Source organism: Phasianus colchicus, chromosome 1, assembly GCF_987193195.1.
Source record: "Phasianus colchicus chromosome 1, bPhaCol1.hap1.1, whole genome shotgun sequence".
In the NCBI taxonomy this organism is placed as follows: Eukaryota; Metazoa; Chordata; class Aves; order Galliformes; family Phasianidae; genus Phasianus; species Phasianus colchicus.
This window is the reverse complement of record NC_143436.1, coordinates 111111908-111223382: the sequence shown is the minus strand read 5'-3', so window position 1 is coordinate 111223382 and position 111475 is coordinate 111111908. Positions and strand designations below refer to the sequence as shown.

The window sequence follows — 111475 nt, the reverse complement described above, 5'->3', positions numbered from 1 at the left end:
TACTGTGTCCATGCTCACTGGCAGCTGGAAGATCAGCAGTGATAATGCTGGGTTGCAGAGGGAAAAGGACTTGGAGACAGCCACTCCTCTGCCCTTGCATGGCACAGGCTGTGAGCACAGCATGGCTGAGTTGCTTTTTCTGGGGCCATCACCATTTTTTTCTGAAGTTTTCAAGAAACAGCCCTGTAGGACTGTCGAGAATCCCACTGGCTATCCCAATGGCTATCCTATTAGTCATTCTATCAGATATCCCATTAACTATCCTACAAACTATGTCATTGATTATCCCATTGGCTATTTCATTTGATGTTTTATTAGTCGCTCTCTCCTTTCCTGTTTTTTCTGTTTTGCTTCTCTTGGGATATTTTTTTGCCACCATGAGTCAGGACTGCTAATGACTGAACTGCTGGTTACAGCAGTATGAGCTCCTCCATCATGTCTATGGCAGAAGCCAACTTCTTCAGTTCAGCTTCAACTCTTTTCCGTATGCCTATGGAAAGTGTAGGACTTTCTGGGTATGGAAATTTTTACTCACTTCTTTGCACATTTCTTTTATATGCTGTCAGGTTTCCACAGGTCCAGGTCTGGAAATGATCATATTTGATGCTAATTACAGATTACTAACACTGAGACTTTTATATAATCTGTCTATCTGGACCTCGAAATCCTGTATTTGAGCCCTCACCATCTAGCAATTCAGTTCCTCACCTTGCTCTCAGCTCCAGCTCCATTTCTTGGTCATCTCAGCAGCCGTGATCATGCACATGGCCCACTTTCCACAGCAAAGCCCCAGAGACATGGGCTGACAGGCAACTGCAGTATTTTTTGACATGGCTGGTCTGGAATCCAGGGTGTGAAATACACAGTCTCATGGGCTGGACGTGCAGCTTTTTTCACTATGGGTGCAACCTTGCTCTTTAATACAACAATGCTGGCCACCACAGCGATAATGTGCTCTTTACTATGTTTACAATCACTGTTAAAATTCTGGTACCAATGGTTCTTGCTTTTACAATTACAGAATAAAATAACAGAATCACCTGGATTGGAAGGGACCCTTAATGGTCATCTGGTCCAACTACCCTGCTATGACACGGGCACCTACAGCTACATCAGGTTGCTCAGAGCCCCATCCAGCCTGACCTTGAGTGTCTCCAGGGATGGGGCATCCACCACCTCTCTGGGCAACCTGTGCCAGCACCTCATTGGCTTGAAACTTTCAGATGCCACCTCAAATCATGGGAAGGATACACACTTGTCCACGTGTGAAGCAAGAAAGACAAGAGGCCATGGGCACAAACTAGAACATAGGAGGCTCCATCTAAACATTTGGAAACAATTTCTCATTGTGCAGGTGATGGAGCCCTGGCACAGGCTGCGCAAAGGCTGTGGGGTCTCCTCCTCAGAGAGCTTCAAAATCCAACTGGATGTGGATCTGGGCACCCTGCTCTGGGTGTCCCTGCTGGAGCTGGGGTTGGCTTAGATGGACCCAGAGGGCTCTTCCAACCCCAAGTTATCTGTGGTTGTATTAAGAGCAGTCCCAGGCCATGGGTGATTCTTTCACTTCATGAAAGCTCTCTGCTTTCCACTTCCCCCTCTTCATTTCCCAGTCTCCTCTCTGTAATCCAGCTCTCTGTTCCAAGACCTTCATTTGAAGTATTTTTGTGGGTTCAAGAGTCCCCAAGTGCCTTGCAATCTCGCCTTTGGCCCAGCTGTATACTGTGTGAAGAATGAGATGCATGCACGCACACACAAACCGTAGCCAACCACTAATGGCAGATTCAGCCAGCATGCTGGAGCCCTATTGCTGAGCTTCTGGGAAAGCCCAGCTATAAAATCTGTGTTTTCATAAGGTTGTGGAAGAAATCAGCAGATCCGACTGGAACCTTCAATAGCTGATGGAGAAAATGTAAATGAAATTAGCTGTGTCTGGAGTCACTTGTTACATCATTTAGAGGGCTGAGAGCCAAGAAGTGGAAAGGTAAATTCCCTCTACTGGACAAGGTTGGCTCATGTTCTTGGCAAGAAAGTATGAATGAAGGACCACAGCTCGTGCTCCCAAACAGGAGGTAAGCAACCCAGGGCTTTACTGGATGGAAACTGCCTGGGGTTTTACACAGCATGGGGAAGTAAAGTATCCTCAGATGCATATTCTGGGTTGCTGCCATCTGAACAGCTCAGTGCTGCTCAGCACTCAGCACATATCAACGCTTTCTATTTCTCTGACAAGCAGACCTCTGATATCCTGAAGTTTTGTGACAACCCCAGAATAAACAAAAGGCTACTGACATTGGCACCAGTCTCGTGCATGCCTGGGATGAGGGCCTGGGGAAAGAAGGTTTGCATACTTCCAGGTGAAAGAGGTGACATGGGCAGAGAGAGAAGGATGAGCATCCACCTGTACAGGAGGGGATATGGTGGCTGGGAAATGTTGCACTGCATCGGGGGTGGGGGGGGGAGGGTTGCTGCTCAGCAGATTGGATATGTTGACAAACTGAGGGCACTGGGTGGAAGATGGTTCCTCAGCTGTGGCATACCAGCATTCCATGAAAAATGCCTGGATGCCTACCTGTGCTATCTATTTTAGGCTACCTGCTCTAGCAGAGGGTTTGGACTCAATGGTCTCTTGAGGCCTCTTCCAACCCCTGTGATTCTGTGATTCCCTGAGAGGCACAGCCATGTAAATCCTTTGGTGGGTTGGTTTTAAGGAACTTTGAACAACACTTTGCAGTAAACACTCTATTTTAATGCAATTTTTAAAATATACATCTTCACTTCAGGTAGCAAGATAATATCTCACATACACACATAAAAATTGTTTGCGTAGAGCTTTCAGTGCAGTTTCCTCTAATGGGCAGAAGTCCATTGTATTTTCTCCACACAAGAGGTTAAATATCTTATCTTTTAGTGTGGGAGGCCAGAACAGAGCCACAGATACAGTGTGAGAAAGATGACTTCATGGGCCCAGGCAGTACTGAAAATTTTCTGACCTGCTATAGCAGAAAACTGTATGAAATAAGGACATTTTAAACACTTCTGCAGTTTCTGAAACTAGATTGAGTTCAGTGACGCCGTTCCCTGGGAGCGTTACCTAGACAATCACCCATTATACATCCCTCCATTAGCATCATCAACATTTCTGAAAGCCACAGGTCATGACCAAAGCAAGTCAGAAGATTAGATGCGAAATCATTAGTATCTATTTTCAAATAACACATTTCTGATCTTTCTTTTTACTCATCTCTGTTTTTTTGAATTTGCTTGGTCATCCAGGTCATGTACGTGAGCTTTCCTCTACAAGTTTGAAAGCCAGACATGTTCACTAAGGAACAAAATTGAACTGGGATTTTCATGCCATAATAAGGCCCCGGTTCCTGAGGAAAACAGTAAATAGCATACAATTGATGGTATGGTCAGGAGAAAGGGCAGCGCGGACATATTATAGAAAATGAAATGGAAGCATCTTATGGAGTGGATGGCGGGCCTCACACAAAAACAATTGTATTTTGGTCAGTGTATTTCACCATCCTTTCATCCTATTCCGTTTGGTTCTGTCCCATGCAGCTTCCTCCTCGGTTTGCACCACTGTGCTGTTTCTCATTCCACACTCCCTCCTCTTCCTGAGCCCCTGCTCGTAAAGATGGTCCCAAGAAAGCCACAAGACCAGCAATATTTGTGTTGAGATGTGAATGCTGAAGTTCAAGATATTGCAAGAGGTAAGGGAAAACAGCTCACAGCAGTGTTTCCCTTCTTACATCCTGCACAGACAAGGTCTTAGTATGCATGGTATCCAAGGAGCCCATCCAGCCTCCAGACACAAGGGCAGGGTGTCCAAGGCCATCTGTCCAGAAGCCAGGAACCATGGAGACTATATCCAGGTTTTAGGTTCAGGAACAGTTGCAGTGACACAGGGGACAAGGGACTCCACCTTCCTGTCTCCTGGGTTAATCCTAGGTTGGTGACCACATGCAGGGTTTGGGTGTGCCTTCTGCACACCCCTGGGGCAGGCAGTGGTCAGCCTCTCCATCCCTTGTTCCACCTCTGGGAGTCATCAGAGCTCATTGCTGCTTTTCATCTCCAGGCCTGTGTGCTACCCACAGTCTTGTTTAACAGTAAGTAGATGTCCTGAGGTTCTGTGTGTGCCATGTCGGAGTGATGAGGCTCCCTTAGCAGCACCCTTCTTGTTGGAGGGGCAGCCCTGCTCAGGCTGGGGCTCAGAGGCCAAGGCAACAGTTACTCTGTCTTTTCACAACTGCGTGGCCGGTGTCCCTAGAAACAGACCACGGGCACTACAAATTGCACAACCCTGGACTGATCAGCAGCCACGTGAGAGAAATCAGGTTTTGCCAAGGGTTACCACTGAACAAGAGCAACTTTCCCTTTTCTGCACAGGGGCACTGGTTATTGGTACGCTGCCAGGAGAACAGCTCAGGGATCATCAGCAGTCTACTGCCATCCCTAACAGCTCACAGCTGCTGGCTTTTATTGGGAAACTTCTCCCAGAGAGGCTTCATTAGTGGCTGGATCTTCTGCAACACAGATACGGTTCTGTCCTACTTTTTCACTCTCTCCCCTTTCCCTCCTCTCTTTATCCTTCTCCTTTGAGTGTTTTTCACTGGATTCACTTTGGATTTTTTTAATCTTTGTTTTTTAATTCTTATCCTCTCATCTTCAGCCACTTCCACACAATCTGGACATTGAATGGGAAGGTTTCTTCCTCTCTGATTCTTTCCCTTTGCCCAAGTGTTTGATGAAAATGCACTGTTGACTGTCAGTCACTGTCTCAAAAGAGAGACATGAACCTCTCACAGGCAGCAAATAAGTTTTCTGACAAGAAACTGAGAAGAAACTTTCTGGGCATACAGAAAAATAACAAAAATCCAGCAGCCCTCCATTAAAAAGTGAACAAAGTTGTGACCGGCTCTGCTTTTCAGCTCCACTTCTTTTACCTGCACTTCTGTTTTTTGCACTTTTGCTACTCATTCCCTCACTGTATCCCCTGATCAGTGCTCCCTGCTACCTGCCCTGTACCTTCACCATGGCCAGGAGTGCTCCATGCTCTTTCCTCTGTCCCATTTCATCTCAGGGGCTCAGTTTCCACACTATTTCCCATTTGCCTCTCCTGCCAGCAGTAAAACCCTGCTCTCCTTCATTCCACTGTCCAAGGAATGGTGTTAGTGAGCAGAAGAAAAGCTACAGAGACAGAATTACTTATATGATTTCTGTAGAGAAACCAAGTCTTGCTTGCTTTGGAGCCTATAGGAACTTATCCTTTGCATTTGCTAGGGAGAAAGCCAAAGGCAACACATCACTTAATAAAGTGGTGCATTTGGTCTACTTTTATTTATCTTCTACAGATCCCCCTCCCATCCTCCAACCCAACACCATCATGTTCATGGAGCAACCAAGATTGGAGCTGTATTTGGCAAAGCGTGCCTGTGTCTAAAGAGCTGCTTCTCAGAAGCTAGCTTGGTTTGCTTGAACATTGCTGTGTACAGGTGCGTCTGGGTGTCTCACATGTCTGGGTGAGATGTGTGCCAGTTACCATAAATTAACTATTGCTACAATCAACCGGCACAAGTTGTCCCATTTTTCAAGAAGCGTAAGAAAGAAAACTCTGGCTATTATAGGCCTGTCAGTCCCCCTTCAGTGCTTGGTAAAATTATGGAGAAGATTATTCCGGGAGTTATTGAAAAACACTTGAAAGACAATGCAGCCATTAGTCATAGCCAACACAGGTTCACAAGGGGAAAGTCCTGTTTAATGAACTTAATTTCCTTTTACGACAGGGTTACTCACCTACCTGAACAATGGAAGTCAGTTGATGTAATCTTTTGGTATTTAAGCAGAGCTCTTAATATTGTTTCTCGAAGTATTCTTCTGGACAGAAACATAATATGATGGGTGAGCTGATGGGTCAGGCTCAAAGGGTTACATTCAATGGGGTTACAACAAGCTGGCAGTCAGACACTAGTGGGGTTCCACAGGACTCCATTTTAGGGCCAGTTCTCCTCAACGCATTCATCAATGATCTGGATAAAGAACTTGAAGGTATGCTAAGTAAATCTGCAGACAGCACTACATTGGGAGGTACTGTTGACTCCACTGAGGGTGGAGAGGCCTTGCAAAGAGACCTGAACAAACTGGAGGGTTGGGTAATTATCAGTCACACACAGCTCAACAAGAGTAAATGCTGCACCTAGGACCAGGGGCAACCCTGCACACATGTACTGACTGGGGGCCAGTCAGTAGAGCAGCCCCATGGAAACAAACCTGGGAGTTCTGGCTGATGGCAAGCTGTACCTGAGCCAGCAGTGTGCACTGGAGACAAAAGGGCCAACCGCACCTAGGGGGTACCAAGCCCAGCACTGCTGCCCTCTGGTGCTAGTGACAGGGCCTGAGGGAACGGCATGGAGCTGTGTCAGGGGAGGGCAGATGGGGGTGAGGGAAAGGGTCTGCACCACAGGGTGGTGGGCATGGAATGGGCTGCACAGGGCTGTGGGCACAGCCCCCAGTGCTGGAGTTCAAGAAGCATCTGGACAGTGCTTTCAGAGATGGGGCTTGATTTGGGGTGTTCCCGTGTGGAGCCAGGAGTTGGACTCAAAGATCCTTATGGATCCCTTCCAACATAGAATATTCTGTGATTCGATAGCCTGCTGTAGTATCATATTGCAACATGCAAAACATAGCCATCTATTTCTAGCTGTTCCCGCATTTTTGAGCATTATTCAGAGCAGTTTTCATTGAGATGTCCATGAGGACATCTGAACCTCTTACAAGGTTGGGAAATCCCACTACCACCTCAACAGAACTGTCCACTCACAGCTGCTCTCTGTGTGCATCTGCGCTGTGCTTCATTTGGCATAGTTACTCAAGAGTTGGCCAGCTTCAGCAACTGGCTCACTTCACTTCATGCTGTAAATGTTGTTGAATGTAAGCTCAGCCGAGCCCTCCAGAGACACAAAACCCATCACCACGGATCACTGTGTGAAAACTTTCTGCCTCTGGCATTCATGCCCAGCCACTGCTATCCAGCGCCTCTCCATGGAAGGCATCACCTGCTGGAGGAAGCTGAGATACCTGAAGGGCAGAGGCAGAAAAGGTTGCACACTCCAAACAGACCTAGAATTTGATTCTCAGAAAACTGAACGTTCATGAGAGAATTTTGGGGGCAAACTTGCTTGAAAACAGCCTCATGTCACATAGTAAGAAAATTGCTAGAAAATCATGCAGAGCTGGAGTGCTTACTGAATCCTTTTTTTGGCATAAAAAATAAGAGTAGTGATACAGTTGATCATAGGGTTGTTTATTGTTGTTGTTCTCAACAGAACACATTTACATGGGCAATTTCAACTGTGCCTGGAAAACAGAGACAGCAGAAACAACACAGAAGGGATGCGTAGGTGAACGTACTGGGGCTGCTAGTCATTCATTTTATCTGCTTTCATGGGTCTGGCTATTGAAAAAACAGCGTATAGGAATCAGTCTGTGCTGAGGAATAACATTTCCTTTCTGGTGACACACAGGAATGAGATTTAGATATCGATTCGACAGATGCATTATTCTATTAGCGGATTTCAAGCAGGCAAATGCAGGAGATCTCTTTTCCCTGCTACTGAAAAGCTTACATCAACCTTCCTACTGAGAGGTCTTACTACAAATGACAGTGCTGGGAAAATCATCCTGAGAATGAGACGTGTTAGCTTTGCTCCAAGTGGTCAAGGAGTTTAACGGATTCACCACTGTTAGGTGCTTCATTAAAGAGGGATTTCATCCCCCTCAGGTAATTATTTACTGAAATTTGGAGCCTGGGTCAGAGTCCCCATAATTTGCCTGACAATGGAGTATATGAGAAGTTAGATTGTCAAACACTTTAGCACAGACATCAGTCAGTAAAGCACACATTCTTAGGCATCACATTCATCACTCAGCCCCATCTCACATTTCTGTGCTGGTGACCCCACTTTTGAGACCTGCCAATGTAAATACCAGAGCAAGGAAAACAGAAGGCTTCTCGCTTTATTTCGCTGCTTTATCCAACTACATCTTGCATGCAGACATGCTGACCAGCTGTGCTAATATGCTCTCCTCAGTGCAAAGCAAACAGGCAAATTTCCTTAACCCCCGAGAGAGAAAAGAGGATGCTGGCACCAAGCTGTATGCGCCCACGCTTTGATGGAGCAATCGCCGCCCAGCACAGAGGACCTTGCATATCACTTTCTTCTATTAGGGACAGAGAACATGCACACGATAAGATTTTGAGAGCTCTTCTATTCTCCTGCTAGATGCTTTGTTCCTTTCATATAACTTGAAAGCTGCAGCCAGAAGAGAAGGGGAAGAAGCTTTACCAAGATTCCCAACAGTGACAGCTAAGCTGCACCCCTCCATTACACAGTTATTAGCCCCATGTACCAGTGAAAAACCAAATACGCAGATTCTGTCACGGAATGACACGATGTTCAGATGTTTCCTACCAGATGATAGGAGTGATTTAATAATAGCTTCAGAACCTGCTGTACTTATTAAGCTAAAGTCTCACGTGGCCTGCAGCAAATTGAATGACTCAGACTCAAATATAATATGCTGTCCTCTGCAGCAGAAATAACAGCATTGTGTTTGGCAGAGGAGGCAAAGAAACCCACTTCTTTAAGTTTAGCCTGGATGTTATTGGCTGCTCTGTGCAGTACGTGCCAACTACCCTTCGTATCTCAGAAACAAAATAGTGAAAATTCAGTAGTTATTGAACACTTCATCTTTTTTTTTTTTTTTTTTTTTAGCCAGAATCTCCATATCCCCTGGGAAGTGAAGTCCAGCTCTCTTTCAGCTTGATCCCTATTCATTCTGCAACTCATGTATATATATATACATATACACAAATGTAGCTGTGACCCTCTTGATTTAGCATATGAACTCAGGCTGCTGCTTTGAGTTCTGACCTCAATGAGCCTCTACTGCTTTCTGAATAACCTGAGAAATTCAGGCCACCTGTTAAGGATTTGGGTATCAGATAAACTTAAAAACTACAGTGCCTGAGATGGCAAGGACATAAATAAAATTACTGGATTCTTCAAATGTTTTCTACTGAGTTGCACAAGTAAAAGGAGAATAGCATCCTAGAAACAATGTCTGAAGGTACTAGATCTTCACTGCAGCCTGTGGGTACAATTGCTAAAGCACTAAATTAGAAAAGGTGGACAAACTTAACTGTACCTCAACTCTGCCATACATCATCTGTCCAATACAATCCTTCTGTGAATCTTTCTTAGAAACAAACAAACAAAAAAATAACGCGGTCACAGATCTCAAACCACAAAAAAACCCAACACAATTTCCTAACAAATATGAAATCTGTACCCCACAAGCTTGGGAGAAACCCTACGAACTCAGAGCCAGGCGTACGCAAGGAATTGATCTCCAGGGATAAAGAAAAATGAGATGTATGTTTTAGTTCATTTTCTTTTAAAGACACACTAGGTACATGATTAGAACTGGAGAAATCAGCTAGTGTGATGATAAGTAAACACAAATAACAAAGTAAGAAGGATTCTTTGACATTTGTTTTTGAAGCAAGGGTCACATAACCACAGCAAGATGATGGAAGAATTTCAGGCTGGGCTCCATGGGGACATGCCCACACCTTATCCAAAATGGACTTCCAAGATTCTGTGTTTGCATTTTCTTTTTTCAATCTGTAGGTAGCATTTCATAGGCAAAGGACATTGCTCTCTTTTAGATGATGTCTGGACAAGCTCTTGGCTGCAGTCTTCTGTGGAGGCAGTGGAACACAATCTCAATGTCTCACTTGTTCTCTTCTCTCCTTGGCTTCTTCCTATCTGTGCACAAAATCTGTGATTGCAGTGGGGACATGGTGATTCCTAGAGATGCAGAATGACCAACCACTATGCGATTCCCTGCTCCCACAGTGACATTTCACCTACAACACACTTTATCTGTGTGGTTTAGAGTTTTTTTACTATTAACGAAAGCACAGGAAACAATATTTTTAGGCAATAGGTATTCAGTGTTTGATGCCAGCCTTTTGCTTTTCTCACTGATGTGTAGCAACTATCATTTTTTCCTCATCCTTTGTCTCTATTTACACTAATGCATACTTGATTATCCCCTTTTTTTCCCCCTTAAATACTGTGACAGGCAGATATATCTATTTCTTTACTACGAGAGTGGTGAAGTTCTGGAACAGGCTGTCCAGAGAGGCTCCACCCCTGGAGCTGTTCAAGGTCAGGTTGGATGGGGCTCTGGGCAGCCTGGTCTAGTATTAAATATGGAGGCTGGTAGCCCTGCATGTGGCAGGGGTTTGGAGATTCATGATCCTTGAGGTCCCTTCCAACAGGCCATTCTGTGATACCACTCCAGGAAAATAAATAAATAAATTAGACTTATTTACATCTGGATAGTTAGTTATCTAACAGCCACAAGCAAAGATGTTCTACAGATGTACGTGTATGTACCCTTATACATGGCACAGAATAGGTCCACTTACACCCAGACAGTCCTTTACAATGTGAAGTTGCAGTGTGAGTTCCACTTATGGGAAGAAATCTTAAACATTTTCCATTTCTCACTGGATTGAAAAACTTGCAGTGAATGCTGCACTGAAGCACAGAAGCTTCTAGTTCAGTGCAGCATCGAAGGAGACCTTCAACACTTATCTGTCTGGTACACTCCTGGGTAAGGATGGCAGTCACATTTTTAAGATTGCATGAGAGAGAATGTAGTTCAAGGTTACCGGTGCCCCACAGCAGTGAGCTGCAAAGCTCCCAGGAAAAGAAACTGAGCCCTGTGCCTGCAGTCATCTTGCAGGCACAGAAGTCTGTGAGTGGAAGAACAGTCCATAAATACGGCACTGTTAGTTTAGCAGAGAATATAAATCAAAATGGATTTGCTGGGAGCAGAAAACTCAGCAATAAGAACAGCCTATCAGATAGACTTCAATCCTAGAAGAAATCATTGCATGATCTAATCTAACCCCCCATATAATATGCAGGCCATAAAATTTCAGTCCTACCAGAGACTACCACCATCACCGAATCAAGGTCTAATAATTTCATCAGACTGTGAACAATCTTTTTCAACTGAATTGTGTGTGAGGAACAGTCAGCCTCCAACTGCTCTAAATGTACTCTGATTTCTTTTATACCCCATTACGCCTACATAACTTAGAGCAGCACTTTTCATGCAAACAACTCCACACATCCATCACTGGAGAAACCCATCAGCAGCAAATGAATGGATTCCCAAGTGTAAATGCTGCCTAAGTCTGAGATAGTGTGACAGTGGCATGAACACAAATGAAGGATTCTCATTACTATTCCAAGGATATTATCAAGGAACACATGCAGTAACTTTCAGAACTGGATGGTAAAATCCCTTTTGGAATTTTGTAATTGGCAGAATATATGGGAAGAAATGTATCATCTTAGCACATGGAGTAGGTTAGCAGTTTAACTTGAAGGCAAAAGAAATCTCAAAATGCTCTGTGAATATACCACACCTTCCTTGCTAGCTATTTACAGAGTCTCAAATTGATCTGTGAATATCACTTCCTCACTAGCTATTTTATAATTTTCCCACCCTATAAGCTCCCATGCCACATCTCCACCAACAGCTGGCTCAGGAGGGTGCAGCTACACTGGTGGAGGCTCCTGCTCCAGATCAGGCAGAAGAGAAACTTCCCTGAGTCTTATACAAAAAGGCCCAAGCTACTATTTGCCTATTCCTAGAAGTACTTTGGGCACAATTCTGATGAGAAATTTTGTCCAACACCTCCCAGACACTTTTTTCCAACTAGAATTGTTTTCCTTTCCAAGCAGTTTTATTCCCAAATACCTGTGGGTATGGATATTATATCACTGCACTAAATGGATTAAAGACCATAAACATTCAAGATGATTAGAGATAAAAAACTGAAGCTTTTCCATTTAAATTCCATATAAATTGAGGACAACAGAAAAGGCACCTTCAAGCTACGCTGTAGGAGCTGGGTTCGGTATCTGACTCAGCTGAACATCCTCCTTCCCTATGAGACAAAAAGGAGGAGGCAGAACATTCCCATCTAACGCAGCTGATCACAAATACGATGTTGTACAACCCACAATCCCATTATGAAAAAAAGCAATTACCTGTTGGAGTTGAGCAGGGTATTGTTTTCCAAACAACCTTTAACGAACCCTTTCCATTACCCCACAAGAGACAGAAGTACTGTCTCAACAGAGATGCCTATCCTCCAAAACAATAAATGAAGTATTCCTTCATGGAGACGTAAAGGATGAAGTAATGACCATATCACATTTTAAAGCAGAACACATTTTTATTCAACACAGAAATTATATAGATAAAAATCGATAATAACCAGCATTAAAAAAAAAACAACACAAAACCCAAACCCTGTAGTCTTACTCAAATTCAGTTCTACTGATCAGTCACTCATGTTTCTATATACAACATTTTGTCAGTTTTGTTAATATTCATTAATCTGGAAATGAACTCCCAGTACTAACAAAACAGTTTGCTCATTTTTTGGGGACCCCTGGGGTTGTTACAAAAGAGCAGCCATCTTCATCTTATCGTCCAACACATTCACTGCTGGGGGGGAATTGAAACATTGCTCGTTAAGCAAGGAAAGAGTCACCAGTGCAGCGAGAGTCCCAATTACCTCCTGTGATCAATGGAAGGAAGGACTCAGCCAGCACCTCCAGTATTGTCATAATCCCATGTCCAAGTCACTTCAGTACAAAAGCTATTCAAATAAATAAATAAATAGCAGCAGCCCCATCAAGTAAAACATAAAATCCAACTTCCACATCTTTACAACGTATAACTGTTCAATACAACTGAAAGCATTTTAACTTAAGATTTCAGCCCATGGGGAACAACCCCTCAAAATCTGAGTGCAGCAGAGTTTAAGAGTATAAAACACTTTGATAAACTAGCAACACAGCTCTGCAGTTCTTCTGGGGGAAAGGATGGGCATCTTCAGCTAAAGAAGTCCTCCATCCCTCCCTTCTCACACAGGTCTTGAAAGTCGTGCCAGTACAGCTCTTTTGGGGTTGCAATGTTATTTTTCCTCACAAATGATTCCTCAGATCTGCAGCAGAATTCTGCTACATTTAACTACAGCCTAAGGCCCAACTGCATGTGTTTGTGAGGGCAGGCTCAGCATCCCCTCTGGCCTCTACAGCTTTACACAAAAGGCATGCAGTTAACCATTCAGCTAGGGAGCTACAGCTTCAGAGACTGTGCAGAGCATTCACCTGCAAGGATTCTGGCACCTGCTATGAGCCTCTGTGGGATCAAAATCTTCTCTGTGCCTCTGTTCAGCAAAACAGTTAAAAATGGACAGAACATTCAAGTTAAGCAGAAAACACACATCGAACCAAACCAGGGAAGTAACTCAGAGACTAAAAAAATTACAAATCTGCCCTGGAAATCAAGTACTGTGCCAACACATGGAACAGCATATATCAGCAGCTGATGAGACATTTCTTTACACTTTGCAGGACTATTTTAGAGTGCTGTTTTGTTAATCAAGTATAAAGATCACTGCATTGTTTCGCAAAACTCAGAGCACAGTTCAGAACAAGACACATCCCTACAGCTTTAATAAATACAGTTATGAACAATACACAGCTTAAATTACCTAACCTTCACAATCTAAGTATAAACACCTCATACAAAAAAAAATTCCTTTATATTTTGTACATCTTAAAAAAAAAAGGTTACAGAAACATCTGTTTTGCTAAGGAGATACCTGTATGAAGAAATGATATGTATAGAAGACGTTGAATTGTCTGTTTGCTGGGTAACACTTGTTATCAAAATGTTCTCTTCCAACCTACCACCTAGGAAATTTTTCTTTTCTTACAGACACATGTTTTGGCTCTGAATCTGAAATTCAAAGCCATTTTAAATTAGCCATGTGAAAGAGATTTCTGGTTATTAAGGCCTTGATCTGTCAAAGACTTCCAAATATAAATGACACCGCTGAAATAAGCAAGTACCCAACAGAGATCACTGTGGCACTGAGAACTACAGCAGCACATTTTTTCAATCCAGTAATTCAAAGGTATGGCAGCACACAGTTCTCTGCCACCTCAAAAGGAACAATCTCTCATTTCAACCCAGCCTAGAGGAGCAGCACAATAATGATGTGACATTTGCACAATCATTTTACTACAATGCCCTGAAAATGATTTGAGTCCCGCACTGGAAATTCTGATTCATAATCTACTTTTTGTTGCTTACGACTAAGTTTTACACAATCCTAACTGTAGAATAGCATCCACCCAAATAGTTTGTAAAAACTACGGTACACTGCAACTATAAATTCTATTTCATCAGTTACCAAAAGGTTGGGTGTTGTCCTTGGGATTAGAATTTGTGCTGTACTTAAAAACTAATAATATGATGAGGTTATCATTGTCTGAGCAGCTTCAAAACACTAACAGCAGTGTATATTAATAACCAGATGGTATTATTCTATACAAAGTGATGCCCTCAGTCACAGTGATGCACAAGTGACGTAAGGGATACTTTGCTCACCAACAAGGGGACATTTTACTGCTAGGCTGTCTGTTATGATTTCAACCTCCTTCTGCTCCACTTCTGACTTGTTTTTAGAAAATACACAGTATAGCATTTTCATTAAAAACATCCTATCAAAATAAAAAAGGCACTTGGTATTTCTCTTTGGCTCAGTTGAGGCGGTCTGCTCAAAGCTTCCCAAAGTTCCTATCCCTTCATCTGATGAATAGTTGCCATCCTGAGGTACTTATTCATGTGCAAAAATAAGAGCTTCAGGGATTTACCAGTTGCATTTCTCAAATTGCTTCCAGTAAACGTGCAAAATTCTTCACCGAACAGAACCTCTTACGTATAGAGTAACACATTCCATTAAGGTTTTCTTTTAGGGAAGAGCTCTGGTCACTTACACAGTCCTTGTTCCAAATCTGGTCTCTCAACTCAGTGTTCCTTAAACCTGGAAAAGAACAGCAATCAGGCTGGAAAAGTTTAGGTGTGAGATATAAACAGCCAAAATGCATGGTCTGCATTCCTTGCTATGTAATTTTTTTTCCTGCTCTATTTCACTGCTGCAAAACTGCCAATGGCCAAATTAAGATTTTGCTTAGACAAGGGTAACCCCATTAATTCACTAGATTTTCTTTCTCAATTCACAACACTCTAATTCCAGACACTTTTTCCTTCAAGGAGACCTTTTAGAAAAAGCTACATTTGAAACTACCGAACAACACAGAGCAAGAAGCTACCTGACTGCTCATTCCCCACCTGCATGCTCCATGATGAAAACTAGAGAGATTACATATTTGGGGGAAAAAACCCAAACCATAACTAAGAAACTTTGACCAAAAAAAAAATCGGTTTTCAAGCATTTTTCAAAACAAGATATTCTAAAGAAGAAAATTCATGATTAAAAACATTAAGACAAGATTATTCTTTTGAAGCAAAACTGAAAACAACAGAAATGGACATACAGAAAACCTTAATATGTTTTTTCTACACTTAGGTATTAGGGGGCAATATTTTTGTAACCTGTTTTTAAATTGTTATTTAAGAGCAACAGCTGTATGTAACACTTACAGGGTATGATCTGCATTACACCTTAGTTCCTTCTGAATAAGATGGAGTAAGAACTGTAAAAAGAGACACAATATCTGTGTTACTATCCATACAGATACATCAACAAAGTTTCAGAACAAGCTGCAAGCTGTTATTCAAAGAGTTCTCTATTTGAAACATTACTCTGTAATACTGAAAACATAAAAAAACTCAGATGCTTAAGCAGTGTTTGCAAAATGAGTTTTCACACTGAACATGAAACAAAAAATAATTTCTTTTTCACAATTGAGAGACCAATTTCTGTGTAAAAAACAGAACAGCTTTCCAGTTACTTTGTCAGCAGACACACAAGAAACCAGCAGAGGGAACCCAAGACTTCAAAAAGAAAATGCAAATGGAAATGTGGAAATGTTGGAGCTTAAAATTATTTTAGCTGCTATTCTGAAAACAAGCTTGTGTGAAAAGCTTTAATCACACAATGCTGAGCAACGTCAGCCACATTTACTTGCACACACAGCATCATGGCTTTTAAATGCATTTTAAAAGGTGTGCTAACTGAGGCAGACTCCAGGAAAGTGATTCTACAAACAAAATTTGAGGATTCCCACATACGTTAAAGATAGGATGAGAACTTCTAGGGTTCCTCACTCTTATAGATTTCTTCATCCTCAGTCTCACTGTTATAAAAGGAATTTTCTTCAATACTCTAAGTAGTGGCGTTTTAAGATGCTAGACCTAATATTTCAGAGAGATGTGTGGCCAATCATGATGGAACTGAATATCATGCAAGAGACCAAACCCTCTCCAGGTATCTTTGAAGAAACAGAAGTTGAATGCAGGTATCTATATGCTGTACAGCAAATAACAGTAGAAGCAAAAGAGGAGTAAATAAAAAAAAGTATTACAAGAGCAGAGGGAACATACTTAAACTATTAGTATGTCTAATTTAATTAATTTCCAGACATTCACGTCTTACATGTAGAAAAATAATAGTTCAACATTTTGGGCTTAACTTTAGTTTAGAAAGCAAGCTTCCATCCCAACTCAAAATAATGCTACCTGTTTTTCTTGCCTCAGGAAAGAGTGACACACTCAACTGGTCTTTCTGCAGAAGTACAGAGCTCAGTGAAATAACCGTGCAGACAAGGGGTTTTGTCTGGGCACAGCCAGTACAGAGGAAGGTGCAGTTCTGAAGTGTTTTACAGTCATTCAACCTTTTCATGAGCACTTCCATTCAGGACTTCAAAAGGACAGAATAAGCAAGCGATACTTCAGGATACCTCAGTGGCAGAGTCATGAAAACATGACTGGCCGCATTCTATGAGAACAGACCAAGTTGCTACAAATGCCTGCTAGGGAAGTCTGTGGCAAACACAGAAACATAACCTATAGATTAACCTGTAGGTGGCTACAGCAAGGCTGACTTCAAAGACTCTTCTCACCTCATCTTGTCTCTTCTTTGGTCTTTAAAGCAAAGTAGTGCAAGTTAAGGAAAAAAGACACCTTATCAGATCTTCCTATCCAGCACACAGAACTTCAAACAAGAGAGTAGGAGAAAAACGTAAAAAATAGAAAAGCATATACTTTGTTTCAAGTAACCATGCATGTCATGTCACACTCCTTTTGCCTAACATCTACTCCTGGTTACTGTCAAAACCAAGGAAGTCACTTTTTTGTTTAACCCAGCACAGCAATTTTATGGCCCACCTGGAGAATGTCATGTATTAACTTTCAACAGTTTCATGATCGTGGTGATTTTGGTGACACAGCAACATAGCCAAACAGTTGTTACTGCTCCAGTAAACCATTTTTAAAGAAAATAGAAGTAATTCTTCTGTGAGTGGAATCTAAGGCATCTTCTAGCTTTAAATGTGAAGGTTCACTTACAGTTTTGCCTGCTGTAATCTGCTCAGCCAGCAATTAACAGATGTGTAATTGCTGACAAACTGAAGTGCATCAGAACTAATTTGCACTTTTGATTACAATTAAATGAAAATTTCAAAACAAGCTACTTTGCTCTTTTATTGAAAATCTCCTATACAATTGGATGTTCCTTAGACAACAAAGCACTGCATTTGCAAAAGGAAAACATGCATTTTAAGATAAACAGTTTAGCATAAAGAAAATACAAAGCAGGCAAGAAGTACTTTTAGACTTACCAGCAAGGCACACCCATCTGCTACCATGAGCATGTAAAACACATTGTTCCAACCAGATGGTGAAATGAGACCAGCTAAGAGAGGCCCCAAAGCTGCACCTAAAATATAGTAGTGATAGTGTCAGAATGATGCAATGCAAGTTTTATTATGCTGAAAGATAGCTGTTCTAAGAAGATTATCAATTTCTCAACTTAGTTAACTCAGTATTACCTGATGTTCTAAAACATCCCAGAAAGCTCAAAATGTAACTGAACCTAACATAGGGGAAGCTGGAAGACTAGAAGTTAGAGAAATGTCATTCTTTGGCTAAAGACATGCCTATTCCACACCAAGACAAATCCCACTCAATTCTCCCTTCTACATACCAGTGCAGAGGTCACAAGCAATCACTGATCTCAGAAAGAGCCCCATGACACCTACTTTTTTTACTTCACCCTCCCTCAAACATGGGAACATTAGTGATGCTAAACACGAAGTTTGCTTTTCCTCTCAATTCCAAAACTGTAACTAGCCTTGAGAAAACCTGGACAGAGCATAGTTTCTCAAAAATCTTTTGTTTTAACCTACCACAGCCGAGCTCTTGCTTACCTACAGATCCTGTTCCATCAATGATTGCTGTTACTGTGGACAAGGCTCTTGCATTCCCTTTCAGGCTTTTATGGGTACCCTAAAGTGACAAATTCTGCTTAGAATCATCTTGAGTTGAACTCAGAAAAAGTTTCTACAATAGTATCTAGTCTACACCTCTCCATGTTAGATGTACATTGTGAAGCTGGACTCTCACTTGGTACCTTAAGAAACCAGTGCCTTTGAAAGCAACCTTCAAACTCTTAGCTAATGAAAGGTACTAGGGTACCTTTGGTCTCAGGTGCCATTCAACAGGCTTTTTCTAACTGAAAGTTCAAACGGTAGCATGGACAAATAAGTACCAGGCATAGCTTTCTACACTGATGAGAGTTAGGTCTCCAGCTTCTCTCTCACACAAATATAGCCCTTTCCTTCATTCAAAGATGCAAAGTATAAAAGAGGGTAGAGAGAAGTCTGTACAGAGACTTGGCCTTGCATGCAACTTCTACATCCACTTTGGACTGTCACCTACAAGACTTGGTTAATCTATGGAAGAATAAGACTTCTTACTCTGGAAGAATAATTTAGAAGAATAATTTAGAAGTATGAACTCTAAAACAATCTCAATGTCTGAGTTCAACACAGCTTAAGCATCTCCTTATCTTTAGGACAGTGCAGCCCCTTCTGATAATCCTGCAGCAGTCAAATGGCTCTCTCTGGAGGTCAAAGCTGCAAAGGTGGATACAAAGGGGAAGCCAAACTCACCAAGTCAGCAGAGACAGCAGTGGTAATCAGTGCATAAGGGCCATTCACCAGGGCACCACTGATAAGCAGCATCACTGTTGCAAATTGGACAAAAACAGAGAACATGAGTTGCCCGAAAGACTTAACTGTAACAACAAATAGAAAGACATGAACATAATCAGCCTGTATGAGTGAAATTGCTTTCAAAAGCACTACAAGTAGTCTTCAAACATTTCTGATATTTGTTACAGGCAAATAATGCACATAATACAGTGCACAGGCATTATTTGTATAATATACAAATATTGTGCTGATATAACACCTCTAACAAAGACTAATGATATTACCTAAGTCACTGTTAGCTCAACTAACAGTTAGTTACAATTAATTGACACGAACTAACGATTTGTTAACAAAATCCCCATTACATAACTCATACCACCAATTATTTAGTTTGTATTCCTTCTCTTTATTGCACAAAAAGCCTGCAAGGCATAGTCTAAGTAGTCTAAGGAGTTTCATTCCATACTTCCTCCTCTCAAGGAAAAAAATAAAAAGGAAAATAAAGAGCTAAGCAGAGCAAAGGATCATAAATGAAAAGTTCATATGAAGTGAGGCATACAACAATTTAGAAATACTCACCTACAGTAGCCTCAAGGCCCATTTTACTGACTGTACTGAACATGTACAACTGCAAAAATAAAAAAACACACATGCTATAATACCAACATCTGTAGTGATGCCCCCTTCCCCCATGTTAACTAAAAATATCTTAGGCATCAGGTGAAAGATAGTTCTGGCATCTGAGGTTTAAAATAACCCTTTTAGATCACAGCAGGATGGTTGCTTGATGGAACGGATGAGGGAGATGATAAGGGCTATGCTCCTATTTCCTCATGTGTCTTGTCAGAAGAAAGTGCTATTTGACGAGACCACTCAACTTTAAACTCTCAAACTGTCAGCTTCAGTGAAGCACAGAAGAATTCACAAAAGAATCAGAACATACATCAAAAAAATGCACTTCACATGTCCAGCTGCCAGTTTTCAGTTAGAGCACAGTAATTTCAGTCTTTGAGCAACTAAAATTCTGGCTAAGAACTGCACATCAATTTTAAAAGAGTGATAAACTATACAAGGTTTTCAATGTCCAACTTAGCTCTCTGCTTAGTACTTCTACTGCTGCTTTTCTTCACAAGATATAAGGCACAAAAAATAACAAGCAGTGGATTACACCAGTATGATTGCTTAGTAAAGGTGGTCCAAATCTATACTTCCTCGCATGCTCAACTTCTTGCACTTTTAGCCTGGTCTGAATTCTACGTCCAACTTAGAAGATGCTGTTGCAGAACTTTCTAAGGAGTGCTGTCAAAGTCCCAGCCACAGCTGTAAAAGAAGGGCAAATTCTTACTGTGGGTGCTGCAAGCAATAACATCATTCCACAGGTCGATGCCCTCTTCTCTAGCCTGTCTGAAATCAGGCCTGCCAAAATTCCACCTGAAAGAAGAGATAGGTGTGTAAGGAGAACACCGTACGTTTTACACAAAAGGCATCAGTTACACTTAATGAAACTCAACTAAGATTAAAACAATACATGACTTTTACTGCAGTTACACACAGCAACACAGATTATAGAACTGATGAGATAATTGGCACTTGATGATATCCTTATAACTCATCCAGATTTGACTCGGAAGGTAACTGACTCTTTGGTTATTCCAACTGAATTTCCACGATGGCAGAAATGAGGGTGGAACAGAGACTGAAGAAAAACTTAGAAATTATAGTTCTGCTGCTTTTGAACACAAAATGCCTTTGCAGGAGGTGTCACCTGCTCTCACTCTGCCTGCACCCCAGCTGGTCGCTGGTCTCTGAACTCCTCACATGCAACAGTACTCAGCTGTAGTGCGCCCTGTCCATGTCACATTAGTAGTGGAAATGAGCTGTTTTAGATCCCAGGGCAAATGAAATACTTGTTTTTCAACTCCAAGCCGTCACTCCATGCTCTTTAGGTTTTCCCTTCTTCTTGTATTTCCCAATGATCACACACAGAAGTACTAATTGGAGTATGTGGCAGATGCAAGTTTGAAGGCCTGAGGGAAGGAGCTGTCAAAATGATGTAAAGAGAACTTGGTGCGGGGAGAAAGAAAGGAAGTTTTTTGGATTCTCCACATTCCTGCCTCTCCCTTCCCAGCTGCCCATCTTCCAAGTGTCTACATCACACTCGAATTTAAATGTAAATGCCAGTTTGAAATAGCACAGGGCTCTCTGTTAACCTTGCATTCATGGTGGAATGAGACAAAGCTGAAAAAAGTCATTTGTATCCCCAGGGTATCACTCACTCTTTCTTCAGCTGTCTAGGATGTAATAAGCAGAGGTAACATTTAGCACAAGCATGAAACAGTAACTGCAACACACCTCAATACTTGTACAGTGAACTACCAAGGCCTAGGCAGTTCTTGACACAGTGAAACTTCCCCTACTACAAGTATCATTTTCCAATAGACTGATACAAAGCTAATTTTCATAAGGGCACTGCAGGGTGTGTGGGAGAGGGCACACATAAACCAGCTGGAAACTGAGATGGTGCTTATTTATTTGGGAACTATATGGTCTGATTGAAGTAAATATTTAATCATTCAACAGTGTTCTCACAAGTTACAAAGGAATGATCTCATCCCTATGATCAGTATAATTTCCCAACTTCATTTTATATGAGACATCATGAAAAAAAAACGTGGCCATTCACCAGTGCATCCACAAAAAATACACAGCTGTACAGCAGGGATAGTTCTGCTGTGTTAGAAAAAAGAAATGAACATATTTTGACAAGAAAAGTGACAAAGATCCACAGTCAAGAGCATTTGGTATTTTTTTTAAAGCTTCTGAAATACATTCAGAAGAACCGTGGTGTCAGTGGCACTACTATGATCTCACCAACAAGGAACACTATTTAGGAGAAGACACTAAGGAACCATGTGGGCACTCAAAATCTTAGAAGCTACCATGCAGTATCCTAAATACTTGTACTGAGTTGATAGACAGGATGCAGGATTTATGGGAGACCCTGCTCCTTCATGAAGCAGAACTGAAAAAATAGCACGGGAAATCCAGTTTGGCAGTGTAAAACTATGTTATGGCACATTAGTTATTCCAGCAGCAGCACCATTTATCTTCTGAATTACTGGAACAATTTCAGAACTTGAACTATTTTAACAGTAGCAATGCAAACTACCAGCTATTAATATTAAAAATACCAATAATTTAAAAAAAATCAATGGAAGATGTATCTTAAGTAGTGTTTTAAGGGATGTCTCTTGCACAAATCCCACAGCAAACCTAACCAGGGCTGTCTGAAGTAAAACACTGCTCATTTCTGACAGGTTGCTCTGAACTCTTTTTACAGTAAGAGTGGTGAAACACTGGCACAGGTTGCCCAGACAGGTGGTGGATACCTCATCCCTGGAAACATTCAGGATCATGCTCAAGGGGGCTCTGAGCCACCTGATGTAGCTGTAGGTGTCCCTGCCCATAGCACAATGTTGAAATAGACAACTTCTAAATGTTCCTTCCAACGATTCAATGATTCTATCATTCTACGAAGCTCATTTAAAACAGTGTTAAACGTGGCAGTGAAAGTGTGTGAAATCAGTAACTCGGCGATACTAACTAAGGATAAGCACTCAGACTTGGAACTTTTACCAACAAAATGGAATGTCTGCATTGCACGTAGCTGAATAATCAATGAAAATATCAATTTGTGCTTAGCAGAGATACCACGGTTCAGCCCTGTCAATTTGTCATGGAATGTGATTACACACTCTTGATCTCTGGGGAAGGACTGATGCATCATTCCTTCATTTTGCACTATATTTAAGAAATCAGTCTGACATAAGTAGTAACAAACACATGATATTCAGGTCACACGGCCTACACCACAATCACTGCATATCCTGAGAATTTGCTTTTTACAGTAGTTGAAGAGGTTATTAAAAAAAAAGAAAAAAGAAAAAAAAATCAGTCAAGGTTGCCAGTACTACAATGTGTTTGAAGCAGATCGACTCATAGGTGAGAACATCTATTATGCACAATGTAGCTGAAAAATTCCATAGTATTTGGCTCAGTCTGTGATGGACAGCACTACCGTCTCCCTGATTTGTTTAAGTGAAGATGCTTAACAAAGATTTTAATGTCTGATCTATCTCTCTATTTAGTACCTTAATGCAACTCTACTTCAGGGGATATAAGGCAGAAGACCACTAATATATGTTAGCTGTGTACACCACTGTTTCTGCTAAACTAGTCTGAGTGAAGATGAAAAACTGATGTTCAAACTTACCAAAGATTCCACCCACATCAAACAGTGTAGAAAGATCCCCAGCTCTTTTGGCATCAAGGTGCTCTGGTGACAATTACAAATAGAGAAAAACAACAACAACAAAAATAATCAAAACCATTTTCTTCATTTCCAGACTACGAAAAGCAGATATCTCAGTACAGTCATATGTTGGGTATCATAATCAGTCACTCAGCAATACAGTCCTTTGAATACAATTACACCCACGGCAGGACATTTTAATGCTTCAGTTATAAAGTCTACTCAATAGAGTTGTTGACTGTCAAAGTTTGGCTTAACAATATTCCAATTTGTGAACAGCCACAGTCTTATGATCTAATGAATGCTCCTAAGTGAGGCTCTTGGCTCTAAAATAATGATTAGCATACACTTGGATCGCTTACAGAGCCTCATCCTGGGGGCTTCCATCACGTCAAGTAATATTCATCATTAGATGGCTGGCCACATGGTTGGCGCAGCACTTGCTGCGCAGTTTCTGTAGACTATGAAAAGACAAATGATTTCCTCCAGTCCACTCTCTGTTATTGACAGTGAAGATCACTGTTGGCACATATTTACATATAGTCTAATGTAGTTACTCATGTAGTTACTACTTACTGGTAGTACTGACTACCAGGTCAGATTTCCAGAAGCTTATCAGGAAGTCTGGCAACTTAAGTTCCATTGTGTTAAACATGGCATTTCAAAAGCAGCTAAATTTCTTAACTCCTTTGGTATATATATTTTTAAAAGCTTCTGCAACACACTTGAAAGAGCAGCATGTGCTAAAGCAGTGGTGTCAATGGTGCTACCATAACCTTACCAACAATAAATTCACTACAGCACAGATTGGAGGACTGTTGATAAATATCTTCTATTACCAGCCAGCTGCTTTCAAGGTAGCACTGGTTACTTGGGAGTCCACACAACAGCCGTTAGCTATAGTACTTCCAGCTGAGTGTGTTTTCATGGGTTGTTAAACTTGTCTCGCTCCACTGTCTGCTACTGCTACACTCAGCCAACAATGCATTTTTGTTAGCTGGGGATTTAAAGGTCACATCATCACTCACAAGAACTCTCTGTCTAGGGAGAACTCCTTCCTCTGCACTCTGCAGTGAAAAACAGCAGTAGTGAACAGATGAAGAAGTTTGTTTGCATTTTAGTAGTTTTGCACTTTGGTAATTTAAAGCATATTTAAAGAACTGGTTTGCAAGAGCCAAAGCATTGCAGGTTGGAACTGTTGAAGACAATCCACTTCCTTTTTTTTTTAAATGCCTTTTCATAATACTGAATTCAATAAGAAATATGTCAGTTAGTGCCTTACAACTCTCCTGCTACTCTAGCAAAGACAGCCTACTTCAGAAGCAGTAATGTTTATTCTCTAATTTATTAAGCCCATATTTCTAGATGCTTCGTAGTCATAATTCTGTTTCCCCTTACTGTGATACTTACCTACATTTGTGATATAGAGGGGAAGCCAGAAGAGAAAAGTGTAGCTCACAAGCTTTGCAAACAAAAGGCAAAGAGAAAACTCTATGACTCCCTAAGAAAACAAAGGAAATAAGAAGTCAGTATCTGGATAGTGGTTATTATCTACTTTCAAAGACCATTACAGAAATATTTCTAAGAAGCATTTTACACATTTTCTCTCAAGAATTCCCAGAAGACATTTTTCCCTTGACAACAGAAAGCTTACAATCAGAGCAGACTATAGTGTTCTGCTTATATACATTCTCTTAATTACACTGAACTGAACAGAGAGAACACTAAAATAAACAGGAAGGATTGGATACACTTGGACAGCTGCATCACTTATTTTCCCAATTTAGAGGCTTTCTATGCAGCGTTATAGCAATCATATTTCAGAGAAATGAATATACTTCTGTGTTATTTACATCTGTCATTCAGATGGTTCTAAGATCTCTCCCTTATTGTCACACTCTTTAAAAAACGGCCAGTTAACTGGTATGACACAGCTCAAATTACTAAGTAGCAAGCACAAATCATAGACATGGCAGATGCCTATTTCAAGTACTAATTTATTCAATCTCTTTTTTTGCTGGATATATGGAAGGTATAGTTACTTGCTCTCTATAACTACCTGAAGGGAGGTTGTAGTGAGCGGGGGGTCGGCCTCTTCTCTCATGCAACTGGTGATAAGACTAGAGGGAATGGCTTCAAGCTATGCCAGGGAAGATTCAGGCTGGATGTCAGGAAATATTACTTTTCTGAAAGAGTGGTCAGGCACTGGAATGGGCTGCCCAGTGAGGTGGTGGAGTCACCGACTCTGAAAGTGTTCGAGGAACACTTGGATTTTGTGTTGAGGGACATGGTTTAGTGAGAACTATTGGTGATTGGTGGATGGTTGGACTGCATGATCTTGAAGGTCTTTTCCAACCCTGGTGATTCTGCACAGACCTGTAAGTAAAGTGTCAAACTGACCTACCTTCATTCTCCTCAACCCGGTATCTTCTTGCTGAAGACAGGCATTTTTAAATTCCTAGTATGATGTACTGCAAGGACAACATATATGCAGCTGGCTCTACTTCACATACAGTTGTATGCAGGAAAACTACTGAGGAGGTGCAGAGAACTCTAGAAGCAATTTTTCTACCTCTTTTTTCCACTTTGCCACGGGAAAAACAGTTGAGACAGAGGATCAGACTGGTAGAGTGAGAGGATGCAGGAATACAGTGGTTGAGTCCTGGGGACTTCTCCCTCTACTTTTACACCTGGTCTAAATCAGTTCGGGTATAACTCTTATTACTTCTGCACTGCATTGAAGTTGATAGACTTTAAGCTGATAGTACAAACAAGACCGACTGTTCCTGAACTACAAGAAGTTTATTTTCCTTTCTTTTACCGGCTGTCTGGATGCTTTGATTATCTCAAACTTGTCAATACAAGCTATACAAGAGATTTTAAAATGAAAACTTTAAAAAACAATGTTGGGAAGCGTAAAACATAATCCATGGAAGAAAGATCTGACACTGAAAAGTGCTTATGCTTTTCCATTCCTAATACACATTTCTCTAATTGACACCAGTGAATTTTCATGTTACAGGCTGAAAAAGAGCAACACTGGAGCCTAAATCTTTCTCTTGTGCATCAAAATCTGCTTCAGCCTATGTACGCCAGAGTCACCAATCAAAGCTTGTGATGCAGAGTTAGTGATGTCTACCACTTCATCTAGAACTTCATGGAAACATGGAGGCAAAACCTGATTCCTACAGGAACAGGCAACAACAGCACATATACTCACAGGTATTCGCAAAGCCCCAAGGAAGCTGATAGCTGATGTCCCATGTCTACCTTCCCCAGTGCCCACAGTGCTGGAGTTCTGTGATGTCATGGAATTTTCACTGTCAATAAGCAAATGCTGCATTTCTGAATCCTGCAATTCCCCCCAGCGGCACCATACACAAAAGAAGAGAACAATGTATCAAAATACATATAAAACTAGCAAATAATTCCAAAATAATTTCTTAAACAAATGTATCTATTTTATTACAGATAGTTGCAACTTCTTAAATATCTTGATTTGGATATAGAGGATATACAGAAGCCAAACAGTGTATATGAAAAACAGGGTGAAAGAAGTCTGATTGTTTACGCTTGCTTGTTTACTTATGGAATCAAGTTTTCATTCTATATTGGCTTATTTCAAGTTGCAAAAAACTTACATATCATAATACAGCCTAAAGGAAAAAAATGATTTCGAGCTTTTCATTGTCCTGCTACTTAAATGTAGTCTAATTACAACTGAAAATCTACATTTCTGTACAAAACCAATTATTATCTTGTCTATGTATTAATATCAAGCTTGTTTTCCAGATTCTCTAACATCTTGTTCACCGATTAAATTACAGGTCAGGCCATCTTTCCAAGTGAGATCTGGACAGTGGGTTCTTTACGTTAAGCAATTATTTTTCACCCCTGTCTCATTTGAGCACTGCAATCCACAAATTTTGAAAAGCCTAACGTTAAGCAATATTGCCTAGGAACTAAATTCTGAGTTCTTTTTTACCACTAGGAAGGATTTTATTCTAATAATAGTTCCAATGGCTGCTAAAAATACTAGTGAGCGAGTTATCATTCAAGACGAATAAGCTGTCCCAGTCTAGCCATGAGCACAGCTTATTTTTATCCATCAACCACAGTGATCTCACAATAGAATTAAAAATTTACGTCTTACAACTGAAAAAAATTCAGTTATTAATAGTATTTCTTTGCCAAGTAAGAAAAAGAACAGGTTTTAGCTACCCTCACTTTCACTGCTCTTGGAAAGCTTACCAAGCTGAATGCATCTACAAGTTATAAATGTATTCTACGTACTGTCTTCCTCCTTTCCATTCTCGTGCTTTTGAATAAAGCCCTACTGAAGAAGTAAGCCTCACATATATTTGGCTGTATTTTAGTAAAGATAAAATGAGATGTCATTCCACATGCAGTACTTTTGACCTTTAAATGCTCCTTCCAACTCAAACGATTCTATTATTCTATGAAACTTACACAAATACAGAGGGTTAAACGTGGCAGTGAAAGTGACTGAAATCCAAACAACTTATTTAGTAACTCAGACTTGAAACTTGTACCAACAAAATGGAATGTCTGCGTTGCATGTAACTGAATAATTAATAAAAACATCAATTTGTGCTTAGCAGAGATACTATGGTTCAGCCTTGTCAGTATGTCAAAGAGTGTGATTACATACTCTTCATCTCTGGAGAAAGGTTCATTATCCCTTCATTTTGTACTATTTTTAAGAGACCAATCTCACATCAGCAGTAGCAAACACATGGAGATATCCAGGTCACATGGCCAATACCATGACCATTTACTGAATATTTGCTTTTTACAGTAGTTGAAGATGTTATTTAAAAAAAAAAAAAAAAAAAAAAAATCAGTCAAGGTTGCCACTCCAGTGTGCTTGGAGCAGGTTCGGCTCATAGGAGCAGAACAACTGTTGCCTGCAAATGCAGAAAAGCTGACAGTGATCACCTTCTCAGCATCACCATAACACAGCTGCTGTGAAAAGGAGAGGTGTTCACTCCACTTAGGATTCCTCCCCTCCCCCCCCAACCTCCCCCCATTTTTCTTCTAAAAAACAAACTAAAAAAAGAACAAAACCAAATAAACAACAAAAAATCCAGTCGCCCTGCCAGTACTCTTTAATACAAACATATAACTCAGCTGGCAGGGGGAAAAAAAAAAAAGGGAATATTGAAAGGATTGCCATTAAATGCCTTCCTGCTTTGTTGCCAGTGCAAGAAAGAGTGTCTCTTCTCTGCCCACTTGCTACGCAGACTCTTTGCGCACGCTGACAGTGGTGCCAGTGAGAGGTACTACCAGAATTAGAGAAGAAATCTTTGTGTATTAGAGAAGAAATCTTTGTGTATTAAAGAAGAAATCTTTGTGTACTAATTTGCTGACTATATTTTAGTTCTGTCTTCATGACTTGCCAACAGACACCTACTCAGATTCTTAAATCTTCTCCCCTTATCTTCCAGATGGTTGTCAAGTTATACTGCCAAATGGTTTCTGGGCTGGAGGCTGCTCTTAGGTGACTCAAAATGAACATGAGTAAACTTGGTACACTAAGTAAGCTCAGCGGCACTCTGAACTGAGTTTACTCACATTTATTCTGAACCACTGAAGGAGGATTACACTGCACTTATTGCAGGAGCTACAGAGAGGCAACCAAGATACTGGTAGAGCTTCTCCTTAAAGAGTTCAAAATCTTTCCAACAATGCTGATTACAGCTCTGTGAATAATGATTGTTGAAGAGATCAGGAAGTTTTCCTGTAAAAGTCCTAAAGAAGTGTTAACAAAAAATAAACAAAAGACTATCCTCTCAGAATATCATGTGTGAAGTGTACTGAATACAAATACAGTATTTCAAATGGAATTTCTTCCATTAATTTTCATCACAAGATAAAATTCCTTTTTGCCTACAAATTGGCACATCCAGAGTTCAGTTTCCAGTGATAATGACCAGCAATTACAGTTACATGCTTTAAGCATTATTCCTGTGAATAACTGCTCATATTTAGAACTCTGTATCCATGCACGACCTGTAAGTACACACATTTATTACATTGCAAAAGGAGACAAGTGAGACAGCAGGGAAGGGACAGATGCATCCACTGAAATATTTAAAGGATTTCAAATGGGTTATCTTGAAAATATCTTGCAGTGCATTACATTTGCTGAACTGTACAAAGATCACGAATTAAGACCAAATAAGTAACCATGCTATCTTATTCATCACTCCTGCAGTACCTAGGCGAGATAATGCTTAGATCCCTTATCTGATGTCACATTTGTGTGTGAAAAGGAAAGTAGATTTCAGCATTACAAAGAAAGACCAACCTTTGCCAACAGTAAATCTACTGTAAATTTTCTGTGTGATGTTTAGAAAGCCTACTATACTACTTTACAATAACACATTACATTTTACCTGAGACTTGCAAGTTTCCTTTGCATTTAAGGTTGGCATCTGGACTCTGAACCGAGATGCACCATTCAGGAATGCTTTAGAACTCTGAAAGAAAAACAACAACCCCTCATACTTCTGTTACCTGTTTTGTAAAGGATTACATAGTGCTAATAATTTCTTCACAAATGAAGTCTATGTGCATCATAACATCAGCATATAGCATAATCCCAAATGAAGAATCCTTAATTAAATGCCTGTGTGTGTTTTCTTTCAAGCTTTTACAGAGACCTATGGCAATATATATAAAATGCAATTTAAAATGTCTTTGGAGGCTTAAACATATTGTGTTTTACAAAGCAGCCTTATACTGAATTTAGAGCACAGCCATGATTTTTCTACCTTCTTACCAGCTTTTTTCTGGTAACTGAGAAAAAAGTTACCTTTTTTCTGAGCTTTCCTTGGCACTGCTGACATTTTTTTCTCATATCCCAGTGACAACTACAATTTTTTTATTTTCCCAGGAAAAACTTTGTTTCTTTATTTCTCTACACATTTAAGCTAAAAGTGTCTTCCACTTGTTTAAGTTCACTCCATTGCAACTCAGAAGTGAACCAGAGACCGTGCTCCTGGGGCCTCTGGAGGATTACTGAAAAGTCAGAGAGCCTCTGGGGTACACAGAAATCAAGGCAATGAATTGTGTTTTAGGCCCAAGATGGACCTGAATTAATGCACTGCTTTTTACATCTATTTATTGCCCTGTGCATTACTGTATTAGTTCACACCAAAATTACATTCCTTATAAAACACTATCCTGAGATCCTAGGCCTAAAATGATTTGCCAAGGAGACTACAGTTTGCCCAGTGAAATAAATATACAGCTTCAAAGTAGGCTTGTGGTCAGGGAAGGAGAACCTATTGCTAACACCATAAGAGGCACTGCACATTCCTCAGGGATGAGATATCTGCTTCCCAAGTGTCGAATCACATTCTGAATGCCACATCAAAACAAACAAATGAGAAACCACCACAAATCAAAAAAAGAATGCCTGCCCTCACTGAACATTTTAATTCAAGATAATCATTTGGTAACTCCTGCCCAAGAAAAATACAAGGACATATAATGCAGTTTTCTTTATACAAACTGCCTTTCATCAATCAAATCCTCTTAAGAGGGCAAAAAACTTCTGAGAGGTGAGGATGAATACCAAAATTTGTGCTGCACAATGCAGAGCTGAGGCGCAAGCAATCTTGGCCACACATTCTGCAAAAAAAATTGAATAACACCCACGGGCAGAAGAACAGGTTTTTGTTTTACAGAAAATTAAACTCTTGTCAGAAAGTGATTTATAACAATCTGTGGGGGAAAAAAATCCATTATCCATAGAGAAAAAAAAAACAAACAAAAAAACCAAGTCTTTCATTTGACTTGAAGAAATAAGATTTACTGTGGCAAGAAGGAAACATCTCGGGATAAGGACTAGACATAGAGGCTGCACAGTTAATGCTTGGAACATCTTCCTTCTTTTTCATTAAGATAAAAACTGCATGTTTCTCCTAAAAGCACAAGCACATTGCCAAAGGAGTTTAAGAGAGCTAGGTTTCCTGGAAATGCAAAGTCAGGTTAAAGAAAGTTCTTAGAAAATAAAGGCAAGTCTGTATTAACATGCTGCAATGAATATGTGTAGTTATAAGAAGGAAAAAGAATAAAAAGAAAGCACAGGGAGAGAAGACCAGAAGCAATAAATGCAGTTTTAAATAATCGTATTTTACAAATGCCATTAAACCTTTCCTTCAATTTTGATGATAAATAGTACATCAATGTATAATAAAGCCCACAGACTTCTTGCTTGCATTTGTCATGGGTATGTCCTTCTGGAACACTGCAGATTAAGTTTCCAATTGTAGTACTCAAAAGTCCTTTATCATAATCAAATGTCTTGAAGCAAATTTCAGATTCATAAATCAGAGTCAACATGAATACGAGCAAACAAAGCACAACTGAAGGAACTGCTGAATAAGGAACGAGAACTGCACGTCCGAAGCTCTGTGCTTGGCTCTCCATCTGTTCTTCTGGACAACTCAGTGAAATCAGATTACTCACCACTACAAACTCTGTAGAAATACTGGGCTCATGATCACGCTGCAAATAAACAGTAGACCAAATTCATCTAAGATAGTGATATCACAGAGAGACTAACCTAATCTTTAACCTTAATATGAGCATATCTTAAATTCTTCCCTATTCATTTCAGTTGTCTTTGAACTTAACCAGCCTCATTCTTCCATTTAGAGGTTCAGCTTTTGCCAACTGTCACAGCTGTCTGCATCCAACCAAAATATTTGTCTTAAGTGACAAGCTACAGCCTTATGAGCAAAACAAATAGGCATGTTTCCTTGATTTCTTAAATAATAATTTCTACCTATCTGCAAAAGCACAAGTTGTTCTGGTTGTTACCTGAGATACTGAGCACAGAATGACAGTTACCATGTTATGTATGCCAGCAAATTTTAACCCTTGGTTAACAAATTTGGAAGTTAGTTCCCAGTGATAACATAGTCTGTCTTATTATATGTATCTTCCTTCCTTTTTTTTTTTTTTTTTTTTTCAATTCTGCAATCAGATATGATCACATCTGCATTTTTAGAAGACCACCTCAAACTTCTATTTTCGTCAGTTGCCTTGACTTTTAAAAGTGCCCTCCCCATAGTGAACAGAAACTGTGACCCAATGTATTTCGTAGACCACACAGGTCTGAAGTGAGCTATTAAAGTGGTATACAGCTTCCCAAGAGAGAATCTGAGAAACATTAGAGGCAGGCAGGGAAATACTCCACAGAACCCTAGAATATTTGCAGATGTGGATACACAGAATAGGGAAAGACGAAGTGATGCCTTTTGCTATGCAGAGTAAGGTTTCCAGGGAAACAGTATGCCAAATGCAATGCTATACAATGAGACTGCGCGTGGTGCATCTCACTGATGCCCTGGAGATTAGGTCAAAGGACAGTCCCAGAAGGGGGAAAGTGTGGTGAATAGAAAGGGAAAAAAAACCTCTAAGAATACTGGCTTCTAGTTAAAAACATCATGACGAATAGATATTGAATGCCTTTTTTTTTTTTTTAATACTAGCTCCTTGAGAAATATGAAAAGGCTATTGCATTCAATTTCTTAGTCATGCTTCCCAGTAAAAGTGCATTAGAGAAAATAGTAAACATTTACTTTCACAAAGCTTAACAGCGAATTCTGTCAATGTTATGCTCGAGGTATTATAGAAAGCAACTGACATTGTCATAGAAACACTTTTGAACTACATAAAGCCCAAGGAAAAAATGCTTCCCATTAGGAGTCTCTACAAGTCATATAAACAATTCTCGTATTTGACAGACTTTAATAAGTGAAAAAAAATTAAATGAAAAATACAGAGCTCATTGTAAGTACAAATTATCTCATAGCAACAAACTAAGAATAGGAGTTCCACAAACCATTAAAGGTAATCAGAAGCTTTATCAGGAAACTTCCATATGAGGAAAAAATCCATTAACTGGTAAAGAAAAAGAAATAATAGACAGCAGAAGAATCACCATCAGTTACTATTCAAGAAAAGAGAGAATTTACAACATAAAAAGCCATCTATCTAAATTTTTTTTGGGGGGGGGGGTGGGGGGAAGGGGAAGGAGGAGGGGGACACAGTAAAAAGCATAAATCATCCCTGAACTATCTGTCTGTGACACCTGAAACCAGTAGGTGTAGTTCACATATACATGCAGACAGTCTTCATATATAATAATCCTCTATTTTATGTAAAGACATATGGGATTCTTTAGGATCCTGCCTCTAACACACTCCTGAGCAACCTTGATTTGCTGTCACACACAGGAAACCCTAAGACCTCTATTTGCTCTCTTGTTCTTCCAAAGACCTAATTGAAAATGTAGCAGACTTGACTGCCCATGGGTCCCTGGGAGTCAAAGGAGAAACAGCCTGGAGCAAAATACTGCTCTGCGTTTTAGTTACAGTAGAAACAAATACATACCAAAGTCTTACTGAACATGAAACAGAGATGAACCTGCAAACATATTCTGGAACAATAACAGGAGGATAGTGATGACATTCAGTAACATAACTGGTCTTCCAAGTACTCTCCTTTTTGTTTTTTTTTTATTTGTCTGCTATTTTTCTTTCTGCATAAATTGCCTCCCTCCTCTTAGGTTACAGATACACAAATCAAGAAAGGAATCTACTTCTCATGAGACTGAATGTGTACAAGCCCACGGAGCAGGATGACATGCACCCAGGGACCAGGGTCCTAAAGGAGTTGGCTAATGTGGTTGCTGAGCCACTTTCCACCATATTTGAAAAGTTGTGGCTGTCAGGTAAAGTCCTTGAGGACTGGAAAAAAAGGAAACATCACTTCCATCTACAAGAAAGGAAGGAAAGAAGACCTCAGGAACTATAGGATAGTAAGCCTCACCTCTGTACCTGTACAAATCCTCCTGGAAGACGTGTTAAGGCATCTGAGGGACAAGCAGGTGATCTGAGACAGCCAACACAGCTTAACAAAGGGAAAGTCATGCCTGACTAATCTGGTCACCTTCTATGATGGAGCGATGGCATCAGTGGACATGAGCTGCCTTCCCTTTGTCATCTACCTGGACTTCTGTGAAGTCTTTTACATGCATCCTTATCTCTAAATTGGACAGACCTGGATTTGAAGGGTGGACTATTCAGTGGATAAGGAATTGGTTGGAAGGTTGTAGCCAGAAGGTTGTGGCCAATGGCTCTATGTCCAAGTGGAGGCTGGAAATGGGCAGTGTCCCACAGAGGTCCATCTTGGGACTGGTACTCTTTAACATATTTGTCAATGACACTGAAGATGGGATTAAGTGCCTCCTCAACAAGTTTGCTGATGACACCAAGCTGAGTGGCTTGATACAGCAGAAGGAAAAGATGCCATGCAAAGGGACCTTAAACTCAAAAAGTGGTCTCTTGTGAACCTAATGATGTTCAACAAAGTAAAGTGAAAGGTTTTGCACTTGGATCGAGCTAATCTCAGATATGTATACAAACGGGAAGAAAAACTCCTTGAGAGTAACCCTGTTGAGAAGGACTTAGGGGTCCTGCTACGAGAAACTGAACATGAGCCAGCAGTGTGCTTGCAGCCTGGAAGACCAATGTTATCCTGGGTTCCATCAGAAGAGGGATGACCAGCAGGGTGAGGGAGGCGATTGCCCCCCTCTGCTCTGCCGTCATGAGGCCTTAGCTGGAATACTGTATTCAAGTCTGGGGCCCCTAACACAGGAAAGATTTGGAGCTTTTGGAGAGGGTCCAGAGGAGGGTCATGAAGATGATCTAAGAGCTGCAGCAGCTCTCCTATGAAGACAGGCAGAACGAACTGGGCTTGAGAGAAGCCTGCAGGGAGGCGTTATTGTAGCCCTCCAATATTTACAGAGTTTATAAACATGAGGGAAACGAACTTTTTACACAGGTAGATAGTAATAGAATAAGGTGGAATGGTTTTAAACTAAAGGAAGGATGATTTAGATTAGATGTCGGGGAATTTTTTTACTGAGACAGTGGTGAGGTGCTGGCACAGGTTGCCCAAAGAGGTTGTGGATTCCCCTGGAGGCCAGGCTGGATGGGGCCCTGGGCAATCTAATCTAGTATATTTAATCTAGTGGATGGCAACCCTGTATGTGGAAGGGATGTTGGTACTTGATGATTCTTGAGGTCCTTTCCAACCCAAGCCATTCTATCACACAGAAGCTGAAGTTTTCAAAGGCACATCTCTTTATCACTGACATAGATTTCTACATTACTTAATTCTGAGCACACAAAAATTGAACTTCTGTGTTAAGTGTACTGGGCAAACATCTCAGCACCAGAGATCATCTACTTACCAACTTACTTTAAACAGTGTTTGAACAACCCTGTACTAAATATTTGAACAAAAGGATTTTCTTTAAGAAGCAACTGAAAGCTAGAGGTTTGCTGCCACAACAGCACAAGGAAGAACACATGCAACGTTCAGCAGGACAAAGAAAGCTTATGTATTCACATGTAGACTGTTTTGACAGCAGTAAATTGCATAATTGATACATTTTAAAACTCACCTAACATTTAAAAAGAAATAACCTATCTCTGTTGTTGGAGATTTCAAAATTTCATTAGACAGGCCTTAATCAATCTGATCCAATGTAAAAGTCAGTCCAACTACAAACAGAGGGTAGGATCAGATGACTTACTGAGGTTCTTTCCAAATTAAATCATTCTATAACTCCACAAAAAAAAAAAAAACCAACAACATAAACACAATATAACACTGTCATGTGACCAATATCACTAAGTACAAGTTATTTTTCTCTCCATTTCACAGTTCTTCATTAATGTCAATACAGTCTGTAATAATTCCAATTAGCTGGGGTTAAATAAAGGCTGTATTGTATCACAACAAAACTCTCTACCACAGACTGACTGCTTGCCCTAGTCTCTTAACCTTTCAGTTAAGAGGTGAGAGTCACCATCCCTGCAGGTGTTCAAGAACACTGTAGACATGGCACTGACTGACACAGCTTAGTGGGCACAGTGGTGATGGCTGACAGTTGGACTAGATTATCTTAGTGTTTTTTTCTAGCCTTAATGATTCTATGAATTGCAGCTTCACATACATTTTTTGCTCCTCTCTTCCCCACACATATGTTCCTGCTGCCCTTCCCTCTATCCAAGGAATATCCCACCTTTCATACAAGCTCGGCGATGCATGGTTCATAGACCACATACTAGGTAAAGGGCTGTTTACATTTTACTTTCTGCAGCACCCAGTACAGGGTTCTTAACACTGAGATCCTTGATAGGCCATGGCTGGCAGCTATCTCATATCCAAGCAAGTAGGGAAACTGAAGGACACAAGTCAAACACTCTGAATACACTCAGGAAGATTGGATGAAAATAACATGAAGAAAAATGAAGAGCTTCTACTGAGTTTGCTGTGCTAAGTTCATCCATTGCAAAATCTTAGTTCAAACCAAGTCATTCACCTCCTCATTTGTACTGCTTTGGTAGACAGTAAGCTTCTGGTTTTCCACTGAAGCACAGAAGACCAATCATTCTTTTAAATCTAGGTAAGTTATAACAACACGGCACAAAAGGACCATGAAGATTATTTGATTACCAGAGCTACCATAAACATGTATATTAAAAGGCAAAAAAATCACAGCAGAAAAAACATTCACTTACACTGGATGGTGTGCAGGAGCAACTTATATCTTTAGGATCTGAAATACAATAACACACGTAGTTAATAATGAAAGAAAGCATAAATAATCTCTCTTAAAACACTTATCAGTAGTGCAATTTACTACCAATAAGCCAACAGTACAGAGGACACAAAAGTAGTTCTCATATAAACATTTGATTTTACATTTAGAGAAACAGAGAAGGATGCTTCACAGTACCCTTCGCATTCTAAGACAACAGTTCTATCTGGCAGCCCTGTTCATTGCATCATTCTAGTTGTGTTAACAGAGCTTTTTATGTCTCAGACAGGACAGATGCAGAAAAATAAGCATTCATACTACTACCTCTAAGTCTACAAAGAGACAAATGAAAGGACTTCTTTTCCATTTCTAAGTTAAGATTACAGAACTTGCTCTTATCAGGCAATCTCTTCATTTTGTAGAACAGAATATGGATGTTGTACGTTGAATAGTAGCACAGAATACACATTACAGCCAGGTGGGATATTCTACTATTTAGATGTGTCTGACACCTGAACAGTTTTTAAAGACAGGGGAGTAAAGATAGGACACTGAATTCTGAAGTGTTACTCTCAGATATGATAATCTGGGTATGGTATGGTATAAACTTGTCAGAGATGCACAGATTTTTCTTAATCTAGTTCTAGAAGTTTTTTCAGTATTAGTGTATCTTGAAGAATAATTGTTAGCTATTACTATGCCCCAGGTAATTTAGCTTAAACAGTGGTGTTCTTTGCCCATAATGAGCCCTTTCACGGTTCTATCACACTAAAGCACTTACGTTCAATAAGAAAGAGGAAACAAACAATCCCCATCACAGCAATGATAACACCAGGCATCACAAAGGAGAGACCCCAGCATGTAGATACCCAATAAGCAGCAATTAAGGATCCCAAGATGTTTCCCACTGATGTGTGTGAATTCCAGATTCCCATGATCAAACCTCTCCTGCATTAAAAAGAAACAAACAAGTCCCACAGACTTTTCTTATTATTTCAACAACAAGCAATCTTGAAAAAAAGTATATTAAAAAGACTGCTTACCTGTAGTGACTGTGAAATATCTGAAAACTTATTGCTCTGTAACTGACCACTTCTTCATGCTAGCCTTTCATCTGTCAGTTTCAAAGCATCTAAATATTTAGAGAAGTGTTCCAAGAACTTCTCTGTGCATGACAGAACTCATCCAGCATTTAACAGCACCACGGGGGTTTGCATACTTCCAGATAAGAGTTTCTTTGGTAGAAACATGTATGTAGATATTGCATAGCATACACATACTAAGTCCAATGCTTCTGTGAATGGAAATCCTGCAAATACACTGCATAGACTTGACTCACAGATGCATCGAACTTGTCAGCCTGGAAATCCTAGATTAGAGCTGCTGCAGAATAGTTCCAGCAGAACCAGTGTAAATCGCAACAATTCTGCTGAAGTCTTGACAGTTAGCAGGCTTTTTTCCTTGTAAGTCTGGGAAAACTGCCTTGCCTTCAGCAGGAGGTTACCTGAAGCAACCTAATTTTAAATAAAATAAATCCTTTTCTTTGGTTGAAGACAAGACCCAAGGAGTCTGCTCATGTTTCAAGGAATTTGTAGCAAAATGAAACTTAGTGACATTGGACCAGAGCTCTATCCAACAGTCCATTACGTAGCCTTCTAAAACCAAAGACTGTTGCTTTTGCTTAAAAAAGAAAATCTGAATGATGCATCTGCTATGCACAGACCTGTTAATTCTTTTCAGTAGTTTGATACTGTATTTTTTCAACTGTCTCACAACTTTACACAGAAAACTTATGCTGAATTTTCATATGTAGTTCCAGTTTCCCCTGGAACTGATTGCCAGTAATGTTCCTTTGATGATATCTACAATGGACAGCACCAAATAGCATTACTATATGCTACAGCAATCAACCATCATCAGAGCCTATAAATTTAATATGCAGCTCTCACAAAATTCATGGAAGATTTCTGCATGGTATGATAAAACAAGCATTAAGAGTGATCTCTATGCAGGATTTAAAAAAATAAAGGAAGAAAAAGGATGATTTAAAGAAAATGACAAAAAAAAAAAAAAAGGTTAAGTCAGCTATGATATCTCTTTTCTTTTTTAAATTAAATTTCAGGTTTTTCTAAGCGTGTTAGAAAGAATATATCAGACAAAAAGATATCTTTAGAGCAATACTCTGACAACTGCTTTGAAACACAGATGAAAACACATTAAAAAGGCACGATAACAGCCTTTATCAAAAGTGGTTTTTTAGACTGGTAATATTTGCAAGAATGCCAAAACAATTCATCTGAAAAATTAAACATCAAACGAAGGAGTTACCAGATAACACTAATTTGACATGAAAGAGAATATTTCAAATTGAAATGTAAACTAACCAGAAGACTTCTGTCAAGGATCCACCTACCTTTTCTTTTATCCCAAAGCATCACTGAAGCAATAGGTAGATACTTACACTGACTACAACCTTACGGCCCTGAATGCACTGATTTGTACTTCCAAAACTTTGCATTATGTATTATTTACCTTCCTTTTCCAAACCAGTTGCCAATACATGTAACGACACTTGGCCAGCCAGTAGTCTGCACCAATCCATTAGCTATCTGAAAGCATATAGAAACAATAATAAGTAAGCACAGCCTATGACAAGTTAAGTTCCTACATAATTCCTGTTGAGTGCTGTGTCAGGAAAAGGAAGACTAAACAAGTGCTTTGATTTCAGAAGTTTACTGGGGATTTCAAAAGCATTATTTTTCAAGAATAAACAAGCTGAAACGTTTCACAGGGGTTCTTGCCTGTCCCTAAATATTTCCACAAAAAACTAAAATTCAATCACGTGCTTACCAAAATCTCATTTCACAGACAACACAGAACAGGCAAACCAATTCCCCAAACTCTAAGAGCTACATTTCACTCAGTTTGAACATATGGCAATTAAAGTGAAAAAATAAAAAAGCTTTCAGGAAGACTGGACAACTTTGAACACTAGATTTAAAATGATTAAAAGACATATACAAATAAGCTTAGAGGAGAAATGTAATATACTGTATTCAGACTGAGGTAAGAGATATTTTGGCCTGTAATTTGCACAGATGTAAGGGAATCATAACTCAATTCCTAAAAGATGTCAGACAATTGTTCATTAACCCAAAGACTACAGCATATGAGCAACTGAACAAGAAATGAAACAATCTCACATCTTTGTGTTACAGGACTCACTGTCCACATCACTGGTAGGCACACAGCCTATGCCTAAGGCAGCTGGCTCCAGTCTTGGAAACCACACAGGCTAACAGCCTCAGGGCACTGACACAGTTTACCAGGTGACTTGGTGAAATAAATGCTTTCAGTGCTCAAGTCTGTATTGCTGCAAGTCATGTTACACATGCCATGCAAACATGCCAGCTGTGAAAATGCAACCAAGATAATACAAAGAAAGCAACAGCACAAGGTGCAAACCTGTCCAAAATGACTCAGAAGTGTTAATCATACATTGGTCATGATCAAAATTCCATTTTAGGTCAATGGTAAATATTCTCATGACGTCTGATTATCTCTACAAGCACTCTGAAAAATCCCACACAACAAATTTTATTAAAAAGGCTGCCAGTTTCTCAGCCACGCCAACGTGGGAGACTCCAACATTAGGCATATAAAATGCAATTTTCCTGCACAGAAAACCAAGCTGAATCATTCAGGTCTCGGCAGAATGACAAAAGTAAATATATTTGTTTTAAAACTCATCCACATCTAAGCTTGCAAAGATTTGATCATCAATGAATTTGCCACAGACTAAAACACTAATTTGTTTTCAAAGATTTCTTTTTTTTTTTTTTTAAGCCTGGGGCTACCTATCTATCATTTCTGTACGTTATTGTTGATGACAGATGTCAGCCTTCATATCCTCCCATCTAACCACTAATCATAGCTAGCGACTTAAAAGAAACAATAACAACACAACATTAAAAAGCACCATGGAAACTCAGACTATCTAAAGAAAATCATGCCTACCTGGGCCATTATGTAAAACCACAGATTATGTATATTACAGAAATAACCCAATCCAAACATTGCAGTGAAGAGCCCGCTAGCAAGCATTCCGACTGTCAGATAGTACCGGATGGGCAGCCGTTCTCCTATTATTCCACTTGAAATGTGGAAGGAAAGAAAAAGAAAAGCTGTAATTAAAAATCAGATCATAAAGCTTTCAGGAATAAAGAATATTTTGTGTTGCTTAATTCTTATTAAAGGGAAACTTTACTAGTAAAGTACTTGACAGAAAAAAAAAAACAATAAATGTTTCATGATCAATAACTGCCAAGGGCTAACATCTGCACTACAATCTTTCAGGGACATGCTCACCTGAAGCCCATTGGAAGTGACTTACAGAATCATTTTCCAAATGACCCACAGTATGGGAACACTCCAATCATTTAAAATGAGATTTATCTCTCTCACTAATGACTCTAGCTATGAGGGTTCCAATTTTGTAAAGAAAAAGAGGCAACTCCAAAAATGGCAGTCAGTAACCAATGGATGGTTTTGATAGTGTCTGCTACTGCTCTTTCACTACAGGACACATCACCTCAGTCTACGGAAGCACAGTGGACACGGATAAAATTTGGGGATGTGCATCCCAACCCCAGTGCACCCTGAAGAAATACAGGTTAGACTGCAAGTTGAAAAGCACTCATGCACAAGGCAGTTGGGAGAGTAAAAAAGAAAAAAATCTTTCTGCACACCAAGAGGTATAATACCACTGGGAACTAAGGAAGATGCATTGTTTTCTATAGCAATTAGCACAGAGACAGGAGAAGGACATCCAAGTCCTCATTCTCTTCGTGAGAAACTTTACAGTAGGATAGGACAATATACTGGGAATAGTATGGCCTCCTATATTAAGTGATGAAGGTTTCCAAGAGAATCAGATTTACCTTAAATACATTCCAATTGCGTATGCACACAGAAATGAGTAATCCAGTGCTCCCAGTAACTGCTTGTAGTTATTCTTATCTAAGAATATATTTTCAAAATAAATCACCAGTTTATACGTGCCAACAATTTTTATACATGATAAGAAAAATGACATGCATAGGACACGGTGGATGTACACTGGATATTTAATTTTAAATGAGCACTTTTAAATGGGACTTAAGCACGCATTATGCAAAACACTTAACAACAACAACAAAAAAAACCCTCTACAATTTATGCTTTCTCTCGTAGCACATTAGAAAAACATTTCTAGGCCCACTTTTAATTCTGCTTTACTCAAAACATCACTTAGGAATTTATTTGCAAGGTATCCACTTCTTATAGCTACTCAAATAAACAAACAAACAAACAGAGCCCAACCAAGGAAAAAAAGCCACCAAACAACTAAACCATAAAGGGTATTCTTAAAAGCGCAGTAGAAAGATGAGTTTCCTATATATAGTGCTAAAAGTGAAAATAGTTTAAAGAAAATCCATCATTATACAGTCTTTTTAAGGAATCATCTTAATACAGTTTTTGGAACAGTTAAATTCTTTTGTGCTTCATTCTTTAACTTCTCATAAGGCACAGTGACAGAAGTCTGGTTTAAAATAAGAAAAATAAGATTCAGCTCTCTACAAGAAATGACCATAATCACAACAAAATGGAACTCGCGGGATGGAAGGGTGCAGCAGGAGGAACTCCATCCAGATGGAAAAAACAGCCTAGTCTCAAGAGACCTAAACTCATACCAAGAAAGACAACTATGTCTGCACGGAGCCACAATTCAAAGAATCATAGAATCATTTCAGTTGGAATGAACCTTTAACACTCATCTAGTCCAACTCCCCCCCAATGAACAGGGACATCTACAGCTAGATCAGGTTGTTCAGAGCCCTGTTCAGCCTGACCTTGCATGTCTTCAGGGATGAGGCATCCAGCAACTCTCTGGGCAACCTGTTCCAATGCTTCACTACCCTTAGCATAAAAACTTTTTTCTTGTAACAGCCTAGATCTCCCCTCTTTCAGCTTGATACCATCTCCCCTTGTCCTAACACAATAGATCCTGTTAACAAGTCTGTCCCCTTCCTTCTCACAGCCCTGCTTTAGATACTGACGGGCCACCTGGAGCCACCTCTTCTCCAGGCTGAAAAGCCCCAGCTTTCTCAGCCTGACCTTGTAGAGGAGGTGTTCCATCCCTTGGTCCATTTTTGAGGCCCACCTCCAGACATGCTCCAGCAGGTCCACATCTCTCCCACTGACTCTGAGAATAAATTTGCTGTTATTAAAACGTCCTTTCTTTCAGTGACATTCCATCTTGCCAGCTTTGACATCTCAAAAACAGAGCTGAAAGAACAACTTTAGAGTGCCATCTCAAAGAGACAGCTTTGCAACAACATGTATGTTCATGGAAAAAAGCAGGACACTACAGCTCAGAACTTTTCAATATTAATAAAGCTAACTAGTATTTCAGACAAGTAAGTTCACTCTCTCCTTAGTCAAGGGACAAGAAAGAACAATCAAGTTTTACTGTACCCCACAACATTTGAAAACATGAAACTACATTATTTCAGTTGACTGACTACCTTGCAGCAGGCAGTTAGTACACAGAATTCTGTCAGAAAGCCTAGAGGTAAAATCTCTTATTCTCTTTGATGAGTGGATTTTTTTTTAATTGCTAATTAAAGAGTAATTAGAATGGCTTACTGATGGCTAGAAAGACTGGAGTTGACTATTCTACTCCATTGATGTTCTTGGCAGTGATTAAAGTGACAAGGAATGATTTAAAGTCTCCATTAAATTCCAGTACAATTACATTTGAAGTGTCTTTCTAAGTAGGCAAATATTCTTTCTTTTTGAGGAAAAAAAGACAGGTTGATAAGCTAGCCAATAGGTTGTCAATTCCATTCTTCAACTAAGTCCCAAGATTTTCTCCATTAGAATGATGAAAAAATATTTTTTCTCCCAATAAAGACTCCGAAAAATTCCAGTTTGGATAAACATGAAGTAATTTAATTTCAGTGTTTGCTAGACCTTGAACTTGAGTAGCAGAAAATCATAACCATTTATTTTATTCTATCCCTTAGACATGTTAAAGACGTATCTAAATTTCAGGCCCATTTCTTGACTGAAAATGGTTCTACCAAAACCACCTTATAGCTCTAAAAGGTAAAATAACATCAGTTGTTTAAGTGATTTTAAGGAGGCAAGACATTACAAGCTAAGTCTTTACTTTCTTTGGAAAAAAACAATGAGAACTGAAAAAAACATCCCTCCCACATACAACCCCTGAATCTCCCCATGTATGAAGAATAGCAAGAGGCAGAAAAACTAATTACTAATATAAGCACTTTATTATGGGGGAAAAAAAAAGGGAGAAAAATATGCCTTACCAAATGGCTCCCATCCACACTGAGATGCATTAGACAGCTTTTTGACAGACTGAATCTGGGCGGCATATTCTCTGTAGGAGCTGAGTTCAACTTCACGTGAAGCAGCACAATGCTTATGTAGTTCTCCCTGATACAGAAAGGAAATTTGAAAATGGAAAATTCACTTCCAACAGAACCTTGTTAAGCTTCATACAGCAAGAAATTTAATAATTCTGTGTGAACCTGCGTCAAACACAAATGAAATCAGTAAAATTTTAAGCCATTATTAACTGCTGTTATTCAGTGAAGCCACCCTTACACCAAAGAGTAACCACGTGGCTAGTAACGATGTGCTATAGAGAAGTGGTGTTTGTAAGTGCAAAATTTCAAAATTCTTCACTAATATTGAACTACCATATCCACTGTTACTCACCAGTTATGTACAAGAGCCCTGGCAGATTTGAATTGTGCTTGGCAAGTTACAGGTACATGAGATGAGAATGAGAAAAACATAGGGATAGAGAATATCTTGTCACCGGTTTCACTGGGAACAGAAGTGAAAAGCATGGAGTCCCAAGCATACAGACAACTATGATTTTCAGCAGCACTTGGAACAGTCATGTAAATGTCAGTTGAATTTCAGCACATTTGAGTCATCAGTTGCAAGAAGATTTTCTCAAATATAAGAATGCAAACGTGTTCCCTGTTACATATCTACATATTGGATTAATTCACATGAACAGCCTTAAGTGCAGGTACAACTGTTCCGAGTCTTAAGCCCAAAGAATAGAAGTATACACAACGTTCTAGGAGTGGTCTCACTAAAACTTATTACTAAAACTTATAAACGTCCCTGTGTGCCAGTTTCATCAGGTTTCCATCTCTAAAACCATTCCAAGTTAAACATTGCCTTTTACAAAAGAAAACACTGAAAAAGATGACTACTTCCTTGTTTGATAACAATAGAAGGAAGTTTAAATAAGAACACAACCTTGCTTACCTTAACTATACTGATAGGTTTCCTTGATAAATGGAAGCTGGCATATAAGAAGAAGGTGAGAGTAAAAATGAAGGCTCTGTACCTGTAATACAAAAAAAACACATGGATATGACTTACTTTTAGTGCTGTTACAGAAAACATTACACACTGGTAATCTTGGAATAGGTAAAAACAACTTTTTTTTTTTCCCACATTCTCTAACAGCCAGAAGAACTGCCCTAGCAGTAGTACCTGCTGTCATCTAGCTTTGGAAGGGAGCATTGCGATACATAGGCGATATACAGGACAACACATAAGTCTGCAGAGCTGATTTGTATGTTTACAACCTACCTTCAGGGGCTATTAAAAGACAGTTAAACATTAAACATATAGATAGACAGATAGCCGTATCTCATACTTTATGGTTTCAGGCAGCTTTCTGTTACAATCAAGATGTAAAAGGTGGCTGAGCTGTCATTTTAACTATTGTGAATGATTACCTTTTTCTTTCCTTATACTGTTTTTAGGATTTTTTGCTTTATTTTTGCCTTCCACTGCAACAACACCAATTGGCCATTTCTAGGGACTGCAGCATGGGCAGACACTGCTTGCATGTGCTGTCAGTTGGAGCATCTGAACATAATTCTCCAGCTTTGGGCTTGGAAAGACTTTCCCCTCATACTTCACTGGCATCCTGGAGTCTTTCTCTGCAGTTCCTATGAACTATAAGGTTCATTCTGCCACTGCAAGCATAAGACAAACACAGCAATCTAATCTATTCTATTCCCTATGTATGTTTCAGCTGCTTAAGAAGCTGAGTGTTTTGTGGATTTCTACTTTTAACAACACAGAGAGATCGGAGTATACCTACTGGCTTTTTCTAGCCTTGATCTTAATGTAAAAATCTGCAAATAAAACTGCATATGCACATAAAAAGATCTGACAACAGACAACTTAATATAGTCCCTAATTTTTAATCAATCTTCAATCAACTCCTGTCTTATAAACTTCTGTATAGCAAGGGTATTGTTCTGACATACAAAGGCATTAACAAAAAAAAAGAAAAAAAAAGGGTGAGTTTTACTATGAGTTGAGTTATTCACCCCTATTACTGAAGGCATTGCCATGAGTTATAAAAGCCTAATGACACTGTCCTCACTTCTGTAGTGTGCTAAACTCTTCAAATAGGAAGTGCTTGGTCTTCCATTTGTTATTTTTGTTATTCATACACAATTAATTCAGTATTCTCTTTCAGAAAACACACAAACCAATGCCATCCACTTATCAGGATTGTTTGTTTTTTTAAATATTACAGTACTAAGAATTAAAACCGTAATTCTAAAGGTCTGTACCACACATCAGTTCATGGGGAAGAATACACACTTCTGGTTAAAACACAATCTTAGTTGAGAATGGTGCTCAAGAGTTTGAATATAAAAATGTGAAAGTTATCCTTTCAAGTGCATATCTTGCACAGGAAAGGTCAAAACAATTTACCCTCTAGCACACTTGACTAATGCTTTTAAAATGTGAGCAATATTTGTTATACAACTTACAACATTTTTTGCTGTATATACCAAGCAATAAAAAAGCAAAAATAGAGCAAGAGAGCAAAATAATCTATCCCAGACACAAACTCACATTGTCAGCACCATACTTCAAGACTTACCACTGATCTCGTGAAAATGAAGTGATGAAGCGAATCCCGGGAGGCAGCTGAGCCATCTACAGCTGGTATCAAATTTTAGGCGACAGTTACGTGCTTGGGAAAACCTTAGCTGCTGTTCAGAATTTGTATTAAAGATCTTCCACAAGCCACGCAATTGTAGGCTGCAAACTTGGAAGACTTCCCTTTAGATCTTGGTCTTGTACCTTCAGCCACTACGTGGCAAGTGCTTCTCTCTGTGTTTGTTAATTGCTGATCTATGAAAAAGAAAATCTGGTAAGTAAACATCATCATCAAGGTACTTAATATTTTCTAACCATAATATTTCAGCTGTGATGATCTATTCAAGACAGAAGTCATTACCATAACTAGCCTTCTAGACATCAAAAATGTAACAGACAACTTCAAGCCAATATAAACTGCAACTTTACCTATATTTTATCATTTATAATCTATTTCGAGAAGTCACCTTAGCATAGAGCAGTGGAAGCAGAAGGAAAAGATGCACTTTAAACATGATCCAAAGCCTGCTGGCATCAAAACACTGCTTTTGTCTCAGAAAGAGAACAAATAGGCAATTACCTACCTTAGAAAGATCTATTTTAACATATCATAAACATTCATGAGGTTGAAATTTGCTCAAAAACAACTGCAGTGTTTTCAGCCTGGAATAGAGAATTCTTCAACTTGCAATTGGGTGCAAGTTGAACAATGCTGCCAGCAACACTTGAGCAGAACTCCCTGTTCTAGCCTGATTCCCCTGTCCACGTATCAGTGACACACAAGGCACCAAACGGTCAGTGAAGCTGGAAAAACAAAGAAAGAAAATGTCCCCACCTGAGCTCCTTACAGCAGCTCACCCAGCAGTCAGGCTCACGCACATACGTGAATTACATCCCCTGGCATGCAGGGAAATAGTGAGATTACGGCAGCATTGATTCAGTTCGATCTAAAACATAGGAGAATTCTAGCTGAAGCACCTCAACAGAAACAACTGATCCTTTATTACAGGCACTGCAACAGGAACTAACTGTAATTATTTTGCAGCAAGCCTGAGCCAGCTGTTGAGTAAGATGACAAAAGGCTCTGTGGGCATAAGGTGTGCCTGCAAACCAAATAGGCAAGCTGAGCCTCCCTGTGTGCTAACAGCAGGGCCATCCCAGCAGGATGACAAATGATGTGCCAGGACTATGACCAGGATCTGCAACGTAACCCCAGCCCTGTTACCAGCCAAGCTCGTAAAGTCAGCACCAGACACGTTTTCCTGAGCCTGGAAGTCGGTAGGATACAGAAACAGCTCTCTTGGAAAATAATGGGAAGTGAGATAAAGCAAAATTTCTTCTGAAGAAAGCACACCTGGCAAAACCAAAGGACTGGCTTAACCTGGAAATGTTAGAAACTGCCACCCAGCAGACTGAGGTATGAGCCTCTCTCCTCTCATCTTTATCCTTCACCTTATTACAGAAATCAAAGTTGATGATCCTCAGCCAGCTGAATGAAAACAATGAACTCAGTTCCCTTGTGTCAAAGCTGACCAGATCAAGGGTCTGGTTCATTATTCTAATGCATATTTTTGCCATGCCTTTTGTTTTTCACAGTGTCATATAATCATACAATTGTCTGTGTTGAAAAGAATCTTTAAAGGTCATCTAGTCCAACTCCTCTGAAATGAACAGAGACACCTACAGCTACATCAGGTTGCAAAAAGCCCTGTCCAGTTTGACCTTGAGTGTTTCCAGGGATGGGCTTACACCATCTCTCTCAGCAATGTTTGGCTTTCTGGCTTGCAAGGCACATTGTGTCCTTGCTATCTCCCTACTCCAAAAGTGAATGGACTTGCTAATCTTGTTTGATGCGCTCCACCTCCTTCCCTGTGCTCTCCATCAGATTGTGCAATCAATCAGCAAACCCTATAATCATTCCCAGCTTTCCAACCAGGAGTCTCCTACCCTGCCTTCCTCCCTGCTCCCGCTCCCTGCTGTGGGTTCCTGTCTCCTTGTGTATTGGTCTTTGTAGCCACACATCGATGGTTCTGTTGGCTGATCTATCAGAAAATCTGCCCTGAAAACCAGATGATCCAACAGAAAATACTAACTCCCTCTGTGGCCATCAAACTGCTAAGAAGGATAAATCTGAAGCAGCAGGAGAATAACGACAGTGACTGAAGGTGGCACTGCCCCCTTATAGCAACAGCTACTTGTTATGGCAGCTGAATTCCAGACCAACACATGGCCATCAGTAATCTCACACTTGGTTGGAAATGAGCTACAGAGAAAGAGAGGCAAAAGGAAAAAGAGGTGGGCAAAGGAGCAGAATGAACTTTTCTTCCAGCAGTAGCTGATCTGTTTCAACATTCCGACTCCATCTCCCCTTTCTCTCAGTTAAATAACAGTTTTGGTATTTGAGTTAAGTGATATCACTGTAAGTGAAGTGGCATAAATATCTACTGAGGAAAAAAGTGGGAAGCTTGCAAAGAACTAAGATCTGAAGTCTTAAGCCTATTCACATGGTTCCTTTAAAATATTGTGGGATAAGGCAATGGCCACCACAGAAAAGTAATTGTTCAACAAGTTACTCTTAACAGTTTCAGCATAAGCAGTTGCAAAAAGACTTCATCTTACAAAAGGTTTCAGTGCTGTGTTCACAGAAGGCTGCACATCCCTGCACCTGCTGCATGGATCACACTCACGCTTCCTAAGTGCTTCTTGGGAAGACAGTAACTAACAAGCCAACAAAGACAAACAACCAAAGCTAAAACCACAAGCTCCTAAACTCCTATTGTAAATGCAGAGCCCTGCAGCCCCACAAGGAGGACTGGACATTGGAACCACACTCCGAGTCTATTTGGCAGGGGCTGATTTCATCTTATCTAATGCAGGAGGAGGCCCAGACCATGGCCTCGTAAAGTCTGCAGCATGTTTCATGCCTCAAGTTCTCACTGCCTTGTCAACACCTTATCTCTGTATATCCAGAAGTTCCTCTGGCTTCCAGGTCATGCCTCTATTAGCAAATAAAACTTCTCACACAAAAGCCAAGAAACTTGTGACAATAAAAGTTGTGAACAGGTTATAAAAATCACATCCTCCCGTAGGTGAGATTGGTTTTTTAAAACAAGTTATTATTCAGAAAGGGAACTAACAGACCACAACAAATAACTCATAATTTACCAACACATTTGTTACATTTCCATTTCACTAATGAAGCACAAACTTCAATCACTCAAACTGGTCTTTTATACTTTCATGTTCAGCAACATTTTTACCTACGGGAGAGCAAAAACTTGCACTTCCCCTTGGCTGTACTGCAATGCGTGAAGCAACACTGTAGTACTTAGCATCTGTATTTAACCTTCAAAATTTTACGCTGTTTCTTCAGGCTTCCACTGCACATTTGAAACACAGCCCTCTCCCTGTTTCAGGAAAACATGGTCATTCGTAACCGGCCTTTCTCACCAAAAATACTGCAAACCATGGCTCGGCTGTGCTGGAGGAACAGCGTGGAGTTTCTGTGTGGTGCCTCCCTCTCTGTGCACTGCTGTGTTTGAGGACAGGCACACACTGCCTGCTGCTTCTCCATACACCAAATCCAAGCCCTCAGGGTGTGGGCTCAAGAGGCCTTCAGACATATACATAGCGGAGGCATATTGTAATACTCAGCAGCAAAGCCTCGCCCAGAAATAGTCAGATCCATTGGCTTTAGAGCTTGCAGAGCAACCTAAATGGTCATATCTGTTTCGAACCATAGAATATAGAGCTGGAAGGGACCTACAAAGATCAAGTCCAGCTCCTGGCTCCATACAGGAACACCCAAAATCAAACCCTATGTCTGAAAGCGCCGTCCAGACGCTCCTTGAATTCCGTCACTCGGGGCCGTGCCCACAGCCCTGTGCAGCCCGTTCCATGCCCACTGCCCTCTGGTGCAGACCCTCTCCCTAACCCCCAGCTGCCCTCCCCTGACACAGCTCCATGCCGGCTAACATTAATGCAGCAAGCAGGAAACAGCTAATTGATTAAAAAACACAGGCCAAAGGTTCCTGCAAGCACACAGCCAGTCCGTACCTGGGGCCCGTAACACCGCGTTACAAACCGCACCGGGGCCGAGGGAGCACAGGCCGGCCCAGCCGAGCGCGGGCCGAGGTCAAAGCGCCCCAGGGCTGGGCGCTGCACTCTCACCGGGCTGCCAGGCACACCGCGCCGGAGCTGCTCCCTCCCGGCCCTCCCCGGGCCCGCGGCAGGTGCACGGCCACCCCTCGCCCTCCGCGCCTACCCGCTGCCGCCGCTCTCCCAGCCGGTGCCGGCGGCTTCCTGCTTCCTGCCTGGCCTGAGCCGCGCCGAGCGGAGCCGGGCGCGGCCGCGTATCGCCACCCCGGCCGCGGGAGCTGCGCGGCGGGACCGGTCCGCCCGAGCCCCTCCCCGCCGCGCCGTTAGGAGTTGCGCCATGGACCGGGCTGCCGCGGCGGCGCGGAGGCCCCGGCCCGCCTCTAACGGCTGGCGGAGGGAAGCTGCCGCCCCCAGCACGCTGCTAACGGGAAAACTGTGTAATAATATTAATAACCATTTAAGTATTTGCCCCATCCCTGGAGGCGCTCAAGGCCAGTTCGGATGGGGCCCTGGGCAGCCTGAGCTGGTGGGGGGCAGCCCTGCCCACGGCAGGGGTTGGAGCGGCGTGGGCTGTGAGGTCCGTCCAACCCAAACCATTCTGCGGTTCTGAGCTTTTATTTGCCTTCTGGTTTCTCGATCCTGACGCCAGCAACCTCACGTCACACACCAAAATGCTGTGCTTTCTTTCATTCCTCCCCTCTCCCTTTGCACTGCATGTGCCAGCAACACCCATAGAAAACGCTCAGATCTCTGCTGTGACTTTTACCTTTACCTTTTTTTGAACACTTAGATCCTGAGCTTTGCTATGCAGTCACAAGGAACCCTTCTCCCTTAAAACAGTCAGGGGCTCAGCATGACCACTGTGCTGCACAGCTTACTGCTTCCCATCTTGTCACCAGCAGATGGAGGCTGCCGCTCAGGCTCACCTTTTCCTAGTTGCCCTCCACCTTCACAATCCCCACTATGATGGTACATGAATTGAAAAAGGAAAAGTTTCAATCTTTGTTCTGTGCAGGCTTGTCACGGAAATGCCATTGCCTGCGGTGGAAAAGCACACACCAACATTGGGTTTAGATGGGGTAATTACAGTGGGACACTGCATCTGCGCATGCTGATGTTTGTCAGTTCTTCTGTAACAGCCATTTAGCAGAGACAAAAATAGAAAGGGAGTACTCCCCAGGAAGTGAATTGCATGAGTTGAGTGGCTGCAGCCTTTGCACCACCATGGGAAAGCACCCGGGCGGTGGTTATTCCAATCAGCATACATGCAAAATGAAGATGTGCAAGGAAGGTGAGCCCTTTAATGGTGCATTTGTGTCCATGGTGAGCCGCTCCGAATTATCAAAGCAACCATCATCATCATGCAGGATGCTCATATATTTTAAATATATTTTAGCTTGCCCTTTTCAGTTCCTTAAAGAATTGAACATTGCTTTAGGATCTTTCTATCTTCTTCTACAAACCGCATTCTAAAAGCACAAACCAAGCAGCCACAAAAGAAAATCTTTTTTTTTTTTCCTCCTACTTTTTCCATTACAATGCAGGCACCTTCCTATTCCATTCCTCTAGCATCACTGACACCTGCTGGCTGTTACACTTTCCAGGACTGATAAACGCGTGGCTTTTTAGTTTCCTTTGTTAGTTCTGCGTGCTTTGTTTTCCCATCAGAGCAGCTTGGTTATTGTATAAGCAATTCACATCAATACTGGGAGCTGTCCAAATATAACATGCCACAAGGCTTTGGCAAGTAAATATATATACATACATACACTCAAAAGAGCCAAAAAAAAAAAAAAAAGGATGTATCTGTGCACATGGGAGTTGAGAGGTAGAGCTCTGCTGCAGCCATCCTCAGGGATGGTTGGAGGTGAGCCAGCTCTGATCTGGAAGCTGTGTTATCACAGCATGCCCTGCCTGCTGGTGAGAATTTTTAGCTCTGGCACAGGGCCACGATAGTATGATTACACAGTTTCCAGACTGGTAATTTTTACCACATCTATCTTGGAACAAAGGTAGTGAGAAACACCAGAAAAAAGGATTAGCAGATGACACCAGTGTCAGCAAAGCCTTTTTCTTAACTGGATCAGGTCAGTGCCCAAGTGCTAAGGGCTACTTACAAAGAAAATCTATAACAAGTGGAACATGGAAGAGGCAGTAAAACTGTCTCTTGAGTCCTCTATGTAAAGACAGGTTGTTGCTGCGATTGCAGGAGACATTTAAGAATGTGGTATTTGTTTGAACCCTGGGAGTTGCCTATCGGTTCAAAATTAGATCAAATCATTCTTTCTGGTAGGACACTACTCTGACACTTGTGAGGGCTTTCCAGAGGGATGAGGAGAAACTCTGACATCACCTCATGTTCTCTGAGGAAAGACCTGTGAAAAAAAGCAAGCATAGCAGCAGGGGTGTCTTTCGCAGTAGAATTTACTGGATGAAGTCCCAGGCAAAGCTACTGCTTGTAGGGATCACTGGACTTATAACTAGGATGGAGAATCCCTGGTGAGGGATCCTTACAAGCTGTATCATAGTTTAGCCACTTGCTCACGGAAGAATGATCAAGAATGCAGACAATACAGAATTTAAAAATATATATCAAGTAGTATTATTAAAAATGGAATCTATAAGGCAAGATATAGCCAGCTAACAAGACAAAAGAAGAACATTTATTACGAGGATCTTATCTTGAAGAATTTATTCTACTTCCACAAGGAAAAAGCATAGTTTCTTTTATTACTTTAATTTTATTTGTACTCTTCTTTAATTGACCAGAGGGTTGGGTAGAAGTGCAAGACATGGCTACAGAAGTAGCCTTCTATGATGTTGTCTCTGGCTGGGTGGATGGGGGAAAGCAGTGGATGTGGTCTACCTTGATTTCAGCAAGGCATTTGATACTGTCTCCCACAGCATCCTTATAACAAAGCTGAGGAAGTGCAGGATAGATGTGTGGACAGTGAGGTGGGTTGAGAACTGGCTGACTGGCAGAGCGCAGAGGGTCGTTGTTGGCGGTGCAGAGTCTGGTTGGAGGCCTGTAACCAGCGGTGTTCCCCAGGGGTCGGTGCTGGGTCCGGTCTTGTTCAACATCTTCATCAATGACCTTGATGAGGGGATAGTGGCCACCCTCAGCAAGTTTGCTGATGATACGAAGTTGGGAGGATTGGCTGACACGCCTGAAGGCTGTGCTGCCATTCAGCGAGACCTGGACAGGCTGGAGAGCTGGGCAGAAAGAAACCAGATGAGGTTTAACAAAAGCAAGTGTAGAGTCTTGCATCTGGGGAGGAATAATTGCATGCACCGGTACAGGTTGGGGGCTGACCTGCTGCAGAGGAGCTCTGCGGAGAGGGACCTGGGTGTCCTGGTGGACGACAGGTTGGCCATGAGCCAGCAGTGTGCCCTTGTGGCCAAGAGGGCCAACAGCACTCTGGGGTGCATTAAAAAGAGCGTGGCCAGCAGGTCGAGGGAGGTGATCCTCCCCCTCTACTCTGCCCTGGTAAGGCCTCTTCTGAAGTACTGTGTCCAGTTCTGGGCTCCCCAGTACAAAAAAGACAGGGATCTCTTGGAAAGAGTCCAGCGGAGGGTCACAAAGATGGAGAAGGGCCTGGAGCGTCTCTCCTATGAGGAAAGGCTGAGTGAGCTGGGTCTGTTTAGCCTTGAGAAGAGAAGGCTGAGAGGGGACCTGATCCAGGTCTATAAATATCTAAGGTGTGGGGGGCAGAGTGGCGAGGCCAGACTGTTGTCAGCGGTATGTGGAGACAGGACAAGGGGAAATGGCCAAAAACTGGAGCATAGGAAGTTCCGCACGAATGTGCGCAAGAACTTCTTTACGGTGAGGGTGACGGAGCACTGGAACAGGCTGCCCAGGGAGGTTGTGGAGTCTGGATATCTGGAGATATTTCAAGACCCGCCTGGATGCCTACTTGTGTGACCTGGTGTAGAAAACCTGCTTTGGCAGGGGGGTTGGACTCAATGATCTCTGGAGGTCCCTTCCAACCCCTACAATACTGTGATTCTGTGATTCTGTCAGAAACAATTTCAGAGGAGCAGACAGATTAAACCAGGCAGACTTGGTTGCCGAAAAGCAATCATATGAAGAGGGAGTGGTGTGACTTTTTTAAATAGAAACGAAATACCAGAACAGTTACAAATAGAAAGCATACCAGAATAGAGAGCCTACACTAAAGCAATTGCCTTGCTAGTCATGAGTAAGAAGGTGAGGTATGAAGTTATGTGAGCTGATGGGAATGAGAAGGCAGCAAAGTAGTCCCGTCTACCTCAATCATTTCATTCTTCTCTGTTGAATTCATTCTGAGATTGGAACTTTATTTATTTATGGAAAAAAAAGAAAAAAAGAAAAAAAGAAAAAAAGAAAAAAAGAAAAAAAGAAAAGGATTGTGCTGCTTTATCTTTATGTCATTATAAACTGCACATAAAGAGAGAAGCTAAGGTTTGGAATATTATTTGTTTTTTGCTTGGTTGGTTTGGTTTGTTTGTTTATGTCCTTAAATAAACAAAATCCACTTGCAGGAAAACAAAACAAACAACAAACAAAAAATATTGACATTGCTTTGTTAACACTGACCCTAAGGTATTTTTTACTTTATGAATGCTAACTGCTTTCTTTGTAGCAATGGTAATGCTGACTGTCATAAAAGCCTTGGGGAAAGCCATTAGCAGTGATTCCTGCATGGAATAGCAGCGACATATATATGTTCCAATTGCACTTTAGTAGAAAGAAAAGCCTGAAGAAAAGCTTTAAAATTTTCCCATTTGTCAGAAAAATAAACTGTGCTCTGTGCTTCAAAATTAGAAGTAAGGTCGGAGGAACGGAAAGCAAAGTATAAATACAATACAGCATTCTTCCTTGGCCACTTTGCAGGAGAAAACTGAAGGGTTAATTTTAGCCAAGACTAAAAGAAGTCCAACCAGTATTTCCAGAACAGCTTTCCTACAACCATTTCTTTCCTAATCATCTGGCTTTCAGAGCATCCTGATACTAATCACAGTTGAAGGTGGCAGTTGTGGCCTAGCAGGGAGAATGGGAAGGTCATTCACTTGTTTTTCTGGCTTCCTTATGAGCTCAAAAAGAGGTTATCTTTACTTGGCATGCAAACAGACTAAGCAGCTTTTATTTTGCCTGTGAAGGGCTTAAAACATGCAGAGAGGAGTTGCCATTCTGCGAAAGATTTTGACATTTCAAAATCTGGCTTCATTCTGAATTGGAGGGGAAATAAACCCCACAGTAAATTCCATTTCATCCATCCTTTGCTTTCAGAACCTAAGAAAACATTCTGGTCAGAGTATTTTGAATCCTTTAAGTGTCTGATAGCACTTATAGCAGAATAATAAAAAGACCTGAAAGGTATATTCCAAAACAAGAACTTCCTTTTAGATATTATTTTAATTCTTTAATCCCACAATTTACTCTAAAGACAACCTGCTTTATATTTCAATTTCAGGAGGAAGATACTGATCTTTCTGATAACTCCAGGTTAAATTTTGCTAGTTATGTGGTACTGACCATGCAGCATATCAGCCTGTGTCTTTAGCTTGCATTAAGAAAAAGATGTTAATGAATTATTTTTTTTTAATGAAATAATGAAGTATTTCCCCACAGTTTAATTTCTGTTCTTCACATACCTCTCAAAAAACATAATCTCATCCTCACAGGACAGCTTCTAGCTATAGAAAATTTAAAAGCAGGCATCACACATTTAACTGAGGTCAAACTTAGTGATTCCAACTTACAGATACCCATGATACCTGCCATTTCAAAGTTCAAAGTAAATTTAAATATTATAAAGAAAGTTCTTGGCTGTTCTCCAAGCAAACTGAATTGTTCCTCCCTCAGACCCTTTCTTCCTTCAGGACTTTGAAACCAGCTACCCAGAAAGAAGTTAGCAATATTGAAGGAGATATATGTGATAGCTTGTCATTTCTTTCTGTGTCTGTTCCAGCTGTCCCCTTGGCCACGTGAACTTTGAAGCTAAAACATCCAGTTATTTTTGTCATTGAGCTGAACTGGGATTACCTCTGAATACATGCCAAAAATACTCTCCCTCACTGCTCTGAGCCATGGTGTCTGCTTACAATTAATGTGCCACTCATAGTCTTAGTAAGTGTTTTTATAGTTAGAGACATCGCCTTATTGTAGATAAAGGCATGTAGCCTACCTTAGTTGAAAGAAGAGAGGTAAGCATCATCAAGAGTGATAAAAGAGGAAATGCTGTTGCTCTGAAGAAGTGTACTCAGATCAAATTCTGCAGGAGGCAAGCAGTTGTAGCAGTAGTTTTCATACTCTGCAGCTACTTATTAACAGGGCAGTCATTATGCAAATCAGACTTCCGTTGTCAAATGCTGGCACTCTGCATGAAAGAGAAATAACCACATAGTTTTGTGTTAATAAATGTATAGCTGCATAATGTTCTGCCAGCTAACAAAATGTAATTTCAGCATTCTTAAATATTTCAGACAGAGACCACTCTCAAAGTAATGACAGTGCTAACTGAGGAGCCCAAGGGTTCCTATTAGCTAAGAACAGGATGTATTTAACAATAGCTCTCTTCCTTTTTCATCTTTACAAAAATGACAAACAAAGAGACGCATGCTAAAAAGTGACAACTCAATACTGGCTCTTTCGATTTCTACTTATGAGAACAACAAAGTGACCAGTACACGCAGCTTATCTTTGTACAGAGATCCTGTTTTTCTCCTGGTTTGGGTGGAAGAACTTTGACCTAGATGACAAGGTGACCTCTGCCACACTTTCCAAACAGTTACACCTCCTTTTGCTGCCTGCCCCGGGCCCTCACCACCTCTGCCCAGCACTCAGTTTGCTGCTTTTCACCCTGCATAACCTCACACGACTCCTCTTGTGAAACCTCAGCCATTACGTTACGACACAATGTAATAGCAAGGTAGTATGCTGCCCCACACCATCACATGGAGACTGTGGTGAGAAGGGAGCTTTGGAGACTCTTTGGTCCACTCCCTGCTCAAGCAGCATTCTGTGTCACTGGCAGGCCCCTAGTCCTTGCCTGTAAGCACTTTGAAGCAGGCATAAGTGCTGCCAAAGAGAAGCAGAGTACTCCTTGCTTTTAGCAAGGCAACCTGCCCACAACATCTGCAAGCATGCATGAGCTATGGCGAAGTGACCAGTAACTCCCTTATTGACCAGTAACTTCTTTAATGACTAGTAACTTCCTTAGCCAGGGAAGGTTTCTAGAGTATTTACCTGAAGAATAACAAAGGATTGCTCTGCATAGTGGTAAATAAAATAATTTATGAGAATGATTGATCTAGCATACTGCATCTCACGTATGAAACATAGTGAAATGTCCAAGTGGAGTTGGTAATGAGTAGTGCCACCCAGGTGTACATCCTGGGACCAGTATTCTTTAATATCGTTATCAGTGACGTAGGCAGTGGAATTGAGCGTACCCTCAGCAAGTTTGTGGACAACACCAAGCTGAGTGGTGCATTTGATACAATAGAAGGAAGAGGTACCATCCAGAGGGACCTTGATACACTTAAAAGGTGGCCCCATGTGAACCTAATGAGGTCCAACAAGGCCAAGTGCAAAGTGTTGCAGCTGGGTCAGGGCAATGCAAGATGTGTGTACACACTAGGACAATAATTCCTTGAGATCAACCCTGCTGAAAGAGACTTAGGGTGGATGAAAAACATAACATGAGCCAGAAGCATGTTCTTGCAGCCTCGACATCCAGTGGTAAACTGGGCTGCATCACAAGAGGGGTGGCCAGCAGGGAGAAGGAGGGGATTATCTTCCTCTGCTCTGCCCTCATCAGGCCCCATCTGGAGTACTGCGTCCAGGCCTGGGAACCCCAGCACAAGAAGAATGTGGAGCTGTTGGGCGAGGGCACAAAGAAGATCAGAGGGCTGGAGCACCTCTCCTGTGGAGACAGGCTGAAGGAACTGGGCTTGAGCAGCCTGGAGAAGCGAGAGCTCCAGGGAGACTTCATTGCAGTGTTCCAGTACTTGGAGGGAACATTTAAGCAGAAGAGGGAGTGACTTTTTACACTGGTAGACAGTGATGGGACAAGGGAGAGTGTCTTTAAACTTAGATGGAGAGATTTAGATTAGATGCTGGAGGAAATCTTTCACTGAGAGGGCAGTGAGGCGCTGGCACAGCTGCCCAGAGAAGCTGTGGTGCCCCATCCCTGCAGGCACTCAAGGCCAGGTTGGATGGGGCCCTGGGCAGCCTGAGCTGGTGGGGGGCAGCCCTGCCCATGGCTGGGGTTGGGGTGGGTGGGCTGTGAGGTTCCTTCCGACCCAAACCATCTTTTGATTCTGTTATTCTCTGATCTTCTGATTCTCTGATTTTATGATTTTATGAAAATGCTGAATAAGTCTCTTCCATACAGCTGGTATTACTGCGGAGCGGGGCCGTGCCCTCAGCACCCGGGACAGCAGGCGCGCCCCCGCCGGCCATAACGGTAAGGCAAGGCGCGAGCCCGGTTGCCATCGCGACGGCTGCGACGCGGTGGCAGCAGCATGTCGGAACTGAGCGAAGAGGAGGCCGAGGAGGAGGCCGAGGCTTACCTGGGGGTTCGGCGGGGAGCGGGTCCTCGGGGCAGGGCGGGGAAGGGAAGAGAGAAATTATTGCTTATGGGAGCTTTGATACTGTAGGTCCCATGGGGAGATCACAGGGTGCTACATCGGTGGGCATGGTAGATGCAGGGGGGGGGGGCTGAGCTATTTTGGCTGGGACCTACCTGCTTTTCCCACCAGTGAGTCAAGAAGGAAGGGCTCAGTGTGCTGGAATCTGAGGGGAGAGCCTCTGCAGAAGCAGCACATGCTGGCCAGGCCCTCCTGCATGCTCCGCTTGGAGCAAAGCTGGAGCACCTCTGAGCAAACGTGGCTTCCTCTAATTAGGTTGGATTCAAGCAGGTCTATCGCTCTTAAACAATTTTTCTCATTGCATTCAATTAGGAGTATGATGGGGAGCGCAATTCTGAAGGTGAACGGCATGGACGTGGGAAAGCAGAGCTGCCCAATGGTGATACGTATGAGGGTGAATATGAGCACAGTCTCAGAAATGGGCAGGTGAGACAGTGACCAGACAGTGGCTGTGTGCTTGTGTTTCTGCGGTTCTGTGGGTCTCAGCACTGTACTGAAATAGTGAGAACTCACAAGTATTTTATCTATACCATATATCTTTCAGGGGACATACAGATTTAAAACTGGTGCTTTCTACATTGGAGAATATCTTCAAAATAAAAAGCATGGCCATGGTACTTTTTATTATCCAGATGGATCAAAATATGAAGGTAAACACTGAACACAGTTGCAAAGATTTCTGTAATTGAAAAGATGCGTTTCTTCAACTCCTGGAATGCAAGAAGATAGCAAAGTGGAGATTATTTTAAAAAGATGAATTTGCTATAAAACATTTTCCTGTTATTCCTTTTTTGCTATGAGCTCTGAGAGCAGTTTTATTTATTTACTTTATTTATTTAGGGGATTTACTTGGAATATTGTGAGAAGTGTGGTATTTAGTAGCAATTTGTTCTAGACGTGTCCTTATTTCAAGTGAGGTATTACAAGTGTTGAGAAATGCCAAGCATTGTATCTAATCTGGTACAATCTTGATAGAAGAGAGTATAATTGCTTATATCTAATCATCCTTATGATGATTAGAATTGCTGTGTTCAGTGTAGAATCATATAATTATTTGAGATGGAAGGGTCCCTTAAAGGTCATTTGTCCCCTGCAATGAAAAGGGACACCTACAGCTTCATCAGGTTGCTCAGAGCCCTGTCCAGCCTGACAATGAATGTGTCCAGGGATGAGGCATCTCTAGGCAGACTGTTCTAGTGCCTTATCACACTCATTGTAAAAAATGTCTTCCTTATATACAGTCTAAATCTCTCATTTTGTAGTTTGAAACAATTTACTCTCATCCTGTCACAACAGACCCTACTAAAGAGTCTGTCTCTCACTCTATTTCCCTTCTTCCAGAAGAATACCTAGCACTCTCCGAATATCAGTTAGGCTTCAAGGAACAGTCTTTGTCCCTTAAAGAAGGCAAGAAGGAACCTTCACACTGTGAGAGCTAAAAGCACGGAGCAAAAAGATCAGCCCAGTTATTGCTTATTGGATAGTATCCGTCTGTGATGTTTTGGTTTTTTTTTAAAGTTTGAATAGAATAGTAATTAAGGCACAAAATCTAGCATTCATAGGACAGTTTTAGCAAATTAGCTAAACTAAACAAGAACTCATTTTGATTTTAAGTGGAGGTGTCACATGCAGGTAACTGAAAAAAATATGTGAGGAGAGGGACAAACAGAAGGAAAAAAAAAGAAAGAGCAAGGGCTTAGAATAAAGAAGGGTTTGATCGAGAAAAGAGCGAGAGGGGCCCAGAATGAGGTGGAAGGGAACTAGGGAGAAAGATTATGCCTACCTTTGAGTATAGTTACCTATAAAACTATCTTTTTCAAAGTGATCTCAAAATTGTTCTAGAGAGAGAAATGAGGAACTCCTGTTTGTGATAGCATGTCAGATGAAACCTAGAGATGGGAATTAAAAGGAAACAGTACATAACAGGATATGTCTTAAACCAGGACTAGTATAGTTGACATGACAAATACCCTGGTCCTCTGTTTTCATATTGTCTTCTTTGTATTGATTTTATAACTGTTGCTTAAGAAGTAACAAGTGAAGCAAAAAAATAAATAAAAAAAAAATGAAGGCAGTGGAGGTGAATGAGCAGGGAACTTGCAAAGACAGATAGCAGAACTTGGAAATTCTGTGTATGGGGTAGCCTTTCCTTGGTAACAAAGAGCAAAGAAGATAGTATCTGAATAGAGGAAGAAAATAATCTCAAGTGAGAACATTAGAACTTTCTTTGTCTCTAACGTAGAATTTGTTCATACACTTATACCTGGATCAAAAGATGGAAAGTGATTGGATAGTGTTGCATATGATATTGCTATCTACCCTGTTGCATCTAATGATGGCTGTCAGAGTTCTCATCCATTTGTCAGATGTATAATAAATCATCTTTTTCTTTGCCAGAGTATCAGTACTTCATTGATATAATCTGTTTTGATATTAACACTGACATACTTAAACACTAATAGGCAAATCAGATATGCTTAGAGTTTAATTGACAAATGTTTCCCATTCACTTATTCACTTGAGATTTTTTGTGTTCAGTGGGAGAGAGCAGGATTTGTTTGTTTTAGAAGTCAATCATAATGGTGTTGTAGTTTTCTTTTCCTTCTCTAATGAGGTGTATTCTCCACTTCAGCTAAATTAATAATGATGTTTTACAAACTGACCATTATATCACACAATCAAATATACCACATCTCACTAAGTTATTGATATGTTCTCATTAAAGGAAGCTGGGTAGATGATCAAAGACATGGCTACGGAGAATATACGTACGCAAATGGAGACACCTATGCTGGAGAATGGTTTAACGACAATAGGTTTGTTTCATTCTTATGGTGATGTTTGAAGTCATTCTCTGTAACATCACAATACGATGGCTATTTCAAAATGTGGCTGACTGCAGCAAATCAAGTGCTATTGGATGGCATTTGCAATTTAACCCAACTTCAGCCATTTCAGCCACTTAAAAAATACAGTTTTAATACCTTAAGTATAACAACAACCTATGTTCTTCGTATTCCATAAGATATTTTTTTTTCTCCCTAGGCATGGACAAGGTACATACACCTATAAAGAGACTGGATCTATGTATGTTGGTGGTTGGGTAAATGGAATCCAGGAAGGAGAAGCAGAGCTTATCCACCTAAATCACAGATATAGGGGCAAGTTTTTGAATGGAATTGTAAGTGTGCTAGAAAACGCTCAATTAATTTGAACAGTTAGCATAAAACTTTCTTAATGTGATCTATTTGCATTTAAAATGACAAACTAGATCCTGTTCTTGTGTAGTATTTCTTGTACCATAAATGAAACTGAATTGATCCACAAGGCAAAAAGCCAAGTGTCTGTAACTTTGCTTTCAAACAGTATTACAGAATCACAGAATGGTTAAGGTTGGAAGAGACCCATAGAGGTCATCTACTCCAAATCCCTGATCAAACTGGGACACCCAGAGTAGGTTGCCCAGTACTGTGTCCAGGCACATTTTGAAGATCTCCAAGGAGGGAGATTTTACAGCCTTTCTGGCAACCTCTGCCATTGCTTCATTACCTTCACAGCACAGAAGTGCTTCCTGGTGTTCTATTTTGTACATATTGACTCTTGACTATGCACCACTGAAAAAAGCCTCACTCCATCCTCTTTGCATCCTCCCTTCAGATAGTTATAGGCGCTGATGGGATTCCCCCTGAGCTTCCTCTTGCACGGGCTGAACAATCCCAGCTCTCTCAGCCACTGCTCACAGGAAAAGTGCTTCAGTCCCTTGTTCATCTTTGTGGCCCTCTTTTGGACTTACACCTGCATGTCCATGTCTCTCTTGTACAGTATTGTTATTGACTAATGTATGAATTTTGTAGTAAAGCACATTTTACATTTATATATGTAGAATTTCCTAACATGATAGTTCTACTGAGTTCTTTGCATCTCTTTTGCAGCCTGTAGGTCATGGCAAATATATCTTTGACATTGGATGTGAACAGCATGGTGAATACATACGGTCAGAGGAGGTAAAAGAAATATTGAATGGCATACTGTGTATCAAATAATTCAGTAAATTACTGTTGATTATCATATAAAATACTTTAACATCAGTACAAATAGGGTATCCTAGATCTAAACAGTCAAAAAATGGTGCAAACCTGTGGTTTCTTCAGTACTAAGTAAGGTTTCATTCTGCTTTTTAAATTTATCTTCTCCACTGCGTAAGTTTAGACAACTATATGGTGTGATTTTTGCCCTGCTTGTAGACAGGAATACTTTCTTCTTAAACTTCAGAAGAATCAGGACTTGCCCAAAATATTTTAGGTTTATGTGGTTATAAACTACACAAGAACATAGATATTTGTCTGTAAATTTAACTGATGTTCCACTTTGTTCTGAACACCAGAAAACAAAGAAAATATTTATTATTGTATTTCTGAACTGCTTGATGCTACATCTGCAAAAGATAATTTGCAAAAGGTTCTTGTTTTGGAAACATGTCCCATTATTTTCCTGGTCCTGTAAGAAGCTTGATTTTCATAGCTACTAATTGAAGAAGCAGCTGGGATGAAGGCTCGTTTTTAATTCGCCTTCATGCATGAACTTTACTAAGTCTTTCTGATTAATATGATACAAAATAGCTATCACAATAAGAAATGTATCTTAATATTTTTATTTCAAGAAAATATTCCACATTATACCTGAGCTCTATACCTCTGATGTCCAACACATTAATTCCCATTACATGCTCTTTAAAAATTCTCTAATACAATATTTGTTTCATGATATAATTTCACTAAGTTTCAGCTTTCTTCTACTGTATGCATTTTACCTTTTCCAAAATTTACTTTTTTTATTTTTCTGTTTCTCTACACTGGATCTGTAATTTTTTATCAGTGATATTTGGCTATTATCTTAAAAAACAGAACAATATTCCTTTGAGAGAAATGATGCTTGAATAGGTCCCTCTCAGCTATTCTGTTCGAGGGAGAGACAAAATTTTATCTTTAAGAAAGAAAACTGGCAAGCATAGATCAGCAGTATTGGTCAGCCAGCTTCAACAAGGTTTGCAAGATTTGCTGTTGAATTTCCTCTTCTTGTCAGTGCTTTAAAAGGCTGTCATGATGCCATTTGAGCCCAGGTAAAGAGCTTTTAATGCACAAAATCATCTTAGCTACTCCTTTAATACTTATAAGAAGAGACCCTGGATATTGAAAATTGTCTTTTAGGATAAAGGGGAGGAAGAAGAAGAAGAGGAGGAGCCCTCTTTACTTGCTGCACCGAAGTGGAAAGCAACACAAATCACTAAATTAATACACTGGGTGCCCAAAATGGAAAAAGCACCTTCTCCCAGCGAAGGCCCCCCAGCAGCAGCAGCAGAGACAGCAGCTGCAGATGAAGCAGTGGAAGAAACAGCAGCAGATGAAAAAGACAAAATGCAAACAAATGCAGGTTTGTTCTGTTGGACATCTAGAAACCCTATATTTTGACTATCCTGTGAAACCAGGTTTTTCATATTTAATTACTGTGAGAGGGATTTTTTTTCTCACATTTTTTACCCTACATTTAATACTGGGGATTTCCAGGCCTGTTTGTAAATGTGACAGTATATATACACATCTGCTCTATCTCACATAGCATAAGGTACAACTATCTTGGGAAGCCTGTGAATCATTTTAGTCTACGTCATCACCTCTTATACAAACTTGATTATAAATTATTGCAAAAATATGTATGGGTTTTCTCACGTGAGTAAAGTCTGAAGAGTTCAGACAGTTATTAGTTGTGGCATGAAAACAATGAGTGCAAATTTGTAAAAATAAATTTTCCTCTAAATTTCTAATTTCTCATATTTCAGTCATTGATGAATCTGCTGAACACAGGGATGATATGCCTTCTCTTCATAAAGTATCTAGTGAAGTTTTTAGCCCAACAAAGGATGCAGAAGAAGAAGATGAGGGTATAAGGGAAGAAGAAAATGAAGAAGGAGAAGAGTACCAAGGTGAGGAATGATGGAGATGTGCTTGTTCTTCCATGTTCAATCAGGTTTGGAAATGATGCATGTCAATTGGCTTTTACTGGGAGGCCCATTATCAGGCTAAAGAAAACATGGGAACTCCACCTATTGTCACAGGTTAGAGCTCCTCTAAAGCTGTAAACTGGTTTGAGTAGTCAAATTCATATATTTAACAGAACAAATCAGTGATACTGCAGTGCAGCATTACCTGTGCAATACAGAGCTGGCAGTGCTTGAAGAACTGAGTTTAAAAGTGATCACATTTGCAAGCTTCCTTTTGTACAACCATGAGAGAGTAGACTGGGGAATTCAAGTATTTTTGAGCACACAATTTTTCTATCATGAATAGAACTGTATGTTCTTGTCCTCTCACGTTAAATAAGAAACAAGTCTTAGGTATTGTTACACATTATGATTTGGAGACACAAAGGCTAGTATCTCATTGATTGTTCTTAAAAGGCAAAGAGCTTTGAAATTTGGATGCTCAGGTTTTCCTCCAGGCAGTTCGGAATCCTGTTTTTATAGAAAATTACAAAAAGGCAACATAAAAGGAAGCATCTGTGTTTACCCATACATAACTTATAAGCCTCCATTCAACTGTGCTTTTTGCATTTGTTAAATGTTAACGAACTTCTGAGGTAGGAAAACATTAAATAAATTTCTCCATCTGTTGTCAACACATTTTATAATAAATCAAAGCAAAGCACTATCTTAGTGATCAGGAAGACTGTAAAAGAACCTTGAAAATTGCACAGAGGTATAACATAAACATTAAGGGCAGGTCTTGGAATTCTGTTAATTTATTTGCTCTCATTTTTCACTCATCGCCTCTCAATGTAATCTCTTGCTTCAGCACAGACTAGCCAATGAGATGATCAGGTGTATACAACTGACATCTTACAGGATCCCTCAGCTGATCCAGCAGAAATCAAGCAGGCTTCCTGTGTAGCTCTGCCTTGGAATTGGCAAGAGTTCATTGAGCTTGATTTGTCTCAAAGTCTGCTGGACTCAAATAATTTTTTATTGAACTTGATTCCAACAGATTTTCTGGCATACTACAGTAAAGTAGATCTGGTATCCTCATTGTTTTTTTTTTATTAGTAGTAGTAGTATTTTTAAGGGCAGCTTTCTATGAAACTCCTCTAAATAGGAGATGTTCTTTAGCTATTCCTGAGTTACATATGGACTGGCTGGTGGTCAGTGTGTATAGAGTCTGACAGCTGAGAAACAATTTATGTCAGTTAAGTTCAATAATTGGCAGCAAAGGGCAGTAGGAAGGAGGGCTGGAGTAGACAGCATGATTCTGGAATTATGTTTTAAACTACTAGAATTGCTTTCCAGTATTTTGTTACAAAATTCATTTCAGTTTTCTGTTTATTTTTTTTAAACTTTACCTCCACAGGAACTGCTAGTTTAGAAGATGAGGAGGAATCAGAGGAAGCAGAGTAATTGGATACAACTAAAGACAAACATAAGTAGAAAAGGAAATTGAAGAGTAAATCATTAGTTAAGGTAAACCTACAATATTTTTATTTGTATCTTTGTTATTTTTTGAATAAACATTTCTGTCACTGTTCTGTCTGGAATATACCTCTCCAAAACTTTTACAATCCCAGAGTGTGCCATCTCAGGACCACTTCATTCCATAGCGTCAGGCAGTTGTTGAATTCAGTATGGGATAATTCTGGATCTATAAAGTTGAGTCCTCATACATTCATGGAATCAAAGTTTTGAAACACTTGGCATGATATTTCTAAGGCAGAACATATATGCATCCAGTAACTGACTGGACCACTTGTGCCTGTAGTAATTAGGTTGCTTTTGGTGATCTATGTTCATTTCTTCACAGGAAGATAGATGATTTTCAAACCTGATGAATACATCAGCATTGCCCAAAACTTCAGAACATCACATCCATCTTGGGAGTTAGTTAACATGCTCAAATATGGTCTTAGAATCTTTTATGTTGGAAGTGAACTCAAGAACCCCAGAATGCTGTGTGTATCTACTATCACTGGACAATCAAGTATAGGGCCACATTATTTACTTACTGTAGGCTGTTATCACTGTTCTCCAAGATACCAAGCTTAAATATCTCCTTACCCAATTTGCAAACCTGTTGGCAGAGATGCTGTTATTCCACTTTGTTAAATGGCTTCTGTATTTCCTTTTCCCTTCAAGACTGACCCACGGTGATGAAAATTGAAGTACTACCTTTAGCAACAGCCATATTATCAGCTGTTAATGCCCAGGATTGCATCCTCTCCTACTTGGCCTCTTCCAATTGAGGATGAAGGAGATATCCTGTGGGTTCCCATGTCCTTTACCAGAATCCTGTAGTTACTCTTATTTTGCTCCAGGTCTCCCTCGGTAGTGTAATTGATATTCATACCAATGAACAAACAAGGAAGTAATGGTCATTGGACAGGATGAATTTTGGCCATACTTCTACAATGCCCACAGTCTGGTCACTTGTCAAGCAGCAAGCTTCCCACAACAGCATATCTGGTACACAGACAGGTGTCTCTCGTACATTCCTCATACATTCATGGAATCAAAGTTTTGAAACACTTGGCATGATATTTCTAAGGCAGAACATATATGCATACAGGTGTCTCTATCCCCTACTGGGATAGACCTCCAGCTGCTAACACTTTCTGCTTCATTTTAGTATTGATGCTTCATATGGGGCCAGTTAGCTTGGAAGCCTCCCTTTACATCCTCTGTTCCCCTGCCATGGCTATTGGGCCTCAATACCGACCCTCTACATCCAGGTCTGAGCAAGAATGGTGGAACATTTCTCCTACTGCCAGAAGTTATGAACTTTAACAAACTCCCTCCCCAGGGGAGAATCCTTCCAACACTCCATCCAGTGTAGCCCCTAGCCATTCCCTCAACCTCAAAAGTCAAGCTTTTGCTTCTACAGAGACCCTGCTGATACCTCATTTGCCCTCCTTACTGATACACAGTCTCCATACCTCCTACAGGTCTTTTATGCAATCATGCAACATCTAAATCACTACACAGAGCCTCTCCAAGATACAACATCTTCCTGCCCAATCCAGGTCTAGACTGACACTACTGATATGCCAAGGATATGTACTTTCTCTTTTGGTAGCAGAGGTCAGGCCCAGCAGCTCACAAGTGTTGGTGAGCACAGTCCCACACTGACTGGAAGAAAGTTTCTGCCTTCCTTCAGCACCCCAAAAAACAAATAAAACAACTTAAAAAAAAAAAATAAACCACCTCCACAAAAAAAGAAAAAAAACCAAAACCAAAACAACAAAAAACCCCAACCATCAATCCCTAATGAGAAGGAACCTGTCAATCAGAAGAGAGCTACCAGGAGATTTCAGCTGAAGAAGGCCTTCAGAAGCTACCAGAATTGAATCAAATGGCATTCTATAAATAGTAAGTTAAAAGTAAAGAGCAAGGTAGAGCTGCACAAAATATTGTGAAAGCAGAATTTGCTACAGACATGTATTTTCCACTTCTTCAGGTGGAAAAAGAAAAGCTGTTCTGAAACATTGTTTTCCTGATAATATATAAACGAAACCTTAATCATTAAGAGATGCATCTGTTTAAGTGACTTTCTTATACTTCTGAGAATACTGGCATGAATGTTGATGGACTTGGAGTTTGAGGCAGAGTGTTGCTGCCCTGCAGCAGTTTGCTTTTGAAGTAAGGTAACTGGTTTGGGCCTGATTAGGGTAAGAGATGTTGAGCTGGCATTGCTGAAACAGGACTTGAATTTTTTTTTATTCATAAATTTTAGTTTGTCGGAAAATAAAACTTTTAACAAGTTCCTTTTCTCTACAACTCAACAACTCCAGCAATGATATGCCAAGAAGTTTAAGCTAGTGATAAATATGGATTAAGAGAAAATGGGGGTATTGAGGTGAGTCACACGAAATAAATAGAGTTTATTACTTCTTCCTGAAATGTTTCTCCTATCAGAAATGTCATAGTGAGAAATTTCCCATGTAAACTTTTCCCCAAAGCCTTACATGTCTTTTTTATTTTTTTGGCAGTTTCTTCTCACATCATTGTGACTTCAGTAAGCATTTTTAGAGGTGATTGTCTTTTCCTCTTTTGGCTTTCTTTGGTGAAGAGAAGTGCTGTGTTATTACAAGAGCTTGATCAAACCATACTCGGCTTAGTAATTTTTTATTTTTAATAAAAACTTACAAATCATTAGTTTACCAGCTGTTTACTCACTATATTTTACTGTAAACTTGAGAAACATCAACATAACGCATTTCCCAGTTCAATTCCATTTAAAGGTAATCTTCAGTTCAGGAACAGTTAATTCTTGAAGGATTTAAGAAATTACCTTTTCTCCTTCAGCACCCAGTGCTGTACTCTTTATTAGTACATTAGTGACCTCCAGTGGCAAAGCTGCGAAAAGTGCAAACTGTCTAGAATACAGCTAAGAGCATCTGGAAGCCTCTGTGGGTTAGAAAGGGCCCCTGAGAAGATGGTTTACTCCTTTGGGAAACCAATGCTTTTGTAGAAGGCGGCATTTCACTGCACCGTAACTTTCAAAAATACTGTAAGGATAATTTGTAAACTCATTAATAACAATTCCTTCATCCCTATTTTGGAGACAAACATCTGACCGAAAGTTGTTGCACTGAGGTGTGCTAGTCCCTCTCATCCTTCTGCCTCTTTACTTTTCAGCAATGAAGAAAGACAACAGTAGCCATGTTTGAGACCTGAATAATATGCTGAGCATAAGAATTAGAAAACATGGTCATATTTCACTTGCAGAGCTGTATCTTCCCCAGAGATAGGATTCTTTCCACAGTGAAGAAGGAAGCTCACCAAGAGAGCCCATTGCATCTAAAGAAGGCACCTGGAGTTCTCCAGTTCATCTCACACCAAGAAAGTCTGGAGCACACCTAACTTCCTGAAAGCGCAAATATTTTAAATTCCTTCAGAGAGATGCCTATTTTACATTCACAGCTGGGGAAACAAAACAAAACAAAAAAATGGTTTAATTGGAAGAGACCTTAAGGACCATCTAGTTCCAACCTCCTGCCATGGGCAGGGACATCCTCCACCAGACCAGACTGCCAAGAGCTCATCCAACCTGACCTTGAGCAATACCGGTGACGGGACATCCACAGTTTCTCTGGGCAGCCTGTGCCTGTACCTCATAAGGAATTTCTTCCTTATGTCTAATCTTAATCTACTCTCTTTTGGTTTTAAACCATTATCCCTTGTTCTAATACTACATGCCTTTGAAAAAGATTTCTTGCTCTTTTTCTTATGATCCTCCCTTTCAATTATTAAAAAACTGCAACAATTTACCCACATACATGCCCCAAAAGGTGATGTCCTCTTGAAATGGTCCTTGGTAGCCTTCCCTATTCAGCCTGTAGACTCAGCAAAGAGATTTCCTAAGAGACTTAACAGGACATGACTACAGAAAGGCAGTGCACACATCGCTGTGTTAACTCTTACATTCACCAAGAACACTAGAATACTTTGCAGGTAACAGCTAAAGGTCCATAAGTTGTAGCCACATTATTACCAAGCAGTTCTTGAGCTAACTGATGCTATTGTTAACTAGAGTGAAAAAATGTCAGCATTGTTCTGAGAGCGTTTATCCATGTGTGGCATGGACACAAAGATCTCTGTGCAAATCACTACTAAGCCATGTGGGCAGGTGAAGAGTGAAACTACAGCAAAGAAGATGGTGTTTTGCCTTTTAGCCCTGCAGAAGAACAGATAACTAGAGAATCTGCAATTTTATTTGTAAGTACATTCCTTATTCTTCCATCCAGAATACATGGTATGGCTCCATTCACGAAGGAGGGCAACTGTTTATGATGCATTTGCCAATCTACAAAATCACAGAGATTTTCACTGGCAGAGGCATTTACACAAATGACTCTTTTTAAAAGGCTTTTAAAATAGCACAGTTACTTTCAAGTGCTGTACAGTTTCTGAACCTCCCTCCAGTACAGTGATGTAGTAGATGATATTAAATTGAACACCACAGTGTAAATTAACAACTTCTGACACAAGTTCTGTGCGATCATAAAATCCCATTTCGTAAATACATCTAGCTTGTTATTTTTTTTTTCTAAAAGACTTATGCTTCAGAAAGCTTCTTTTGAATAAGCTGGTACTTTTTATGAGCTGGTACTGCTAATAGGTTATATTTCATGTTTTATATTGCATTGTATTATTTATTCAGTGTTCGTGCCCACAGGTAACAAGAGAAACCTAGCAGATCCTTGAGAAACAATGTTTTAGCAACTAAAAAAGTTAGGGTAAAATGAGCTCCAAAAGACAGAAGTAAAGTCATTATATTTTAAATGTATTCTGTCAAAATTGTATTGGTGAATTTACATAAACAAATTCGCAACATAAATCCCTGCTGTGGATTAGAAAATATTTGTATGTTAGCAGCATCTCTATTTGCTTTTCCCCTCCAGCGAAATATGAGCAGCAATGTGCTTCAGATTTAAGCTCTTGATCTCCAAATGGTTAATTACACAAGTAGTTCCATTAAAGAGGCACGCGGGTGAGTTGAGTTGAATGTTTTTTATCATCATGCTCCTATTTTTATTTTTTGTGAGATGTAGGAGATGCTGCATCCTGAGTTTCCTTACCAAGAGTAAAGGAAGCTCAGGAAGATGCCAGCTGGAGGTTTTGCACAAATTTTCTCCATGGGAGTATGCAGAGGTCATGTCTACACAGGTATTCAGCACTGACTTTGTGCTATAAGACATTCCTAAGAACTACACCAGATTTGGGACCAGGTTTGTTTTCCAAACTCATCAGCCTCAGGACAGTAAAATTCTCATGAGCTCCTTCTGTTAGAAGTCCACAATATATTTCTCCTCCAACTGAAAAGAGCATGGAGAAATAGCCACTAAGTTATTTATTTAACCTGAGGTTTCTCATGGTAGTACAAAATGGTGTAGGATGGACTCATAAGTCATCCATAGGGCCCGACTTCTGAGATAAGCACCCATGAACCTACCAGTTATCTTTGCTCCCAGGCCAATATGGAGAGTGTGCTCCTATGTTACCTTCTCACAAAAGAGACTGGGGTGTTCTGGTCTTTACCACAGCTTTTAAATGCTTTCTCAATTTGTCATCTGTACTGGCCCGTTGCTTAACTGGGGTCACAGATTTGAAGGTTTGTGTTAAATAGCAAACCTACCAAATGAATGCAGACAACAATATTGATGGTTGATTCCCTTTAGGGAAGTACAGAAGCTTAAGTAAGAAGAGTGGGAATATCAAAAGCAGATTGGCAGGATCTGAAAGAGATCTAAAACATCTATTTCAGCAGACATGGCCTTGCAGATGGATTAGTGGGTTTACTAGCCTATACTGTTCCAGTCTTAAAGGCCCCTCCTAAGCCAAACCATTCTGTGATTCTATGATTCCGTGAACTACAGAAATGGAAGAAAACAGGTGAATGGACAATTGCTGCTGCCAGAAGATGCTGAAGCTACTTTTGAACACAGCAGACTACTGGGAATTTGCTTCCCAAGCAAAGTCCTGTGCTCGGGGAAAGAGTGAGGCTGCAAGACCCGCTGAGAGTTTCCTCCACAAGACATGGAGGAAACAACAAGAACTGCGAATCCAAGACTAGTTATCAGCTTCTCAAGCTTCACACAATAATTGCTTTGATGTCATGATTAAAAACCAAAATATTGCTGAAGGATATAGACACTAAACACAGTCCTAAACCAGATGTTAGAGTCAATTGACCTCTACAGACCTTCTGTGAGAGGTATCAGATCTCCACAAAAAGCTGGACTGTAAAATTTGATGATTCACTAACTCCTTCATATGCACCAGAGAACAATATTCTGTTTGTTCAAAACTTTTATGCTGTTCCCAAATCCAAAGAGGCACGAACATTTTAATTTTTAATCATCCATTAAAAAAAAAAAAAAACCCACTAAAAGATCAAGGGCAGATCCACCAAAAACTGCTGCATGCAATCTTTTCAAAAAATATCCTTGCGCTCCAGAGTACTTCAGTAATAAATCCTCCAAGACAGTCAAAAATCTACCTGACAGCTTTAATCAATGCTTGATGACTTAAAATGGTGCAAAGGGGACAGAAATAACTACTGCTCTGAGTCAACAGATTTTCACATTTGCTTCGAACAAATATCAGTGCTGGCAAAGGGCTTCAGAAAAATCAGGACAGACACCACAGATTTGCTCTTTTGTTTTTCAGAAGAACTGGACTCAAGTGTCTCTTCAAGTTGTGTGCTTAAAATCGTGATTAAATGATGAATTTCTTTGTTATTGTCTTTTCAAAGAGTATGGGTGGAGTGACTAATCTAGTGTTCCTCATTCTTGTTAAAAAACAGTATGTATCGCTTCCCTCCTCCCCCATCCTTCAATCACACCTAAAGATCCTATATAGGCATGTAAGGCTGAGGTTTTCTTTTCCCACAAGGTGTCACCAGAGATTAACTTCGCTGTACGTCTTTAACAAATGAATTTACATATTCAGTTTTTAAGATATAAGCAAAACATTCAGATCTTCTATGTGCTACCAGAATTATCTGTTAAAGTACACAACTTTGTAATGAAACAGATCCAACTAAAGAGAATTACAATAGGGTAATATCTAATTTTGAAGCTGCATGAAAAAATCAAGAAACCGTGGGATTTTCCATTTCTTTTGCTTACTACAAATCAAATCAAATCAAAGCTTTACCTGTGTTCAGCAATTTATTTCATATGATGAATACATCCCATCAGGAATTCTGTCTCTCTTCTAGGCACCAGTTTTTACAACTAAGAATCCTTGTAGATTCTTAGATTGTAGGTTGTAGAAGAAAGATTGAATTGCAGCTCTGATCCTACAAAATGTTTTTTGGAGCTGAGTCTGTGCTCATATGGGGTTCTAGGAAAGCCCAAAAAGGGGACCATGTGAGTAGAAGAGCTTGTCCTTGCCCTTTCATTGAGCCTCAGATACAATTGCCACTTCTGTGCCTGTTCAGTTAATTTGGATGGTTGAAATAAAGTCTGTAAAAGCTAAAACAAAACTTTGCAACAAAACTTTTCTCCTCTTCAGCTCAGTGGTGCAGTATGAGGTTTAGAAAACACCACAAGAAAAATATTTAAGTCCCTAAACCCTCTTTCCTACATGCTCTGAGGTTTAATTCACTGCATTCAACAAATTTGAAATTATTGGAGTGCATATGTAGTGAAAACCAACACACTGTCTTTTTCTGTGTTGCGAATGTCTTAACGACCTTCCTACCAAGCATATTTGGTTTGCAAATGGGATTCTTGGTGCTCTGTGGGCTCTCTGCATGATAGAATTGAGTAAATCGGTTGAATTCCTCCCCTATGCCCCCACCTGTAAGGAAAGCCCTGCCAAACAGGGCTTGCTAACTTAGTAACATGAACAGGGGTAGAGAGCAATAAACTGGCTGTTAAAAGCATTCTGCAGGTGGAGAGGCATGAAAAGCAAAGTATTTCATTACTATGTTGTGTACAGTGGTAAAAGCACAAGAGAGCTGTTCAAAGAAACAGGAAGACACTGTACCTGCAGATCACCGCTCTAGTGGAGCCACACAGAAAATGGATCTGATGCTGCTGGATGAAGAGAGAGGAGGTGTTTTGTGTTTTATTGTTTTAAAGGAAGATACAGGTGCCATTTCAGCAGTGAGCTTTTTCCCTTGTCACATGAACTGAGAGCACTGCCATCGCTCCTGCCCCTCCTTATCTTCACCTGGGCTTTTATTTAGCTCCAAACAGTGCACGTGGAAGCGTCACCAAACACAAGCCTTCTCCCCTTATGCCATGCCCAAGCATGTGTCATGCTGGAGCAGAGAGGCCCTGCTTGCCATTTGCCTGCATTTCTTCTCACACAGGGAGGAGGGATTGCAGATGGGCTGAGGCCTGAGACACAGACTGTAAAGCTGTCTTTGAGCTCAAAAGGGAACTTGTCAGAGGTGAGGGACAATAGCAGTGTGAAACAGCAGCAAAGTACAGCTGCTCCCATGCATTAAAACAGAGCCATTTCTCCATCTGGAGGCTGTATTCCTAGAAAAAAGCTCAATTCAGAAGCTCACACCAATGCCATCACGTACAGCCAGTCAGAGTCCCAGGCACCACCCTCTTACATTTGGGCTTCAGTCTGCAGTGGCAGCTCTGGCCTTATGTATTCCCCAGTGGCACCTGTGATACAGATTGCAATCACTTGGTGAAATCAGAATAAATCTCACCAAAAGCAACAGCATTCACAGATAGGAAGATCCCATGGGCAATGAAGGAGAGCTGGTACTTCAGCTGAAATGAAGCTGGAAGCACCAGGGAATAACATGCCCAGGGCCAGGTCCTCATCCCATGCCACTCCTGACCCCTCGGTGTCCAAAGCTATTTAAAAGAACAGGCACCCAACCATCCTTGCTGGATCTGGGAAACCAAAATGAATGATTTCAGGTGCAAGACTGAGACAGGAGATCTCCATGCCATTGTTAAAGGAGGTTGGTGGATGCCCCACATCCTGTGTGGTGTGCTGGATGGGCTCCCCTTGTGTGCCCTCAAGCTATAGGCACAAGTGCAAAGAGATGTCAAGAAAGACCTATCAAGAAAGAACAGGGAAAAGAAGAGTGATGATGAGACCTTTTTTTTTTTTTTTTTAACCATGTAAAGAGAGAAAGTGAAACCTCAAACTTTCTGCTTTCCTTGAAAGAAAACCTAGTGCTTTCCTAGAGGCAGTTATCTGAGAGGATCATTTGGAAAAGAAGCTCAACATGCCTGTAAAGGCATGTTCCTATTTGTGCATAAAATGTTTAATCAAACAAATAATCAAGCAAAGAGCTACAGAGACCAGTCAAACAACCCATCTGGCAGTGTGCCACCATTTATATGATTTGGCACAGAGCAGCACACAGCATGGCTGTTGCCCTGTCAGTGCCATCTCAGGAAGTGTTCAGCAGTCAGAGTTGCTCAAATCAAGGTTTTGTCACCGTATCACTAAAGCATCTTTGTTTGTCCCAGTAACACTAAAGCAATTGGTTCAATTTTCTCTGAAGGAAAGCCTTTTTTTTTTTTTTGCAACACTGATCACTGTGGAAACACTTAGTGGGAGAATTGCTGTGGTAGAAGATGAACCTACTTTGTAGCAGAGGTAAACATGTTGTCTGTATGGTATTTCCCCTCCTCCTGGGCTCTTGCAGAACTGGAGGAGTCAACAGGAAACCAACTGGCCTTAGGTAGAGCTGATATCTGCGGGTAGGAGACTGCTTTTTTCAGTCTCTATTTCTCTGGCTGACTGAAAATATAGAAATGCATGAAACAAGTAATTTTTACTGCATCTGAACTGGTTGTATTTTGGTCTTGGAAGATGTAATAATGTCTACTAGAGTGCCTTTAGCAGTAGAATTTGCTCTCTTGTATGCCAGGTCCTATGTTCTTTTTCCTCAGTTACTGAGAAGAAAGCAAAGTTCAGGCACCAAACTGCTTTCTGTGCTTTGACTACTCAGAGAGGACAACGGACAACTCTCATCCACTCTAACTTTTCTAGATGTATTACTGGACTGTGCTGTACCATAAGCTATCTTCAGATTGTTTTTGGCAGCTACAAGGACAAAGCTGGCCTTCTAACCTTCCATGATACTATTTCTCCAGTTAAATGCTGCATTTGCTCCGTGAGTTAATGTCTTCACTGGAGGGTTAACCATCACCCATTTCTTCTCCTCTTTGAGCTCTTCAAAGAAACACATGCCTAGAGAAGGGATCTAGGAAGGAAGGATACAAGCAGCAGTTACTAGCAGGGTCATTGCTTTGGTTTTGCAGCAGAACTGAAGAGCAGATTCTGAGACCATTCTGAAGACAGAGCCTGGAACATTTTGCCACTTTTGAAACAAACTGAAAACAGGCTGGATGCTTGTGGTGCAACAGCTGAGCTTGTGCCATCACCCTGAGCTCACACTTGGATTTGAAAATCAAGATGTATTCACTCCTTATGCATCAACTGTAGATAGTAAAAACATGTCTAAAGACTGAATTCTCCTCTTAGTAATACCAAGGCAGATGATAAGGAAAACTGGAGTGAAAAAAATCTGCCACTGCTGATAATACACAAGTAAAACAAGCAAAAAAACCTCTACAACAAAGTCTCAAGGGCCTCACTTGTGAAGCCTTCTCTGCTTTGCACTGTAGCTGAGCACTGAAGCTGTGAACTTGCAGTGACCTGAAAATGTACAATTTAAAGAGTCACTTACTGAAAATAGCTGCAGTTTATGCTCATAACACTATGAGGAGAAGGAAGGTTCTTAGTCCTGCTTCTATAGTTAGGAGGCTCATGCCAGAGGGAGAGGTTTCTACATGCCTCACACATGTAGCTGCTACCTGATACTGACTTTGCATGGGTGTTGAATGAAAATCTCCTAATATGTTATTTAACAGGACAAAATTCTTCTCTTGACCACTAGTTCTATGCTAAAACTAAGCAAGACAGATCCTTTTGTGCTGAGAGAGCTAATGTCAATGGTATTGACATGTCATTACAAGTCTCATTGCCTGGGAAAGCTCGATACTGAAAGTACTGAAACACATACAGAAAGCTGCCCACTGAATAAAAAGTCTTACCTTTCGGACCACATGGGCAAAGTCGCTGCTGTCTTTGGCAGGGAGTCCTGTCAGAGGTTGGGTGAAAGATACCAAGGAAGAGCCATGCCCCACAATGAGGATGATACCTGAAACACCATAGTAAAAGAAGGAAGGTAGTTAGGGAGTTGTCTGACTTTGCAGACATCTTTGTTAATGTGGCAGAGTGTACTGTGCTGGTCAGAAGAAGTCTGATGTGTTGCAGACAAGCCAGCTAGTGAGAAAAAGTATTTGCTCAGTGAACAGCTTTCCAGAAATGGAATTTTCTTATGCTGATCTGCATCCCTAGGCACAAGTAGAATGACCAAGGTATACACTCTTATAATTTTTTACTGCCTTCTATTTAAGTTTGATTTTTCTTTTCTGTTCTATAAATTGTATTTATTTTGACTTAGTACAGGCCAGGCCAAGAACTACAACCCTACCTTGAACTCTGTGCAATACAAATAATCAATGATAAATGTGCTTCTGTTGACAAACCCATGCCTATTCCTGATACTGAAAGTGTCTTGCAGAATACACAAAGATCTGAAACCTTTACCTTTGTTGGGGCAGGCAGTGACGATCTCTTTTATAACTGCAGAGCTTCTGCTCACATATTCCTCATAACTTTCTGATGGGACCAGAGAAGAGAGTTGGATGTTTCCCCTGACAATATAATCAGAAATATGTTTTAATCTAGATGAATGAATGAACACGAGAGGAGGCACTTGGTTAAAAGGATGTGGGTTTATCCATTGACTTTACTGATATACCAATACCTCAACAATTCACATTAAAACTTACACCTACATCTTGTAGTTCATAAAGCACCAGAAGCAGGGAAAACCATGCTTTAATAAAACCCTTAGTTTACAGTGGAGATTGTCTAAACAAAGACCCATCCCAAAATTTCTCAAGAGCTTCTTTGACCCATCTGTGTCCATACTTGGGAAAACATGGCAGAGCCTACCATGTCTTGATGCACAGTAGCTGCTGGTGCCAAGGATAGGCAGCTGGAAAGGCCAAATTCCTAGTGATAGAGCCCTACCAGCCTCCCCAGTGCTGTGGGTATAGCAAAATATTCAGCAGGACAACAATGATTTGCTGCCTCTCAACAATCTCCTTGCTTTTCTTGGCTGATGCTTAAATTAGGGATTCTTGGCAACAGAATTCAGCTTCCTCAAACTCATTTCCTATTTTTCATATCATCCTCTGAATCGGAGAGCTAGAGAAATTCACAGCCATGGCTGGCAAGTATGATTATATGATTAGCCATGTGCTGTGACACAATCCAGAATGCTTATTTCTTTCTACAAAAAACTGCCCTGCTGTTTTGATAGTCTCCTTTTTCAGTGAATAGATAGAAGAGAGATTAGATTAATATATTGTAGTAAGGTTTGATATCAAAGTGTACTTTTACCAGTGAGTCCTTGCTACATTTCAGGTAAATTACAGCAGCACAAACTACAGAAGTAGAAAATAAGTGGTAAAACCGTGTGGCTGGCCCATGCTAAATTGTTAATCATAGCTAATGCTAATTCTGGCTAAGCTAACTCTGCTGATGGAACAGTCTGGGACTTGACCCAGGTGAAAGCTGCCCCTTGAAGTGAGTGAATATGGTAAAACTACCTCTGCAACCGGAGGATTTTGAACCCTGTACATGACAGCAAGAAAGTGGCATCAAATGTGCAGGGTTACAGTTTATCCTCTCTGCTTTTGGCTGGACCTGAGTGAGCTGCAAGGCTGCAGCTGGCACTGCTGCAAAGCTTTCCTCTCCACTTCCTGCTGCTCTACACCTGCACTCTGTCCTGTGTGGAAATTTGAAGAAAATGATCTCATATTGAAAAAACTGTTGAAAAACTTTAGAATGACCTATGACCCATGAATAGGAAAGATTTTATTCTTTCACAAAGTTTAAAATGAAGGTGCTCACTCGGCTGTAAGAAATACATTATGAGCTGAGAAGTTCCTTTCCCTCCTTCTTACACTGGGACACCTCAGACACGCTCACTTTTATTAGCTGAGCAATTTCCTGGAACTGGCTGTGCACTGCACACACGGAGCAGCCCCAGAGAGCACAGTAAGCAGCTAGGTAAATTGGAGCTCATTCATTTCCTGCTCCTCTGTGGTTTGCAAGTGCTCAGAAATAGCATCAGTCCCCTCTCTCAACTCTGGGGGCCCCAAAAAAATCCTTGCTGCAACTCAAAACATAACAACTCCCTCCTCGACTGAGTTTGGCATGAACTGTCCTGCTGCCCCTCCGCTCCCCCCAGATCACAAAGAACGCTGGCTCATGTTGGGAACACCTCTCTCAACCCAATGGATATGAAAGCAGCACCAGAGCAAGGCTAATGCTGGATGCAAGGATCAGGTGTGTGCCCATTTCTAAAAATGCCCATATTGTCTCCATGTTAGAGCAACAAAGCTGACTCTTGCCATGAGACAGAAAACTGCTTATCTCTGGGAACAGACCATGTAGTCTTGAATTTGATTAGCATCATCCATTATTTGCAATGTTCTTAACAGTTTATGACATATAAAGAGGGAGGAGGTACCTCAGGGGAAGAAGAACTGGCTTTAACAGTTAGACAGGAAGAAATTACCTGTAACTTGTATCTATGTTGTAAGAAGCCTCTGTCAGTTCTGTGAGAGTCATAAAGTTTGGAATTACTCTGCTTGCTTCCCACTTGGTCCATTCAAACAGTCCTGGTTCCACTCTGATTTTGACTTTTTGGTCTAATTTAAGCCCTGCAAAGACAAGCTGTATTTCTTAAAAAGAAAAAGGTATACTCAAACTGTTACATTTGGGCAGTACATTCTGTTTTGTTTGCTGTAATATTTTCATTAACCAAATAAACTGCTTACTGTTGAAAAAAAGAGGGTCGTGTTTAAATGAAGCCAACATATTCTTGTCTGACTAATGTTAGGACACACAAAAAATTACACATTTTTATTATATTATGTTATGGCTATATTGCTATTATTATTGTTGTTATTTCTGGAGTTCTCTTGTGATACCTTCAAAGTATAGAAGTGAGCAAAAGACCTCAGCAATGTTTCAATCTGAATAAACTCTATAAAGGAAATGTCTTTTTTTACCCATTTTTATATAACATTTTGTACAGTGACCCTCTGTGGGGCAATAAATCATTCTGCAGAAGAATTTTAATTTAATTCTGTTGTAAAAAGATACATTCTTTTGTTTATTATTCTCAAGAGAGGTTACGGGGTTGCACCATTTCCCATAAGAAATGCACACATTCTACTGAAGATGTAAGGATGATGATGAACTGTGAGCCCTTCACAGATCTACTAGAGGGGAGAGGTGAGGAACAGTGAGAAGAGAGAATGGAAGAGGAGGAAGGAAAGAGGTTTGAAACATGAAGGAACTAAACTCCTTTGGCTTGCAATAAATAACCACAAAATTGTACACAGAATCATTAAAGTCTGAAAGACCACGAAGATCATCTATTCCCTGGGCAGCCTATTCCAGCACCTGACCACTCTTTCTGAGAAGAAATGGTACCTAATATCCAACCTCTACCTCCCCTGGTTCACTTGAGGTCACTATCATCATGACTTCTCTTACTATCACTATTACCTGGGAGAAGAGGCCTACTCCCATCTCTCCACAACCTTCTTTCAGGTGGCTGTAGAGAGCAACAAGGTCTGCCCTGCGCCTCCTCTTCTCCAGACTGAACAATCCCAGTCCCCTCAGCTGCTCCCCATCAGACCTGTGTTCCAGACCCATCTCAGCTCCACTGCCCTTCTCTGGGCACACCCCACGGCCTTGATGTCTTTCTTGTAGTGAGGAGCCCAAATCTGAACACAGAATTTGAGATGTGGCCACACCAGTGCTAAATACAGAGGGATGATCACCTCACTGCTCCTGCTAGCTACCCTCAGAAACTTGATGGCAGTTTGACAGTACATTTTCATTTTTTATGCCTTACCTTGTAGTACATGTTGGGCTGTCTGTATGCAGCGTAGGGCAGGCGATGAGTATATGTAGCTGACTGTCACCTCCTGGTCCAGCAGAGCTTCCCCTAGTGGGAACAGCAATGTGAGGTGCTGTTTCACTCATCACTGTAAGTGAGAAATTACTGCAAAAGTGTTTCAGTAAAAAAAGCTGGGACCAAGCGTTGGAAAGGTAATTACAGAAGAATGTCTCAAAATCTGCCAACAGCAGATAAGCATTTGCACCAGACTTCTATTGTCAACATCAGACGTGCATGCTCAGGGTGCAGAAATAACTTTGGTGAGCGAACTGAGTCAGACTGACCCATATCATCCAGCCAGCAGTTTTATTTGTGATAAGCTGACCACAGTCTGCTGACCACGAAGCTGTGTCCTCCAGCCAGCCCCATCCCTCAATGACAATTGAATGAGACATTACACCCTTGTACATGTGCAGCACGGCACAGGTAGTGTTGCAGTTTCCTTCTTTTAACTGTCTTGTCCAGGAACTGGCAGACTGGGTCTCTAAGATGAACAATCAGCCTCTCTCTCTATCTTACTGTTTAACAAGATCTTGCAGCAGTTGTCCATCCAGAATGGTTACCACAAACAATGCTGCTAGCAAGTTTCTCTACTACTAGGCCAGTGTGAGCTTTGCCAGATGTTGAAAGATTGCTTCCCAAACCCATACAGTTGTGGTAGGATATTATCCATCTTACCTATAAGTCTTGACTGGAAAATGCCGCAGGAAGATAAAGGAGGATCATGCTCAAAATGCTTTACGCTGTCTTTCCGTTTTGGTAGGATGGAAGGAAAGTTGAGGTCTGCTCTGTAGTATTTTCCTAAAACAAGGTGGAACATTTTGCTGTGATGTGAGGGAGGCAGCAACAAAACACACTGGCTGCCTTTCGTTGTAATGGCTCCATTCATTTTGAATTCTCAGACCAGAATTATATTTCTGCTGGCAAATAAAAACAGGTTGGAGCCCTGTTAAAAAATCCCAGTGACTACTAATTACCTCAAATAAAACACATTTTAAGTTCGCAACACTGACTTGGGAAATCACCTGTCCTAACAAAATAACACCTCTTCTGCAAGCTCCAAAGGAGCAAAAGAAGGGAGTGGAGGAGAAAGAACACTGAAGGGTGGACGTGTCTGATAAGCCCCAACCAGGTCATTTGAATAACTAATGTTAGATTTTATGTTTTGTGCTTCTGTCAGCGATATGTATGAATCGTACCAGAGCAATGTTTGTTCTGTGGTGTTTATCCAAAACAAACACAAAAGACATAAGGTCCAGGCTGGACCAGGCTCTGAGCAACATGGTCTAGCTGTAGATGTCCCTGTTCATTGCAGGGATGTTGGACTAGATGGGAGGCTTTAAAGGCCTCTTTCAATTTTAAGGTTTCTATGTTTCTATGACATGATGATGGTTAGGTGCAGGTCAAAGAAATGTTGTGTCTGACTGTGCATCATTATTCACTCTTCTGTGTCAGCATTTACAGCTACAGGTAGAAGCCTGTATCCATTGTACTCCGTTACTGGGGTAAAGAAGTTTTGGCTCAGGTTTGCTCAGAATCTCCCATTATCTTACTCACCATCTGCAGTTAAGCACTGTTGAAGCCAAGACTTCCCAAAGACCTGATCAACTCTTTCCCCATGGCGCATCACCAGCACACCTCTTCTCAGATTGGTGTTCTGAGAAAGCTATATAAAAATTACTTTCCGTTACAACATTATATACAACCTGCATGAAAAAGTCTGCATTTCTGGATGCTGTCTAATAGAGCAAAGACCAGCAGGGCTGTCCCAAGAGATAAATAACAACCACAGAGGGGGAGAGAATTAAATTGATAAAATGGATTAGAATATTTAGGACAAAAATAAGCTTGACTAAATCTCTGTTGAAAGCAAATGAAGAGTATCTCTGATCTTCATGGACTACAGGTTACATTTAAATTCAGTGTTTATTCTAGTGAAAGGTAGTACTGATAAATCTTTTAATTCCACTGTGGGAAGGAGTTAATTAGTATGTATTGTGTAATTGATACAAACAAAAAGGGAAAGTAGCTAGCTGATTTAAGTCATAATATTCTTTTCTAACATCAATCCCCTTTTTTTTTTTCCAAATGAAAACAGAGATTTTACATTTTTCCAACAGAGTATGGCCAAATCATTAGTGAGCCCAGGTCTCATCTGAGCCCTTGTTTTCCCTTAATTTGCATGAGGCTGCAAATATGTTCTAAGTATGTAGAAGTTAGTTTACAATGAATATAGACAGAGAGGAAAAGATAAGGAAGAATACCTCAAAAGCTTTAAAACTTTTTAAAAAGCAATTCATCACAGCATTATTGTTGCAACACCAAGGTTAATGATGTGCATCTTCAATAACAGAGAGGGGAATTCTTAAGAAGTGGTGTGAGATATATTTATGTATATATATATATTGCTAATTACTGCTTCATTTCTGCTGTAAGGCACCAATCAACTGCTATGAGATCAGAGTTAAAGGTTTTGTGGTCTAGATATTCTGCCTGGGAGGAGCTCATAGGCCGGGGAAATGCGTAGACTGAAGATGTGCACATCTGCAAAAAATGTTCTTAAGGGCAAGCAGTGACTCTGCCATGGATCCAAGAAAGATAAAGGGTTAAAGAGCACACATGAGTTGGTGGAAGGACATATAGCTCCTGCAAAAGTGAGTTTTGTAAAAGATGGCAAGGGTAATACCACATTACATCTACTACAAAATATTTGTGGGATATGGTACTGTAAATGTAGGTGCAGTGTATGCATACGCTACATATATTCACTACAATATAACATGAAAATGTTAAGGAGAATCAGGAAGATAGTATTAAATTTAATATATGCTTTTACTTAATAGCATATCATGCACAACTACATGGCAAAGATAAGAAATAAAATCCCAACTACCTGAAGTGAAAGAACATCGGTTACACTCCTTGACATAACAGGATTACGGACTTCTCCATTCGGCTTAACATTAGGTTCATTTGTGGATTGGGCCAAAAATTTTGAAGCTAGCACAAAAGCATATTCCCTGTAGAAAAAGTAAAAGTTCACACACAACATATGAGCACACACAAAAACAAAGGGATTTCTAAGTCCGGATTTTGTCCATAGGCATAGACAACCAAGATTCCATATTCCATTCAATATATTTCACACACATGCAATCCATTTTATCACTTTGTTCAAGTTGTAATCTGTCCAGTAAAAATAAGAGTAATTTATATGAACTGACGACATGCATTAAATGTAACTATTCTGAATTTTGAGCTTCAAGCAGGAAATAATACTTGATTGTCACCACTCTGCCTCTAAGGGCTCAGCACGGATGAAATCTATACCTCTTGCTTAGAAAAATTAGATCTAATCTAGAAGAATCATTTGCCACACAGGAAACCAGTGAGATGCCTACTGATAAAGGTTGAATTGACAAGGCAAGGGTGAGCACAAGGTGTTGGAGTAACCTTTCCATGGTTTAATTCATTTAATTTCAAGTTGGTTTTGCTACCTCCTGAAATGAGACAAAAGAAGAAACACTGGAGGTGCTAAGGGCCAGGTTGGATGGGGCCCTGGGCAGCCTGATCTGATGGGTGGCAGCCCTGCCCATGGCAGAGGCTTGGGGCTGGGTGGCTTTATGATCCTTTTCAATCCAAATCATTCTGTGATTTTGTGCTTCACATTATTCAAGAGCACAGGAAGGCTATCCTTTGAGCAGCTGGATTCCAGGTTTCTGTGTGCATGTGTCCTATCACTTCTCGTTAAGAAATTTCATTTTCCCACCCAGATACCAAGGTGCCCTCTGCTCACCTCACCTCCAGCTTTCTCCCAGCAGCAAAGAGGAACAGCAGCTCCATAAAACCCTTGCACCATGAAACCCCAGAAACCCCAGCACTCGTGGAGTGGATCACAACCAACCTGTGCTTAACCCACGTGTCTGACTCATTGGCTCTCTCTGTGTAGTTTTCAGGAAGAAAACCCCTGCACCCACTCTGGTGTGAGGTCCCGATGACCCAACCTTCGCTGACTTCGGACTGCTGAGTTGGGTTGACGTAGATGAAGTCCCCAGCATTGATCATGAGCTCGTCAATATTCTGGGGCTTGTACTGGAAGAGAGCCCGCAGTGTCTGATGGAAGAACAGAGCTGGGTCAGGCCTGAAGCTGGCTGCAGGGGCAGCAGCATGCAGGGGACATGCGCTAAACCTGCAGCAGCCACTGCCATCAGCACCATTTCCCACACTGCAGCATGCTCTGACTTGCTTCTTCAGCAGACAGATAACCGTGAATAGGCACTGAGTGTAAAAATAGGCACTTCGTATTCATAATATTACTTTTTTTCCCCCCGTAGTTAGTGTGACATATTTGAAAGCAGACACAGCAAAAGGATTATCAGCTATTTCGGTGATTACTTGTAGTTCTCTCAAGTCAAAATATGAGATTCAAAACAAAACAATATACTTGTCCGGATTAAAAAAATAGCAGTTGTTCGTCATTCTGTAGTTTAAATTTGGAAATGAAAATGGGGAGAATATTGACTGTTTAAAACTAAGAATATGGTAAACTGAAGTTGACCAGGGAGAACTGTGCCCTGCTCACTGAAGTTTAACCTGTGCCTTTTCATCACTGTTGAACAATCAAAAAAAAAAACTTATTCTGCTGAATGGAATTTTACTGCAGAGCAGTGATTTGACAAGGAAATGTTCAAAGGTCATCATTTCCTGTCTCTTTTATTTTCTCATAGCTCATTGTAAGATGAGTTCTTCTGCTGCAGTTTGGGATTGGATCTTGCTGACACGCAGGTCAAGCAGGTAACCATAAACATATCTCCTATAGACTCAAGAATACAGTTTTTTCAGCCCAAAGAGATACTTGAAGCAGCCATACATTCTGAACACTGTACTGTGCATGTACTGATTTTCCCCATGGAAAACAAAACAAAACAAGCAAGAGGACTGCAGGAAATATACTAACTACAGACCCAGAAATTGAATAAACCCAATGACAGTACCTGGTAATGCACAAAACGCATGTCCCTTGAGTAGAGAGCAGCTACCCAGTGGCAGGTCTCCTCTGGGTTAATGTATTTGGCGAGTTGCTCCAGAGTCTTCTGGTGGTGAGGACAGAACTTGTGAGCCAAGGTAAGGTGGAGCTGCTTTAGGCAGGGCTTCACATGACAGTCTAGGAATAAAGCAACCAACTTATATCATGACTTACAAGGAAAGGCCGTTTAAAGTTCTTTGTGCTTTATCCTGCATGCTTTGCATGATTCAGGAAATATCTTTGTAATTAGTAGAAGAGTAGACCATAGTTTTATTAAATAATTGTTTTACCAGATGTCATGGCTTTATTTATGCCAAAATAATTCAGAAATCTGGACTGAATTGGAGCCTTTGCTTAAGCTGAGAGGAAAAACAAATTGTTGGAATTCCTTTCCCAGTCTGACATATAGAATTTGTCTTTCCCAGACCAAGCTATCCAAAGGCTGCAGCGTTTCAGTCTCCACTGATGGCTGAAGTTTCCCAGTGTCATGGGAAATGCTTATATGTTGTTTGTTGCACCAGTGTCTGGAAGCATGTGTCTGCTCCTAGGAGGTTATAGAGGTCTCCCTTCCTTAGTTCCGTAAGCTTGGTTTAAAATATACTTCTTCATTTCCTTATTGTATTTATTACCCTGACAACTGTGAATGTAAAAAGCACTTCACCCATTGGTGGTATGAGCGTAAAAAATGCTTGCCCTTGCTATGATGAACAGTGCTGGGGGTGTGGGAGATCCCCATCTGGCACACAACCACTAAAAGGAGATGGGTGACTCAGATTCAGGAGGAGACAGACTTATGTGAGCATGAGGGAAAACCCAGGCACAATGGGCTGCAGTTCTTTGCTTTTTCATTTCCGCCTTCCTCCTCAGCCTGGCCACAGAGTTGAATGTCCCCAGCGTGGAAAGGTCTGTCTTCCCAAGGCTGCATGTGAGACAGAGAACTGAGTATAGATAAGATTTGGTTTATTTCCTCCAAACATGTATTTTCTCTTTATTTCTGTCCTCACACAATCATGGCACTGGTCCCTGATGAAGAAAAGGCGAAATAGAGGTTGGGTACAGAGGTCTAGGGGTATTTAGGAGTAGATCTCTTTCTATCTTATATATCCTGATCCTGATGAGCTCTCAAGTTATACTGACAAACATTTCAGCTTGTGGGCCAATATAAAAAAAGTAAACCAAAGAAAACCAGAAAACAACAAACGAGATGAAGTTAATCCCACAGAAATTACTCCATAACAGGTCAAAATGGAACAACCTCTGGTCATTTCAAAACGCATTGTGAACAGCACAGCGTAAGTGCCCAGAAAACAAAGATCTTATATTGTTTTAAGGGATTGCTGCTTGAAAGATATTGCCAGGCAAAACCTTTGCCTGGATTTCCTAAATAGAATAAATTTATGAAGACTTCTAGCATTTTTCATTTTTCTTGTTCATTTTTTCTTTTCAACAAAAACCTCCTGAACAAAAGCAGCATATCTTCAGAGTCTAAATCAAGCTCCTCTAGCCACGTTGCTTTTGAATCTGTAGGAGGAAAATGTGCTTGCCAGCAGTAAAACATCTGCTGCACTGCTGTGGAGACACGGGAGATAGTTTCGTTATCATGTCTAAGCACTGCACAACAGCCCACTCATTTTCCCTCTCATGCTGATCCCACCTGCTAGGGCTGAAGCCTCTGAAGAGAAGGCCACAGCAAACTCTTTGAGGATATTCGCATGGCTGTCACCAACAAAGAAACCGATGTAGCTGGTGGATGAGTGTAGTGATAGGGAAATAGTTGGTGGAAATCTCTGTGCAAAGCTGTTGCAGATTCTCTTTAAGATGTCATACAGTAACTCCACTTTCTGGTCTTCACACTGAAAGAAAACAGAGGAAGGACATCCTTTACCCTCTAAGATCAACAGACACTGTGGCAGCCTGTCTTGTAAAGTTACACCAGAAAACAGGATGGGCATTACTTCCTTAGAAAGATAACGCACCTACAAACATGCCTGAAATTCCTGGTATTAAATTTATTAACATTAGCCAGCTTGATCAGCGGTGTCTTGATACTGTATTAGGAGACGGGGTCTTTTACCATTAAGTGAAGGTAGAAAAAGCAAGAGATTTTACTATCTGAAGTAATCTGAAATGAGGCAGAGATCATGACTTCTCCAATTCTAAGTAAGAATTTTTATTATTGTTATTCTATGGTCCTTTGCTCTGGTAAAAAATTTAAGAACTGAGCAATGTACATAGGAAAGTTAATATGGAATCTTTGTACTCTTTTGTCCCCTAGTTACAGCAAATTAAAGGATTGTACAAAGCAACACTTCCACAAAAAGTGTCAATTAAACAATTTAAGAAGTAAATAGAAAAAGATGGAATTTGTGCCATCCAGCCAAAGTCACAGGTGTTAATGATGCTCCAGTTCCACACTGTTGTTTTTTTTTTTTTCCTTAGCAGAGCTATTTCCTCCTTTCAGGCACAGGAGATGCAGTGTCAGGAAACAGGAGAGGTTGGGCTGGGAGGTAGGAGCAGGGCAGTGAGTCTCACATCCTATATGGGACGCACACAGGTCATCTGTCACTGACAGCTGAGGAACATAGAATAGCACTGGAAGGTGTGCATTCATCCCTAGAAATACACTATCTGAAACAGAGCTGAGGTGTGTGAGGTGAGGCTTACAATTCAGACATCTCTTCCAGAGTCAGAACCTTTAAACTCAACACTTCTCACAGAGCACAGCGTTCGTTATTAATGTTTTTTGGTTTGCATAATTGTGACGAATGGCTGCAGGGCACCACGCTACTCTATATTTTGCAACAAAATGCTTGCATTTTCATTATGCTCAGCATTTCACATCATAGTACGATTTACACAATTATTTTTTGCAGCTGCTCTATAGCAATAGTAACATAACAATAGCCTGTTAGCCTGGAATTTCCAGGTTGTCCAGTTCCACCAGTAGTTACTTTTTGTGTCTCACCGTGAAGAAGTCACAGAGTGTGATGTGAGGGAAAATCTCATGGGCTCTGTTCTTCCCGCACTGGCGCTTGCTCTCCTTCCAAAACTCTTGCAGGCAGTTAAACAAGTGGCCAGTGGGGCACAAATAAAGAGCATATTCCTGGGGGATAGGGTCATCCAAAGAAGGATCGCTGCAGTGAGAGTGCAACCTGAAATCAAAACATACCACACAGAGAAAGCATGTGAGCCACCTACTCTTCTTTTCTTGGCTTCCTTGGGTGTACACCATGAGGTCCCATGAGACACAAGCACTGTGCTGAGGCAGGGAGCACATTTACTGTGATTGTAGCTCTGAATGCCTTTCTGGCTATGCCCCATGCATGCACACAATCACGGCTCAGATACTATAGCCCCATTGCAGTGAATAGCCCACAATTAAGAAGGACACTTAAAATTGGGGATCGCCCAGAGCAGCCAGTTCCCCAGTCCTGTGAGACACCACTGTGGTAAAAGTAGTTTCTTGTGTCCAAGAGTCTCTTTTTGCTCCACAGATCTTGATTTACCCCAGACCTTCTGCAAATAATCTTGCTTCCCAGAATCAATGTAAATATAATTATTTCTTTCTGTGATGAATTAAAATGAAAAACAAACAAACCTCATGTGCAAGGTCTTTAAAAGCAGCTAACTTCAAATTGAGTAACAGAGTCAGTATGCAAACAAGTGTTTTTAGTCAGTTTTAATGTGAAAGCACTCCTTAGAAATCACAGGCGCTTACCATTTTGCAGCATCTTCTACTGACTTTTGACCAGTAGCAACCAAGGCTTTTTGCCTAGAAAAAAAACCACAAACCAAACGAAAACGAAGTGGATTCATCAGAATAACAGAAAACATTAAAATTGTTTTCTATGACTTTAATAAAATAAAGAAGAATGGACATGCTGTGACAACCAGTTCTATTTTTCAGCACAATGTATACCTATAATAATCTAACCTATAATGACAAGGTTATTCCTGGCACATAGTAATGATCTTGAAGCCCTCCAGATAGTCAGCTCCATTGCATGTCTTTAATTCCTTGTAGACTGGTAATCTGCCCTTTCCACAGAACATCCACAGAATATATTTTGGAGAAGTTTGCTTAGCAACCCTACTGGGTTTCTTCAGTTCTCCCTTCACACACTGTAAGAACGGGGTTTGCTCTGTTGATAAGAATTAATGAGAAGCCCAGATTCAAGTGCCAGATTCCACACATACAACCCAAGCAAAATATACTTATTTGGAGTTTGAAACTCCAGACTGAGGATTTCCCATAGCCCAGAAGAGAGCCAGACTCAAGCCACAAGTTAATTCCAAGATAACAAACAATATCTTAATTTTCTCCCCCTTTTATTCAACTGACATTTTTTGGGATCAAATTTGGTTCATATTTCCTTTTCATAGAATCACAGAATCTCCTGAGTTGGAAGGGGCACACAGCAATCATGGAGTCCAACTCCTGGCTCCACAAAGGACCACCCAAAAATCAAACCCTATGTCTGAGAGCATTGTACAGATGCTTCTTGAGCTCCGGCTTCTTGGGGCTGTGAGCACTGCTTGGGGCAGCCCATTCCATGCCCACCAACCTCTGGTGAAGAACCTTTTCCTAACCTCCAACCTGGCCTTCCCCTGTTTCAGTTCCCACAGGTTTTATCGCTGGTCATCAGAGAGAGGAGCATAGCTAGAGCTTTCAAAATGCCACTGACATCCTTTATGTGACAGAGTCTTTGTGAGTAAATGCTGAGTTTTTGGAGGTTGAAGGATTTCCAGAGTTTAAGTAGCACCTGCACCCATGAACCTCATTTCCAGCCCTGCAATCCACCCGTAAACTTCTCAGAAGTGACATGAATGGGAATGAGAGACAGTAGAAATGGAAGACAAACTGCCAAGTTACTCCACATCTGCTTATCCTTCCTTCTTTCTTGAGGTTATCTTTTCTGACCGCTGTGTGCTGAGGGCATCCATTTGTTTAACTTAATCCTCACATTTTTATCCTCCCTCCATCCATATGGCATCTGTGCATGTACTAGAGTGCCATAAGTACATTAAAGAGCAAGTCTTAATCTTGCTGTGGTTGCTTCTTCCTGGACTTTTCTTTCTAATGCAAAACTACATATGGGTTTGTTAAAAACAATGAAATGTGCATATGTGCATGTGCAACCATACTTGGCTTCTTAGTGGAGGATCAGCACAGCTGAAGACTAACTCGAATCTTTTCACTCAAGCTCTAACATCTACCTTTCTCCTCTCTAAAATTAGAATTGACGACTATGGCCAAATCAATCCCAAAACCATGAGCTAGTTGATCAAAAGTGACTCTGTTTCCTCTGTGACTTGCATCTTTTTTTTTCTGCCTCTCTGCTGATTCTCCCTTCTCTGTCACGTCAAACATGAACAACTTATGTTTTCTTTGTGCTCCCCATGCTTTTCCTGTCATACCGTGATGGAATGTAAATGCTTACGGCTGCTTGGCCAGAACTGCCAGCCTTTGTCACCTATTGCTACACTTCAATGTGAATGTTTTATCACTTTATGCCATGCTGCTCCTCCCATTTGGTGACAAGCTCTTTGTAAACAGCCCGAAAGACAAGCAGAGCTTGACAGCAGCTTTTCTTTACATTGACTCTGTGCAATCATAAAAGTAATAAGACCATTGGAGACCTGAGGCCATGGCCTGTCATGATGCTCAGCATCATCTCTTTGCTCCCCCATGCTCCTCTCTGTGTCTGTTTCCATCTTTCATCCCATCACATAGGTTGGTAGTAGAATCTTTCCAGCAGGGTTTCTCAGCCCCCAGTGTTAACAAAATATTAGGCTGTAATTAGACATCCTGTGCTTCCAAGATGAGCAGTAGAGGTTGAAAAATAATGCATATGATAAATTCTATACATGCCTAATTCTTTCAGATAGGAAACAATAGGAATCCAAATTCAGATCCAAATAATAGGAATAAATCATTTAAAATTTGCATTAAAAGTAATGTATTTATGGGGAGAACAAGCTGGTTCTTTCCTAAAGCAGAAAACAGCTATCACATTTCTGTTCTATCAAAGCATGGGATATTCATTATGCTCACTTGCTGGTAGGCTCTATCCTCAAGTATTTGTGCTTTGTTCTTTCTAAAAATGTTGCTTTTGCATGCTGGTCCTATATTATGAAAGATTTCATAGCATTTCCAACAAGCCTTATTTTTCATAGGCCAGCGTGTCACAAATGAGCTATTTTTCAGAACTTTCATCTATGTTTGAAGCCAGAACTTACAGAAACAACTAAGAAGTTTTATAAACTACAGTCCAAATTTTCAATGTGTTAAAGTCTGCAAGGACAAACAAATCAATAAAGTGCTTTTGGACTTTTTGCCATTTTATGTTGACTGCATTGCACTTTGTTCACTGTATCTTGATTTTGACCTAGAAAGCACAAAGCCACGTCAATCATCGGAGAAAATGTTTTGAAGGCAATTTTTGAAGTCTCCATTAGACCTTATTTTGGGATGACCATACTAATGCTATCTACTAGAGAAACCTCTTTAGATGTGATGCGCACAGTTTACAGGGAAGTTGATCAGGCTCCATTTTTTAGGAACACGTGGTACTTGGCGAACCATCTTTAGATGTGATGCGCACAGTTTACAGGGAAGTTGTGGGTTCATTATTCCTGGCTATGCTCAGTGGAATTTTAGCTGTGGAGCTTAAAATCTGTTCCTAAAAAATGGAGCCTGATCAACTTGTTTAATTTTCACTCTAGAATCAAAATGGAGGTTACAGAGATACTGATTTCCTTTTTCAAACACTTAAGTGAGAACTTGGACATTCTAATATTTTCTTCAGTCATAAGTCCATGGCACAACTGTCTGCCACCACAGAGTTCAGACTTTCCCTTCAGAAGTTTGTTGATGCTCTGTGAAACCTCCAAACCTCTCTTTCTGACCAGAGGGGAAGGAGTTACCACCAAGTAACTGAGTTTTTATTAACAAGTTTTTATTAACTGAGTTTTTATTAACTCCATTGGAAGTGCTGCCACCAGTTCATCCTCCCTCAAATGGAGCTGCCAAGGACAGGGCCTGACATTTTCCAGGTAGGACATGCTTTTGAAACAAGATTCATATTTAGAACAGAAAGAAAAAGGGACAGACTCATGTGGCATCTTGTTAAGGAAAGCTTACCCTTTTAAAACAGTCTCCTGTGACAAAACCCAGCAAGAACTTTTTTTTGCCAGGCCTGAAAATATCTTTGTATAGACGCTAAATCCACATTTAGTTCCCTTGTAATAACAGTGGCAAGTAGAAAAAAATGAAAGGATTTATCGCAAGACTGAATTATAAATATCAACTTCTTTACTCACTGTGAAGTCTCTCAAACTCCAGGTGCAGAAGAGCATGTGTCTTCAGATATGCAGAATAGTTTTAGAAATGGATACAGAACAAGTTGTTTTAGCAATAAGATCAGTACACAGTGAGACAGACCTGCTCCTCCTATGAAGACATCAGCCCCAAGACGCATCTCATTCTCTTGATGGAAAATGCAAGCTGTCTGCATTTAAGTAGATACAAGAAACACCTCTCACTGTACAAAAGTAGCTGAAAACATTACTCACGCAATGTGAGCTGGAAATCCTTTGGCCAGGAGAGACTCGAGGAGTGCAGAAGGGCTTTTGCTCCTGTGTTTGTTGGACACCTTTGCATACAGCTGCGTCTCAGCCACCGCCATCTCCTCTTCTTTCCCTCTAGCTGTGCTTAGTGCTGACAGAAATTAGGAGGGGGAGGAGGAAGGGAGCAAGAAAATGAGAGAGAAAGAAAGAGAAAGAGGCAGCTAAAATAAAAAAAACCTCAAACTTCTTGTGATCTTCTCTGACAAAAGCTGACATCCTGTTTTCATAACCTGTGCGTCTTTGAGTTTTTGTTTTAAAGTAGTTAAAAAAGCAAAAGTATCTGCAGGCTGTTCCCATCTGTGCTAGTAGAACGGGACGCGTTGTCCAAGGGAAAACGTAAGAGTCAGGGTGGACTTGCTAAACAGTCTGAGACTGGATCTTCATTTTAAATTCTCTTCTGGAAGCCAAGAAATCCATCTGAGCTTCTATTGGACAGAAAGGGGACCTCCTGCATCATAAAAGAAGTTATTTTGTAGGCTCAACTCATTCCTCTTGGTCTCAGTGTTCATATTCTCCAGCTTCAGCTGTACTTGGACCACTTTATGGCCACAGCCATAGTCCACCAGCTGATCAGCTGTTCAAAGATAAACCAGGTGCCTCATCTAGACACAATGCCCTGGGTCTGTGCTTGGAGCAGTTCAGAGAGGCAGCTCAGTGAGGCCTGTGCTTCCAGACAGTGCTGTCCTACTAATGGAGACTTCAAAAATTGGATCTGGCCCATCCCCGGGACATCCAGGATGGTCAGAGCAGGCAAAATTGCAGAGGCAGCTTTCCCCAGCCTGGGCTATCCCTGCGGAGGGTACCACTGTTACCCAGGAAGGATGGGAATGAAAGGGTCTCTAGAGCTGCTGGTCTCAAGAAAAAAGCTGTCACTATCTCCTTCTTGGCTGAAGTTCTCCATGGGGCACCTCAGCAGTCTGGGCTGCCTCTCCCAGTCTTTACCGCTGAACCCTGGTAGCCTGAGGAGAGCATTCAAGCAACCCAAAAGGCACAATCTGGATGCGAGCAGTGAACGAGGTGATGTTGTGCTCTGTCCTTTTTAAGTGCCAGCTTCCATTCTGCACGGTGAAGGGACTGATCGGTTTCCCTCACTGCAGGAAGACCCAGAGAAGTGTTTTCATGGAAAACCTTCATTTCTTCCATGGTCTCTAAGGAGTCTTGTTTCACTTACACTACCACTGCCTTTTACTTTAGCTCTCTTCCTCCTTCTTCCCTCCACCCTCCCTTCAGCAACATCTCTGTATTTACTGAAAAGCTGCAAGCCAAATTAGGACTACTTTTGAGTATTTTACAAAGCTGAACATACATTTTCATTTTCTAAATCCAGACTGCAAATAAGTTGATGCAACACTCTCAGTATAGGCACACTGTTTTCAGGAATGAGTTACTGCTTGCAAAGTATTTCCAAAAGACTGTGCAGTGTCTGATTATGGAAGTTATCCACAATTAACATACATGTGTGTTTTTTTTCCCCAGAACCCCTGTTTAAATGTGCTGTTTGCTATGAGCACACAACAAAGGGTAAGGAAGTGAAGAAGGAGCAGCATCATCCAAGGGTTCTGTATGACAACATGAAGAAACACCTGGGCCTCTGCCTGCTGCCACTCGGGGCTGCAGGCAGACTCCTCCACTACACAGTTTTTGATAAAAGATGAGCAAGCACGAGCCTGTGCGGTTTAACTTCAGTGGTATTTCTTTGCCTGGAAGGTTACAGAAAGGTTTGTAAATACTGCAATATTACTTTACGCTCTTAGGATGATTAAAACGCGTGCTGAATTTTTATCTCACCCTTTCCGTAGCCATACCATCCAAAGCTACCTGATATCCATCCCCAGGTTGGATTTCACAGCCGTCTCCACAAGACTGCCTGTGACCAGTGGCTGAACGGGTGGCCCGGGGCGACTCGGGAAACCTCTCATAGTGGGCTGGCTTAGCAACCTCAGGACTTCCTTTTGGCTTCTTTTGATGATGAAGAGAGAAAACAGTTTTGCTTTTAACTATGACTTCTCAGGAAGAGGTGAGTGAAGCTTTGGGAGGGCGTGATGTCCTCTAAAGAAGTGACGTGTCTGTGCTTATCTCTCATGTAGTTTATACTTCTCAATGCTGTTTTACTTCCAGATGAACAACTTATGCACCGGTTAGGAGGGTTTTAAGGGTAGAAGACTATTAAAAATGTTTAAAAATCATGTAGAGCAAACCGTCCTTTTATCTGCCTTAAAATTAGTGGGATACATACGAAGTTTAATTTATGGTCATTGAAATGAAAATTGGACTTTATCAAAAGAAAGAGTAGAAACCTCATTGCAACTCTTTGCTGAAAGGTGAAGAGATATTCCATGTGATTAGAGATTAGTGCCACCAACAAAACACATATACTTTGCCTAAAATGTGTCACTATAAATATTTTCTGGGACTGATTTGACAAGCACTTGTGTTGCTTTTACACCTTACCAACTCCACTGTCTTTAGCAATCCTGGACCTATTTCACACCATCATGAGGTCAAAAACCTGATACCTTTTGTCACTGATAGTGCTCGGAACTGAAGCTAGAACTCAGAATTTTGAAGCTGCTTACCTTGAGTTCTGGTGTGGCCCATTTTAATAATTCTTCACTGTATGGAAAGAGATTAAGGGTTTTCTGGGCTAAAATTCATTCTGCCCAAGCATGAGGTTGCTGCCAGGTACTGTACAGGTGTAATGTGCTTTTCTGTCTCTCTTGTTTCTGATTGCAATTAAAGAGAGCACCTCACAGGGGTTAGGTTGAAATTTAAGGGAAAAAAAAGAAGTCAAAGTTATTGAAAGTGCTTAGACAAACTTGAAAATAATTTAACTTCTAAAGTTGCTGGTTAATTAATTACAAAAGCTTCTCTCATGAAGTATGGCTTCTTTTCTCATAAAGAAATGGTTTATTTTGGGCAAACACAGTATTCTTGCAGGTGTGTCTGAGGATTCATTTTTTATCTGCATTGCATGGAAGAAGAATTATCAATGGGAGTAGGAAGAAAATATCCTTTCATATCAGAAGAAGAGTATCAGATTATTTGAGGTTACAGAAATAATTTGCTTAAATATTGTCTTTTTATTTCTTCTTTTGAGCCAGGCTCAAGGGGCAAATCCCACTACTGGAAGTCTTGAAATCATCTCTATTACAGAAGATGGACCGCCAGTACCAGAAATTCAGTTCTCCTTCAAAAGATTTTTCAGCATACAAGTGAGAGTTGATCCCAGTGCAGATGGATCTGGTAGGGATGCTGCATAGCGTTTTGACCTTTGTAATCTGAACAGCTAATTAGCTTGCCCACACATTCAGAGAAAGCAATTACTCGGAGCAACAAGAAACACAACCTCACTCCCCCAGCCGTGAGATTTGCCACCATATCAGCAGCTGATGACATCTTGTGCTTGCACGCACAAGCAGTTTTTATAGACAGATTATCCACACACTTCTGCCACATAGCAGATATTTACCCACGCTTTTCTGACAGTTTTCATTGGCTTTTGAAATTTTCCCAAATTGGAAATTCAGCCTGTTAAAAAAAAACTGAATGCACAATATAACAGTCTGTAGGAGGAATAGCAAACATATTGGTTATTACTTCCTGTAGGTTTCATGGCAAATATGCTAACTGCAGCTGTACAAAATTTTGGATATCAGACACCAACTCCATTGTCAAAATCAGTTGCTCAGTTGCTTTAGGGAGGGTTTGGGAAGGTTGGAATTTACCTGTGATTCTATGAGCACTGGGAGACACTCAGTATCCTTGACTGGTTCTAAATTCCTGCTAAGCTTAGATTCAAAGCTTGAAGAAGTGGGTTAAGAGCTGCATGGGTTAAAATTGACAACAAGGTTCTACCAGCTCTTGTGTATATGCACGAGAGAGCTGTGTAGGCTATTTTCTCATACTTTGCACTTTGTGTGTCAGAATATGCTTGTCACAAGTGAACCATTCCTTATTTTCAATGGAATCCATTGTTTTTTTTTTTTTTCTGAATCACAGTGCTACCAAGTTGAGGTCAGCTACAGAGGTGAACAGTGAATGGGATCATTCCTGCTCATGAAATGCATTCAGCAGTTCCTGCTGGTGTCTATTTAAACTTCAGATGCATCTTTTTCCTTGAAAACTGAATCTCAGCACAGGGCTATTACTTGGTTCTTTTCTTGCGTTTACAGTAAAATTTCATCCAGATCACCTTTTTTTGACACTTTTTCAAGCTATCTTCTAATCTGGAGGTCCCATGTTTTTTTGCTTTCTACTGTTTTCAATTAACTTTGCTTCAAAGTCCAAAACGTTCTTCCTTCTTGCCTCGAACGCTATTTGTTAACAGGTCCTGTCTTCTTTCCAATATTCCCGTTTGCATTCAAAGCTTTAGCACCTCTTCCTCCCTGACAGGAGTGTTCCCCCAGCACTGGAAGAGCGGAGCTGGTGCATGGGGCTGCACAATGTGTTCAGAGCACTGTGCAGCTGGGGTTGCTGTTGGAGGGAACACTGGGACCACAGATATGGTACAGGCAAGGGTCAGGAGATGTCATGGACAGGAATGACTGTAAATTGCATGCAGCAGTTGCTTCTTCATCTAGCTTAATGTTAGAGAAATCTTTTCATTGCAAACTCCAGCTGTTTTAACTTCACAGAAACTGTTATCTCTGTTTGGTTTCTAGGGGATATTGAACCACCTTCGATGTGCCAAGTATTAACCTCCCCCAAATACCTTCCATATGTCTGTGCTTTATTCTTTGTAGTAATCCTAGCAGTTGCCACTGGCCTGGGTGGTGAGTACAATTAGTTATTCATTAAGTTATTCATTAGTTATTCGTTCTCAATTAACCATTCTAATTCTTAATTTTTCATGAGCTTTTTACTTAGAATGGAATTAACCTGCTACTGCCACTTGCTAACTGAAGTATAAAGTCTTGCTGATGTGATGGCTTTACATTTTATTTACATGTACAAATAAAATAGATCTGGCACTCATGACAAGATTGATGTAATACTTAGGACACAAGGGAACCTGTAGGACTAAGAAAACTCTCCAGTCACATTTCTCTGATTCCTCTTGAGTTGTGCTCTAAGAATTGAGAAGCCAAGGGGAGCTTAAGGTAACATGCATAGTTTTGTCTTGTAAATCAGTACTTTCAGTTTGGTTTCAGAAAACAAATGAACTTTCCCCTATAACAAATCTCTATGAAGGAAAAGAAAGCATAGGATAAGTTCAGTTGTGACTGGAAGGTGTGTCCTACCCAGTGGTAGGTGACAAATACGTTGGTGGTAAAGCGGTTCACATCCACAGCTGGAATGAGTAAGGATCTCCATGCTTTGCTGGTAAGGGTTCACAGCAGCTGGAAACTTATCCTGGTGTGGAACATAAACTGGGTTAAGGTAGCTGTGAAAGAGGCAGCACAGGCAGCCAGACTGTTTCATCCTACAATTCATTACTAATGGATGAGTTTAACAGCACCATGTAGCAACGTCTGGGTTGTATTTCAGAAGTTCCTAGAGTACAGAAGTTGCCTTTGCCTCAGCAAGGTAGAAATACGGCAGATAATGAAAGCAAGAATGTGTTTCATCACCTTGTTTTCTTCCATTCTTGCCAGTCCAATACAACTGCATTGGGAAGTTTCGCTGCCGATCATCCTTCAAGTGTATCCAGAAATCAGCCAGGTGCAATGGTGTCTTCAACTGTAAAGAAGGGGAGGATGAGTATGGATGTGGTAATTCAGATGTGATTATAAATCCCCGCTACCTCCTCCTGCAGTGTCTGGCATACTGTTAAGACAGATGTGTTGTAAAGAATTTCAGTGAGACAAAGGAATATAGAAACTGATCTCTGGTCTGTATGACAGCGACAGGGCCCGAGGGAACGGCATGGAGCTGTGTCAGGGGAGGGCAGATGGGCGTTAGGAAAAGGGTCTGCACCAGAGGGCAGTGGGCATGGAACGGGCTGCATAGGGCTGTGGGCATGGCCCCCAGTGCTGGAGTTCAAGGAGCATCTGGACAGTGCTCTCAGACATACAGTCTGATTTTTGGGTGGTCCTGTGTGCAGCTCAGAGCTGGACTCAGTGATCCTTGCGAGTCCCTTCTAACTTGAGTTATTTTATAATTCTGTGATTAGCACAGACTTTTTTGTCCTGACTCTGCTACCGTAAGTGTGCCTCAATACATTTCAAAGAGGGACACTCGTAAGGAAAAACTGCTCTACCAATTCCTTCTTTAAAGTTAAGAAACAAAAACACACAGAAAAGTTCTGCCAAAGGATCCAAGCGATCAAAAAGGCAAGTAGTAAAAACTTCACGAGCCAGGAAATGTGGATGCCACAGTGGTGCATTGCACAGTTGTGTCCATGTTGTTGTCCCAATGGTTCTTTGCATCTCACTCAGGCTTTTCTTCCTCTGAATCTCAAAGTCAGGCTGAGTGGCAAGAGAGCTGTGCTGCAGGTGTTCACGTCTGGATCGTGGCGAACAGTCTGTTCTGATGACTGGAAGGCAGAGTATGGAAATACTACCTGTAAACACCTGGGTTTCTCAAGGTATGAATGTAAAATAGAAGGAATTTATTTGACATTCTTAACAAATTCTGACATGTGCAATTTTCTTAATGAAACGCCACATGAGGCTGTGCTTTAAAATAAAAAAGGACTTAATCCTTACTTCTGAATAATATAATTGCGGATAATGTGGGAAATAGTCATGAATATTTGCACACTGAAAATGCCAGCTATTGCTCCCATAAATCCTGGATGATGGCTAACAGCAATGGTCTGGTTAAGTCTTCCCTATGGGTTGCAGGTATCTGAATCCTACCTGTCTCCCTAGAAACTGCAACCTGTTTGAGAAGCACTGTGCAACATATGAGCATTTTCCATTTATTTTCTTCCTCAGCAGAAAAATTATATATGAGGTCTGCTCAGAAAGTAATGCCTCTCCTATTTTATGATGTTGGCCCACAACATCAGAGACGGATGTTGGTGGTATGGCAGCAGAGGTTGAACCTTCCCACCAATATCCCATTACATGCTGTCGCCATGGGACAGATGGCAGAAGAGGGGCAGTCTGACAAAATAGTGTCTGACATGGAAGTGTGTATGAAGCAAAGCTGTGTCATTGAATTCCAACATACGGAAAACATGACACCCACTGACATCCACTGACATTTGCTGAAGATACTTGCCTTCCAGTTACAATGAGGTTCTATCACAACATTAGAATTAAAGTTGACTTTCTCTGCCAGTTAAATACCTCTTGGTATGTGTGACTTCTGGCATGGTACTGGAAGAAGTATGCATGTGTTATAAGAAGCACTTCTTGGTGGGGGTGGGATGAGTTCACCAAGTGCCATAATCTGATCATCGTGGCTGCTGCACTGGGTTTCCACTAAAAGAGGCACTAAATTATTCAGGCAGATTACTGGAAGTCTGTCTGATGAAGCTGTGTTTATGCTTTATTTGCAGTTATGTGAGTTCAGGTTACCTGCCTGTGGCTGCTGTTGAAAAACAGTTTCAAAGACATTTTGTATCCCTCAGCCATTGGTTACCCATGGACCAAGTGACATCCCTGCACAATGCAACAAACTTGAGGTACACTTTAACTTGTTGGTTGAATGGCAGAAAACCAGATTGTTCGTAATGACAGAAAGAGAGAATTTAATGAGCTATTTGACAAAGTTGTCTGTCCCATGATCCCTTTACAGCAAATGGATAGACACCAGGCACTTATCTTTCTCTAACATAGAGCAGTTCCTTTGAGTTTACAGACCCACTGTTTCCCAGTAGGCATATAAACCCCTCATGGTGTGTTTCTTTATCTTGACAACAGCTTGCTTTTCTTAGTTGCTTTTCACTGAGAAGCAAGCTATGGATCCAAGGAGACTCCAGATCATGTGCTAAAAGTAACCTCCCGTCACAGAAGAGTGAACCACTCTTAGCAGGAGAGCAAGTGGTCTGCAGACTCCTGATGGTGTCTAAGCTCCTACCTTACATACTTCAGTTAAATGCCTTAAGTAGGTTGGATGAGTGCTTGACGTCATGTCTCTCTTAATATATGAATTCTAGATGTTTATGTAAACATATGTACTAGGGAAAAAATGGTATTCCTAAATTGTATCTAATATTTTACTGTCTCTTCATCTTAGGGAAGAATGCACTTCTGGCAATGTAATCATCTTAAAGTGTTTGGGTAAGCATCAGCAAAAGTGAGAATAAGATGAAAACCTGTCCTTCACCCACTGCAGAGCAAGAGTGGGGAGGAATTGGATACTCGGGGGAATACTGTCAGTTTTTCACACGCAATGAAAAATTGTGCTTCTCTTATAAATTTTCAAAGAACTTCAGGAGTCCAGAGTAGACTTTAAGGGCAGATTTGGAGTATCACATAGCAAGAATGATTCAGTGAAAATCATAGGAGGAAGTAGACATGTAAGGATTGTGCACTGGATCAATGATCTGATACTACAATTCAAAGTCTTTGCCACCTTGGTATGGAAGAGGAAATTCTGTCTTAATTCCTGAACTTCAATGCATACCTCTCTATGCCAGCTTGTTTTCCAATTGGGATATGAAAAGTCAGCTGGAGCTGGAGATGGGCCTGCAGATGGTTCTGCTGCAGAGACCACCTGGCCTTGGCAGGGTTAGGAGTAGAATTTCCTAAGGTCACAGAAGCTGTTCCTGTGTTTCCCCCATGGATTGTAACCCTTGCTTTCTGACAGCTTGTGGGATGCGGGCCAGCTACAGGCCACGGATTGTGGGAGGCAATGCATCCTTGCCCCAGCAGTGGCCTTGGCAGGTCAGCCTGCAGTTCCATGGGCACCACCTCTGCGGAGGGTCTGTCATCACCCCACGCTGGATCATCACAGCTGCACATTGTGTCTACGAGTAAGTCCCTAACTTGTCTTACTCAGGTGTCCCATTGACTCTACTTGCAGCACATCCTGGGAGACACTCCAGAAGAAGGCTCGAGCATTGTGCTTTGTCTTTGAAAAACCTGCAGAAGAGATTGACTTATCCTGATTTCACAGACTTTATCCATAGCATTTAAACCTTCTCTCCTTCTTTCTGTACTGGTGCAAATCCTTATAAAAAAGGATCTTCCACAAAAGTGTTCAAATCACACAGCCCAATTTTCAGAAATTCTGGAAACTCTCAGCTGCCTAGGAAATCAACTTAAACAACTGATAAATGTTAAATCATTTATTTAGAATTCAGATCTCTGATTTCTCTACGTTGCATGTGATTTAGTGGCTCAGGAGGAATTTTTTACTTGGCTGCTGAGTACTGAAGTGCTCAGAAGCTTCTAAGTAAATGACAAGACCCTTTTCAATTTAATAGAATCAATCAGTTTGTAAGCTTGGGAGACAAATGACAACCTAAGAGTTTTCTTAAAGGTTTCTCACTTTCCCCTACCTTTTCATTTCAGCTTGTACTTACCAAGCTCATGGAGTGTGCAAGTTGGCTTTGTGACTCAGCAAGATACCCAGGTTCACACATATTCAGTGGAAAAGATTATATACCATCGAAATTATAAACCCAAGACCATGGGAAATGATATAGCATTGATGAAACTGGCAGCACCGCTTGCTTTCAATGGTAATTCATTGTGTGAGCTGTCACTTGATTTTCTCACTTCTCTAGCTAAGAGCACGGGCTGGGAAGTTCTTTTGGTCTGACACAGGCCATCTGGGTGCATTCTCACTGCCTCTAAAAACAATGAGAAAAGAGCAGCATAAATGTAGTGAGCCTGCTGCTGTGATGGCAAGGGGTCCCTGCCCAAATGACACTGGCTTATTCCCCTTGCTCACCACCAGCTAAAGCATGAGCCTTAGCTACTGTTCCAAGTACTGTCTCCATACGGCAGCAGAAAGCCTTCCCAGCCCCAACATCAGAAACATGTCTGTACTCCGTATTCAGGTACAGAGGTACAATGCAATCACAGGCATTGCAGGTTTCCAATTCATTCTGGTGTTGGCTTGCTGAAGGCATTGAATAATAGGCAAACATTAACTTTATTCTTTCTAAATAATTTTTCCTTTCTAAAATACACATTCCACCTAATTTTTCTTGGACATCGCAGAGATTTTTACAATGTTCTTGCTGTCCTTATTTCTGTGAGTTTAGGGAGGTCCAGCAGTGCCCAAAGCTGAAAATCAAGTTTAAATTTCAAACAGAAGCCAACAGAGTGCAAACATAACAGTGCTTTTGAATTAAAACCACTCTTATTTTCTTAGTAGGATGCTGTCTATGGCTGACACTAGTCAGTGAGTTGAAATAATGTGTAATAATACTGCATGAATATAAATCATCACCTACCAGTATTTCCTATTCACTGTGAGCTCTTTCTGCAAAGGTGGACTGGCTCTCTGGTGCATCTAGATTGTCCATTCCTAAATCACTGCTCTTGAAATTGCCCACAGCAGGAAAAGTGTAACTAGATGACCTTTAAAATCCCTTCCAACTCAAGCCATACAGTGATTCTATGATTCTATTATATTAAATATTTCCAACTTCCAGTTTAGATAAAAATTCAGCTTGAATTTGTTCTGTTTGAAATTTCTGCCACTGCTGTTTTCCTTTGCTCAGGATCAAGTTTGTGAGCCTGCCAAGAACAGGAAAAGCTCTGCATCTAAACTGGGGACAAGGGGCAGCATGGGGAGCCTTGGAGGCTTGATGCTTTTAGCTGGAATCATTGCATAGTGGAGAAGGGTTGTGCTAGGAATTACCCACTATAACATCATATGTTCCTTCCCTTTGTGCAGTGCTAGGCCACCTTGATAGCTTGTATTTCATCCCCATGAACATCAAACACTGACTGTATTGCACAGCATTCATACCCCAGAGCACAGAGGTACTCTAGGTCTATGAGTACATGGATAGGAAGAAAAGAGTACCCCAGACATAGTGCTGCCCTTTCAGAAGACTGCAGTAATGCATGCTTACAGCTCTTTTCACATGGCACTGCATAAAATACATCACAAGGTACTATACCAGTCATGTTACAACTAATCATGGCCCTTTCTCTGGCAGAGCAGCATGTCATCAGCTGAGTATGAGGTATATTTCTTATTTACTCATACTTCACTTTATTGACAATCCAACACCTTCTTGATGAAAATTAAGCCCACTGTAGGTATTTGGCCATAAGACAAAAGACTTATAGAAGGTAGGATAGTAGGAAAGAATTATTCTCTGAAAGAGCAATGAGGCAGTGGCACAGGCTGTCCATGGAGACAACAAAGTCACTGTTCCTAGAAGTGTTCAAGAACCATGTGGATGTGGCACTGAGGGTCGTGGTTAGTGGGCATGGTGGGGATGGGCTGGTGGTTGGACTAGGTGGTCTCAGAGGTCTTTTCCAACCTTAATGGTTCTACGATTCTATGATTCTATGAACTACTGAGTTTCTTTATGTGGTGAGTGGATAGTCTTCTAAGAAACTTCATCACAAGCCATATCCTGAAAAATTTACTCTAGCATACACTTTGTGTCAAATTTTGAAAATGGTTCTCTTTTCTCTCTTGTTCTCTCTCTTACTTTTTTTTTTTTTCCTTTTTTTTTCTTTTTTTATAACTAGGTCACATAGAGCCAATTTGTCTGCCTAATTTTGGTGAACAGTTCCCAGAAGGAAAAATGTGTTGGGTATCAGGATGGGGAGCAACTGTTGAAGGAGGTATTTTAAATGTCTGCTTTCAGTTACAGTACATGAAAGTATCTCACACATAGTATAGGATTTGGCTGGAGCAATTGATCAACATTAAATTGTCTGGGATATCTGAGGGGAAGAAGATGACATATCCCTACATTTTACAGTCACCCTGGAAAGGAAATTCAGCCTTTTGCAAGGGGGAATATGAGACAAAAGTGCTGTACTAACTCTTAACATGAGGAATGAATGGGTACACTCTATGAAAAGGATGAAAACCACATGTAGGTGCAGTACCATCTAGGCAGAGCATCATCCATCCTCTCATGTTTTTTATAACTTCAAGCACACAAAGCAGAGCAGAAATGCAAGAATCAAACATTCATTTTTTCAAGAGAGAGCAGGTATATTTTCAGGCGAGTTGGATGATAAAGAAATTAGATTTGTGAATTATGTTACAAACAAAAGGGAATATTTTATTTTTAGCATGACTCGTGGGTTATGTTAGTCAATAATATGTACTGACTCACTTTCACTTCAGAGTGCTTGAATGTTCAGGTCATTGTTCTTTATTCATTTTGGATTTGTCTCATTTAAAATGTTCCCATTGTTCAGAGAACAAAATAATAGATAATAACAAAAGGCGGGAAAAAAGAGAAAGCAACATTTACCACGTAAAAAGATGAGATCTAAATTGGAAAGATAGTGTGCAAGTGCTCCTATTTGTGGAAATGATTCACTGAGACTCTGATGAATACTTGTAAAATAAACAGATGTTTGCAGGTGATTTGTTGATGAACAGAACAGGGACTAAATTCAAAACAAATCTGTGCACTAGAATTAGAAGACAGCATCCAAATAGCTTCCAAGTTCACAATTGAAGTAGAAACACATAGCTCACCATTTTTTATTACACGCTATGATAACGCCCAGCCCTATGCAATCACTAGTTACCAGATCATGTACGTGATGAGACTTACATTACTTTGTCAATATAACTATATTTCTCTCACTCTTGCTTGCCAGTTCATACTGTAAAGCATCTTCTGTTTTTTTATTAGAGATTACTTCCAAGGATACAGATTACTTTCAAGGTTTGTTAGTTTTTGTTCTGTTTTTGCACAGGTGATACATCCGAAACCATGAATTACGCAGGTGTTCCCTTGATTTCTAATAGAATTTGCAATCACAGGGATGTCTATGGTGGGATCATAACCTCTTCAATGCTTTGTGCTGGTTTCCTAAAGGGAGGGGTGGACACCTGCCAGGTATGGAAGTTTCCAAAGTGCAAGTGTGCTCATTAACAGCAGCAATGGAAAAACATGAGTGATAAGCTATCAGAAGGCACTCCCAGGCTTTTCTTGGACAAATATTTGTTCTTGTACCATTTACTCTGTTCACCATGAATACAAGCCACTGACTGCACACATTCATGCACTACAATGCCCTCTTTACCTTTCTTCAGTGGGCCATATCTGCTACTTCTGAAGCCAAATTTACTTAAGACATTTTTAAATTTCTTGTATGTGCTACAGTGTGGTACCATCCTTTCCTTGCCCTGACTATGGCCTCTGCACTACACTGAATTGCACTGTGAGCAGCTCTGGAGTCCTGCAAGGTGCAGAAACCCTATAGTGAAAAGCAGCCAAAGCATACATGAGAAGATAAGAAGTGTGGAACTTTGGAAAATGTAGAGGCAGGGGGATAGAAAAAAGGATTTGAGTATCAGTGGATTGCCAATAACTCTGCCCCACACACAGTAATGCAGGCTCACCTAGCTAGTCATGAATGAGGAGGAAAGTTACCAGAGTTACCCAGATACAATCACACAAGGGGCAAGATGAAACCAAGGCATGAAGTGCACAAGTTTTAAGTGTCTGAGGCACTGACATTTGTCTTAATTCTTTGTTCTCCAGGGAGACAGTGGCGGCCCTTTAGCATGTGAAGATATGAGTATCTGGAAGTTGGTGGGAACCACCAGCTTTGGAGTGGGCTGTGCAGAAGCAAACAAGCCTGGTGTCTACAGCCGAACTACCTCCTTCCTGGGCTGGATACATGAGCAGATGGAGGTGTGGTTTTGCCCTGTCTCCATCTCCAGCTGTAGCTTTGATTCACCTGTTCTACATAGGATTCATCCTATATTTGTCACAGCTGACTTTTGCTGTATGGCAATGTGTGACACAAGAGTGAGTTTGTCCTGTAGAAGCTGAGTGGGGGAAATAAAATTGGGAGTGGGGAGAGAAGGTGTTGGCTGAAAGGAGAGGAAAGCAGAGGCAAAGAAGTGTGGGGATGCTGCAGCCACCTTCACCTACTTGGGTGAGTCACAGCTCACAGGTAAGCATCTATACACAGGCGTGTCATTCTCCTACCAAGATAGAACTACTCCAAGCACCAAAGCGGCACAGAGAGGACAGAGGCACCAATGCTGCTATTCCAGCACCCAATTTGCTGAAATGAACGAATGAACAAATGAATGAATGAACGAATGAATAGGGGTGGTGGGGTGCCAGCAGCAGCAGCATGACTCCCAGCCCTAACACCTGCCTATACTGCCACAGTGCCATGTGATGGAATCACTCCAGCCTCATCTTGCTTGTGAAATAGGTTAGACTTGCTCCACGATCTGAAGTGCTAATGTCAAGCACTCTCAGATGAGGAAATTCCCAAAACAAGATTATGCGTGCAGTTTTAGATCAGCTCAGCCTGCGTACTGCATGACACATGCTGTTTTCACAGTCTATATTACATGCAAAGGTTAACACTATCACACTGCCCATCTGCCACTTGACAAAGCTAGAGAAGACAGGATAACATGCCCAAAGCTTTCAGACCTCTGGTATTCTTCCCCTCTTTTCCCTTCAGTATCTTTGTCATTGTGTTTCCCCTACGTCTAATCATAGGTTCCAGAAATGGCTGGCAGTTTGCATATACAAGATAAGTGAAGACATTTCAGATGAATGTCATATATGATGAAGTAATCAAGAGGGAAAAAAAGTACAGTTAAATATTTGTTTGGCTAGATGCTAAGAAGTCATAATTTTTCACAGGGACATCCTTCAGATTAGACATTTATTCATCCTCCTCAAAAAGACTTTCAGTTGCAGCACAGAAACACAGACACTTTTTAATGCAATCTGAAAGAAACCAAAAGAAAGTAAAGATAATGTACCTTTGAAAACAAGACCATAAATCTGCTCTTAGCTGCTATGCTCACTGTGGATTGGGGTTCATTTGGTGTCTCCAGAAGTTCCTTTACTTTCTTCACACTAACTTAACTATTGTAGTTAAGGCTGACCAAAGAGGCTGGGAGAGGGATCCATTTTGATCTAAGAGATGTAAAATAGCAAGATAAGGAGCTTGGTCATCAGCTTACCCTTTAAATGCTTTTTCTGGAAATCGACCTTGTGACTTGTGACAATTCAACTCTCAGGACTGTTCATTTAATGCCAGGTGTGATCAAAGAGAAGGTATTTGCATTTTCTGATCTTCCATTTCCTGGTCTAAACCCCGAGGTAAGCACTTCTGCCTCACAGATTTTTGGGAGCATGCAAATATTTTGTTGATGCCTCTCTCTTGTGAGGGCAATGGACAGTTTTCTATTGCTTTCCTCTAGGAGTGAAAGTTAGGTGATGTTGTTTAACAAAGAGTTCATCCAACATTGTGAGCATAGTTTCTCTTGCTTCCATTTTGAATCGCTAGAGGAGGTAGCAAAGTTTGTAGTGCAGAATGGGAGTACCATTGGCCTACATACATTACCATCTGAGATCTACTATGCTTCAGCTAGTGCATCTGAATAGGCATGAAAGATTCCCACCCCAGGAGAAAGAAAAATGAAAAAAAAGGGAAAGAAAGCAGCAATGGAACAACTAAGAAGAAACAACACAAACCCCTTCAAACCTTACTTAGCTCCTTGTATGCACTATCCCACGCACAGTGTCTGCCTCTGTTGCTAATATATTCCACCATCCCCCATAACCATAATTCTTTTTGAATCTTCTGTTCCTGTCTCAGCCTACACAAAGTTAGCAATCAGTGAACTCAAGTGGTGAGAGAAGCTGATGGCATTTCCTCAGGTTCACAGTATGTGTGATGGGAGATGCACCCCATCAGGAGGAGGTGGTATATTTTTGTGAATAACAAGCACAACCATTCAGATGGCAGAATTGGCTCCAGCAGCCCCATAGTGCCACTGGTTCAAACGGAAGCAAGCAGAATACGTACATAATTGGTTTTGCTTTCTAGAGAGAAGAGTTGCAGACCTGAAGGGCACGTTGACTCACTGGGCTTTTGGACATCCATGCCCCCACAGAAGGACCCACCACACTCTTCTGGACATCTGCTCTGAGCTCTGTATCTTCATGGACTACTTTTAATCATTTATTTTTGGTACTGGTAATTGTACTTAAGGAAAACTGATGCACATTTAGCCTCTTTTGGATGGATGAGGCAGTTTCGTTCTGGCTGATAGGCGTGTGCATTCACTGTCAGCTAGTAATTTCACACATCAAAAAAGTGCTAAAACTGATAACCCAGAAAGCTGCAGTAACATTTTGCAGGCACCATGCGTACAAGTCTACAGGAACTTCAGATCACGTTGCTTCCTACTATTTTGACATTTCCCTTCCAAGAATCAAGCTACAAAAATACTTTTTTCCTGAAAATATACACATATAAGGCTCAAGCTGTTTTGCAGGTATCAGCAACTTTCATTATTGCCATAAAGCAAGTAGGAAGCAAGCAGCCGGCAGTTTTGGCACACATTTGGCAAGTATGTTCAACTCTTGTTAGA

At 40.8% G+C, this 111475-nt stretch overlaps 4 protein-coding genes across 12 annotated transcripts; 2 read left to right on the top strand and 2 right to left on the bottom strand.

The window, feature by feature from the left end:
• Nucleotides 1-12290: 12290 nt before the first annotated feature.
• On the bottom strand, nucleotides 12291-59610 carry SLC37A1 (solute carrier family 37 member 1). Of its 6 annotated transcripts, none has more exons than XM_090123018.1 (22): nucleotides 59564-59610; nucleotides 57355-57546; nucleotides 47091-47344; nucleotides 45443-45524; nucleotides 44464-44590; nucleotides 42031-42109; nucleotides 41108-41243; nucleotides 39623-39699; nucleotides 37872-38038; nucleotides 37071-37108; nucleotides 31939-31977; nucleotides 29859-29942; nucleotides 26660-26791; nucleotides 24850-24940; nucleotides 23401-23463; nucleotides 20473-20558; nucleotides 19707-19755; nucleotides 19086-19159; nucleotides 18342-18420; nucleotides 17754-17851; nucleotides 15616-15668; nucleotides 12291-14995 (listed from the first exon to the last, which is right to left on the bottom strand). In XM_090123018.1, exons 3-22 carry the CDS (start codon nucleotides 47144-47146, stop codon nucleotides 14980-14982), a joined length of 1626 nt encoding a protein of 541 aa, XP_089979144.1. In that variant the 5' UTR covers nucleotides 47147-47344; nucleotides 57355-57546; nucleotides 59564-59610; the 3' UTR covers nucleotides 12291-14979. The 6 variants fall into 6 exon arrangements, with proteins under 6 accessions (XP_089979144.1, XP_089979141.1, XP_089979147.1 ...); XM_090123015.1 differs by lacking the exons at nucleotides 57355-57546; nucleotides 59564-59610 and adding exons at nucleotides 47925-48036; nucleotides 51146-51344; XM_090123021.1 differs by lacking the exons at nucleotides 57355-57546; nucleotides 59564-59610 and adding an exon at nucleotides 51260-51611.
• Nucleotides 59564-70114, top strand: RSPH1 (radial spoke head component 1). Of its 3 annotated transcripts, none has more exons than XR_016459391.1 (10): nucleotides 59564-59749; nucleotides 60134-60247; nucleotides 60366-60471; nucleotides 62547-62637; nucleotides 62867-63002; nucleotides 63754-63825; nucleotides 65029-65251; nucleotides 65658-65801; nucleotides 67219-67328; nucleotides 69848-70114. XR_016459391.1 is itself a non-coding variant. In XM_031594660.2 (9 exons), the coding sequence occupies exons 1-9, from the start codon at nucleotides 59696-59698 to the stop codon at nucleotides 67263-67265; spliced, it is 987 nt and encodes a 328-aa protein (XP_031450520.2). In that variant the 5' UTR covers nucleotides 59564-59695; the 3' UTR covers nucleotides 67266-68075. The 3 variants fall into 3 exon arrangements, 1 of the variants encoding a protein (XP_031450520.2); XR_004167133.2 differs by lacking the exon at nucleotides 69848-70114 and adding an exon at nucleotides 68804-68824; XM_031594660.2 differs by lacking the exon at nucleotides 69848-70114 and having other exon boundaries at nucleotides 67219-68075.
• Nucleotides 70115-71568: 1454 nt separating this feature from the next.
• Nucleotides 71569-96961, bottom strand: UBASH3A (ubiquitin associated and SH3 domain containing A). Of its 2 annotated transcripts, none has more exons than XM_090122988.1 (15): nucleotides 96881-96961; nucleotides 95009-95153; nucleotides 91152-91205; nucleotides 90399-90585; nucleotides 89088-89286; nucleotides 87402-87571; nucleotides 86312-86520; nucleotides 85301-85427; nucleotides 83965-84073; nucleotides 83086-83208; nucleotides 82363-82455; nucleotides 81013-81157; nucleotides 78969-79075; nucleotides 78410-78516; nucleotides 71569-77556 (listed from the first exon to the last, which is right to left on the bottom strand). In XM_090122988.1, the coding sequence occupies exons 2-15, from the start codon at nucleotides 95119-95121 to the stop codon at nucleotides 77419-77421; spliced, it is 1881 nt and encodes a 626-aa protein (XP_089979114.1). In that variant the 5' UTR covers nucleotides 95122-95153; nucleotides 96881-96961; the 3' UTR covers nucleotides 71569-77418. The 2 variants fall into 2 exon arrangements, with proteins under 2 accessions (XP_089979114.1, XP_031450519.2); XM_031594659.2 differs by lacking the exon at nucleotides 96881-96961 and adding an exon at nucleotides 96851-96869.
• Nucleotides 96962-97061: 100 nt separating this feature from the next.
• TMPRSS3 (transmembrane serine protease 3) lies at nucleotides 97062-111069 on the top strand. Its single transcript, XM_090149441.1, has 13 exons — nucleotides 97062-97079; nucleotides 98164-98305; nucleotides 99724-99834; nucleotides 100657-100773; nucleotides 101465-101588; nucleotides 102510-102635; nucleotides 103190-103233; nucleotides 103763-103928; nucleotides 104470-104639; nucleotides 106618-106713; nucleotides 107812-107954; nucleotides 108603-108755; nucleotides 110929-111069. Exons 1-13 carry the CDS (start codon nucleotides 97062-97064, stop codon nucleotides 110947-110949), a joined length of 1431 nt encoding a protein of 476 aa, XP_090005567.1. The 3' UTR covers nucleotides 110950-111069.
• The last annotated feature ends 406 nt before the right edge of the window (nucleotides 111070-111475 follow it).

Excerpts from the sequence above, each read along its gene's own strand:
- SLC37A1 (XM_090123018.1), bottom strand. The coding sequence starts at position 47,146 with ATGGCTCAGCTGCCTCCCGGGATTCGCTTCATCACTTCATTTTCACGA. Across the intron at positions 42,110-44,463 it reads GTGTGGATGGGAGCCATTTG|ATAAGAATAACTACAAGCAG; the intron begins GTAAGGCATATT and ends ATATATTCTTAG. Across the intron at positions 37,109-37,871 it reads TTTCCTCTTTCTTATTGAAC|ATCCTAAAGATATAAGTTGC; the intron begins GTAAGTGCTTTA and ends ATTGTATTTCAG.
- RSPH1 (XM_031594660.2), top strand. The coding sequence starts at position 59,696 with ATGTCGGAACTGAGCGAAGAGGAGGCCGAGGAGGAGGCCGAGGCTTAC. Across the intron at positions 60,248-60,365 it reads ACAGTCTCAGAAATGGGCAG|GGGACATACAGATTTAAAAC; the intron begins GTGAGACAGTGA and ends TATATCTTTCAG. Across the intron at positions 65,802-67,218 it reads AGAAGGAGAAGAGTACCAAG|GAACTGCTAGTTTAGAAGAT; the intron begins GTGAGGAATGAT and ends TTACCTCCACAG.
- UBASH3A (XM_090122988.1), bottom strand. The coding sequence starts at position 95,121 with ATGGCGGTGGCTGAGACGCAGCTGTATGCAAAGGTGTCCAACAAACAC. Across the intron at positions 82,456-83,085 it reads TTTCCAGTCAAGACTTATAG|GGGAAGCTCTGCTGGACCAG; the intron begins GTAAGATGGATA and ends TGTTCCCACTAG. Across the intron at positions 79,076-81,012 it reads AACATAGATACAAGTTACAG|GGGAAACATCCAACTCTCTT; the intron begins GTAATTTCTTCC and ends TTATATTGTCAG.
- TMPRSS3 (XM_090149441.1), top strand. Across the intron at positions 104,640-106,617 it reads AGCACCGCTTGCTTTCAATG|GTCACATAGAGCCAATTTGT; the intron begins GTAATTCATTGT and ends TTTTATAACTAG. Across the intron at positions 106,714-107,811 it reads GGGAGCAACTGTTGAAGGAG|GTGATACATCCGAAACCATG; the intron begins GTATTTTAAATG and ends GTTTTTGCACAG.